Source organism: Mya arenaria, chromosome 3 (assembly GCF_026914265.1).
Source record: "Mya arenaria isolate MELC-2E11 chromosome 3, ASM2691426v1".
NCBI classification, from domain to species: domain Eukaryota; kingdom Metazoa; phylum Mollusca; class Bivalvia; order Myida; family Myidae; genus Mya; species Mya arenaria.
This window is the reverse complement of record NC_069124.1, coordinates 58,035,465-58,157,971: the sequence shown is the minus strand read 5'-3', so window position 1 is coordinate 58,157,971 and position 122,507 is coordinate 58,035,465. Positions and strand designations below refer to the sequence as shown.

The window sequence follows — 122,507 nt, the reverse complement described above, 5'->3', positions numbered from 1 at the left end:
ATCAGGATGAAACTGATGTGTTTGTGGGAACACTGTCTTTGTCAAGTCTGGCGGGGTGAATCACTTCAGTGACTCCAAAGTTACGCCAATAAGACGTAAACATTAACTTAAGTATACATTGCCCAATTATGATGAAACTTAATGACAGTATTTGTGGACATACTCTTCATAGTGTCTTGACCAAGTTTGGTCATGAGATAAATCTTTTAAGGTATGCTACAATTATGCACCTTGCATTAAAATTAGGGATGGAAACCGGATACCAAATCGGTATCCGGATATTCGTATCAAGTATTCGAATACTATCCGGATACTTGTATCAAATTGTTTTCATAATAAGTAAATTTCCTATTATATGTCACCCACCTTCTGTTATTTGACATAATTGTCCACTTAATTTAGAATTCGTCATATGGCAATTTCACTTTTTCATTCATTCTTTCTCAGTCTTAATAATTTATAATGTTATAATCAAAGCTAAACAACTCATTTTACGTCATAAAACTCATGATGAATACCACATAAACACCTCGCGAATTTGATAGGAGTTCACTTCGGCCGAGGTGGTTGCTTGGTTACTGCCACGTGCTTTAGAATTTGTTATTTATCAGCAGGTTTCAGGTCATCCTCGGCACCCAGTGTAATATAACCTACATCCTCGGCACCCAGTGTATTATAACCTATATAATATATATAGGTTATAATACACTGGGTGTATATTATATAGGTTATAATACACTGGGTGTATATTATATAGGTTATAATACACTGGGTGTATATTATATAGGTTATAATACACTGGGTGTATATTATATAGGTTATAATACACTGGGTGTATATTATATAGGTTATAATACACTGGGTGTATATTATATAGGTTATAATACACTGGGTGCCGAGGATGGTTTCATGTTAAATGACGCTTTGATTATTTGATAGTCGATTGTAATTTTATTTCATTACATTGTTTGATTTAATGCAATACCTACAATTTCTGCGGTGTTTTGTAATGAAGGATATAATTGCGGAAAAGATAAGAAGACAAAAAGACGATCTGATTTTTTTTTATTTACATGCGTGTACTTTTTTTATTTATCAATAAACTAAACATGTTTACATATCGTATGAAAAATAAAATACACTACACAAAATAAAACGTGAATAAATACTAAATAGGAAATAAATCATTTATATAAAGGTCGCTCGAGGATGCCAGGGATGGAGCTATGATATCGAGTGAACCGATGTTTCAAAAGACCCAAGTTTCCATTTCAGCCTGTTATACTAACAATGTATTTTCAAAGTTTGAACTTCCCATACAAATTATTTATTTCAGCACCGATTATGTATTGTGTTGTGGAAATCATTTAGAAGTTTGAAGGCTATACTAACTTGAAAATGTAAAAGAAAAAACAATAAATGGCTAAGTTTAATTCTACAACAAGAGCTGTCACAGTATGTGACGAATGCCCCCGAATGTGACATTGACCTATGAACAAGGTCAGTACATGAAAAGTTGATCTTGCCTTTACTTGTCAAATACATATGGCAAGTTATTGATGAATTGCCTCTAAACATAAAAAAATACCACCCATACTTGACAACCTTCACTGTTATGTCCTTATAAGCAGCATTCCATTGTGAATAAACACTAAGTGTGACCTTGAACTTAGAGGTAGGGACATGGGTCTTGCACGTGACATGTCGTCTTGGTATGTGGAACACATGTGGCAAGTTATTTTAAAATCTGTCCATACAAGGGAAAGTTACAGCCCGGACACGAGTTATTGACTTGTCAAATACATATGGCAAGTTATTGATGAATTGCCTCTAAACATAAAAAAATACCACCCATACTTGACAACCTACACTGTTATGTCCTTATAAGCAGCATTCCATTGTGAATAAACACTAAGTGTGACCTTGAACTTAGAGGTAGGGACATGGGTCTTGCACGTGACATGTCGTCTTGGTATGTCGAACACATGTGGCAAGTCATTTTAATTTCTGTCCATACAAGAGAAAGTTACAGCCCGGACACGACAACCTATACTCTATGTCCTTATATATGCAGCATTCCATTGTGAATAAACACCTAAGTGTGACCTTGACCTTAGAGGTAGGGACACGGGTCTTGCATGCGACACGTCGCCTTGGTATGTGGAACACATATGGCAAGTTATTTTAAAAACTGTCCATTCAAGGGAAAGTTACAGCCTGGACACGACAACCTATACTCTATGTCCTTATATGCAGCACTCCATTGTGAATAAACACTAAGTGTGACCTTGACCTTAGAGGTAGGGACACGGGTCTTGCACGCAACATGTCGCTTGGTATGTGGAACACATGTGGCAAGTTATTTTAAAATCTGTCCATACAAGGGAAAGTTACGGCCCAGACAATACAACCTATACTCTATCTCCTTATATGCAGCACTCCATTGTGAATAAACACTAAGTGTGACCTTGACCTTAGAGGTAGAGACACAGGTCTTGCACGCGACACGTCGTCTTGGTATGTGGAACACATGTGGCAAGTTATTTTAAAATCTGTCCATACAAGGGAAAGTTACAGCCCGGACACGAGTTATTGACTTGTCAAATACATATGGCAAGTTATTGATGAATTGTCTCTAAACATAAAAAAAATACCACCCATACTTGACAACCTACACTGTTATGTCCTTATAAGCAGCATTCCATTGTGAATAAACACTAAGTTTGACCTTGAACTTAGAGGTAGGGACATGGGTCTTGCACGTGACATGTCGTCTTGGTATGTCGAACACATGTGGCAAGTCATTTTAATTTCTGTCCATACAAGAGAAAGTTACAGCCCGGACACGACAACCTATACTCTATGTCCTTATATATGCTGCATTCCATTGTGAATAAACACCTAAGTGTGACCTTGACCTTAGAGGTAGGGACACGGGTCTTGCATGCGACACGTCGCCTTGGTATGTGGAACACATGTGGCAAGTTATTTTAAAATCTGTCCATACAAGGGAAAGTTATGTCCCGGACACGACAACCTATACTCTATGTCCTTATATGCAGCACTCCATTGTGAATAAACACTTAGTGTGACCTTGACCTTAGAGGTAGGGACACGGGTCTTACACGCGACACGTCGTCTTGGTATGTGGAACACATGTGGCAAGTTATTTTAAAATCTGTCCATACAAGGGAAAGTTATGGCCCGGACAATACAACCTATACTCTATGTCCTTATATGCAGCACTCCATTGTGAATAAACACTAAGTGTGACCTTGACCTTAGAGGTAGGGACACGGGTCTTGCACGCGACATGTCGTCTTGGTATGTGGAACACATGTGGCAAGTTATTTAAAAATCTGTCCATACAAGGGAAAGTTACGGCCCGGACAATACAACCTATACTCTATGTCCTTATATGCAGCACTCCATTGTGAATAAACACTAAGTGTGACCTTGGCCTTAGAGGTAGGGACACGGGTCTTGCACGCGACACGTCCTCTTGGTATGTGGAACACATGTGGCAAGTTATTTTAAAATCTGACCATACAAGGGAAAGTTACAGCCCGGACACGAGTTATTGAGCCGGACACACGGACGGACGGTGCGATTTTAATATGCCCACCTTCGGGGGCATAAAAAGCTCTTTCAACAAGCAATATTGGAATATGACAGTGCATATTATGACATTAGTCAGATTTAAGTTTTATAAAATCAAGGATTGATAATTTGCGAATCTTGTCTGTTGAATCATAAGAAGGAATTATTTTTGGAGATCCCCATGTTGGACTGTTATAAATGGTAGTTCTTTATTCATATGTTTATTACTCATTTACATTTCTCACAGTTAAAAGTCTCTTCATCAACTTCTAACAATTATCTTCTCAAATGCTCTTATCAAGTTCGACCTCGACTCACTACCAGTTCTCGAACAACCACATGTACGAACGACCAGTTTTACTGTATTACCAGTTAATCCTGCTCATTTTAAGAAGATATTGCCCAACACCGAGAAAGAGAAACTTTCTTGACCAAAGTAATCCTCTAAGAAACCACTGGCCAAAAAACTTTTCTCCACTAATCACCTTTATCTTTGTTTATAACATCATCAGAAAACTTTCAAGGACATTTTAAGTATATGAAAAAGGGGAAATCTAAAGTAAAATGAATTTATTTTTACATGTATGAAAAAAGATGACTGAACACAATTTTAAAATTTACAAGCATTATATTACTATGTCTGAAAATTTAGTCATATTTAAAAAAAATGAGAAACCTTTGTTGTTTGTGAAGAAGTGATTTGATATAATATGAATTGATAAATATAAATACACAAATAAAAGGTGACATAAATGTTGACAACACTTATCTTCCAGCCAAATGAAACATTTTACATCATAACTGTCTGCAATAAAAACAAAAAAATGAGGATTGTGCATATATACAATCTCAGGAGTTTTTTTAAAAAAGCAACATTAATTAAACTCTCAGATCGTATGATCACCAGTCTTCATCACTACTGTCATCATTATTTCTTCCATCTTTAATGGTCTTCTTTGTTTTCACAAAGCCAAACACACTAGTGTCCTTCTGGTTTGCAAATTTGGGTGGATTAAGAACATCGCCCTGGTAGTTGATCGCCTTGGCCCGTCCAAGGCGCCATTCCAGCATCTCAGTAGGGAACTCGTCTTTACCACCAAGATCATCAAAACCAACAATATAATCCTGGGTCTTTCCATCCATGGCAATACAAATAGTTGGAAGAACAACAATTCTCAATCTGTCCACCAGAAATTTGCATTTCTCAGCATCTATTTTGATGAATTTGGTTTCAATATGCTTTGGTGCCAAGATTTCTAAATGCTTGTCTATGATCTTACAGCGGAATGTGCTGTCTCTATAGAAGTGACACACAACTTTCTTGCTCTTTTTACAAGAATCAAAGAAATCCTTTTCATCTGCAACCTCTGTATACTTCCCATGGCCATTTGACATCCACTCCTGTTTCTGCTGCTGGGATTTTTTCAATGCGTCCATTCGTTGTTTCCTCAGCATATCAAAATCATCTTCATCCATCTTCTCAAGACGATCAATCTCAGCATCCAACTGCTGTTCCACAACCTTGGAGGCCTCCAACAGTTGCCCCTCCAGCATCTTCTCCATACCTCCTGGATTCATGATTGAATGTATCTAAATATCCTCTGAAATGGTATTAAAGGAATACAGTTAAAACCAGAATGCATTTTTTATGGAAAACTGATGTCTGACCCATATAAAAATAACAAGGTATATAACTGGAAATAAGTGCCACATGGTTATAATTTTCGCACTGTGAGCAACTGTGAGTTACCATCTATCAATGGTCAAAGTTTCACTCCATTGCATTCATACAAGTAAATACTGCTTTGTAAGAACATGTTTTAAGAACTATCAATAATTATACAAGACGAGGTTACTTGGCAATTACATGATCAAGAGTTACAGTTTTTGACTGTGTACAAGTTGATATTGTCATCTATATAAATAATTATTTTTCCATTTTCGATTAATTCCTTTGATTAATTATCAAGTTATGTTATGGACAAAGAAATGAACAAGTGGAGATAACATTGCAACAAATAACCCACAGGGTTATAATTCTTCGGAAGGTCTGCAACTTCACATTGTCAATGTTCCAAATTCAACAAGTTCCTTCAAGTAGTTTCCTATTGGACTTGAAATGGTTGAAAAACAATATGAATAAGAATGCTGACAAATACAATTTGTCTGTATTTAGTCAAAAGTGAGATATTATGACTTTTTTTTTCTGTGCAAAATAACAAGTCAATAATTTCTCTCCAATGCTACATCATGTATATTTTAGGGTTATTCAAGTAACAATCATTTGAAATGATCAATATGATATTTGTATTAATACATTATGACCGATATCTGATAACATCATATTTTATTTTACAGATGATAAATCTGATAATTATTTAATGAATATACATGTAACAACAGTAACAGTATTTATGTCTATCTGCTATTTTGTTCACATTATATAAAACTCCACTCATTTTTTTACCTTTCACACAATCATTCCATTTGTATTGGTTAATTAAGGAAAACTTCAATACAAGTTGATTTTAACCTTAACAAAATGTAGCACTTTTCTCAAATTTTTCAACTTCACTATGGGTTATATCTTTAATTTTGTAATAGGACAGCCAGTTATGTTGTTCTTTTATTAATAACCTTTTATTAATAACCGAATTTTAGTTTGCACATGACATTTTCTTTCACATTTTATTTACATGAACACCCCATTTTTTCACCAACCTATTTAGACATATAGGGATTAGAAGAATCCTGTTGTAAACGTCTATCATTTTAGGCTAGGGTACTTAGGCTAGCCCGTATATCAGTGAAAAAATCAACTTTGGGAAAAATAAAAAATCAGGCCAAAATAGCTAATATAATGGAAAAATATAGATGTAACCTTTTTATGCTTAAATGGAATGGTAGTGTTCCCAATGTGAATTGAAAATTCTGTCTTCTTTTTCAAATGAATGGGGGTCCGTCATTTTGACATTAAAATTTGGTTAAAATATTACATAATTTTTTATTTGAAGTATGTTTTTTAAAATGAGAAAGGGTTAAGTTACATAAAAAACAATAACAAAATACAATATAATTCAGTTTCAAAAAATAAAACACATTTGAATAAAGGTCTTCATGTAAAATGTCACGCTTTTTTGAGTGCACAGGGGACAAATTTAGCAACATATTCTTACAAAACTTTTTTTGCCGATTGAGCCATCAATTTGAAACTCAACAAATTTGTTAACACAAGTAATTGGCCCATAATTTGACTGCAAACACTTTTCAAAAGTGAAAAAAATAAAAGTTAGGAGAGATAAAAGAAAAAGCCTCATTATTTTGAAAAGCACCCATATATTTATTCCAATCACAAATATTGCAATCAATATAATATGCACATATATAACTACAAATTTAATCAAACAGAATAACCAAATTAACTACACAAAATATATATACCTACCCTTTTTACTAATTTTTCCTTTCAATTTATAATTTCAAAAGGATCATTTCATACATTTGGGATTGTTTGTACTTATGAATGTATTGGATATGGAAAGATCAAATGTTTTTGTTTTTTGCATTAAAAATGTATTGAAACTCCATTGATATCTTCAACTAATTATCAAATTTAACATCTGAGGTTTATCCCTTTACAAAATATATTAACACTTATCTATATTTCTCAATTTGCAATAATGGTAAGAACTTATAAATCCTATTTTCACCTATTACAATACAAATCATCAATTCAGACATTTTACAACTTAACCAAAGAATGGTTTAGTTTTTCATCTTATGATGAAATGAAAGTTATTAAAAGTAATTCTGTGTTTGGTCTTTATAATTGCCATGCTTCTTCAGGTAATCTTAAAATTCCTATTTTGTTATTGTTGTTCCATGTCTTTACTTTGCAAAGTTTTCATAAAAGAAATAATAAATTGTTTCTTTATAAATCTAGTTATTAAAGCATTAAACCAATTTTAATGATTTGAAATAAGGTTCTTTTCCCTATTCAAACAAAACAAAAAATTTGAATTTATTATGTTTTAATTTTAAAAGCAAAATTCAAAAATAAAGTGAATAAATTATTTTTCATTTGACTTACCTCATAAACATAATAATTTATGATTTAAACAATAAAATTTTAATGTCAATATTTTTGTTCTTATTCTATATTGTATGCATTTCTCAACATCCTTTTTAGTGTATGTTGTAAGCAAATGTGAAAACCCTTCTTTGCCTATGTTGTATGCGTTACTCTATTTCTTTCTTGTATGCATTTCATACCGACCCAAACATTATGCTGTGAAAGAGTAAGTCATGTCAAGATTTTGTTCATATTTCAAGAAATTCAATGCTTGTTTATTCATTAACGTAATTTGCATTGATCAAATTGGGATTTTTTTAAAAATATTGGGGAAAATGGACAGTTTTTCGCAAGGGAAACAGCCTTAAGAAAGGCAGTAAATTGCACCAAAATAAATCACTGTATAATTTATGATAATCTTGAAAATTATTTCACCATAAACCATTTTTCTTGAAACATTAAAAAACCTGAACCTGACAACATCATTCAAAATAATTTATAATTATATATTTTATTTATAAGTATTGGCTAATACAGCACATTCAAATAAATACATGTGACCTTCTAGAACATTATAATTATGCGATAAGTCATTATTACTTGTAATATCCGCATATAGATTGCAAACTCAGATTTCATGATGTTAATGTTAATATGTGCTTTAGTTAATGCAGGAAACAGCAAATAATGGTCAAACAAATAGTCAAATTGTTCATCATTATTTACAATTAGATGAAATACCTATTTTGTTGTCTGAAAAAATAATTTCTTATAATCAATAAAGCGAATAGAACCCGTACGCCGTTAGGATAAAATGTAATAAACTTATACAACAATTTAAATCTTACCTTAAAATATTAGTGATTTGTGTATTCTGGACGACAAATTATTTTAAGTTGTCACAATAAACAAAAATGTCACCGGCATGAACACGTTCAGAGTTGTCTTTCGTTTTTAAATGTAACCTTGAATTTCATTGGCTTGAAGTCTTTTTCAAAATCCAATAAGAAACTGTATAACAAAAATTATTCGGGTTAGGTCAAACTAGAGTTTTTCTTTGCTTATGCGAACTTTCTAGTTGGTGATAACCAAACGTTGACCCACTTCCAAAGCAAAACAATCTGTTCTTCAGCCTTCAGGTACGTTTTACTCTTGTTAACATTTTTTAGCCAGTTTGTCAACGCCTTTTGGACTAAGGGAATTTGCAAAACGACGATATATATTGTATAACCAATTTGTGCCGTCCTGTCATTTTATTAGAACGGAATTATTATTTAAAATCCTCACAACGTCGTAGATTGAGATGTTTACGGTATGTTTTTAATAGAAAAAAACAACAGAAATTGACTGATAGACGAAAAAATCAATATTTCTGGTAATCTGACTGTGTTTTTTTATATATATAGTTTTAAAAATATTATAAACTATTTGATCCTACTTCAAGGCACTTGTCTCAGAAAATACATGTACCAGTAGGCAGATAAGTCGTAAATAACTGTATTTTTCCCCTAAATATGAAGACATTTGTAATTTCTTAAGTTAAAAATTTTGCAACCTTCTCAAACACAATCGTTTGACATAGTTTCTTTTATATTAAAGATATAAAATAAAAACTAACATCTTGCGCAAATAAATTGGATCTGAAAAGTGGTCTGTTATGTTTAAAGCTGCACTCTCACAGATTGAACGTTTTCGCAACTTTTTTTATTTTTTTGTCTTGGAACGAGAGAATGTTTCATGAAAATGCATGGAAACCAGTGATATAAGACTGCTGACAAAAAAATTAGATCGCATATCTTTATATTTAAGTTCAAAAATAGTTTAAGCCAAAAACATTAATTTCCGAACAGAAATATAAGATTGATCGATCTGATCTTTGTCAGCAATCTCTTATCATTGGATTGCAGATATTTATGCAAAAAATTGCTCTTTCCAAGACAAAAATAAATAAGTTGTAAAAACAGTATATCTGTGAGAGTTCGCAACTTTTTTTTTTTTTTGTCTTGGAACGAGAGAATGTTTCGTGAAAATGCATGGAAACCAGTTATATAAGACTGCTGACAAAAAAATTAGATCGCATATCTTTATATTTAAGTTCAAAAATAGTTTAAGCCAAAAACATTAATTTCCGAACAGAAATATAAGATTGATCGATCTGATCTTTGTCAGCAATCTCTTATCATTGGATTGCAGATATTTATGCAAAAAATTGCTCTTTCCAAGACAAAAATAAATAAGTTGTAAAAACAGTATATCTGTGAAAGTGCAGCTTTAATAACTCCTAAATTTATTTATTTTATCAACCAGTGATTTTTTTAAAAATTATTATTACTGCCTACGCCTTGCAAATTGGGAAAAAAGTTGACTTTGGGAAAATTACAAAATTAGGCAGAAATACCGTATTTTCCCGACTATAAGGCGATCTGCTTATAAGACGACCCCCTAACTTTGCCCATGAAATCTGGTGTTTTTGTCTCGACTCGTTTATAAGACGGGGTTGATTTTTAAAGCAAATCCAGCATTTGAAATCCACCAAGTCTGTGATAATGTTCAAGCTAAACAGTCAACTAAATTTATTCATTTGCTTTAATAGGATTATTGATTTTTATTTTCCGATGGTATGGTATGTTTGAACCAGCCTAGACGCAATTTTTGGAGTTATGTGGGTTCATACGGTATTTGATTGACCTATTTTAATACAAACCATTGCAGTGCATCTTTGATCTTAACACAGCTTGTGCTGTGACGTCACAAATTGTACTGTTTGATCTGCAGCCGACAAACAGAACAAATTCCATTACATGTGTTAATGAGTTATATTTTCGCAAATGTTTGTTTGGATTGCAGTTGATGGGACTTAAATTTTGAGAAATAAATAACCATTGATGATTGCGGATAAATTTAGGTCACGATTAATGAAATGTGTATTGAAATCTGCCAGTTACATGTATGTGCATGATATATGCAAAACCTTATAGTAAGGAAAAAGTAAGTTTTATATACGACATAGAAAGAAAAATGCATTTTTTAAATCATTTTTTGTGAAAATATATTTAATTTTAAAGGTGGCAAAATATGTCTCCTGTGAAAAACAACGTGTTTGGACCGATAACAAGCGTTATATCGGGTGTTCATCGTAGCGAAACTAAGCAAATGGTCGTCTTAACCCGATGGGTGTCACTTTTATTGGGGTGTCATCAACAGACAATAAATAAGTCAGTTGAATACCTTATGTTGAATATTCCTGATTATGACTATTCTTTATGAAATTCTTATAGACTTGCCTATAAGACGGGCCCCCTACTTTAAGGTTAAAAATCGGGACCAAATTTCCCCGTTTTATAGTCGGGAAAATACAGTAGCTAATATAATTAAGATATTATGAGAAGTTGGTGCTAGTCTTATTATTCAGTAAAATTCTACTCTCAGCTTAAAAGCTGTAAATAATCCACGCATTGTCATAAAAGCTCTTCAGGAGAGACTGTCTTGAAAATACTTAAAACGATTTCGTGCTCTCGACAATTAAACTATTGGATTTCATCCTCAAAGAATAAGAAATACCATGCTACCTTTTCTGCAGTTTTTACGCATTAAGTATCGTAATCATGCTTTTGTACATAAACTTTTTTGTCCGGCTTATATTATGGTCTTCTAAGATTTCCAGCAAAAGCCTACTATGGCAGTAATCATTATAAGGCACTTTTAGAATCGTTATGTCTCCCTCCATGCGATGCCAGGTAGGCAAATTGTTTTTAGCATGGATGTCTGTCTGTCTGTGTGTCACATTTTTGTGTCCGTTCATGTCTCTTAAACCCTTGGGATTTTCATGAAACTCTGATCAAATGTCTACCACATTGAGACGTGCAGAACCCACATTCCAGGCATGCCTGCTAAAGGTCATGGTCACAGTTCAAGGTCAATGTTTCAAGCCATAGATTCTGCGTCTTCTCCATAACTCCTAAAACCTTGAAGGATTTTCATGGAACTTGGGTCATATGTTCACTACTGTTTCAAGACAACATGCAAAACCCACATAACATGAAGTATTTTCAAAAATCTTGGGTTAAATGTTAACCACGTTTACAGGCCATTATTACAGTAGAACCCACACTCCAGGCTCAAGGTCAAGGTCAAAGTTTTAGGTCAAAGGTTTGAGCCATATGTTTTATGTCATCTTCATATACCCTGAACCATTAAGGATTTTTTATGAAGCTTGTTGGAGGTTTGTTACTATATTAATAGTCAAACTTTGCTGACTGCCAAGCAAATAAAGAAATCAGCTTTAAAATAATTGTAAAATTGTCTGCTCTGTTTCTGTTAAAACCCTTCAATACTTGTGTCCAATGTTCACCTCATCAACATAACAACCTCAATCTTCTCCGTATCTCCCAACAACAAATGTCGTGGAACAGAATGAGGTGGAAGACATCTGTTTTTGTTTTACCCAAAAAAGGTCTAGTTTATAACAGTTGTACGCATTCTACAAGGATACACTTTTACTGTGACTTTTACTGTGACATTGTCGGAGTGAGTCATTAGTTTTATTCAATATGAGTTAAGTTTTACTGCATTTAAAATCTTGTAATTATTTTATTGTAAAGAGAGATTTTTTTTTATTGGAATGTATAATGTTAATATTATAAAGATACAGCATTTAGATGAATAAAAATGAATATATGTATTTGTAATTCAATATTTTGTTGATACATTAATTGAAGAGGCAATCCTCTCAGTCAGCGACCTCTTTGGTACATTTATGCCGTGTTTATATGCCGAACATTTACCCATGGTTAATTTTTGGATGCATTTATATGACAATTGAGAAATATGAATATTTTAATATAATGACACTAGTTTGTGTTGAAAAGTACATAAGTCATAATGGTGAAGCTAATATTACTAACATATGATAACAATCTCTTTATTTAATACTTCTCTTATTCACTAAGCAATATTAAATTGCACTCATTTCATGAAAATTAAAAAAGAAATCGGTGTGTCTTTAAAAAAAAAAATGTCATACTGTTAGAAAAATATTTGACCTGTGTGTTCATGTCTGTTTCATTCTAAAAAATACTTACTTAAGAAATATGTTTAAAATTGATTTCTTTAATATCTGAAGTAACTTTACCCCGCCAAAAAAAAATATCGTCGGGGGCATATCAATTGTTGCGTTTCTATGACATGAAACACACATGGGGGTAAATTTACCCCACTTCCAGACTTGAGGCAGATGAATTTACCCCTGTGGGTTTTGTGTTTATATATTTGCCCCTGGGGTAAAAATTTTCATTGGGGCAAATTTATTATTGGATGTCATTGGATGAAGCATTAAGTCAATTTTTACATTGTTTACAACAAACAGACATGGAAACCTTCAGATGTTGTGCCTAGTTTAATAAGTTGTTTTTTTACGATGATGAAATTTCAGGGTTTTAGTTAAAAGACTGAATTCATTGCAATGTTTTCCTGTACATCTCTATTTTGTAAAGAAAATAGCCACTTGATGATAATCAATTCTATGATAATGTTATCGATTATCTATGACTTAGGTCATGAACAAACAGTTTTTGATAGTACTTGGTCATCGTAGATATTCTCCTTTATACACTAGTGTTTTTCCCTACTCTAAAGAAATCTTTGCACAAAAATAATTTAGTTTTGAGCTTTGAGGCAATTTTCTCAAGATTTATCTTGTTTGTTTTATTAAATTTAATATATTTGTAAAAATCTGAACATTGTAAGGTTACAACTAGGTTGAAAATGAAAAGCAGAAACAAAAAAAGTTAAGCTCCTTCTCCTATTATCTAACACAGTGGTTTGAGGATAGGTGGATGATTTAGATCCTTAATGATATTATTTCTTGTATGTCATAATGTCAGTGTAAATAAAATATGGTTTAAGTTTTTCCAAGAGTACATTTAAGGTGCTAAATTGCCCATCTATCTTCAAACCACTGTGTTTTCTAAGCTTGGTGAGCAGTAACCACTCAATGATCACACAGTATACATTTTTTGCCCTAACGGAAAATTAAATAGCTGTTGAAGAGATTGCTTTAATCAATATTTGTTTTTGTGACAACTTCCAGCTGGCTGTTGTGATCTTGTACAGGAAAGGGTAATGACATGTAGGGTTTGAACAATATCATAATCCTATTATTTTGAGGTCAAATGATTTGTTGACATATTTTTGAAGATCAAGGCTTTACTTGTTGTTGAATCTTATACATATAATATATAAGTGGGTTTTCCAAAAACAGCAATTAATAGTTAACTTATAAGACAGAATAAAGATAAAAACATAAAAAAATAGGCGAGTATTTGACACAATCCTTTGTAAATTAAGACTAAACATTTCAAGGCAGTACACTCAAAAGTAACCTTTAAATAGACAATTGAAATAATGGTAGTTTTTTTAGCCTTACTGACCTTAGACCTTATGCCATGGCACGGGGTCTGATGTCTGTCTGTCAGTCTGTAAACAAGTGCTTGCAAATGCAATAAAGCCTTCATTTATTATGCCACATTTATCAAACTTCTACAGTAGCTAGATATCTATAAGAGCTTTTGTTCCTTTCGAAAACCAGCCAGATCTGTCAATGCATGACAGGATTCCATTGAAGCCCTTGGGATAGTGAAAATTGCAATAATTGACCTTGTGAACTAGATAAATTCTTCATTTTTAGCTTGACTGGCCAAAGGCGATGGTAATGTGTACGTAGTATGTGCGTCCGTGCGCCTGTAAACAATTGCTTGTGAACACGATACAATCTTCAGTTTTGATTGTATATTAGCCAAACTTGTACAGTATTTAGGTATCTGTCCTCAGATTTTGAAAGTGCAACGTTTTCTGCTGACCCAAACACAAAACGTGAACTATATGTTTGTTGCCTATTACCCATACATGCTAGATGGATTGAAAATGACCACAAGAGCCATGCCAGTAGAGCATAGGCCCTCATGGGCCTCTTGTGTTAACTGACGTCTTATACAGTAGCTAGACATTCATAAGAGCTAGTTACATTTTAAAAACCAGCAAGATCTGTCTGTGCATGACTTGATTATGGCTCTTTGAAATTGGCAAAATGGCTGTTATTTCAATTATTTTCTGACCAAACTTATACAGTAGCTCGATATCCATTAGAGCTCAAATTCTTTTAAAACCAGCTGTATCCTTCCATACATGACTTGATCATGATCTTTGAATAAGTTAAAATTGCAATAATTGAGCTGGTGAAGACAATAGATGTTTACCAAACTTATACATTAGTAAGATATCAATGAGAGCTCTTTTCCTTTGAAAAAACCCAGCCATATCCGTCCATGCATAACTGGAATATGGCCCTTTAAATTTGGCAAAATTATTTTAATTTTAAATGTTTTTACTATAGGTAGATATCTATTAGAGCTCAGGTCCTTTCAAAAATCAGATTTAATTTAGCTTGTGAACATTATAATAGCTCCTTAACAGTAATTTATTATTGGATGTTTACCAACAGTGATTCGATATCTATTAGATCTGTTCATGCATGACTGGATTAAGCCCTTGAAGTAGTGTTAGTCACAAATGCAATAATGAAACTTGTGAACACATAAGACCCTTCATTTGAAATCTGATGTTAACCTGTTAATACAGTAGTAAAGTTAGATATCTGTGAGAGCTTGTTTCCTTTCCAAATCTAGCCAGAGCATACCAAGCATGACTCGATTATGGCCCTTGAAATTTGTAAAATTGCTTTAATGGAGCTTGTGAGCACAATAGCGTCCTCACTTATTATCTGATCTTTGCCACACTTATACATTAGTTAGATATTTATGAGGGTGTAAGATATTCATGAAAGATTGACTCCTGTCTGAAATCAGCAAGATTTGCCCATACATGACTGGACTGAAATTGTCAGAAATGCTATAATAGAGCTTAATAATAATAATCTGAAAATTTATTTTATGTCATAAAGGCCTCTGAGGGTTAAAATCTGGTTATAAATGGATCATATGCGTTATTTGTGTCAAAAAGAGTAGAATACACCCTCAGTCATGACTAGCAAAAAAACAACAACTAATTTTGCATTGAAACTTTACAACCAAAACTATATATATATGTTTTCACCCTGGAACAACACCTGCAAAAAGTGATGCACCTTTGAAATACCCAGGGTGTGTGTGTGTGTGTGCCTGAATTGGGTGTATGAAGGTCTTTTCGTGTGTGTGTGGGGGGGGGACTGCATCTGATGTGGCCTTTTTATTTGAGTTTAAGTTGGTACAAAATAAATATATTTTCTATAGGTTTGTTATTGTTTCCTGTCATAAGCCGTTATCTTAAAATGTTAAAGTAATTCATTTGAGATTTTACATGCACCCCGGTATGTATTTTCAAGTTATAAATATTGTGAAGTACATGTTGATAATATTAATCCGAATCAGTAGGATATATTTGGAGGAGTTATTGCCCTTTGTGAGTATATAGTACATTTCAAATTACCTGCATCTACAGGTAACAACAGTATAATTGAGTTTTCACACTAATGGAAGAAGAAGAAGAAACGGATAGAATAAGTATACTAGCTGGGGCTGTGTCTCCCACAGGTAGCGCATCTTCCACAATGCTGAGCAGCTTGGAAACTAGTCCTGACCCCATTGGAAGCCCAGAGGAATGCTCTAGCTCTGAGTCCATGATACAAAACTCCCCTAGAGACTCTCATAACATGTCCAGGTAAGCGCTAAATGTAGTTTAAAATAAATCTCTGATTAAGAAATAGTACATGCATAGCAGGGCTTCTAAATGTTGAAATCTGAAATGGTCTGGGACCATCGACCCCACCTTCTCCTAAAATATAAAATCCCCCCCCCCCATTTATCTTCGATGTTTTTAAACAGTGAAGTTAATAATCATGGAGCAGAATAGGCAATGTCAATACCACGTTAAGTTTGATCATATAATTACAACAGTTAATCAACAAATATTTTTAACAAAATGATTTAGTTTTCTTGCCCATTTCATATATGCAAAAGAGTTATTACCAAAACAAATGGTACAACAGCATTTTATTTTAAGGAAACCAGAGGCTTTTTTGCTCAAGGGAACAGCCTGTAAACAGCATAAAATTTCATGAAAAAATCAAAGATCAAAGTATGATTTGAAAAGTATTTTATACCGGTAATCATGTACAGTGAATATTTATGAACAGAATTTAAAGTATCAGTACTTAAATCATACTTAATGATGGTAAATTCAGCGTTTAAGGTCTTATTATATATTTCTTACATATTGCAGGCGATCGCGAAAACAAGGGGAGAAGTTAAGACGAGAGAAACTAAACAGCCTTGTATCGCAGCTTGCGGAGGAAATTCCTATGGTGAAGCATGCTCACAGACGCCTCGACAAGTCCGCCATTCTCCGCCTAACTGTCAACTTTATGAAGCTTAACCTAGGTGTGTTTCATGGATAAACATTGCATGTTCAAATAAGTTCTTCATGTTAAATATGTTAAAGTAATCTTTTTTGAGACTGTTATCATATGAAAAAAGACAAAAAATCAATGCACATGTTAACTTACTTTTTAATATTTTATACTGTCTCAGATGATTTTATTAACGACAGACATTCTCAGTGTGTGTATATACCACGTTATAAATTGCATCATAAATGCTATGTTGGAAGACACACTGATTCTTATCAACGAGTTTGCTACAAAATATCATAAGACGAATAATCTCCTTTAATTAACGCCACAAATTCAGTATGTTTTACTGCCTAAATCAAATTTTGTCTAAACTGACTAATCAACTATTGCTTCCGACATAAAGGCTGGATTTGTATATTTTATGAAACAATTACTGGAATGAAACAAAATTATGTTTCGTTTTATTTTTTTAATTGAAATTAATTTAGGTCAGGGCTGGTATCAAATATTGGTCTTAAATGGATCTAAGAACGATGTAGCTAATCAGATTACTTGTTATTTATAACTGACCAATAGAGTGAATGAAGTCAATAATGTATGACCATAAGATTAACTTAAGTCGCATATTGAATACCACCCCAGAGATGAATCCAATAACCACCTTAGATATAACTTAATTTTATGAGTAGAATCTGAGTGTTTTGAATCGACTTAAAAATTAATTTGCTAATAAACTGAAATGGAACCATTAAGGCATACAAGTAAGAATGAGGATAAAGTATTTATATTGAACATGTCCTTAAATTGACATTAAAGCTGCACTCTCACAGATTGAATGTTTTGACAACTTTTTAAAAAAAATTTTTTTAATTTTTGTCTTGGAACAAGTGAATTTTTGCGAAAACCTATGGAAACCAGTTATATAACACTGCTGACAAAAAATAAGATTGCAGAATTTTTTTTAAGTTAAAAAAAATGATGTTTTATGCATTTTTCTTAATCTGTTAGTAATGGTTTAAGCCACAAAACATTATTTTTCGAACAGAAATATGAAAATCTATGATCTGATTTTTTGTCAGCAATCTTATATTATTGGTTTGCAGATATTGACACAAAAATTTGCTCTTTCCAAGACAAATTATAAAAAAGTTGTAAAAATGGTAAATCTGTGAGAGTGCAGCTTTTAGTAAGTATACAGTGACTATTCCTAGTACTCAATTCAGATGTGTGTTTTTTTCTTTTCAGGTTTGAAACAGAAGTTGTCCAGGACACACACGATCCATGAGATTGGCTTGCTGAGTTGGATAAAGAGGGTATATATATATACATGCAATGTAACTAGTACATTGTATTAAAATACAAATATACATGTACTTCATGTAATTTGATGATTATACTGTAAATCAATTGTACAACATTTTGGTGTAAAGTGTCCCACAATTTGCATATATATAGGCAAATATTGTTTGCTTCAGGGTTAAAAAAATATATATTTCATCGAGTGACACCATAACTTATGTTCATACAATTATTTTTTTCATCTCTTCCTGTAAGCAGTATAATTTAATTTATTGATTGATGTTTATCCAGGGTTAAAAGAATATGCACTATAAAATAAATTATACAATAAAATCAATGTTAACCTTGAGTAGTAATTAAAAAAATATTTAATATATCACAGAAACTTATCACAACATGCTTAATTCCAAAATGCAACAAGTATAGTTAAGTGCTGGGATACATTTCTTTAGAGTACTATAACACTGCTATTACATGGTCTATAAAAAATGTTTATAAATGTTTGTCATGAGAGCATACACACAAAAAAACCTGCCATATTTACCTATTTTTAAATAGAGGTTGGAATAAACACGACTCAGAGGTCAATAATGAAATACACTGACTCATCCATTTATAAAAAAAACACACAATGAAACTTAACCCATCTACCGGTACGTTTAAATTTGCAGGAACGTTTGTTGTGTTTTCATATACATATTATTGTTTTTGTCAAAAAAAGTAAATTACCCTTTATTTCTGCAAAATCAACGTCATTGATTTGAAGTGTTAAATACATTCTAATGTCGCTAATATATATATCACTTTCTGCCTACATTATTGTCGATGTTAAAAGTGGATTTGAATTCAGTTGACAGAAGTCATGGAGAAGATTTAACCTAAAAAAGTTCTGTACTTGTGCGCTACATATACTGTTTAAAATAAACAATTCACCAGGATTACCTGCACTTACCAGCACAAGGGGTACTCAGTTTTTGTTTCCATCATGTATTAAAATTGTTTTTTACCTATAGACTGTAAAAATGCTGTCATTATGACCAAAAACCATAACTGACTGAGGTGTCAGCTGATTTCAATCGAGAGGGTTTCATTTACAGTAACTGTTTTGTACCTTGTTGATATGGACAATGTTTAGTATAAGTGAATAGCATTGGAATTTATCAGCAAGGTAGATAAAGAACAAATATGCCCATTCTACTTGTTACTGATTCAATATGGGAGTTAATGTGTAGACTAAAACAAAGAAAACATTATCAAACATGTTAAAACCTTGGATGGCCTATGGTTCTCAAACAGGTACAACCCTTGGATGGCCCACGGTTCTCAAACAGGTACAACCCTTGAATGGCCCATGGTTCTCAAACAGGTACAACCCTTGAATGGCCCATGGTTCTCAAACAGGGACAACCCTTGAATGGCCCATGGTTCTCAAACAGGTACAACCCTTGAATGGCCCATGGTACTCAAACAGGTACAACCCTTGAATGGCCCATGGTTCTCAAACAGGTACAACCCTTGAATGGCCCATGGTTCTCAAACAGGTACAACCCTTGAATGGCCCATGGTTCTCAAACAGGTACAACCCTTGAATGGCCCATGGTTCTCAAACAGGTACAACCCTTGAATGGCCCATGGTACTCAAACAGGTACAACCCTTGAATGGAATGGCCCATGGTACTCAAACAGGTACAACCCTTGAATGGCCCATGGTTCTCAAACAGGTACCACCCTTGAATGGCCCATGGTTCTCAAACAGGTACCACCCTTGAATGGCCCATGGTTCTCAAACAGGTACAACCCTTGAATGGCCCATGGTACTCAAACAGGTTCTAACCTTGGATGGCCCATGGTTCTCAAACAGGTACAACCCTTGAATGGCCCATGGTTCTCAAACAGGTACAACCCTTGAATGGCCCATGGTACTCAAACAGGTACAACCCTTGAATGGAATGGCCCATGGTACTCAAACAGGTACAACCCTTGAATGGCCCATGGTACTCAAACAGGTACAACCCTTGGATGGCCCATGGTACTCAAACAGGTACAACCCTTGAATGGCCCATGGTTCTGAAACAGGTACAACCCTTGAATGGCCCATGGTTCTCAAACAGGTACAACCCTTGAATGGCCCATGGTTCTCAAACAAGTACAACCCTTGGATGGCCCATGGTTCTCAAACAGGTACAACCCTTGAATGGCCCATGGTACTCAAACAGGTACAACCCTTGAATGGCCGATGGTTCTGAAACAGGTACAACCCTTGAATGGCCCATGGTTCTCAAACAGGTACAACCCTTGGATGGCCCATGGTACTCAAACAGGTACAACCCTTGAATGGCCCATGGTACTCAAACAGGTACAACCCTTGAATGGCCTATGGTTCTCAAACAGGTACAACCCTTGAATGGCCCATGGTTCTCAAACAGGTACAACCCTTGAATGGCCCATGGTACTCAAACAGGTACAACCCTTGAATGGAATGGCCCATGGTACTCAAACAGGTACAACCCTTGAATGGCCCATGGTTCTCAAACAGGTACCACCCTTGAATGGCCCATGGTTCTCAAACAGGTACAACCCTTGGATGGCCCATGGTTCTCAAACAGGTACAACCCTTGGATGGCCCATTGTTCTCAAACAGGTACAACCCTTGGATGGCCCATGGTTCTCAAACAGGTAAACCCCTGGATGGCCCATGGTTTTCAAACAGGTACAACCCTTGAATGGCCCATGGTTCTCAACAGGTACAACCCTTGAATGGCCCATGGTTCTCAAACAGGTACAACCCTTGAATGGCCCATGGTACTCAAACAGGTACAACCCTTGAATGGAATGGCCCATGGTACTCAAACAGGTACAACCCTTGAATGGCCCATGGTACTCAAACAGGTACAACCCTTGAATGGCCCACGGTACTCAAACAGGTACGACCCTTGAATGGCCCATGGTACTCAAACAGGTACAACCCTTGAATGGCCCATGGTTCTCAAACAGGTACAACCCTTGAATGGCCCATGGTACTCAAACAGGTACGACCCTTGAATGGCCCATGGTACTCAAACACGTTCTAACCTTGGATGGCCCATGGTACTGAAACACTTTCTAACCTTGGATGGCCCATGGTACTCAAACACTTTCTAACCTTGGATGGCCCATGGTACTCAAACACTTTCTAACCTTGGATGGCCCATGGTACTCAAACACTTTCTAACCTTGGATGGCTTATGGTACTCAAACACTTTCAAACATGTTAAAACCTTAATTGGCCCATGGTTTTCAAACATGTTAAAACCTTGGATGGCCCATGGGACCCAAACATGTTAAAACCTTGGATGGCCCATGACATTCAAACATGTTAAAGCCTTGGATGGCCCATGGGACCCAAACATGTTAAAACCTTGGATGGCCCATGACATTCAAACATGTTAAAGCCTTGGATGGCCCATGTTACTCAAACATGTTAAAGCCTTGGATGGCCCATGGGACCCTAACATGTTAAAGCCTTGGATGGCCCATGGTTCTCAATCATGTTAAAGCCTTGGATGGCCCATGGTTCTCAATCATGTTAAAACCCTAGATGGCCCATGTTACTCAAACATTTTAAAACCTTGGATGGGCCATGGTTCTCAAACATGTTAAAGCCCTGGATGAACCATGTAACTTAAACATGTTAAAATCTTGGATGGCCCATGGTTCTCTATCATGTTAAAACCTTGGATTGCCCATGATTCTCATACAAGTTAAAACCATAGATGGCCCATGGTTCTAAAACATGTTAATACCTTGGATTGCCCACGGTTCTCAAACATGTTAATAAGTTGGATGGATGATTCTCAAACGCGTTCAAACCTTGTATTGCCCATGGTTCTCAAACATGTTAAAACCCGAGATAAACCATGTTACTGAAACATGTTAAAGCCTTGGATGGCCCATGGTTCTTAAACATGTTAAAACCCTGGATGAATCATTTTTCTCAGACATGTTAAAGCCTTGGATGGCCCATGTTACTATAACATGTTAAAACCCTGGATGGCCCATGGTACTTAAAATGTTAAAACCCTGGATGACCCATGTTACTATAACATGTTAAAACCCTGGATGACCCATGTTAATATAATATGTTAAAACTAGGGATGGCAACGAGTAGTAAAATTAATACGCGAGTACTCGGACAATCGTTCGATCGAGTACTCGGGTACTCGATTACTCGGGAAAATTGATTATGTGTTCACAAAGACAAGATTGTGTATATATGTATCGTTAATGACGTATATTGTGCGTTGGTCGTACTATTGGTCATTTTCACCTTTAAAGTTAACTTTCATTACGTGTTTTAATAAAAAAAACGATATAAAAAGAAAACAATTGTTGTTTCAGGCTTTTAATTTGTCTTATTCGTTTCATTTTATACCAGTTTGGACTGCAGAAATGAACAACAATCAGAATTACAATGAACGAAAATTAATAGCATTCATAAAAATAGTGAATGAAATTCAATACGAAGTTCAGTTGTTCAGTTGTTTACTCTACAATTTTTTTGTTTTAAATGATAGTTTTTCGTACTGTGCAATTCTTGTTTACCTCATTAATATTCATAATTCTTGATTTAAAATATCAACCAATCAATTGTGATAATCATTGCAAAAATAGTTAAAATACGCCCATTAAAAAATCAATTCTCGATACTCTTTCGCTCGTTAGCGTCCGTTGTTTGGTGGAAGGTCTCTAATTGGTATACAATAGAATTGTGTAGGTGAAAGTACTGCTATCAAAACTTCGCTAATTGACATAAGTGCTAATTTGAAATAGGGGCCCTTTGTTGACAGTTTGCAACTATTACAACAACTGTCAACTAATTGACTGAGGTCAATTGTGTACACAGCGGGGATTAGAGGGACCGTAAATTGTCCTCTTGGCAAAAACCAGATCTGATATTTTGTCTGTAAATCGTGTACTAGTATTTGGTGATTTTTTTTTCCGAGTACTCCAGTAGTGATTTGGTACTCGAGTACTCGGACGTTCACTCGAGTACTCGGGTACTCGTTGCCATCCCTAGTTAAAACCCTGGATGGCCAATGGTACTTAAAATGTTAAAACCCTGGATGACCCATGATACTATAACATCTTAAAACCCTGGATGGCCCATTGTACTTAAACATGTTAAAACCCTGGATGACCCATGTTACTATAACATGGTAAAACCCTGGATGACCCATGTTACTATAACATCTTAAAACCCTGGATGACCCATGTTACTATAACATGGTAAAACCCTGGATGACCCATGATACTATAACATCTTAAAACCCTGGATAGCCCATGTTACTATAACATGGTAAAACCCTGGATGACCCATGTTACTATAACATGGTAAAACCCTGGATAGCCCATGGTACTATAACATGGTAAAACCCTGGATGACCCATGTTACTATAACATGGTAAAACCCTGGATGACCCATGTTACTATAACATGGTAAAACCCTGGATGACCCATGTTACTATAACATGGTAAAACCCTGGATGACCCATGTTACTATAACATGGTAAAACCCTGGATAGCCCATGGTACTATAACATGGTAAAACCCTGGATGACCCATGTTACTATAACATGGTAAAACCCTGTATGACCCATGTTACTATAACATGGTAAAACCCTGGATAGCCCATGTTACTATAACATGGTAAAACCCTGGATGACCCATGTTACTATAACATGGTAAAACCCTGTATGACCCATGTTACTATAACATGGTAAAACCCTGGATAGCCCATGTTACTATAACATGGTAAAACCCTGGATGACCCATGTTACTATAACATGGTAAAACCCTGGATAGCCCATGGTACTATAACATGGTAAAACCCTGGATGACCCATGTTACTATAACATGGTAAAACCCTGGATGACCCATGTTACTATAACATGGTAAAACCCTGGATGACCCATGTTACTATAACATGGTAAAACCCTGGATAGCCCATGTTACTATAACATGGTAAAACCCTGGATGACCCATGTTACGATAACATGGTAAAACCCTGGATAGCCCATGGTACTCAAACATGTTAAAGCCTTGGATGGCCTATGGAAGCCCTGTTGAGATTATGTGCAATGAGGTCCTTGGTATTTATGCTTTATAATTTCAAATAATTAAAAAATGAAAATGTATTAATAAGATTAACAAGGAGATGTAGTTGAAGGATAAAAAATAGAAGGTTTCCACAATTTGTTCACAACTTTGTTAAAGTTAACAATGTTGTTAATGTCATTGGTGTTAACTTTCAAATCTTTTTTGCTCTGGAACAAACATGGTTACATTTGTGATCGGCAGAATTTGAACAAGGTTTCAGACACCTTCTTCATCTGTATATAATTTATTTACATATATGAGCATGCCATAAAATATTTCACCTTTAACAACGATGTTAATCATGTTGTTAACTTTAACAATGTTCTGAACAATCGGCCCATTGTTTCTGAACTGACAACACTTGTCATGTCTATGACATTGAGTATTATCATGCAATATTCATGCTTGCTTTATCCAGCAGATGGCTTTTAACATATTTTTTTTATATATGAAAATTGTTTAAGATCTTATTAATGTCAGCTTGCATTGCAATCCAGCCTATTTATTGCGCATTAGAGTTCAGAAATGTTTTCTTTCCCAAGTGATATGTATTTGTTGAATATTAGTGAACATTCTTCACAAACACAAAACTTTCTTTCATACACAATGGACACTTATCATTAGCAATATTTTCAACATTCAAGGCAACCATATTGGCAAGACTAATGATTTTCTCACTTTCTCTTGGCCCTTAATTAACTGTTCATAAAACTAATGATCTTGTTTTGACATATTTCCTGTTGGTCTTTTAGTCCCAGATGAAATTGTATGAGAGCAGAACTTAAGAAATTTCTAGTTTGAGAATCGAGGCATTTCTATACATTAATTTAATGATTGAGTTTACTTTGCTAACAATGCTATTTATTACAATACGTTTTCCAGATAGTGATAGCGAGCTGTTAAGTGTAAGGCATAGCTGCTTAATAAACACTGTGAGGAATCAATAAATTGAACTTTGCATATAATATTAAAGTCTTTAACATGCTATGGGCACATCTTGTTTTTGAGAAAAAAAAATCAAAGTAGAACAGGCAATGTTTTATACGAACATGTTCTAGAAAGTCTGTAGTATTTGAAACTGGTTTGGATATGTCAAAGCTACAGTGGCACAGAGGCCCCAACTTAGAAAATTGAGGCCACAACTTAAGTAAATACTAATACATATACTAGTAATTCAAAATAGTTTATGTCCTTTACACATAGTACTTAGATGGTTGAAGTTAAGACCAAGAGAGTACAGTGACGTTGTGAAAAATTTCCTTTTTTTCTTCCTTTTAAGCTATTTTGTATTGAGTTTGAGGAGTCGGGATTGTGAAATGTATGATCCTTTATTTGATATCATTTTTAAGGTAAAGGATTCGTACCTTTATATTGTTTGAAAATTCTTCATGTCAACTTACATTACAGACCTCTTCAAGGTCATTGGAAGGTCAAAATACCATAAAGTGCAAGAACAAAATTTAACCTTTGGATATAACTTGAATCATTAAAGAAAACTTGGTAGCTCTAGCAGAAACATTTGTTGATTTGTACGTCTTTTTTCAATCCAGTTAGACTGGCCTTTACATCTGCTAAGGATGTTAATAAATTGTCTGTTTTTAAATTGTTTTTGCATGAAATCAAAATCAATATTCATAGTTCATTTCTAGTAATATCTTGCTAATCTGTTTCAGGTCACGAGAAACACGATGTTTATAATATCTTCTTGTGGTACCATCCTTTACGTGTCTCCTAAAGTACTGGATATAACCGGCTTCCACCAGGTAGACATCAGACTCAAAACCATCATAACTTTTCCCAGGAATAACAATATAATGCTTGAAAGAAATAGATTACTTTCTTTGAAATATTTATAGGGCATCATGTTAAAAGTGCAGTAAAACTTAATGACAAAACTAAAAAGAACCATACTATATTGTTAAAGTGGAAGTTTTTTATGTCTTCAAATATCTTTTTAAACTTATTTCATTTCTATATGCTCCATGTAGTTGTTTGCGGTTTATTTTAACTATTGAAAATTTGTTCAATCATTTGCGTATTTGGCATATTTATTTCATTGACAACTTGTGGCACACTAATCCTAGAATTGTACAAGTTGTTTCAATCCTGTGTATGAGGTCAAGACACTTGACGCGCTGTAATTATGACTCAGATCGCTTGACGAACTTTGACACAAAGCAAAACACTTGTAGTATGCAGAGCAAAAATTCGGTCATCCAATCAAATTGCATCAATCTGTAACACTAACAGAGTCGGGTCGTCAAGGGATAGAACAATGCCAATGTAACCTAAATAAGCTGTGTCTTAAAGGACTGGGGCCATATTCAATATAATTCTTATCCTTATCCTTAGACATGCCTCACTGAATCCATTGGCATTCATTCCATTGGCCAGTTATTTTTACAGTCCAATCAAAAGACTTGGAGTCTAATTTTAAAAATAAGATATCTCTAAGATGATTATTGAATACAGCCTTAGGTTATCAAGTTTGACAGAAAATTCAATCAATGCAAAAAAGTACAAATGTGATACAGTCCGTGGAAAGCTGAAAATTGCTTCAAGTGTTAGAAAATGAAAAAATGTGATTAACAAAATTGTTTTTAACTTTTAAATGTGTATCCATTAAACTTTCAGAGCAGTTAGTTAACAACCATGGCATTAACAAAGTTGTTGACTTTAACAAGGTCCTAAACAATCTGCCCACAGGGTGTTGAGAAATTTAAAGTATTAATATCAGGGGGCTTATGGCATGGGGAAATGTTCTTATGTTTCTTGGAGTAAAGCAATTTTGTACTGCCTCACATTTTACTTTAGTTTACAAAACCATCTGGTGAACTTAACTGTAGTACGGGCTCACATTTGACTTTGATATTTAATATCACGCAGTGAACTTAAGTGTTTATATACTGAATGTCTGTGCTATCAAAGTTTGAGGTTGTTTTCTTCTCAGATGGAAAACAATTGCACGGTTTGACCACAATTAATATATAACTTGTATGGCATTTACCTACCCTCATTTTTCGGTGTAGGTAGGTAGGTTTTTAGGTCTAAAAGCCAAAGTCCAGAAGAGCTTATGCCTTGGCATGGTGTCCATTGTTCATCTTTTTGTATTTGCATCCGTAACTCATGCTTGTGAATGTGATAAAATGTTCAGTGTTGAATGTATCTTCATCAAACTTATACAGTAGCTAAATATCCATGTGAGCTGGTTAAACCAGCCTGATACGCGCATGCATTACTAATTTATGGCCTTTGAAATTATCAAATTATCATTGTTGCCAAGTGAAAACTTACAATCTTAGGAAAACAATCTGAATTATTTGAGTGTAGTTGATTTTTAGCTTGATTATTCGAAGAATAGGTGGGCTATACTACTCGCCCCAGCGTCAGCGTCGGCGTCCGGTTAAAGATTTAGGGCAAGTTGGGATTTTCACTTATAAGTCCAATACCCTTCATTCAATTGACTTAATACTTCACACAGTTGTTCAGGGCCATCACATGATGAGGTTAGATAACTCCATATTATTCTTTACACAGATTATGGCCCCTGATTGACTATGGAACTTAGGTTAAAGTTTAAGGGCAGGTTAGGTTTTATTAATAACTTCTATACCCTTTGTTCAATTGACTTAATACTTCACACAGTTGTTCAGGACCATCACACAATAAGGTTACATAACTCCATATTATTTTTAATACAAGTTATGGCCCCTGATTGACTTTGGTTAAAGTTTTAGGGCAGGTTAAAGTTTTAGGGCAAGTTGGGATTTTCACTTAAAACTCCAATACCATTCATTCAATTGACTTAATACTTCACACAGTTGTTCAGAGCCATCACATAATGAGGTTAGATAACTCCATATTATCTTTTACACAAATTATGGCCCCTGATTGACTATGGAACTTAGGTTAAAGTTTAAGGGCAGGTTAGGTTTTATTAATAACTTCTATACCCTTTGTTCAATTGACTTTATACTTCACACCGTTGTTCAAGACCATCACACAATAAGGTTACATAACTCCATATTATTTTTAATACAAGTTATGGCCCCTGATTGACTTCGTTTAAAGTTTTAGGGCAGGTTAAAGTTTTAGGGCAAGTTGGGATTTTCACTTAAAACTCTAATACCATTCATTCAATTGACTTAATACTTCACACAGTTGTTCAGAGCCATCACATAATGAGGTTAGATAACTCCATATTATCTTTTATACAAATTATGGCCCCTGATTGACTATGAAACTTAGGTTAAAGTTTTAGGGCAGGTTGGGATATTTATTTAATAACTTCTTTACCCTTCATTCAATTGACTTAATACTTCACACAAGTGTTCAAGACCATCACCCAATGAGGTTACATAACTCCATATCCTTAATACAAGTTATGGCCCCTGATTGACTTCGTTTAAAGTTTTAGGCAAGTAAAAGTTAATGGCAAGTTGGGATTTTAATAAAAAGAACTTCTATACCTTTAATTCAATGCACTTAATAAAATTCAAAATTATTTACGACCATCTTACAACAAGAAACATAACTCCATTTTAACCCTAAATACAAATTATGTCCCTTGAATATTTTTTTTTTTTTTTTATAATTTCTTTTGACATTTTTACATTCTTAACCATATTTTTACCAAGGGAAAACTAGGAGGGCTATACTATATGGCCCTTGATTTTTTTGATTTTTTTTTAAATTTTATTTTAATTTCTTTTGAAAGGCATATTTATATATTCTTTACCACATTTTCATAATGGAAAATCAAGTTATTTGAATGACTTGTGTCATTGTTCGGGTGGTGGGAGGGCAGCATCAAAGTCACCTTATGTATTGAATAATTTTAGTTAGGTTTGACATAAATAGACCAAACGTGGTAATATTACATTGTTATTATATTCACTTCTTAGTCAAAGCGGCGAAGTTGCGCGCGCTGTCTTACGACAGCTCTTGTTAACTCTACTGGCCAAATTTCCTGCCCTCAGGTGGTGTTTGTCGTCCGTGCGCCTGTTTATAAACAATTGCTTGTGAACATGTACAGACTTCAGTTTTGTTTCTCAATCAAACTTGTACAGGAGCTAGGTATCCATAAGAGCTAGGTTCCGTATTTAAACCAGCATGATCTGCCCATACCTGACTGAATTATGTCCCTTGAAATGCTGTGGCATAACAAATGTATTCTCTAGGGGAGGCAACTTGTATAAGAGTTGTGTTTTCTTGTATTGATTATCTCCCTTTGCCATTAGGGAAACATTGTGGGTTCAGTATACTGCCTATTACTTTTGATAAAAAATACCAAAAAGTCATGCCAGTAGATCATATGCCATTGTGGGCCTCTTGTTTGTTTTTGTTGTAATTTCTTTACATCTTTTCTCTTCTTAATCCCATATTGATTTTTTTTTAAATATGAGCAATGGAAAGGCTAAAACAGTCATGTAATTTTTGAAGTTGGGTAATGAAACAACAAAAAAACTTTAATGTTGTTGGCCTTGGCAACATGTCTTGGTGTTTTGGTATATTATTATAAACAGAATTTAACATTTGATAAAACATCAATAATTGTCGTAAACTTTCAACTTATTCCATTTTTCTGGTTTATTTCAGACAGACATGATTGGGTTTCATATTGACAAGTTTGTTCACCCCGAGGATGTAGAAGTTTTGATGGGCCAGTTTGTAAATGGCCCAAAATCGCCTGTCTTTACGGCTATGTTTAAGTCAGACGGTGAAAATACCTTACCAGAGTATTGTAAGTTATGTTTTCCTTTTCTTAAATGTTCTTCATAATTTTAACCCTTATATTATACATCAGGGGTTCTAAGGTTAAGGGTTGATTCTGAAGTCAGATAGAGAGTTTGATTTGGTACAGTTGTCAGGGCTTTTTATAGTACCCACGGGTTTGACAATCGGACCCATTCAAAGCAAAATATATGGTATTTTCCCAATCTTCAAAAAAAAATCCCAATCATAAGTACGATTTTTTTTTCAAGGTATTTTTACCTGTACTGGTTCATTCAACATCCTATTAATAAATTATGTGATTTTAAGTTTTGGGGATAATTGAATTCAGAAATCATTGATTTTCATCACTTTCTGAAATCAGTATGAATTATTATCTGTCATGATTTATTGCAATAGATATTTACACCCTAAGGATTGATACTTCAACCATTTTAGGTCTTTTGAAAGGAAATAGAAACTAATATTTAATATTTTACTCATTCGTAGGAGACTAAAAAGCTTGTTATTTTAACTGTAAAATTTCCTAATGTAGGCATATTCTTGAAGCAAATTTACCCAAATGTCTAGGGTCTTTTTCCCAAAATGGGCAGAAAAAGCCCTGGTTGTACAGTGGAAACTCACTAAACCGGATCTCCACAAAACCGGAATCCTCGGGATACCGGACTTTTTTCAGAGTCCCGGTTTTCCCCTTCTATTTTCAATGTAAAATAATCCCTACAAAACCGGAACCTCGGAATTCCGGATACCGGACAAAAAATCGAGAAAATTTGTTACTTGTCAACGTAATTTTACCTCACAAAACCGGACGTATATTTGTTCAAACATGTCAAAATGATGTTGTGTATTAGAAATTCGCAAGTCACTTGGTCACTTTGTTTTGACAGCCGGTGCGTCGTTAAATATTGCACCTGTGATGTTGTGTTAACTCGATAATCGATAATGATGATTGCGCTGTGGATTGACTGCCGCGCGATAATCAAACTTGTGAAAAGAAAATTGATTGAAACATTAATTTGTGTGTTGCAAAAAATAAAGAATTAGAAACGGTTATTAAGTGATCATTTTGGAGGGTTGTTTTATCTAAAGACTTCTATGATTGAATCAAATACGAGCGGTGCGTTAATTAAACTATCAAACATACTTAACAAGCATTAAATTACGCGAGTTGTTTTATTTTAAGACTTGGAAAAAAAGATGATTATAAAATTGCAGAAATGTTTAATTATGTTTATCACTTTTGTATGTGCTTTAATCATGTCTCAACCTCCGTCTAAACGTCAACTTCCCTTTAGGTTAACTCAGTTAATATTTTGAGACTTACTCCGTACATCAAATCCTCACTAAACCGGAATCCTCACTAAACCGGAAATTTTGCCCAGTCCGGACCTTGTCCGGTTTAGAGAGTTTCCACTGTATATAATAGATTGGCTCGGAATTTGCATTTTACACCGTAGAAAATACATTGAGATTAATTTAAGGGATTTTTGAAACACTTCATTGAGAACATTTGTTCATTTACAAATATAAATGGATTTAACAGCACCTTTGGGTGACATTCAAGGTTATATACACTAATTTCTCAAAGAAATGTTGCCCAAAATGAATTATTCCCAATATTTTTATTCCCAATATTTCCAATTATCACATGTGTAACATGTAACTCTCAATTTTTGCAAGCACTCAGTATCCAAAACTGACAAAAAAGGCCTGCAATTTCTTCCAAAATCTGTCTAGGGTCTTTTGAAAAAGCCCTTGGGTGTGTCCCTCTGTATCAGAGATGAATTGACACAGGTTTTAAGGGAGTATTACTTTTTGTTACCATGCCTTTGGTTTTAAATCCCTTCAACAACTCCTGAGGGACATTGACATTAGAAAGAACTCGTTATGAATCATACTTTGCTGTATGTGGAAAATTCTGTTGACCTTGAGATAGTGAAAGGATTTGAGCAGTTCATGATATCGAGGCATGGTAGTTTTCCATGAAGATGTTTTTTCCATTGACCTTGATTTTTGCTTTGAAATAAAAAAGATACCCAATTTCACTGACTGATACATTTTAATGGAAAATAAACTTAACCGATTTATGTCAACTTCTTTGAATGCATATGTGTGTTTCAGATTTCGCTCTCACAGTAATTCACTCTTACAAGAAAAATTGCTTGGTTTTAATTTTTTAGTGATCTATGATATAAATGTCTTTTTTTTTGTTCAGTACTTGCCAAGAAAATACATTCTTGCATTAATTCACAGTAATTTCTGTATTTTTACTTGGCGTGGAAATCTCTGACTTCCCATGATCGTGATAAATATGACTCACATGCCACAGCATGCCATCTCAGAATAATTTTGATATATTATGACATCCAGTTAAAACTGAAGAACTTTTAATAAATAAGCAGGTATATACTAAATATTACATAATTATTTTAAATCTTAAAACAGCTACATTTCTGAAGAACTATTTGACGTTGATGTCAATTAACTGCATGTCATGACGTTGTTCTCAGATTATTGTTACAGTTCTACAAGAAAAAGTAACATACATGTGTATGCGCGGCAGGTTGAGAATACAACATTCTGACTTACTGCATGTCTGGCAACCTGGCAAGCCTCATTACCAACTTCCACAAATGCCCTTCCATTGAATATTTTGATCGCCCCTCATACACATGAAAGATACTTTTATATTGGTAAAAGTTCAGCTAGTAAACTCTTCAACCAGAAATTTGTTTGTGTATTTTCCTTAAAAACATAGGCTTTGTGTCATTAAAAAGTTTTTTGAAGTAGATGTCAAGTCATACCATGTTTATACCTGAAACATTCATTTGAAACATTTTTTTGTCCCATTTCCAGTGGAGCAGCTAGAAGGGGAAGGTAACTGCTTCTTTGTACGCTTCCTGCAGTCGTTAAAGAAGAAACAACGCCTAGAAGGTGCCCCGGAGTACGAGACCATGATGGCTCACACACACTGTGAACAACATTCCTACCTCAACACAGGTATAATATTTAGTTATACTAATATTCTAAGTCAATTATAAACTGATAATGTATCAATATTCTTGCCAACAGACTGGTTTGGTACAACTTGTCAAACAATGTTGACTTGTTCCAAAGCTAAAAGACTCTTCAGAGAGAAATTCTATTCAAGAAAATAAATGTCATCCAAAAAAAATCCTATAAATTTCCTGAATATTTCTCTTCTACAGAAAACGAATTATGGCTGATAACAGTGGTGAAGCCTTTGAAGCAAGAACTCGTTTGTGAGGTTGAAACGAAGATCGCCGAGTTTACCCGCAATGATGAGTGGGCCACCATGCATGATATGGACAGCAAAATTGTTGCCCAGGATAACAGGTAATGTACAGAACTAGTATTGCATCCTTTCATGAAATCTAACATACTGTAAATATTCTGTTAAATATGCTTGCCTAAATAGATGTGCTGGGGGTCTTCTTGTGGGTCGTTTTGCTGATGTGACACTAAGAAGGCTTATCTTAACTCTAAAGCCAAAAAAATGGAAAATTGTTTAGATGGAAAGCATCCCTTTGGCGCCGTTATAATAGAGCACCTGCCCAGGCTGTTGTCATCATATGTTAACATAATACATAGGTAAAACTGAGAGGTGCAAATGATAAATGTCTCATTTGATTTGTTTTAATGGGAAAATAAAAGCTACAATTATTTGAAGTTAATTTTGATTTGTGTTGAAGAATTTAAAAATAGTTCTACAAAAAGATTCCCAGCAGTTTTTTTTAGGGCAGGCACGTTTAATAGGACTTTACAGTAATCGGTCATAAAAACTAGACTTATACATGTGGTCTAAGAAGGAAGTCATTTGACATTGAAAACACTATTTTTATTGCAAAACTGTTGACATATGCAGTAATTATTCCCTTCACATGGAATAGGAAGAGCAGCGCATAAAAACTTGACACCAGAAATTTCCGATATTGGAAGTTTTTCAGTTTAAACAACATAACACTTGGAAATAAACATGATTATAGAGATGGAAAGGTAGATCTCTATTTCCATTTCAGAAGCCATAGACATACTGATTGCTTCTATTCTCAAAATCAGTTTCAAAGTCATTATATTTGAATTTCCATTTTGTGTCAATAAGAAGTGAAGTGTAAATATCCACTTTTGGTGGTTAGTTTGATTGTACTAGCTAGGTGAAATAGGAGAACTTCTATAAAACCTAAACAATATTTTGATAGTTCTAAATTATTAGTTTTCATTTAACTTGGGAATTAATTTCAACCTACATGTTGGTAGCAGATGAATGCTACTGTTTCCTTTGTATGAATTCCTTTGGAATTCAAGCAAATTATTAACATATTGAAGAAGAATTTAAATGTTGTCCTCAATCTTCTTTGTTTTAATGTTAAAACTTGCTTTATTGCTTTGAGTCAGAAAGTATATCGCTGTCCTAAAATTTTCAGACACTTTCTTTGTGATGACAAGTATTATAACACACAAACATTAAGACATAGAAATGCATATGAATAGAATACCATTAAATATGTAAATAAAAACATTGAAATCAGCAATAACTCAGGTTGACATTAATAAATGAGAAATAAGCAAAATTCTTATTCTTAAATATCCCATTCACAATCAATAAATTCGACAATATTGAATCAGTAAAATTGTCAATAATTTATTTGTCACCTAATGCTGGATCATTATGCCCCCACAAAGTGGCGGCATATAGGGTTGCCCTTGTCCGTACGTACGTCTGTCTGTCTGTACGTACGTACGTACGTCCCGAAGATTGTTTCCGATCTAATTCTTGAAAACCGTTTGTCCAATCCTCACCAAACTTTAAACACATGTTTGTGACCATAATATCTTGATCAAGTTTGATAGTCATGGAAATCGCTTTAGTCATTTAGGAGTTACGGCCCTTTTTTGCCAAAAATACTTCAAAAATATATGTTTCCAATCTAATTCTTGAAAACTGTTTGTCCAATCCTCACCAAACTTTAAACACATGTTTGTGACCATAATATCTTGATCAAGTTCGATAGTCATGGAAATCGCTTTAGTCATTTAGGAGTTACGGCCCTTTTTTGCCAAAAATACTTCAAAAATATATGTTTCCAATCTAATTCTTGAAAAGTATGTGTCCAATGTGGATCCAACAAGTTTTTTCCTGCCTGAATGGCGCCATATAACCTATACAGTCTTGCGATGCTCAACTCAACTCAACTTATCCTATATGTGCAGATTATCCTGAATAATCATTATGGCTTATTTTCTGTGACAAAAAATCGAAGTGGGGGCATCCGTGTCCTATGGACACATTTCTAGTTTTATTAAATATTTTGACTCATTCCTACTCAGACAAACATTCTATTTTAGTAGATATCTATCATAATAGTATTGACAACTTGTCAATAAATATAAGTGCTTTCTGATGTCATCAATATGTTGATCAAACCTTCAATACTGTCCACTCCTGTTCAATATTGTAAATCTTGTATATATGTGGACAATAATATAATCAATTTTGATGAGCTGCTTAAAGGTGCACTCTTACTCCCAAATAAGATGTACCACAGTCATACATGTGAACTCCACGGGCGGTAGGTAAAATATACCGCTTTTGAGACCCTTCTAACGCCCTACCGCTTTGCTGTCGAAATCTACCTATATTTAAAGCTCTTTTTAAAGACCTCAAAATTATATCAAATTGGCCTTAAATTTTCTTTTAAAAACCTCAAAATTCTTTCAACCATGCTAAAATACCATATTAATTTGTCCCTTTATGGAACATGGTGCAATAAACCACTTGTCAAATCACTTAATTCACACTTCGACCGAGATCGTTGCTTAGTTACCAATCTTTGTTAATTGGCATCCTACTAATCAGCATTTTTTAAATATCAAAGACATTTAAAACTGTCAAAACATCAAAGAAAACATTTCCAACGTGTTATTAATTATCTACAGTGTATAAAATTTTACGACATTTTGGCTGGAAAATTGACATACACAATTCTGAAGTCGTCTGCACTTACACTCCGACCTGTTTTGGCAGTCTGATTTGATTTTTTTGCAGCTCTTCTGAATATAAACTTGTTTTTACAAGTCAGAGTTAATATTATTTCTGTTTCTTAGCAAAACACTGACATTTGACAAGTCTCTTAACCATGACGTATTTAATGCGTATTTTCCGAAAATCTAAAAATAGTTACAAATATCAAGTTTTTATTTACATTGTATCCATTTTTGTTTTTGACTGAAAAATAAAGAAATTAGAAATTCTACCGCTTTTGAACCCAAACTACCGCTTTTGAGACCTAAATCTACCTCTCTGTCATAGAAAAAGGTTCACATGTATGCCACAGTTATACAATTGTTTTAATTTACTGGAAAGTATGAATAAATATCGAAAAGATTGTTGATCACTGTAAATCCTTTAGCACCAACCAGTCATTTAATGTTTGTGGGTTTTCAGCTGTTAAATACAAGGTTACAATCTTGTTATCAGTATCAAAATTATTTTTTTCCATGAATGCATTATTTAGTAAGTAAAAAATTTATGTTTGTTATACATGCAGATGTATTGGTTTTAAATACAATATCACTTCAAGTCTGTCTTTTGAATGATTAATCCAGAACTCATCTGACCATGCTGTAAACGCGGACACACAGACAAACACTAATAATATGTCATATTGCATGATTTTGAAGTAATAACATTTGAAATGATACCACAAATAAGTGGGCGTCATATTTGTTCACAGGTCCGCCTTGTACAGCGGGTTCATGCCGAGTGAGGTGGTTGGAAAGATGCCATTTGCCTTCATAGACGACTCAGATCTGGAATCTGTTGCCCTCAGTCATCAAATTAGTGAGTATAACTAAGACAACTGGAGTTATAACTAATTTAATACTTATCATAAAGTTGGTCTTTGGGGGTTGGTCATTAGGGACCATCCGTCTAAATGTCAAAACCATTTTAAACAAGTCTAAGTAGTCTTATTGAGGATTTTTGCCAATTGTGCTTGTCAGTTGTTGAATTCTCATAATTGCAATGCCACTTCACAATGACATAGAAGTCTTTTTGTATTTTGCTGAGCAGTCAGATTCAATGCTTAAGATATCAACACACAGTTTTTGCATTCTCAGTTATGACGATTTTTTTATTTCTTCAAAAAGTGGCACTCCCAAATCACTTGGATGATTATTTCAGTATAATCCAGAAGTCACTAGGGCTCCCTGCCCTGTATCTTTGATACTTTTTGTTTAGGCCAATTGCTGACAGTAGCTTTCCACTTCTTGGATGTTGGCTGATAACTCATGTCAATTAGCAGGAAACTCATAGTGGAGTTCACACTCAGTGACTGGCAAATGCTTCAACACTCAGTTTCTACAAAAACACAATTTTTCAGTCATGAAGGATGGTGAGATTGCATCTACGGTATTCCGCATGAAGAATGTGATGAACACCCCACTCTACATCAGATCTCAGTCCATCATCGTCCTCGACAAGTGGACAAAGAAACCCAAAGGCATTATGAGCATCAACAGGGTTCTTACGTGAGTTAATTTACTTTTCTTTTATTTGAACCTGGTCAATGTCATCACTGTTTGCCTTATTATTTAACATTCCTTGTCCCATCCTTACAGTTTTAAAAGATATGACATTAAATTTTGGCACTCATTATTAGTAATTTTGTTTCTTCATTCTCTTTAACATAAAAGATGAATTTTTCAATACCACTTTTTCACTAGTATTCAATTATGCCCAACGATCTCATTAAAAGGTTCAATAAACATGTGTTGACCTCCGATCCATCAAGCAGTGACATTTTTTTCTTAAAATTATTCAATATATTGATTAAAAGCTGGTTAATTCCTATTTATAAAAATATATTTCTTAAAACCTACATATTTGAATGTTGTGAGAAATTGAAATCAAGACACATTAGCTAATATATAAGGGAAAAAACGTTTATTTGTGATGGTTAATAAAATTATAGATATCTGATTTAATATTTAAGATGCAAATTTCAATAGCTTTCTTTAAATATGAAAATCTAAAAAATTGATGCACTAATAAAAAATTATTGAAATAAAAATAAGCAGAATATTATTCTTCTTTGTCTGAAATGAAAATGCTTAACCATTTAGCCAGAATTCCATGTGCACTCTGTCAACTTCTGCTGTAGAGATAGTTAAAAACAAACATGTTTGATATTGTTTGATCTATTCCATTTATCTGCATTTAAGCAACCAAAGTTATCCTTGGAACAATTGGAAAGCCCAGTTTGAGACATGTGTCACTAAAATTCCTTTTATATTATGCTGAAATCATGTGAAAAATTGACCATTTATAGAACATGACCTAAATTATTTGTTCAAGGTCAGGAGGTCAAGCTCTTAGTGTATCGTATATTAATTATAATGTAGCACTGTGTTTGTATAGGTATAATATTTTAAGCAAAGTATTTTTTTTTCTGTTATTCTTTTCAAATTTGCATTTTTAGCTCGACTATTCGAAGAATAAGGAGGGCTTTACTACTCGCCCCAGTGTCGGGGTCGGCATCGGTGTCCGGTAAAAGTTTTAGGGCTAGTTGGGATTTTCAATTTTTCACTCTTTAACTTCAATTCCCCTCATTCATCCACTTTATACTTCACACAGTTGTTCAGGGCCTTCATATAATGAGGTTAGATAACTCCATATTTTCCTTTATACAAATTATGGCTCCTGAATGACTATGGAACTTAGGTTAAAGTTTTAGGGCAAGTTGAGATTTTCACTTATAACTTCAATACCCTTCAATTATTTCACTTAATACTTCACACAGGGCTATCACATAATGAGGTTAGATAACTCCATATTATCCTTTATACAAATTATGGCCCCTGATTGACTATGGAACTTTGGTTAAAGTTTTTGGGCAGGTTGTGATATTTATTAATAACTTCTATAACCTTCATTGAATGGACTTAATACTTCACACAGTTGTTCAGGACCATTACACAACGAGGTTACATAGCTCCATATTATCCTTAATACAAGTAATGGCCCCTGAATGACTTAGAAACTTAGGTTAAAGTTTGAGGGCAGGTTATAAGGCAAGTTGGGATTTTAATAAAAACAAACTCCTATACCCTTCATTCAATGCAGTTAATACTTCGCACAATTAATGATGACCATCTTACAATAAGGTCACATAACTCCATTTTAAGCACCCCAAATACAAATTATGGCCCTTGATTGATTTTTTTTATTATTATTTCTTTTCTTTAAATTTCTTTTGACAGGCACATTTTTATATTCTTAACCAGGTTTTCATAAAGGAAAAACAATTTATTAGAATGACTTGCGTCATTGTTCGGGCGGGCTGGTGGGAGGGCAGTCACCTTATGTATCGAATAATTTTAGCTAGGTTTGACATAAAGTGATCAAACTTGGTAATATGAAGAGTTTATGGAGACCTTTCATGGGAATGCGTTTGAGGCCCCTATGATCAAGGTCAAGGTCATAGTTACTATTAATAGAAAAATGGTTGGTATTGAATAACTTGTATAATAATAAGTAAGGGTCTACATATTGTGACCAAACTTGGTATATAGGAAGAGTTTATAGAGACCTTTCCTGAGATTGTATTTTGGGCCCGAGAGTTATGGTCTAGGTCAAGGTCACTGTTGTTAAAAGTAGAAATACGGTTAGTACTGAATAACTCAAGTAGTGGCTGACATAGTGCGACCAAACTTGGTATATAGTACAAGTTTATGCGGAGCTTTCATTGGATTGCCTTTTGGCCCCCAAGGGTCAAGGTCACTGTTACTAAGAATAGATTACTGTTTGGTACTGAATAACTTTAGTTATGGTTGACATACTGTGACCAAACTTGATATGTAGGAAGTGTTTATGGAGGACTTCGATCGGATTGTGTTTGGGACCCCTAGGATCAAGGTCACTGCTACAAAAAATAGAAGAAAGCAGTTGAAACTGAATCTCTTCTGCCATTCATTAAATACCCAGTTTTGTCACATCGCGATTCTTATTCACTTTTTAATTTATTTTTTTTATTGCTTTTGACAGGCACATATTACATTGTTATTGTATTCACTTCTAAGTCAAAGTGGTGTAGTCTTCAGCGCTGTCTTACAACAGCTCTTGTAATGTAAAAAATAACCTAATCATGCATCATTTTTAATGGAAATGCATATATTTTTCTTCTTTTAATCTTTAGAGATTATATAATAAATTATGTAGCAATTATTTTAAGGTCGATATGCCAAACACATTTACTTTGCCAACAGTTTGGGAGAATATTTTGACCTCGGGTAAAAGGCACTTAATGAATGCTGTTGGCATTTTGCTTATAAAGCTGTCTTTCATAACTGATTCCTTAGTAACTGTTATAAACAACACTTGAGTAATATACCGCAGTACTGTGATATACTTGACTTTTCCTCCCATAGCAACAAAACATTCAACTGGTATGCAAATAAATGCCCTAAAAAAAGACATCTTTGGCAACTGTGCTAAATTTGCTAATTCATAAAGACAACAAGATCATTAAACCGCTTGAAAAAAATGCTGTTTGAGATTGTTTTTTTATTTTATAACAAATGTTCCTTTATCATTTATCTTGTGTTGTTTGCTTCTTTTCAGAGAAGAGGAGGGGATATTTTTGTTGGAGCAGCAGAAAAAAAAAGTGACAGACCATTTTTTAATGGAAAACCAGTCTGGGGACAGTGAAACAGACAACCATTCTGAAGCTGGGTCTGATCAGACGGAAGTGTATGGGAAGGAGTGTACATGTGGTGGTGATCCCAGGAACACTGATGTATTGTGCAAAGTCCACATGCCACTTGGGAAACCACTGTGTGAGGTTTACGAGCTTAGGGCCAAGCAGATTTGGGATGACTTTGAAAGTAGTTCTTTAGATAGTTGCTCAAACATCTCTGCAGGGGTGGAGAAACGAGCTTTCGAGTGCTTAGGTTCAGATGAAAATGTTACTAAAAAATATAACAAGCTCATATCAAAGAGTGTCTGTGACACGGATGCCCCTGTTAGCAGGAGGGATGTGCCTTCTAGATATCTAAGGGAAGTGCCTTCTATGTCACTGAGGGATTTGTTAAGTCTGGGCTTACCAGTAGCAGCAACTCAAAACTCTATTAATCAAATGAATACCACAGAAAACAATACTCTAGAAAAAGTGAAATCCTTACCGCTTTTAAAAAACCTTCTGAAAAAGGAAGAGAACAGCCTGGCTAAATATAAAGGGGGAAGTGAAGTGTCTATGGGGAGCTTAGATAGTCATTTGAGTGATAGTGCGTGTTCAAACTTTTCTGACCCCCAGTCAGAGCATAGACGGGCAGACATGCAGGATTCCTTCAGCTTGGACAGTCCAAACCAAGCAAATTCAGAGGAGAATGTGCGTTTGAACAGCTTTAACATTGCAAATAGTACAGGTACTGATGCCTGTATTTGATAGCACTGCTTCAACATTTCCAAATGATATTAATGGTTTATTGGTTTATTTCTCTTCTTTTTTAAGTTAAAAGTTCATAAAGACCAATACCCTATATTTGAAGAGAAACTTTAATTTTGACTTGCTACTTTTTAAACCGCTCAGTTCTTATCAGTATGGAATATTTTATAAATCATTCTTTGAAATAATTGATTGCTATCTTTTAAGGCCCATTTGTATACATTTCTTCCACAGATGTTCAGTCCCCAACCGTAGGTTCAAGCCAATACGAGAACGTAAAGTGCAGATTTGCCTCCCAGCTGCTCATGAAGCATGTCAAGCTACGGGAAACGCTCGACAACCAGAAATCTAACCTTGAATATATACGAGGTGTCATCCAGGTATAACAACTTAAATTGATGATGATCTAAGAATCAAAAATTGGATTTATTAGGATTTCTTGTGCTCAAATGATTGTTTAAAAAAAAAAATCATTTTTTCAAAAAATAAATTACAGTGATATGATGTAAATAATGATGATGATGATGATGATGATGATGGATGATGATGATGATGATGATGATGATGATGATGATTGGAAAGCTATGTTTTATGTTACCACAGGGCAGTGAGAACAACATAGAGCTGGACATCAGTCAAATAGAGCTTCACAGGAGTTTGATGATGAAACTCATGGCTGCCGAGGTAAATAGGGATGAAGGTTTAGTTAATAATAATTTCTTTAAGATTGTGACAAAAGGTAGCATCTTTATTATAGAATTATGCTTGAGTCCATTTCCTGGGTAAGAAACCAGTTGTGTAGAGATATCAAATGCATGTTATTTAAAGTTGTTACACAATATTATAAACAATTATTTACTTTTAAGCTGGGAAATATGCTGTCATATTGACCAAGAAATCATTATTGATCGAGGCGATAGACGAGGTCAGTCATGATTTTGCGGTCAATATCAACTACATTTTTCCCATCTAATAAGTTAATAATTGTTTATAATATTGTTTAACAACTTTAAATAACTGTTTTATTACATGATACATCATGATATATTATGACATCACTTAATCAACTGTTTCTGGTCTATCTGCAAACAGGTCAATATGTCATATTATTCTGTCTTCGAAATCTGCTCATCGTCCAATCATTGATGGTTTATTTATAGATCCTGTAATAATCTTTTTTTTAATGCAGAACCATGTGGACGCCCACACCAAGCTCCTGCAAGACCTGGAACAAGAAATGAGTCTGCTGTGAAAACAGCAAAGGAAAAGCACATGAATGAAACATTGCAGCAAATACATGTATTTGGTTGTATTATCTTACCATATCCAGTCAGGAGATTCATTAGTTGTCTGGTGTTGCATGATATTGTTGTAAATTAAATTTTTGTCACAAATTAAATTTTTGTAACAAGATCTCGTCAGTTATTATAATTTTTTTAATAGTAGGTCATGTGTTTTGATTTTCATCCCATTACTAGTCATATATTTTCATGGTTAATCTCTGTGGTAATACTTTAAGCTGTATTATACATTGATGTGAGAATATAATTTTCATGAAGTTGAGCATTCTGTAGTAAAAGAATTGAGCAACTGTGTTTTAGGAATTCATGTACAATAACTAAAGTACGTGAAAGCTAAATAGAAATGTGTTCTACTTTGACTGAAATGTATTTATTTATGTGACTTGTAAATGTGTTCATTAAAACAGATATAAAAGACAGCAATTATTATTGAAAGTTAACGAAGCATATTATAATGACATTGATAGAAGATTTTATGGATTATGAAAAAATGTCACTTGACAATTTAAATATTAATATGTAAGATTTTTAAATAAATTGTTTAGATTCCACATGGTGAAGCTGTGTGATATGGTGATTACAAAGTGTTTTTGTTAATTTCTTATGTATGGAAAACGACATGAAATCTGAAACATATTGTTTAGAGTGCTATATTGTCATGATAATATTATGAAAACTTGTGTTTTGAATTATGATATAGAAGTTTAAACAAAAACATGTCACAAATTTTATGATTTAAGTGATTACAGGGTATTTTTTTATATACATGTATTGTCAAGTAACACTTGCATTTCCACTGTATTTAGTGATATTTTCCATTAAAAGGAACTTGATTGATTTTCTTCTTTACAAGTTCACTGTTACTGTTCACTATACTGTTCCATTAATAAAAGCACATTTAAAGATATCAGCATCCTAACTGTTGAAAACTATTTGGAAATGTATTTTACTATGTATGTGTTCAATGTTTTTTGTTGTCCATGAGACGGACATGTTATACTTGGACATATAATAAACAACACCTGTAGTAACAATGTATACAAATATTCTGACAGTAAATCCAAAAACCATTTTGTACTTTGTGCTGTGTAATTGCTCATTGAATCCAATAAAATATTGCTCAATATCTCATGAATGGATTAAATATCATTTTGTTATTTTTCTTTTGAAATCAAGCCAATATTTATAACATATCTTGTAAAACATTTTCTATTCAAAGATAATTATTTTTTTCAAGGGAAACATTCATGTGTTTTAAAGCTGCACTCTCACAGATTGAACATTTTTTGACAACTTTTTTATTTTTTGTCTTAGGACAAGCCATTTTGTGAAATTGCCTGGAAACCAGTTATATAAGACAGCTGACAAATAATAGATCGCAGATTTTTATATTTCAGTTCAAAAATTGATGTTTTATGCAATTTTCTTAAACCGTTAGTAACGGTTTATGCCATACAACATTAATTTTCGAACGGAAATATGAAAATCTTCAATCTGATCTTTTGTCAGCAATCTTTTATCATTGGTTTGCAGATATTTATGCAAAAATTGCTCTTTCCAAGACAAAAAATAAAAAAGTTGTAAAAATGGTATATCTGTGAGAGTGCAGCTTTAAAGTGTACTGTATGTTGCTTTAGCTATTGACTCCACATAATTAAAGCTCTAAGCCAAGCCAAGCCAAGCCAAGTTTTATCATTCAAACATGATGCTAATTTGTTGTGCCAAAATAAATATTTAGTCATAAAACATATTTTTAAAATTACCTTTAATATCTTAGAAATGTTTCTGTGCTCAACATTATGAATATGTTACTGATATTGTTAACGTTTCGAAATTTTACTATTTTGGTGTTACTAGCCTGTTTTGAATATCTATTTTGAATACGATATATTTACTGTGTTTTATTTCATATCATGATTATGACTTTTATAATGTTGGTTATACATATTTGGAAGTTTATTTAAGAAATGTTTAGTAGACTGAAAAGTTTAGAGTTTTCTCTCTATATAATATATATATACATATGATAATTTGTTTTTACTTTATGATTGTAAATTTCTTGTGTGTTGACTAAGCATATAAGTCACTATTTACTATTAACATTTCAAAAAATGATGTGTATAGCTCCACATTCCATCCATCTTACTAAAACAAAACATGTTTGTATTTATCATTTTAGGCCTAAAAAGTTTAATGTTTTTTATTCCACGTGCCTCACCGACCCATTTTTAGCTCGACTATTCAAAGAATAAGGAGAACTATACTACTCACCCAAGTGTTGGCGTCGACATCACACCTTGGTTTAGGTTTTGCATGCAAGCACATTTAAGTCATTATCTCAGTAAATACATCATGTATTGCATTGAAACTTTAGATATGTATTCCCAACTATCTAACCTACTAAATTAATGAAGTTAGATAACACATTTTTTTGATATAATGCAAATTATGGGCCTATTATTTGACTTAGAAATTCTGGTTAAGGTTTTGCATGTAAGCACACATTGCTTAATATCTCAGTAACTTCTTGGTGTATTGCATTGAGACTTTATACAATAGTATTCAACCACCCAACCTACTTGAATAACCAAGTAAGATAACTCTTGTTTGCATTAAATTCAAATTATGGCCCTGTGTTATTCGACAAAGAAATTCGAATACATCATGTATTGCATTGAAACTTTATACACAGACTCCCAGCAATTCTGCAAATAATGGCCCTTTATTATTGGACTTAGAAATTCTGGTTAAAATTTTGCATGTAACCACATTCATGTTAATATCTCAGCAAATACATCATGTATTGCATTGAAATCTAATCTAATTTTACAGTGATCCATGTTTCGCCAAAACTTTTCAATCTTTACACTGAAAAGCAGCGTAATAGTCCAGCGCGCTGTCCCTGTGACAGCTCTTGTTTTCCTCACAACCCTACATTTTTTTGCCATAGTGTGCATTTATTTTCATCATTTGCCTTAAACATGAGCATTAGCATTATTTGAGTGAACATGTTAAAATTTTGCCATTTTGTATTAAACATTTTCTACAACAAAGATTTATCCTGTATAAAACAAAAAAAATATATGACTACCTACCTTCTCTATTGTTTTTGGAGATTTAAAAAAGCACATTATTTTGCCTTACGAGGCTTGTAGTGTAGAATAAGACTGGTTCTGTACATCAAGCATGCACCCTAGGCTGTCTCTGTGCTCAAGTTGAATGGGGCCAGGTTCGGGGCCCTTCCAACAGCGAATTTTGCCAGAACGAAGGAAATTCGAATTAACGCAAATTATTCTTACTGGAGGTATTCTAAAATAAAATTAAGTGTTTCTTTGCTAATGTATTTCAGGTTTTGATCAATTTTTCTCTTCACATTTTTTTTTGATGGGGATTAAGCAACAGAAAGACAGCACTGCACCTTGTTGTATAAATATTGAAAATTACTTATACATTTAAAATGTCAGGATATGTTTAGAGGATAATTCTGAAAAATGTTATAGAATACATTGTAGCTATGTTCGAATGGTCACATTTAGCCCATTGTATTGTGTATTGCATCTGTATATTTGAGTGTGTTATAACCTGAAAAATAAATCAATTGATAAGTCAAGTGTTACTCACAAGAAAATATTGTCTTGTAATACCTTAAAAGAAAGATTATCATAGCTGTGACAATTTAGTAACAAAAGCATTTCTAAAATACATGTTCCACCATCAACCTTAATTTGCCATTATATTTGTACAATATTTGAATTTTATATTAATAATGTTATACTGAATCTGTTATTGATTGGTCTATTTGTTTGTACCAAGAGGATTGGCTTTAAATTTCGGAAAACCAAATGATGATTGGTTACAGATTTACTGTAGAACAGCTCATCCAGCAATATAGATATGACTGTATATCTGATGTTGTTCACAATAACACACCAAGAATATATATGTTTGCTTTTGTGAACAGTTACTCGATTCATATATTCAAAGATATATTTCATGGAAGACAAACCATATGTTAGTGATGCTTATTTGTTGTTGTTGTTGTTTATTGTATTTGACAACAAATGTAATTGATTTTAATTTGTGTAGACTCTTGAAAGGCAGCTATAGTGTTCATCTTGTTTTATCCCATTATCTATGAAACTCATATTTTCTAGGTCTTTTAGTTTACTTCATTATCTGTTTCCGTAGTAACTGAGGAAAATATATGTCAATTTAGAAACCTGGGAAAGAAGTGTAGATGTACCATGTAAACAAGTATCCCTTATCTTGTACATTGAAGACATACCATTGGAATTAATGCCATGTTAAAAAAATATATGCATGGATATCTCAGACATTTTTTCAGTCTGACAGGAGTTCTTTTTCACTTATAGTTAAAATAGAGGGACTTGCAAAAATGTAACACACATTCATGATTGAAATGCTGGATATTTTTTTTTGTGCATACATACACCTAAATGTATACTGGCATCCTGCAATCACAGTTGTCGCATTTGCACAGGTTTTGTGATTATTTTGTTAAAGGCGAAATTGATATTGTCCAGCTGAAAAATATCCGAAATACACATCAAGATTTTGTTGACATATGATGTTTTAACAATGTGGTATACACTTCATATGATTATGTTAATGTTGAAGAGTAGATTAGTGCAGAATGAGTTAACCTGTATTACCGTATATAAACTAAACAGTCCTGACGTGCTGGTTATCATGACAGAAGTGTCGTATTACATAAGATTATATACATTTGGAAAAAGTAACAGACGATATTAACTTTGTCTACAACGATCTTATGTCTATGATCTTATGTCTATGATCTTACGTCTATGATCTTATGTCTATGATCTTATGTCTATGATCTTACGTCTATGATCGCATCATGTACATTTGAGATACAGAGGGATATTTCATTACATCATGTGCCAATTTTCAGAACCTGGAGCATTTGAGGAATGTCTTCTTGCATACAGTTGTTCAGCTAGTGTACTTCTCACACCCTGACAAATGGGAAATACTAACACAAATATAGAAGTGTTGTTTGTCCTGTTAAAATATTATGTTTCAGTTTGATATATTTTTTACAGACATTTGTTTTCCAATTTATGTGGAACCAATGATCATGTCCATGTAGGTTAGAACATGTGCATTATGTTTTCTGCTGGGATTACATGTTATAACATTTTTTTCTTATCATTATCAATCTATGAATACAGTCATATAATCAACTGTCTTGCCATCAAAAACTACTTTCATTAAGTTTCATTTTTGTAAGTGGATATTCCCAAAGGATGTACTATTTGTGATTAACTTCTACAGAATGGAGCTAATTGTACATAATTATAGAATGTATATTTACAAAGTATTGTATGATGTTGTACCAGGAGAGGAAGATCAAAAATCCCAATCATAACAATTCAACTCAAGTATGAGCGATTCAGTCTCAAGCTAGTTACAGGGTGTACACACCTGTTTAAACAGTTTTAAAGTGACACTCTTATTCAAAATCAATACATATACAAATATAACAAACACTAATTTTGACTGATAAACTTCTAACTACCTCTGTGTATCTAATATCAGAAAGCGCAAAAAATATCAAATGATTAGTGAATGCTAAAAGATTTACTGTGGTCTACGATAGCTTCATATGGTAGAAATACCGTGTTTTATACTAAATTCTTTCAAATTAAACTCAGTAAGAACCATTGATTTTGACATTTATTCATCCTTTTTGGAAGATTAAAATAATACTATTAGTTGTGATAAATCTTATTTGGGAGTAAGAGTGCATCTTTATAGGCATCCATTTAAATATCCATTTTAAGGCACTTCTTGGTATTTTATATGCAAATGTCCAGCAAAAAAAAACACCTAGCAAATAGCATCTCTCCGTCCTGATTTCAGGTCTATTCCTGAACTGTACCATCCCTGTGTTGTCTGTTATAAGTACAGGTCATGTTTATTGTAAGCATTTATATTGTAACAACTTTGTTTTCAATTATATTTTACTAGTAAAGCGAATGGTTCTTGGACATATAGTATTTTTTCTAAATATATATTTTTTTTATTTTTGAAGATATCTGAATATAATTTTCTTTATAATGAACTTCAGCTTTTCCTCTTTTCAAATACTACAAAATGAAATGGAGTTAATAATTCTACTTTGTTTTCTCTGGTTTCGAAAGATGTATACGAAAGAGGTACCCAGTATACAAAAGAGGTCAAATTCTTGTTCAATAGTAGTAGTTCTCGTTTTAAATGTAATTTTTAAACTGTGGCAAAAATTGTGACTGTCCGATAACAACTACTGTCTGAGGAATTCTACTGTCCGATAACAACTACAGTCCGAGGACTTTTACTGTCCGATAACAACTGCTGTCCGAGGAATTCTACTGTCCGATAACAACTACTGTCAGAGGACTTCTACTTCCGATAACAACTACTGTCTGAGGACTTCTACTGTCCGATAACAACTACCGGTACTGTCTGGGGACTTCTACTGTCCGATAACAACTACTGTCCGAGGACTTCGACTCTGTCGGAGACCAACTACTGTCTGAGGACTTCTACTCTGTCCGATAACAACTACTGTATGAGGACTTCTACTGTCTGAGAACTACTACTGTCTGAGGATTTCTACTGTCCGATAACAACTACTGTCTGAGGATTTCTACTGTCCGATAACAACTACTGTCTGAGGATTTCTACTGTCCGATAACAACTACTGTCTGAGGACTTCTACTGTCTGAGAACTACTACTGTCTGAGGATTTCTACTGTCCGATAACAACTACTGTCTGAGGATTTCTACTGTCCGATAACAACCACTGTCTGATAGTGTTTGAAAATCGGACTCCATTTGCGGACTCTCATATGGGTGATGCTATAGTCATGCTTTTTGCAACAGTAAGTAATTTTCAATGACCCTTTACTGTCTGAGAACTACTACTGTCTGAGGACTTCTACTGTCTGAGGACTTCTACTGTCCGAGAACAACTACCGGTACTGTTTGAGGACTTTTACTGTCCAAGAACAAATTCTGTCTGAGAACTACTTACCTATTGGTTACTTAATAAGAAATGACTACAGTCGAAACCATGTTGGCTCAAACTGCTTTGCTCAAAATCCTCGCTGGGTCAAGGGATGTAAACGACAGATTTCTTTATGCTGAATGTAGGCACTCCCGCTTGGCTCAAATTTTTCGAGGCTCGAGGTGTTTTTGTCGGTCCCTGTGAGCCAACAGGGTTCCACTGTATATTTATTTTGTTGATTGTTGTAATCATATGTTGACAATGGTTGTTTATTGTTTTGTTGATTGTCGTACCCATGTGTTTACAATGGTTGTTCATTGTTTTTTGACGATTGTTATATAGTCTTTTATAACTGTTATAACTAATTTGCAAATATTCCCAAGATTACATTTTTTCACACAAACTATAATATATCTAAGTACCATGTTAAGCAGTCACACAAAAGTTTTACTTTGCCAAATTAATCCTGTAAGAACTGAATTTCTATCAGTGGTTTTAACTGTCATTCTGGAATTCTGGATTTAAGAATTGCCAACCAATTCAGTCTGGTAATTTTGCTTTTTGCTATTTGTCTTGCCAAAAAGAAACACATTTATTTATTTTTTAAAAGTCATTATGATTCTCAGATGAGGGATAATAGAGCTGTTAATGCCCTCATGTGTATGCATGTTGACAGATCATGGTGTTTCTAGCCGGACAGAACCACAAGGGAACCCTAGTTGTGTTTTAACACTGATGTGGTGTATGAGAATAATTTTCATGAATAAATTTTCACCATTAATGATTTAGGTCAAGTAACATTCTTGCAGGTTAAAGCCAATCTTGGTTTTTATAAAATAAACAAATACACAACTGTGCTAGAACTCTTTTCTTCAGTCAAGAATCATGGGATAGCCCCCAATACACTACTGTGCTATGCTTCTTTGTGTACCGTGGCTAGGAAACTCTCAAATTTATGAATATTAATGAGGCAATTTTATTTGTTCTGCAATGTACAAATACTGAAATATTCACACACAGTGAAAAAAAAACTTAGGGGAAAGCTGGATTTCAACTCGGCCCGCCAGATTACTACAAATTTTATAACAGCCTTATTAACCACTCCCCTATGGAGACTGACAATACAGAGACATTGAAATGTAATTCTAACATGTGATTTCATTGGAAGAAAAGTTGTCTCCCCTGCCTCATCCATATTCATTAAAATGAGATTTTGTTAGTCAATTTTCCCATGATATCATGGAGTGTAATGGAAGTGTCGTGGTTGCCAAGATTGTCGGTCAAGGTGCATGATGACATGACAAGTATAAATTTTAATAAGTGAAATTATTATGATTTAATGTTAAATATAATATTGTGTTGTTGGAATGATAAATACACATAATTAAAAAAAATCATAATACCATTGTGATGCAATAAATTGTTCATAAAATGTTGTGTCTTTCTTTCTTATTCACATTTATAACCTGAAGGATATTTCATTTATGTTGCCTCCAAAGCATGGCAGACATTTTAGGGATCATGTTGTTCGTTGTTTGCATAGTTTTTCTGTCTGCCATCGATTTTACTTAGCATTTGTTATCTAATGTTTACCAGACTTACCATTCCTTATTTACAATGTTTATGGCTGTAATATCTCAACTGAGGTTGGATAAACGGCCAGATTTCACTTCTAACTCCAGAGTTTTGACATTTGAAAAATACATTTGCTAAAATGTTTCAACTGTGACATAAACTCTCACATATGGATACATACACAGACATGCACTGTTAATTTATTTTTCTAGATATCTCAACAATGCATGTGCCTTCAGTAAACAACAAGAGGCCAACGAGGACCTTTGCTCTACTAATATTTCTGGTTTGGTCTTTTTTTATCAAGAGCATGTAAATGTGGGTAATAGGAAACATACTTATAGTTCACTTGTGTTAATTAATGGACGCCTTCATTACAGTCTTGTTAGTTGTTACATTACATGCAATGTCAAAATGGAGTCTCTACTGATTACAGAAATGTTGCCAAATTAATGTGCCATAATCCAGTCATGCATTAGCAGTTCTGGCTGTTTTTTTCCAAATGTAACCAAGGTTTTATGGACATCTAACTCCTAACACAATCTGAGGCTCTTTTGTTCACAAGCTCAATCATAGCAATTTTGAAAATTTCAAGGCCAATAATACTGGTACTGTCGAGCATTGGCAGATCTGGCTGTGTTTTTAAAGGAACTGTGAAAAGGTCAATATCTAATTACTGTTTAAATTTGGTGAAGATCAGATAAGAAATGGAGGCGCTATTGTGTTCAGAAGTTCAATAATATCATTTTTGACAATTTCAAGGGCAAAAATCCAGTCACGCATGGGCGGCTATGACTGGTTTTAGAAGGTACAGAGGTCTCATCAGTTTTGAACTACTGTCCAAGTTTAATGAAAATAGACAAAAATGGAGGGTCTATGGTATTCACAAGCTGTACAGTAGTCAAATTGTCGATATTCTTGCCAATTCAAGAGTCATTCTGCCCATACACAATTAGTCAAGTCTGGTGATGATCAGACAAAAGCTCTGCACGCTTCTGCAATATAAAACTTGTTTAATTTAAGCAGTTCAATTGCCAAAACTCTGAAGTGACTTGAGCATCATGGCGGGTCATCAAACTTGGCAGAGATATTCGTCATGTTTGGTGATGATCAAACAAAAGCTTCTTGAGTTAGAGTGCAGATTATTTAGTTGACACTGCCAGCCCACTACAGGTGAATCAGTAAAAAATAGTTTTACAATGAGCATATAAAACAATCTGGTCTTCCTGGAGGTAGGCTTAGCCTATCCCACTCTTTTTCTATTGGTTAGCTTATTCTATCTTTAACCAGATAATTCTTTTTAATTCAGTTCCATGCTTAGATAAAGACATATAAGCTTTAAATGGTATGGCTAACCCTATGTAACTCACCACTGATACCATGGAAGCAAGTACTTGGAACTTCTTCCTAATTGTATATAGAGCTTTTAAAAAAAATGATTCAGTGAGCAGTTATGATTTTTCCATAGACAGTGCCCACGAGATGTGTTGTGAACTGAAATGTAAATAAACGTAAACGTTATTAAATCCACAAAACTAAGTCAGTTTTGTATAAAGGAATGTATTGGAAGTACATGTATATGCGGTTAATATTTTTGAGTCCTGTTTAACATAGGTAAAATTATGATGAATAGCTCATTAAGAGTATACCTGTGAATGAGGTAGGTCATATATCTCAAAAGGGTGTTCCAAATTCATTAGCAATGAATATTGCAATTTGTTAAATATGGTATTTAAATGTTTAGCAAAAACTTCAGCATTTGCAACATAATCCATTTCTGAAAATTTCGACCAAATGCTTCAATAGCAAAGCTATAGTCATGTCTCGAGCTGAACAAGCCCATACAAAGGATACGCAATACTGGGATGCTGGTTTGATGTTACACAGTAAAATGTTCAGAGATCATGTTATTTAGATGCCAAGAGCATCTTTCACGCGCATATTATATTAGTAAAAACTGTAAATAAGATACCAAAGCTAAAGACAATTTTAAAATAGAAAATATTTATAAGAAAAAACCGTGATAATCAGTTAATCACAGATAATGTCACACGAATAATGGATAGGAGGTTGTATCATATAGGCAGCACTTTGTTTTATAACAAGTTCAAGTTCAAAGTTTATAACAACTGAGTGGCAATACAAAAGCTTCTTCAATTCAACATGTATTTTATTTTTATGTTACTTCTTTTGATTTGCTTTTCAATCTATTTTTCTCTTCTTGAAATGATTGCATATGTTAGTCTCTAATGTTTGCTTTTTGACGTCGATACCTGCCGTTGATACCTGCCGGGAAGGTACTAAGGTATGATAGGAAATTCCATTGTAAAAACCACAATTATTGAAATAAAGACATGAAACTTTGCAACCTGCTGAATAATAAACTGTTCAATATGGTGATATTTGTTTTATGGACATTTCTTATATACCGGGTATCCGGTCACTTCAAAGCTACATAAAATTATACATGTAGCATACCATATAGGGTGCTTTTTAAATATTGACATCCTTTTTTCTCCTACATGTACATATCTGAGCTTGTCTCAATATTAAATGTCATAAACTTGTTAAGTCTTCACAAGGTTCAAAGCTACATAAAATTATATACATGTAGCATACCATATAGGGTGCTTTTTAAATATTGACATCCTTTTTTCTCTCCTACATGTACATATTCATATCTGAGCTTGTCTCAATATTAAATGTCATAAACTTGTTAAGTCAAGATTCACAAGGTTGTGTGATCAAAGGTCAAGGTAACAACACATAGATCTTAGACTTTAATGCTTGTTGTGTGTGTACAGTGTGGACAACCCATTGAAATAACCATATTGATACAAGCAGACATGCACAACTTTCTGGTCTTGAAATGTTAACCACCATGATACAAGCTTGGAGACAAGAGCTCATGTATCTTCTTTGTATGCGGCCAAAAAAGAGCATGTATGGGAAGTTTGTTGGATATAGGAAAGCCAGTTTAGTTGTTTGAAGCAACAGTTGACAGGCAGATGATTAGTGAAAGGGGCACATTAAGTTTCAACTTAAATAGGCAAAAAGACTGCATAACCTTATTCGACAGTATATGGATATTTTACTGCTATTTAGTAAAAACAATGTTTTGTACGATTTAAAATTTTATTCTTTACACAACAATGAAAATGAAAACATAGACGTATCACAATTAAAGTGATGCATCACAAGCTAGATAAAGTGAAACCATTTCACATTTAAGTATCATTGTTCACCTTAGTGTCTATTGAGTGTGCAGTTCAGGCACAATCTAACATGTGCACAGTTTTTAGTTATAATTTGAATATCAACGATTTTGACTGAAAATCTAGTAAGTCCAATTCTAAGCATCTTGTTTCAAACAGCAAAATAAAAGCATGTGAATGCAAACTGTATGAAAGAACTCTTTAACACGAGATTGAACAATAAAATGTCTGCACCACTACTGTTGTATTGTGTAGCTTAGAACTGTTAACTCCACGAAAGTCCATATATCCCATCCATTTCTCTAGTGACCATACCTAAAAAGACAAAACTTTTAAGTCAATATGTATACAGTATGTTTAATATTAATTAAGTTATGAGGGATCATGTGGTGGATGATTTCTGTAATTTGTGTAACTAGCCCTATTCCCAAGGGTGCATTGCTAAAGCAATTAGCTCTAGACTGCTATATAGACAACTTCTATGCCACGGTATATTACACTCCTCATAGTTTCCCTGGGAGAAAATTTCCTGGCTAGTGAGAGTGATGTTCAGTAACACAATGTTGCATAAAAAATATCCACCTAAAAGGAACTGTTAAAACCAGGTAAACTATCTGGAGGCATGGTTTAATCTAGTTAACTTACTTCTGGAATTCCCATTCCCTGTTATCCAGTGGACAGACCTGTCGGGTCTTCAACCAGCGTGATATGCAGTGGAAGTGGAATGCATGCTGGAAATAAACAAACCAATGGCTCAAAAGTGTATTATATTTATTGAATAAGATATATCCAACTGTTAATACAAATTGACACTGATCGGTAAATAATGTGTCATCTACACAATTAATCATGAACTATCATTCTGAATTGTTCGTGTTATATTTATGAATTTGAATAGACTATTTGACTATGTAACTCTTTAATTCAGAAATATTTGTAATTTTGTTTGCCATAGACTAGTGAACATACAGGAGAAAAAAGTTACAGGATTCTCAATAAGAATGGGCAGCCAGCTATAATGGACTGTTCAAATGATTTTAAGGCGGGTTAACATTTGCCAAATAATTAATAGTTATTTCCCCCTAAAAGCATCTTCTTGAACCCGTAGCTGGTCATTTACTTTAGACTTTTGCCAAAATTTGCACAGTTCAACCAAAACTTGTTTAGAATCACTGTTTTATACAGTTAATCAAGATCTGCCTGCCCCCATAGGTTGCATTATAGCTTGACCCCATAGTTATCAATATAGGTATCACTTGATTTAAGGGAAACAACTTTAATTTTTATTGTTACAGAATCGATTTGTGAAATAAAACGACACTACATCATTTTTAAGGTTATGTAATCAAGTTTTCCAAGTTGAATTACTCACATTGCATACACCCCAGGCTACAGTGCATTCTTCACTAGTGGCAGAGGCTTGGTTGGCCTGGCATTCAATACCTGAAATTTAGAAATAAATTATTATGAGATGCCAACAATTTAAAATTGTATTATTTCTATAACTATTTCAAGGTTTTTACTGCTTCACATAAGAAGTGTCAGAACAATTCAAAAGCTCTAAGTGATGAACAAATTCCAATTTGCAGAATGATCTTTTCCTTTATTTTACTTAGGCCAAATAAAAAAAATGTCTTGTTTCTGGTCACCCGACCGACCCTACTTTTTACCCCCCGACCGTTTTTTTTTTATAGCGTAAAGACCGTTTTTTATAATTAGCGTAAAGTGAGCCGGGATTCCCGGTCCCGGCGCCGAAGAGTAAACCGCGCTATCCGACAGTAATATTATATTCGTGACGTGTTTTTTATACGGCCGTGTCGAAGATGGCTGGCCCTGCGCAGACGACGTCTGTTACGCATTTGATAGCCATAAAAATAGACAAATGTTCGCACTTCGACGGTTGTAGTGTCATTAAAGTTGCCCATTCGCAAACAACAATAAAAAGTCTTTTCATCGATTTACATGGCGAGCGAGAAAATGTCCGACTTGAAGCTAAATGTTCGGTAAGTTGTATGGCTGTTAAGATATCGTAAAAGGGCCATCGTAAAACAAATAATGCCTCGACCGAGAATGACAGTTTTGGCACCGACATTTTCGTAATTCAAAAGACTACAGTACACTCCACGCGGAACTACCACTTTCCTCGGTGACTCGGAGGCGTTTTTAATTTATCGCGGATTTCCGCCGAGTACGCAACCTTTTTCCTCGCTAAATTTCGCCGAGTTGCACCGAGTTAATCGTTTTCTATGGAGGGTTTTATTGCCGGTAGCGCCGGTGATCGTATCGATTTATTGACCTAATCGCGGAACTCGAGACATTTAATTTTTCAAAGTACAGTAAGTTTCTTTTTAAAAAAATTATTGTAAATTTTCATCAGCATCGTCAAACAACTGTTGTTTTTCACATTATGTAATTAAAAGATATACCATAGCGTGCGTTTGTGTTTGTTATTGTCATCTTTCTCTTACTATATTAAGGTGTTGAGAACTTAATTAGATTGGAGTAATGAAGGTGTTGAGAACTTTGTAAGTGTGAATATTTTTCGGTCATTATTTCTTAATTTGCATTTTACCACTTATTAACACTTATTAATGTATCCGTAGTTATCAATGGTTCTAAACTTATTTATTACGCATATAAGTGTAAATCCTTCATCAAGTTAATTAAAATCCCATTAAACACCATTTTATACATGCATTGAAATCAATAACACATTCTATCGGCTTCAGATCAAACAGTCTCACTGTGTGACGTCACATAACTCACAGTTTTACCCACGAGGATCTCATGGAGAGCATGTATATTGTTATCTAGGATTAATGTTTCTGAGTGGTGTTTTCGAATGTAACTTAAGTTTTGCATTTTCAACTTTAATTCATCACATTAATTAGTTACCTATATCATTGAATGTGTTGACTTTTATTGAGGATTCAATAAGTATAACTGTACATAATTGCTTCTTACAGTCTATAAGTGTGGTAAAGTTTTATTATTGGCAGATCGTTTTACAAAAATGTCATGTCTTTGTTTTCTTAATCCCTTGATTGCCCTTGTTGTTTATTTAATCCTACAATAAATATTTCACACTTCCTCTTTCTACATGCAATACATCGTTTAGGATTGGTATTTACTAATTAACTTGTCAACAGTGGTGTATACGGTTAGGTAAGGTTGAAACTTGGTAAGTGTGAAAGTTACGATTGATGTCCTTTGGATGTCCGAAAATTAGGTACGCGAAATAAATTATTTTTATAAATAGTAGCAGGGTGTAGCAAAAAATATCAAATAAATTGAACAAAATTAGATACAGTGGGACATTCTTATCGGTTTTTACCTCCGAGTAACGCGGCGATTGTAATTATACGGTCCACTGATCAGCCTCGGTGGGTGAACGAGTAAAAACGCCGAGGAAAGACGATTATGATCAATTGGATGTCGTGTCTGCGATGACCAAAATCCGCCGAGGAAAACGGAAAGTGGTAGTTCCGCGTGGAGTGTACTGTATCTATACACATATACAAGGTTTATTTGAATCGGACGAATTAAGGCAAAATAATGCCGACGAAGCGTGAATCATTATGCTGAGTGAATGGATTTAAATACTTCGTCTCTCTCAAATACCGAACGTCATATTAAAACGTTTCATTTTTGGACCTTCGTTTTTAATGTTTTAAAGGATTAAAATTAATTTTCTGTATGAAGAACCATTGACATTACACTTAGTTAGATTTTGTCTCTGTGATGTTTAAATACCCAGTATTACGGTTTCTTCCATCCATGTTTATATTTGTTTTCTGACAAAGAATGACAATTGTTTCTTGAGATTATTTCAAATTCTAGTCTTGGACTTGTTGCTTCTTGTCATGTAATAGTGCTGTTGTTGTTCTGTTAAACTAATAAATACATATTAAAATATGGTTATAAACTTGTGTCCAGTTTCCTTTAAGCCATATTTGATGGTGTTGTATTGGCAGACAATATTTCATCATTTTTCAAACGCTATACTATTCCATTCCAAAGGTTTGAATAAAAAAAAAAAAAAAAAAAAAAAAAAAAAAAACACCTACCTACCGACCCTGTTTTTTTTTAGGCATGTGACCAGAAACAAGACATTTTTTTTTTTTGGCCTTAAATCCTTTCCCATTCATTGTACAACCACATTATAAACGTCAAATGTTGGGGAATAGAAAATATTAGACATATTATCTAATCTCAAAAGTGAAACATCTTTATAATGATTGAATAATACAAAGATAAAAAAATCAGAAGACAAGGTATGCCATTTTGTTTTCAAACAAATCTTGACTACAAATTGACAGGGACTCACATAGGTCCATGATGTGGTTCCTACAAATCGCACAATTATCCACAACAATGTCTGAAATACAATAAATAGTTTCGTCATACAAATTCATCAAACTAAACAAAGTGATACGCAACTATAAATAGTACAGAAGTTTGTCAGTGGAACTTAAATATAAGGCGATATCAAAAGTTTATGAATGATTCAGTGTTTCTAGAATAAATAAAACTTTATACATTTTCATGCAAACATTATTATATAAAAAACTACCATTATTTTACAAACAACTTCTAAAGTGAGAACAAAACATATACACTTGTAATATATCAGATCCTATTGATTACCAAATAGTGAAATAATATTTTAGATTGCAAATGTTTACCCCAGGCCCATAAGGCAACGGCATTCCACTGAAAGAAAAGATTCTGTAAGTTTTTTTTTCAATTTATTAATGATAGAATATGTGATATTATATGTGTCGCATATAAACATTAAATAACAAAAACAATTGGATTGTTATTCTTGGCCAAAATATCTGAATGCGCCTGTAATTGTATTTTATTAGTATTAATCAAGTTTGAAGTTATAGCATTAGCAATGAGTCATAACTAAAATTGTCATTGTCAGTTTTTAATATTCACAAGTGTAAGAAATGACCGCCCTAAATTGATTTAACTGGCAGCCAACAAAATTAAGATATAGTGTCTCACGAACGTCGCAGTTAAACCATAAAGACATTTAAAAAATAAATAGCTTCCGTTTTTATCTTTTGTTTATAATCGCGAAATTATATTACAAAACAATAGTTTTCACTCCAGTGACAAACTTTAAAATGACCTACTTGCAAACTAGAATAATAGGCTATAGTTTACCTTTTTAACTTCAAATCTCTTCTTTCCAGTCCTATCTCCAGAAACACCACCCTGAACTTCTTCGTCTACATCCATCGCAGCGGCCATTTTGTCAGGACGTTGTTTGAAAGTCGGTACCCAGTATCTCATATATGTGTTTCCTTTTTATCGATTATCCGATTATTTTTGTTGGTGGCGGTGTTTTTTGCGCAATAAAAGATAAGTCTAGTTATTGCTAAATCATGATACACTTGCTATGGACGGTCGGTCTATTGAATGACCTGTCTGTCGGTCAGTCGGTAGACCAAGTCTTGTCCGCACAACTCAAAAGCGTACATGAATGACCATGCAACTTATTGGTAAGTTGTTTTGGGACAAATAGGCCAAATTTCGACAACTCAGTCAACGGTAATTTGAAAACTTTGTCCGCCTTATAACAATGATCGACCTAGGACCATATTGAACTTCACTGGAAGGATGTCATATTGACCAGTATATGAACAATATTAATTTGACGGTCAGTAGGTTTAAGGTCAAGGTCATAACCAATGTTGTTCTGAAAATTTACGCCACATTACAACTCTAGAATGGTTTGACCTAGTACAATAGGGTTAAGCAGCAGGTCAACGATTAGTTAAGGTCACTTGAACCAACAATTAAAGTGTTGTGTTTTTTGTTGTTTCTTTAACTTTTTCCGCATAATAACTCGGGATGGGTTGAGCATATGCCTGTTAAACTCAAATGGTGTCGAGTGTGTCCAGTAAATGACCCGTTTTGCTTTTTGTGAGGCCAACGAATCGAGGTCACGGCCGATTAAAAAACAAAACAAATAAACTATGTCAACTGATTTACTCAAAAACAGTTGAACGTATGACCAATTCAGTGATAGTCTGTGTTAAGTCTTGAGCGATGGTCCCTTATTTTGGAATCAAAAGTTGAAGGCAGACATATAGTGTTATGAAAAGTTTATCATCCCAATTTAATTACTTGAGAATGGTTGATCTAAGACAATAAAACTCTGATAGAATGTACATAACAATTAAGTAGATGACCACTATGTGTTCGGGGTAAGTGGTCAAAGGTCAAGGTTACAGCCAACTTTGTTCAGAAAGCTTTTTTCCGTCCAATTTCTTGAGAATGCTTTTGTCTCGGATCATGAAACTTCAGTTTTATTATACATGTAGATTACCCATTTCCATAGGTAAATATATCTGTGTCACGATGAGCAGTATTTTAAGAACATTGTCCGCGCAATAATCATACAATGATTGGCCGAGGACCATGAAATCACAACGGTATGTAGTACTTGGACAGCAGTACACAGATATTGCATTTTGGGTTATGTCAAGATCACCAACTAGTTATGAAATCTTTGTCAGCACGATTACTCAAGAGCCGTTTCATCAAGAGCCATATGACAATTCAACGCTCGGTTGTTCTCGACTAATTTATAACCACTTTTGTGTTTTGGATCAAAAGTTGGGGTTATAAATGCTTATTTACAATTTAATTCAGAGGAAAATCATAACTTTCAGTGTATGGGTTTTATTTATACAAATGGTTTACTTTTTCTGAGGATTCTGATTTTTGCTTTGTTTTACGGATATAGTCGGAAAAAACATGATTTTCCATTTCGTATATAAGCAGGAGCGGGCCGAAGACGAAACATCAGTTCCTATATAGTTTATCATTTAGAATCAAAAGAATGCCTGAATAATTATATAGTCCAATTGTAATTTTAAGCAAATGCTACACGGAGTATAATTTTTCATACAAGTGCGTCAGAGACATATTTAAACATGTTAATTGTTTTTACTTGCGTTGTTCGATGCAACATATGGTTTAAGAAGATAGTATTTTTTGTCATGTATTGATTATAGTTATTTATTTATTTATTTGTGAGAAAAGAGCGGTCGCTTAACTTTCATTATTGTTTATTGCAGTTTCTGAAAAATAAGGCGGTCACAAGGGTAAATCCGTCGAACGAAACATCCATTTTGTTTGACCTAACATGTATACTACTTATGATAAACAAGATACATCTATATGGTGAGAGTGGTCTAATGATGTCCGCCTCTAAACATAGCAGTTCGTTGAGCCGAGTCCCACCAGCAGTGCATTCTCTTGACCTCCCAAGAAAGACACCAGAGTCCGTTTCTACCAGGATACAGACTCGAGTGTGTTTTCTATCAGTTTATAGCAATCTTCACAATCAATCTAAAATAAATTGGTACAAAAATATGACCAACCAAATGCCACTACATCCAAGTGCCTGCCCTTGTATATCAAACAATCAACCACTGATGAATAGTCCCGGACATTAGATCTGTTACAACAAATGAACAGAGTTAACAATGTTATCAACACCTCCAGGCTATTTTTTGTCTCAACGGAAACAAAGTGGTGACTTTTTGAAGTGTTTCCTGAAATAAAATATAATTTAATGTTTCATTCAGCGAGATTGATATGAATTTATTGTTACTTTCACTTCACACTGTTTCTAAATTCTCATTGTTTAAATAACAACTACATATACGAAAATTATAAACACATACAGTTCAAGGAGCGCTCAGCGACCGCTGCGTACAATTTTACCGCAAAGAGTGAAAAACACAGTGAAGGATAAAAAATAAATCCCATTTTCATAGGTTAAAATAGTGTTTGAACACACCATTGACCATTTGTAAATCTAAAAAAAAGTGGAAGGGGGTGCACCCCTCCCATACCCCCACCCCAACAACATATAATATGCATTCCTGGGTACAGAAATGCACACCTGACATTCCCTCGAACTCCTCATATGACCAAAATTTACCTGCATTTCAAATCATCGGCTGAAACGTTCCAAAATACATTGTGTACAATTTTTCCGCTCGAAATTTTCTCGCTCATTAACATGCATACTACATGTACCTACTATTAAACTGGGCTTTAAAATATTGTTGTTTTTACTTCTTGGTGCTAATATTGGCCAATAAATATTTTAAGTCAACAAAAACTATTTGTTGAAAGTGACATTTATATTCACTAGAAGTTAACTTTTGGTGTTTGCTTTGACAATTTTTCTTCCATGGAGGACCCTCTGAAACCGCCCCCACCCCCGCCTACCAGAAGAGGGACTGCGGATGACTCCCGCACCGAGTAAATGCACGTTTGGCCATGCCATGATCCTGCATCACAGAATACCATGTCATATGTCTCTACAAAGCTATGTGTTACGAGCTGTTTTCTAAACATCAATGCGATATTTCAGCTGATTCTATGTTTTCTTGTTGGCTCCTGTTCCTGTGCTAACGAAACCTCAGTGCACTAGGATGACTAGTATTTACACAGCATGCCAATTGGCCAATTAGGAATTCTTCAGTTGTGTGACTTTCCTGGACATAGAATAACTGCACTTGATTTTGATTCAAGATTCTAGTTATGAAACAAAACTATACGTTGGGGCTCTATTAATGTCTTTAAAACAACCCTCAAATAACCAGAAAAAAAACAACATTTTTTTCGCCAACAGGAGTTGCTTATACTCATTATAATTAGTGTTTTTTTCCTTGTTTTATGGTGAGATGCGTGTACTTTGCCTCCACTTTGACCGCTTCTGTTTTAGCTTGCCTCTGGCTACGGTACTGGCAACACTTCGATTCTTTCATCTAGATACCGGGATATCATAACAAGTTTCCGCAGGTCTAGATTTCCGAAAAATAGACATATAGTTGAATGGGAGGATAACGGAACAGCCGTGTTATGATTTTTAATGGAGGATTACATGTAAACAGGACCTCCAATTAATTGATTGCAAAATATGCCTCAGCCTCCACCCCGAAAGGTAGAATTTTTTAATTAAATGTGTTTTTCATTTAATAGCCCTAGTGTACTACTGTCATATTTATTATTTCGTTATTTTTTCTATTTTCAGGTGAAGACTAGCGCTCTGTTGAAGTCTCTGCACAGTGATCATGTGTCAAAACTTCAATCTAAGCACCAGCAGGAATGTGACTTGCTGGAGGACATCAGGTCTGTGATATGTTGTCATAGTAGTATGTTTGATGAAAGGGATACTTTATGGTCAGTTATCGTAGCCCCTGTTACTGCTATTGTCCCTGAAATAAGAGACATAACAGAATGTTAATTATAACTTAGTTTTTTTTTTTTTTAAAATACACATAATATGTCAGAAGAAGTCATAGCTACACAAAATTGTACCAGCGTGCTATGAGTGGCAACAGACTTGGGAACAATTTCCAATATATATTTTATTGGTTCATATTCTAAGTGTGAGCAAAAATATTTCCGTCTGATAGCGAGATCAAAGGCACTTTGCCATATCATTTTTTTAAGTGAATCTTATAAATGACCAGCGGATCCAGGGGGTAGGGGGGGGGGACACATATGGCGCACACCCTCTGTCAAAAAATCGTCCTTGTTTAATTTTTATTTCAATTTAGGAGCAAATGCAGCGTTGTGGAGTATGAATTGTTAAAAATTTCTAGGGGGAGTACACCCATACCCCCATGCCTACACTTTAAACCAAATAAAAGGCAACCATCAAAAGTAAAATAAAAACGTCTCATTTAACCTACATTGAAAACATCCTTGATATTGCTAATAATGAGCAATCGGTTGAAAAACTAAGCAAGTTCTGCACCAAAAAGTTATACTCATTACTAAAAACCTCTAAACAAGACTCAGAGTGTGTCTTGCTCAAAGATCCCGTTACAGATAGCCTGAAATCTGATAACACGGAAAAAGCAAACATTCTGAATAACCAATTTCAATCGGTATTTTCAAAAACATCCCCTCTATTTTTAAAACAAGCTTGTTTGCAGAAATTGAGATCCCTTGTACCACAAAATTATTGCAGTTAACCCCAGATGAGTGATATAACCATTCACAGAAATGGCATACTGAAACTTCTTGCCAATTTAAAACCCAACAAAGCTGCAGGGCTAGACCGTATAAGCCCTCTTGTCCTTAAAGAGTTAAAAAACGAGGTTGCTGATATTATAACAGTCCTCTTTCAAAAGTCACTAACCACAAACTCTATCCCTGTTGCCTGGACGAAGGCTTCTGTATGCCCACTATTTAAAAAGGGTGATTCCAGCAACTCGGCAAACTATCGACCTGTCTCACTTACGTGTATTTTATGTAAATCATTAGAACACACTATTGCCTCAAATCTCTCTGCACATCTGACCGAACACACTATTCTCTATGACCTACAACATGGCTTTCCAGAAAAGCGCTCATGCGAAACTCAACTTATTGAGCTGACCGACGATCTTGTAAAAATCACTTCATCAGTTAATCAAACTGACTTAATTCTTTTGGACTTCAGCAAAGCTTTTGATAAGGTAAATCGTCTCAAACTTCTATTCAAACTACAGGATTATGGTGTTTGTCCACAGGTTCTCAAATGGTCTGAGGCATTTCTCCTTCATAGAAGTAAGACAGTAGTCTTGGATGGCGATCATTCTGAAGAAGTACCCGTAACATCTGGTGTACCTCAGGGCTCTGTACTGGGTCCCTTGTTTTTCTTGATTTACATAAATAACCTCCCTTCTAGTATCAAATCACAAGTTCGACTTTTTGCAGATGATACTGCTGTTTACCTTACCATCAATTATCTCTCTGACTGTGCTATCCTTCAAAATGATCTCAAACAACTGGAATTATGGGAAAATGATTGGGATATGGAGTTTAATCCCTCCAAGTGTCAAGTTTTGCACATTACAAAGAATAAGCATATCATCAGAAATCGATACATTCTCCATGGCCAGATCTTAGAGCCAGTCAGAAGTGCTAAACATCTTGGTGTTGACATATCAGCAGACCTCACCTGGAACACTCATATCTCGAGAATTACCACCAATGGAAATAATACTCTCAACTTCATTAAAAGAAATATAAAAACAAAAACAGAAAGTGTCAGGACTTTAGCTTACAAAACCCTTGTCCGTCCACAGTTAGAATATGCAAGCACAATTTGGCACCCACACACAAAATCAAACACCAATAAAATTGAAATGGTTCAACGTCGGGCTTTCCGTTGGGTTAAACATGACTTCTCTCCTCTCTCCAGTGTTACAAACATGCAGGAAAGTCTTGGTTGGCGCTCACTTGAACAACGTAGACTAGATTCCCGACTTGTAATGTTTTACAACATATACCATCATCATGTTGCTATTACGCTGCCATCTTATATTCAAACACCAATGAGTTTTACCAGACTAATGCACCCACTATGTTTCAGACAAATTCAAGTAAAAACTGACTATCACAAATTTTCATTCTATCCTCACTTGGTTGTACTTTGGAACAGTTTGCCAAATCATATTGTCACTATCCCCACCCCTGACACATTCAAGGTGGCTGTGGCAACCATTAAGAATTAGATATGCGAGCAGTGTTTTTATCCTTTTACCAGTTCACCAATCACTTTTTATCATGTTACCTAAATTGTGTTCTCTTTTTTACCCTAGTTCTCACTTTTCTGATGTGATTTGCCTCATCAGTGTTTTTTTTTTCATTAACAAGCCGGCGCGCACCGTTCATGTCAGTAACACTCGGAAGAGGAGTTGACATTAAACAGAGATAGATAGATTTCATGCAAAATACGAATACTGAAAAGATATTTAAGTGGATTTATTTAAGTGGATTTGTTTTTCTACCAACTTGTAAATTATTACTTGTCTCTGTGGACTTGCTGAATGTACCCCACTGCCCTCTTATTGTATCCTTTTGTTAGGCAGAATCAATTTTCAAAATTAGTATAAAAATTAATAATATATACATAAATTAATTTTAACACTAAAGTTAAGTTAATGATAACAGCTAAGGTATTCACTACAAACTATTAGTATTGAAAGTATTAATAAGAATTGAACATTGGCCACCTTTACAAGTGTCCCATTAAGGCTCATTCAATGCATATCAAAAGTGCCCTTTCTGACCTAGCTCTCTGCCCTTTTCAAATCCTGGCTGGAGCACTAAATGTTACCACTTGAGACTCCCACCAGCATGGAACTATTATGTGCACTGGTCATCTTTATTACTGCCCATGTGTGCCTGTTACCTGGGATTCCCTTCTATTGTTCTTGTGTTTTTTTTTATTTCTTTGAACAAAATATCTGGAGAAAATTATTTTTCCCATAGACAAATAATGTTGATCATGACATTTTTTGTACTTTTTTATTGTTTTTATTACTTTTTAAAATCTGATAATTAATTTTTAAGCACAATCTGACTTCATTTATATCATTCCATTTTATTGAAAATATTACTGGGATGGTATGAATTATCTGCATGCTCAGGAACCATAGTATGAGGATCATGCCCTGCACTGTTAGTGTTATCAAAAGGTAGCAGTGTATTTGTCTAGCAGTGTGTACATGTGTTCATTGCAGCTCATTATGATATCAATTATAAAAATCAATAATTTATGTATTATAAATATAGAACTGATAAGCCTGGGTGAGTTGACATTCACTTTGGTTCTAAATGACCAATTCGAAGACTGATATAACATCAGCCTGACCTCCACATTCGTTATTTGAATCAGGATTCAATTTTTGGATTGATTCATTACATCTGCCTGGTTTTCCACATTGGTAAATTAATTGGATACATGCATCCATGGACCTGATTTAAATTTTGGATCAAGATAAAAACTTTTCTATATAATGATCACACCTTCTCAGAATACTGTTAAATCAAAGATATTTTCAAAGATATTTTGTTAAATTGCAAACACGAGTCCAACTGTCCAGTCTGATGCCTCTTTTAGTTGTTCAATATTTCATAAGGACAAAGTGAGACCATTTCCAGGGGTAACCAAGGATGGGGTTGTGTTCTGTATTCTGACAACATTAGTGAAAAGACACACTTCTGAAAAACAATTAATTTGTAAATTTACTAAATACTTTATGAGTTAATGCAAGTGTATCTAAGACATTTCAACTTTTCAAGTACAAGTGGTTGCACAATGTAGTCGTTTATTCTTCTATATACAAAATAATTGACAGTTTAAGAATGGTACAGGCTGTTACTGCAAATAAAATACATGCATATCTGAGACAACATTAGCCCTAAACTATAACAGGAAATCATTAAATGTTAGTAAGATTGGCTAGGAATCAGTTTTGCACACTTACGAAAGTGAAATATTGAGTAGACATATGAATATTTCAATCATATAACATGTAAGTGGGATTTGAGTTTGCAAGAAAATGTGTGTGTGTGTGAAGAATTAAGTTGAAGAAATAAGCCTATTTTTTGACAGAAACCAAGTTTGTTTCTTTAATGTCTGCCGTAAGGCCACAGCTGCCAAGTTTCATCACAGATTTGATAAATATTGACTTCAATCCGGAAATCAGATGAGAATATCTTGAAGCAGATTTATTTTCTTGATGTAACTGTGTGCTGATAAAAATCAAGACCATCTCTGTTAGGCCAATGGCTTATAATGTAATACAGGCCCTTGTAATTTTTTTTCTTTGTTTAGCTCCTCGTTTTGGAAGGTGTTGTCATCATTTTGAATGTTCTTCTTGGTGTTATGATCGAAGAGACTTTAAAGTTGGCCATATTGAAAACTAATCGAAATGAACTTTGTCCACATTTTTTTCTAGTAAGATAACTGACATGTAACCAGATCCATCACTTTGGCAAAGATACATTTATGAGCTATGCAGCAGGGATGCCAATTTTCCTCTTTTCAGCTGAATTCCTCTTTAAAATTTGGCCTCAAAACTGATTTTTTTTTTAAATTGTTGCCTTTTATCTTATCTATACAATTATTTTATTTTTTTTGAATATTGTGTGATAGGGTACTCATTTTTCGTACTAGTTTCCTCCTTTTTTACAATTTGCTTTTCCTCATTTTTTACAAATTTGCGTTGGTATCCCTGTATGCCCCTTGAATAAATTAGTAAACTGAACAGGCTTTGGGTCCTGCTTGTAGAGATTGTTCCATTGTCCTGGTTAGGATTTACAAAATAATGACATAGTACTGTATTTACTTATTACAATGTTGGTAAAATTGAGTCTAGGGCTATGTTATAAAAATGTATACAAATGTTATAAATATTATTCAAGATATACATTCTGTCGTACATAGAGGGTTTTTTTTGTATTTCAGAACATTTGCGAGACAGAGGTCGGTCATTGAAAAAGAATATGCTCAGGTAATGATAAACATTGTTTAAAAAGTATATTTAATAATATCATTAAAATAATTATTACAAAACTACTATTTTGTTTGCTTGTCCATTTATCAAAAATGGTCAAGGTATTGTCATAACCTTGGTTGTAGTTCACTTGTTACATGTGCATGTGTACACACAATTGGCCATAACTCAAAACTATTCATACATGCCATATCCCCCGGTGGGAGATAAAAATCCCCCGGAATTAAATTTTTTTTTTTTTTTTTTTTTTTTTTTAGATATTTTACATCAGGCAATATTTACAGTATTACAGTATGACATGACAGTGTATCATAAGAATATGATAAATCATGACATAAAGTAATTCTGTATAATGAAAGAGTTAGAGGTTTTCATTGCGAAATATATGTGAATACATTTTTTGGTACTTTCGTGTCTAAAAATACTTTGAACTTTCGCCAACTTTAACCTGCTAAAAAATCCTCCTGAATACTATCAAAATCCCCCTGAATTTTCAGCCTTTCTGAACAAATCCACATGAATGGTCTCCAGAAAATATGGCATGTATGACTATTACAAATATTTAAATGAGACATTGTAAACATAATTTCAGAGACAATATGGGATAACAAAGATGTTTAGGAAGGGGCATAACTCTAGCTGCAATAATGGAGAAGTTATGCTCCTTATTTCACTGAAAAAACAACACAAGCATTTTTCTTTTGCTTTATTATATTGCCGTTAGACAAAAAGATGACCTTTGCTTATGTTTTCTTTTCCTCACTGTTATGCACAAAATTTAGTATATAATGTTTGTTTTCTTAGTTGAATTGTAGTATTACAGAAAATATGATATGCATACTTTTTGTTAGAAAATATTGTGATTTATAGAACAGTTACATTTTACCACAATAATTTCAAGTTATCAAGAACTTTTAGGAAAGCGGTGCTAATTCCATGTGAAGGTTAAATGTTCTTTTATGTAAACTATGTATAATTGAAATGGGCTGTAAACATACCTAGCTAAACTATTTTGAATTATTTGAAGTGCTTTGTATCAAGGAAATAAAGAAATTCCTGAAAATTGAAGAATCCAGTTAAGTAAACTTAACCAGAAAAGTATCAAAGAATTTGAGGTGATGTATAGACCAGATGTTAAAAGATTAAAAAATGAACGGCTTCCTACCTACATCTCTAGGTTGTTGAGAAAATACACCTGTTAGAATTTGATTGGGGAAAAAATGTGCAATAAGTTTCATGACATCTGATTTCTATATACTGATTTTGCTCATGGTGTTAAATTAAGTATTGAAATTGAGGTATTAAGAACTGAATTTCGCACTTAAGATTTATACCGTTTGAAATTTACTGTTATCAAAATGCCCTTTTGTATCATGACAATATGTATCATTAAATAATCAAATCTTATAGCCAAACATGTTGAAAAAAGTACAGACCCAACTGTTTTGATTTCAAATTTTACAACACAACTACACTACTACATGTATCTAAAAACAGGCATCAATCAGACATTTATTTCAAATATATATTTCCTGAATGACTTCTCATAGTGGCATAATATATTGTTTGCATTACGTTTTGAATATTTTCTCCCCGAAAATGGCATCAAATTTGGATGTGTTTGGGCCAGGCAATTATTGACCAGGATGTAGGGAGAATTTGGAGGGAAGATTCATTACTTCGGCTGCCAAAGATCCCTCCGAGATCAATTCCACCGCTATTGTGTTGATAGTGTGCTCAGACCGTCTATGGTAATGTCAGCACACCAATATTTGGTATTCAGTTCATTCTACTGATTTCCTTGTTAACTTTTTGTTTTATTTGGTGCTGTATAACTCTGATTTCTTTTAAACTTTATCAGGAAGATTGTCAAGCCAGCAAACCTGCATCTAGTGAAATGCTTTTGATGGGCTTATTTAAAAATGGCCAGGCCTATAACAATTTTCATAGCCAAAATTAAAGTAACTTTAAAACCTACATAATGAGTATCTGATTCATGGTACACATCTATAACGCATATTGAAATTATTTTATGATAAGTCTATTCCGACCATCTTTTGCAGAAATGAAACACATAGAATCAGTAAGGGAAAAAAAGAATGTATTTACATGTTTGATGTGTCTGTGACAGTGTGTGTGTGTGTATGTTTGTCCGTGTTTATAGTGTCTGTGACAGTGTGTAAGTATGTATGTTTATACATGTTTAATGAGTCTGTGAGTGTGTGTTTATGTGTGTGTGTACGTGGTTTATGTGTCTGTTAGTGCGTGAATATGTCTGTGTGTGTGTGGGGGGGTGTGTGTGTATGTGTTTATAACGTCTGTGACAGTGTGTACGTGTGTATGTTTATACATGTTTAATGAGTCTGTGAGTGTGTGTTTATGTGTGTGTGTACGTGGTTTATGTGTCTGTTAGTGCGTGAATATATCTGTGTGTGTGCGTGTGTGTGTGTGTGTGTGTGTGTTTATAACGTCTGTGACAGTGTGTACGTGTGTATGCTTATACATGTTTAATGAGTCTGTGAGTGTGTGTACATGTGTGTTTGTGCTTTATGTGTCTGTGACAGTGTGTACATGTGTGTTTATGTTTTATGTGTCTGTGACAGTGTGTACATGTGTGTTTGTGTTTTATGTGTCTGTGACAGTGTGTACATGTGTGTTTGTGTTTTATGTGTCTGTGACAGTGTGTACATGTGTGTTTGTGTTTTATGTGTCTGTGACAGTGTGTACATGTGTGTTTGTGTTTTATGTGTCTGTGACAGTGTGTACATGTGTGTTTGTGTTGTATGTGTCTGTGACAGTGTGTACATGTGTGTATGTGTTTTATGTGTCTGTGACAGTGTGTACATGTGTGTTTGTGTTTTATGTGTCTGTGACAGTGTGTACATGTGTGTTTGTGTTTTATGTGTCTGTGACAGTGTGTACATGTGAGTGTGTGTACATGTGTGTTTGTACGTGTTATATGTATCTGTGACAGTGTGTACATGTGTGTATGTGTTTTATGTGTCTGTGAGTGCGCGTACGTGAGTGTGTGTTTGAGTGTTTTGTTTGACTTGTGCTACGTGTGTATGTGTGCCCAAAATAAAACTCATAAAGCAGAAGAAAAGCATACTATTGTTATCATGCCATACTTAAAATGAATACACACATGTTGTGGTCAGAACTCCATGAGTTCTTATTTTGTAAAAATAGGACTTGGAAATGTTATGTGATTTGTCCCATTATTTGTTGCTGATATTGCTTCAATCAAATTTTCAAGCTTATATTTGATAAAATGGCATCATTCTGATACTGGTTTGGAGGTATAGTTTTATTGATCTTTTGGAGAAATAAAATTCTTCCTAATGTTTTATTGAAGAGATCTGTCAGAAATAACATGCATGGTTGTAAAACAGTTTCTGTTATATCAGATGGCATCATTTTCTATAAAATGTTTTATGGTGCTGGAATTTATACTTCACAAAGACTTAAAGGTTTAAAGTGAGCCAGGTCCCAATTTTCTGGAAACATATTAATTCTCATTTAGCAAGATAAGGCTCAAATCACTATTTCTGGGTTATTTTTTATTTAGTAAAACGAAGAAGGTGTAAGAAATTTGGCTCAATGAAATTAGCTAGTTAAGCTTGATACGCTTAAGAACTTTCCAGATATTGGAGCCAGGCTTTTTCCTTTGTATATATTTTAAGACCATTCTCATTATAGCAACAGTTGTAATGTAAGGTTTGCAGTTATATTTTTGTTCCGACAATTGTACTTCATATAACTCATGATTTAAAAAGATCTTTACTAAGTAAAATAACATTCAAGTGCTAAGACCAAGGCTTTATTAAGTAATCTCTAGCTTTAAGAAGCGTCTGTGATGTGCTAAAATGCACTTATTTGGTAGTTGTTTCCGTATCTTTTATTTATTCATTGGTTTAAAAATGGAGAAGCTGAACCCTGCTACATGTAGATGATCATAGAATATCAATATGGGCAAATAGACGAGATTTGTGATTGCTGGTCTGGTCATTGAGGGAAATATTGGTTAAACATAAGTCAAACATGGTAGAGTAGATTGATTGAGATATAAATTGGACTGGTTTGACAGGCACTCTTTTCTGTAACTCACAGGGGAGTCGGCCAAGAATCTTTCAACTTGTAATTGAGTTCCTTATATAATATATCATATCGGTAAATACGTGACCAGTATATAGACATTGATCAGTCTGAGAATTGTGATGAGAGTTGATGAAAACATGGGTCAAAATGATCAAACATGACGGCTTGAAATTTATTTATTTTAACAGAAAGAAGTGCAGATTTTGTTGAACTGAAGGGCAATAATCCTAAAAATTATTGGAAATTGATTTATTTTTCTCATGTTTAGAAATATTTTTCTCATGGTTAGAAATTGTATTATTATAATATGAATTATTATTTTGTGATAATCTTTGTTCTTTCCAAGAGTTCACATTGACCATACTGTAGACTGGCGTAATTTGGCACCTGGCCTTTCTTTTTAATAAACTCTATGGTTTGGCCAATATCTGCTATGTTAATGTCCGTGACGCCTTTATCTTATCATCAGTTTGATAAAAAATTGGCCATTATCTGATTCTGATTTTCCTTAATGATGAAAGTGTTATAGTAAATCATCAGTAAATGCATACTTTCAAATTAAAATATCAAAACAAAAGTTTTTAAAATGATAAAACTCTTTTAGAGACTTATATAAATGACCATGAGAAAAAGTATTTGAAAAATTCTTATTAATAAGTTTCTTCTGAAACACAGCCACTGATTGATTTTCGTATTTGTGAAAAATTGAACCCTCATGAAATTAACACAACAGGTAAAAAAAGCTCGGTATAAGTTTCTGCAAGCTTTTTACACCATTTATGTTAAATATTATTCTCATAAATGTGCAGATATTTGCTGTATGGATTTAAATATCATATTCCACATTTCTTTTAGCAAGAATCCATTTAGGAAATTGCAGTTTCACATGCAATATAAATACTTTGAGTACAGCTATTGAATATCGATGGTACTCACACATTGTAGCTTGATTCTGAGCTTATCTCTTGTAATGTTAGTAGAAATATTGTATTAAATAGTCTTAGTTAGGTGTAAGTTATTATAAGCCTTAACTGTGTATGAGACTGTGGAATTACGCAATTTATATCAAGTCAGACAGCCGCTGATAAAAAAAGTCAGGGCATTTGGAAAATGTGTAAAAACTGAAAATGGAAAATATTGCTTTTGATGTGATCCATTCTATAAACCAGACATTTTTTTATTCAATTCCCGTTTTCACCAGCATCATAAATCTCTGTTATAAGGCAGCCATACAAACTAGTTTGAATTCTGAAATATGAATAGGGGGATAAGCTTAAAGGATAATACTTGAGCTTAATAATCATCATTGTCTTGGTGTTGTTCAGGTGGCGCTAGAGCTGTGCAACACCCTCTTCAGAAATCATACAAGATGTTCAGCTAGAACTTGGTATAAATATTAAGATTGATTGACAAAGCATAAATTCTTAGCAAGCTTTACTGTATGCAAACTATTTGCTGAGTTAACTCCCTTGTTAGACTGAGAAAAACTGACAAACATCAACATCAGCTCAGATAAGTGCCCTTGTTTTTCCTTAGGTGAATGTATCACAAGTATTTTCTTGTATTTCAGGCCCTTTTAAAGTTGACAGGGCAGCTTTTGAAGCGAGACTTCCAGGCCATGCCTGACCTCACCTCTGAAGATGGCCAAGAACACAGGTAACTTTTACTTTTACATTGACCTTGACTTTCACTGTGACCTTGACCTTGGTATCCTAGCAGCATGATATCTTCTTGCTTACTGAAAATGCCTATGTAAGGCTATATTGGGTTGTGATATTTGGAAGTAGATGTTACTTGCCATAATATCAAATTCTTACATAATGTGTCAGATGTCATAGTTTCTTTCAATTACATGATATTATGTTTACTGTTTCATGTTCTCTGTATTCAGATAGATAACTGCAGTGTTTGCAATATTCTTTAATGCTTTTAATCAGTACAAATAATGATTTTTTATGCTGAGATTTTGCCGACATACAACTAAAACTTTGACTTGAATGCGAGGTGTCTACTAATGGCCACCATAGACTGTACACGGCACATGACTACTTGAGACTGTATATGGCTACCGTAGACTGTACATGACTACCATAGACTGTACATGGCTACCATAGACTATACATGGCTACCATAGACTATACATGGCTACCATAGGCTGTATATGGCCACCATAGACTGTACATGGCTACCATAGGCTGTATATGGCCACCATAGACTGTACATGGCTACCATAGACTGTATATGGCTACCATAGACTGTACATGGCTACCATAGACTGTACATGGCTACCATAGACTATACATGGCTGCCATAGGCTGTATATGGCACATGACTTCTTGAGACTGTATATGGCTACCGTAGACTGTACATGGCTGCCATAGGCTGTATATGGCCACCATAGACTGTACATGGCACATGACTACTTGAGACTGTATATGGCTACCGTAGACTGTACATGGCTACCATAGACTGTACATGGCTACCATAGGCTGTATATGGCCACCATAGACTGTACATGGCTACCATAGACTGTATATGGCTACCATAGACTGTACATGGCTACCATAGACTGTACATGGCTACCATAGACTATACATGGCTACCATAGGCTGTATATGGCCACCATAGACTGTACATGGCTACCATAGACTGTATATGGCTACCATAGACTGTACATGGCTACCATAGACTGTACATGGCTACCATAGACTATACATGGCTACCATAGACTGTATATGGCCACCATAGACTGTACATGGCTACCATAGGCTGTATATGACCACCATAGACTGTACATGGCTACCATAGACTGTATATGGCCACCATAGACTGTACATGGCTACCATAGACTGGACATGGCTACCATAGACTGTACATGGCTACCATAGACTGTACATGGCTACCATAGACTGTATATGGCTACCATAGACTGTACATGGCTACCATAGACTATACATGGCTACCATAGGTTGTACATGGCTAGCATTGACTGTACATGGCTACCATTGACTGTACATGGCTACCATAGACTGTTCATGGCTACCATAGACTATACATGACTAATAGACACTGAACATTGCACATGGCTGCCATAGTCTGTACATGGTTACCATAGATTGTACCTGACTAACATAGACTGTACCTGACTACCATAGACTGTACATGGCTAATGGCTACCATTGACTGTACATGTATACCAAAGACTGCATATGGCTACCACAGAACAATGGATTGACGACTGGCAAAGAACAAATGATTGTGAAGTTACAGTAGATAATTTTTTGAAATTCAAACAGTATCTTCATATATAGGTATACACATCACAGCAGTGTAAATTGGTTCATTGCACTCTTGGTGTCCCATTAAACCAACTGGGTTTCAAACAAATTAGGAGTTCATTGATAATATCAATGATAGTGTTGATCATTTCTAAGACAAAAGAGAAGTAAAGTAATTAAATACAAAGGTATTGATTGTTTCTGGATAATTTCCCAAGGGCCTAGTAGTGTAGATATTGCAGAGGGAATAATTACTCGTTTATGGGGCTTAAGTACCAGACTGTTATGGTTCTGTTGGTGCAGGTTTCTGTATAGATAGGTTTATGTAGAGGTTATGGAGAATTGTGATATTCTGAGTTAATGTTGTACTTTTGGGGAATGATTATCATATAAATGGCCTTCACAGCGCTTATGGGATGATGGTCAAATTAGTTATGTCCTATTGATTGATTTCTCATAGCTTTAGTGTCTGAATTGTAATGAAAACACTTGAACTCAAAAAGTGCTTACGATTATAACATGTGGTTTTTAAATGCAATACAATTATGCACCAAGCTGTGTTAATCAAGTCCCATAACTCTGGTTAAAATATTTGTTGGGCTATGCCCCTAGATGAATTGAGTAAGACTGGTGGCCACATTTGTTTGCTGATCTCTTCTTTGATAATATGTTATTCTTTGAATGAAATAAATGATTTGAATGAAATTAGAAAATCTCGTAAAGCAAATTGTCTAACAAAATGTTTTGGTAAATTCCCTCTTAAAACAAATTGTTTGGCTAATTTCCTGTTTGAGTGGTTTTATAGATGGAGTGCATACAATAATGAATTATCCTGTAAACAGTGTTTGAGGGGAGTTAATATCACATTTATGTTCGAGTGATTATATGGTTTACAATTACATCATCGTTGTGTGACTAAGGTGAATGCAAGAATGAAAATAAAATGCTACCAACAACACATTTAAAAAAGTAACTATTGTATGTACACAGTGCTCATTATAGTTGAACATGATACCATGATTATTTCAGGACAGGGAAAAAGTAAGGTTTTGATAGTTAAATGTTATATTCTGAAGTTAATCTTAGAAATTAGGCCCCCACACAGTTTGACCCAACAATTTTGCTGCACTAATTAACACTTAGTTTTTGATTCAAGAAACATGTTTCTTTTACCTATACATTAATATGAACATCTTTAGGGGTGTAGTTAGTAATGCAGACGTGGATGGTTACTTATATGGACATGTGTGTAATATAAGTTGCCAAAAAAAGCTAATTATTGCTCCTATTGCCAAACTGGTGAAGAATGGAAGGGAAGGGGGGGGGGGGGGGGGGTAAGGCCAAGGAGGGAGGGCAGGTGAGGTAACTCAAGGGAAGGTTGGTAATGGGGGGGGGTAAGGCCAAGGAGGGAGGGCAGGTGAGGTAACTCAAGGGAAGGTTGGTAATGGGGGGGGGGGGTAAGGCCAAGGAGGGAGGGCAGGTGAGGTAACTCAAGGGAAGGTTGGTAATGGGGGGGGGGGGGTAAGGCCAAGGAGGGAGGGCAGGTGAGGTAGCTCAAGGGAAGGTTGGTAATGGGGGAGGGTGTAAGGCCAAGGAGGGAGGGCAGGTAAGGACGTAGCTCAAGGGAAGGTTGGTAATGGGGGAGGGTGTAAGGACAAGGAGGGAGCGCAGGTGAGGTAGCTCAAGGTAAGGTTGGTAATGGGGGAGGGTGTAAGGACAAGGAGGGAGCGCAGGTGAGGTAGCTCAAGGGAAGGTTGGTAATGGGGGAGGGTGTAAGGACAAGGAGGGAGGGCAGGTGAGGTAGCTCAAGGGAAGGTTGGTAATGGGGGAGGGTGTAAGGCCAAGGAGGGAGGGCAGGTGAGGTAGCTCAAGGGAAGGTTGGTAATGGGGGAGGGTGTAAGGCCAAGGAGGGAGGGCAGGTGCGGTAGCTCAAGGGAAGGTTGGTAATGGGGGAGGGTGTAAGGCCAAGGAGGGAGGGCAGGTAAGGTAGCTCAAGGGAAGGTTGGTAATGGGGGAGGGTGTAAGGACAAGGAGGGAGGGCAGGTAAGGTAGCTCAAGGGAAGGTTGGTAATGGGGGAGGGTGTAAGGACAAGGAGGGAGGGCAGGTGAGGTAGCTCAAAGGAAGGTTGGTAATGGGGAAGGGTGTAAGGCCAAGGAGGGAGGGCAGGTAAGGACGTAGCTCAAGGGAAGGTTGGTAATGGGGGAGGGTGTAAGGACAAGGAGGGAGGGCAGGTGAGGTAGCTCAAGGGAAGGTTGGTTATGGGGGAGGGTGTAAGGACAAGGAGGGAGGGCAGGTGAGGTAGCTCAAGGGAAGGTTGGTAATGGGGGAGGTTGTACGAACAAGGAGGGAGGGCAGGTGAGGTAGTTCAAGGGAAGGTTGGTAATGGGGGAGGTTGTAAGGACAAGGAGGGAGGGCAGGTGAGGTAGCTCAAGGGAAGGTTGGTAATGGGGGAGGTTGTAAGGACAAGGAGGGAGGGCAGGTGAGGTAGCTCAAGGGAAGGTTGGTAATGGGGGAGGGTGTAAGGCCAAGGAGGGAGGGCAGGTGAGGTAGCTCAAGGGAAGGTTGGTAATGGGGGAGGGTGTAAGGCCAAGGAGGGAGGGCAGGTGAGGTAGCTCAAGGGAAGGTTGGTAATGGGGGAGGTTGTAAGGACAAGGAGGGAGGGCAGGTGAGGTAGCTCAAGGGAAGGTTGGTAATGGGGGAGGTTGTAAGGACAAGGAGGGAGGGCAGGTGAGGTAGCTCAAGGGAAGGTTGGTAATGGGGGAGGTTGTAAGGACAAGGAGGGAGGGCAGGTGAGGTAGCTCAAGGGAAGGTTGGTAATGGGGGAGGGTGTAAGGCCAAGGAGGGAGGGCAGGTGAGGTAGCTCAAGGGAAGGTTGGTAATGGGGGAGGGTGTAAGGACAAGGAGGGAGGGCAGGTGAGGTAGTTCAAAGGAAGGTTGGTAATGGGGAAGGGTGAAAGGACAAGTTAGGGATTGGGGGAGCAGGGGGGAATGGTGTAAGGGAATGGAGGAATGTAGTGAGGGGAGGGCCAGGGGGCTGGGTCAGGGCAAGGTGAAGGGGCAGAATTGGGAGGGTTCGGGGGAGGTGGTTGAGGACCTTGGTCAAGTGGTATATAAGTCAGCTTTTCACAGAATAGGTGGAGGATCAAGCTTCACCACGAACATTCTCATGGCATCTCAAACAGGTGGCCACCACTGGTTTCCCTGGAAACCCAGGAAACATCGATATTTGCCTAGCTACACTTTGGATTTTCCTTTATGAACTAATAAAGGGATAAAGTAATGAATCGGCACCAGAAAAAGAAACATGTATTCTTGAATTGTTTGACAACTAACATCTGTTTGATTATGTTTCCCCTGATGCCTACTGTTTTATCTTAGTAGCGTACTTTACAGTCCAGAAAGATGTGAATAATATCTTTCTTCCTGCATTAGAAGTCAAATCTGTGCTTCATTCCTGTAGATTTGACATGTTTCCCTTTGATAATAGTTTTTTCCCAAGTATTAGTTTTCAAACTCCTCATTATAACTTCTTTTCATTCTCATAAACTGTGTCTCAACATTTTTGCCTCATTTAGCTTCGGAAAAGGAAGGTAAAAATCATTTTCTTGGACAAACACACAAAACATTTTATGTCATTTGTTCTTGTTTTTAGTTTTGTTAAGTTGAAATTGACCATATTACGCTTAGAAAGTAGTGATGTTTATAATTTCCAAAATACAATTATTTATACTGTCTATCCAGTTTTTTTTTATCTGGGAAGCACAGTACAAAACTGCTCCGTCTCTCTTTTAAATGATGCTTAATATATATCTAATAGTTTTACACATCCACAAGATAGTTATGATTATGCTTTTTCATCTGAGATGAGATTTAAATTTCATAGCTGGTGTACTCTACTTTATTGTAAGCTTTATTATCACAAAGTGCAAATTACAAAGATTTCAAATTTAAACAACGTGTTCTGGTCCATGATTTTACCTTTGATTGTTTTGTTATGAAAACATCACTATGTCATTTCTGTGCTTTCAATAATGAAATTGTTAGTTTTTATTTGATATTTTATCATTGTTTTAAGTGTGCTGTTATTTAGAAAATAGTTTATATTTGTATGAGCATGTTTGTTTACTCAATTGGAAATGAAGTCATTGTAGTTTAATTTATTATATATAAGAACAGTTTAAACACATATCACATCTTTTTTTAATAGTATAAAATTTGTTTGTTTTTTGACATCTAAAAAATATTTTTATGTATAATGAAAAATGACTGTTTTGAGTGTATATCATAGTTTATCATATAGAATGAAGGATATTGTGATCTAGATACTAACATGCAATTTCATGATGTTTATCTTCACAGTACATTGACTTAATGTTCGCTGAGATTTTACATGATTGATTACTGCAACATGTTTTGTAATAAACTATACTCTTTGGTATTAAATAGTTTAGTGATGTAGAATATACTAAACCTTATTTAAGCATTAATTCCATTTTCATGAATGCAATAAGTTTCAATTTTCCAAGCCAACTTGTATTTCTTAAGGAACCAGCTATTGATATAAAAAAATGTCTTAATTGTCTCCCCTGATGTGTACAGTTTTCTGTAGTTATCTCCCATTCATCCAGGACTGCCATGGCAGTATGGAGGGTTATTTTGGAAGAGACAGACATATTGGCAAAGAAGCGGCTGCAAGCTGCAGAAACCTACCTCGAGAGAATTGCTGAACCAATAAAACCACTCAAAACCAATAAACAACAGTGCATGAAAAAGGTAGTTTATTAACAAAAGTGCCCAGTCATGTTAATTAAAGTTGCAAATTAAGACTGTTGATAAAAATGTGCTTTGAAACAATTCTGCCAATACTGAATGCCTTTAATGGGAATGCACATGCAAGGGTGATTCTAAACTGCAGTAGCTGTTAGAAGTTTATTGTACTAATATGTCAAACAAGAACAAACATAAGCAGTCCCAAATGAAAGCTTTCATATCAGTTGCCAGCACTAGCCAGTAAACTGATATTATAATACAATAGCATAGGTTTTAAGAGGTTTTAAAGGAGTCACTTTTGCTGTCCATCAGTCTGTTTGTCGGTCCGCAGGATACCTGACACTGATTGTTACTGTGTCTGCAGGTGACGCCACAGTTGATGACCATTCAGACAGAGGTGTCACAGACCGTGGCTGAGATGTGCAAGCAGCAGAAGATGTACAATGTTGACGAGGCCCAGGCATTTGATGCGAGGGCAAAGGCGAGGGAGGCAGAGGAAAAGTATGTAATTTTTGAAGTCTAAATCATGTTAAGGAAACATAATCTTGTTGTAGTTATGTACTGAAGAACAAACATGTCTTTTGTAATTAAAAGAGGCACATATGTCATTAAAGTGTTCATAGGTTGTAGCTTTGCCTTAATTATCTTATCTTTGTTGTGTTAGTGTCAATATTGAACATATGTTAATTATGTTTTTTATGTCGACCGGAATACAGAAGACATGTTATCCCTTCTAATCAGAATGGCTGTGCATCACATTTCAGGTTGAACAGAAAATCCAAAGGCATTTTCCAGTCCTTAGCCAGTTTACAGAAAAATCATGCAAAGGTAAGTTTTCAACATGAATATTCTCAAAGCAATGAATTAGTTTGTATGTCCACAGACAATTTATTAGTTCTGCAAAACTTTTGAAGGTGGTATGCAGGAGTCACTGTGGTGGCTGTCAGTCTGTCTGTCCATATATTGCAATAAAAAACTTGTAACACAAACCTCCAGTTTTTGATAGAATCACTTTATAATTGGAAAAATTGACAAGCAGGATGAGAAGTAGTGTAAAACATGGTTACAACCTAGAGTTATAACCCTTCTCAATAATATATAAATGATGAAATTCTTAGTTTTGAAGCTACAACAAGTAATGGTCTTTAAAAATGATTAAGTAATTCTTGGAAATAGGATACCTCTTAAGGTTGTGCTAGGAGGTGGTGAGCTTTTCGCACTTGGAACAGTCTAATTCAAACTGATACTACTATTGTTACAATTTTGGTAAATTGTTTGTTTTTCAAATGAATTGTTCTTCCAGAGCTTATAAAAAATGCACTATGTCAGGAACTACATGACTTTTTAAGATTTTCTGAATATTAAGATTAAACAATTTATAACATAATAATTTGTATTATTGTTTGTTTACCTAAAGTTGAAGTCCCGGACTGATTCATGTGAGTCTAAATCGACGGAGTCCCGTAACGAGTACCTGCTGAGTCTGGCTGCAGCCAACGCCCACCAGGTCCGATACTTCAGCACAGACCTTCCAAATCTCATTGAGGTGAATGTTTTGACTATGACTGGTTGATTTTCATGTCTCATATTTGTTCAGTAAATCATTTTACAGTGTCAGTGTTGTGTCAAGCTTATTGCATGTTTAGCCAGCATTTTCTGCAGTATCAAAACTTTCTGTCTTACAAGACTACTCGAACTGTGAGGATCAACCTGCAATACATTGATTCATTTTAAACTTCATCTGTGCCAGATTTTGTATTTATCTAAAGATATAGGAGAAAGACTGTAATAGTAATACAGAAACTAATAAAATATATGTGTGAAAAACTGTCAAAGTTTTTGAGGAAATATGATTGAATGACTTCACTTCCTCTGTAAACTTCAGTGGGCATTAATGTTACAATTCTGCCGGCCATCTCAACACTGTTTTATGGACCTTTTTAACCTAAATTAAGCTAGAGACATTCACAAGATATCCCTGTTCACCTATTCCAATTTATTTTGCAGGTGTTAGATGGTGAAATTTTTGAGCGCATTCAGGAATATTTCGCCATCTACGGTAACACTGCCCAGGAAATAAGCTGCTATGAAAATCGCTCTTTCAACAGGATTGTCGAACAGACAGCAATGGTGAGACTTGAAATCATATCTTGTTATCTTCAGTAGACTTAAAAAAAAGAATAAATAACACAAGCAACAATGTGTGTAGTCAAGGTGTCATGCCAAGGAAGGGGGATAGAATAATGAATGAAAATGATTGATTTTTTCTGAGAAAAGTTGAATGATAGACATTGAAACTATCGAATGCCAAGGCGATTTCACTCTTATGGTGGAAAAATGTCTAAAGCATTCATATGTTCGATTTAAATACAGACATAGAGGTATGAGCATTATTATTTTATTATACAATGAATACACTGTACTTATGGTAGTCTTATTTGATCATTGCAGATAAACAGAAACTTTGACTTGAAGTGTTTTCTGTATACCAACAATGTATTTACAAACCTCGTGCAATATGAATTTGAACCCTGTATGCAGGACAAGGTAGGTGCACATATATTTGTTTTTCATTTATAAGATAATTGCTTACATTGTATATAGAAAATAAAAAAGGACGCGGTAATATAATAGTATGCTTTTGAAATATGACTTCATAAAGCTGTGGACTACAACTTCATGTATTTCAATGCCGGGAATAAAAATAACACTTTCTTCTTTTCAAATTAAACAAGTTCAAAATAAATGTGATCATCACATAGCTTGGACACTGAAATATGGCCCTTCAGTCCTTTGATATTGTATTAAAAGTAATAATATGACATTTCAATACAGTACTAAGAATTTTACTTGAAAAAATATTAAATATATAAATTATGTGACTATCACCTTTGGTTCTAAATGTCATATTCTATATAATTGATCTGTCTTTGATAAAATGAACACATTTCATATGCTGAAACTATTTTGTTCAATTAAACTAAATGTATTATAATAGGGTGGTATTATTCTTCACCTGATTTTCAGTGCAATAAAATCTCAAAAACATATAACGGAGCCCACCAACTAGATAAGGAAGCCCGAAAATGGGCGACCAAGATCGCCAAGGAGACCAAGGCCATCAGGGATTACCAGCGGGCACTTAAATCTGTTGGGACTGGGGACAAGGTGAGTAGATAAGAGTGTATATGGCTTTAGTTGATTTGAAGACCCCCCCCCCCCCTCCCAAACTGTTTATTGTACACAATGGCTGTGTATTGATCTTAATCTAAATGCCTACATGTTTTATCAGTTCTCAGATCTGAGTATCCTGCTGTGCAGTTTAAGGGGTTTTATTATAGAAATGGACCCTAAATGGCCCTGAGCCAATAAACAAATAAACAGAAAATTTGCCCCTACTGTGAGATCAGTGCAATTAGCAGGAGATGCACAGCAGGGGATTGTCATGCCAAACATTCCTTAAACTAGGCCTTTAACGTCATTGTTGTTAACTTTTTAATCATTACTGCTCTGGAGCTTTAATGAATACAGTTGTTATCTGCTGTATTCCTAACAAGATTTGAGAGAGCTGTTTCAACTGTACTGTTTAAAGTCAAATATCTTAGCAAATCATCAAATATTTCACGTTAAAATGTTAACAACGATGTCACTCATCACGTTGTTAACTTTAACAAATGTCTGAACAATCGGCCCATTGTTTGATAATGGTTGTCTGAACAACTCCCTTAAAATGTCCCCAATTGTTATCACCTGTAGCAATCTAAAGTAATCAATGTATATGCTGTTGTCAAGTTCTCACTCAGTCTTGAGAATGTCTTACAAATACTGCCTCTGGTCACTGCAATCAATTCTTAAGGATGGCCTTATTTTGAATCAAATGATTCATTGATTTCAATTGCATTCACCATTTGTTGGAAACTTTAATGTAATAGTGTCAGAGTGTAAATGAAACATGAAATCTCACCTTCATGTAAAATACTCCAAATAGTTTTATAACTGTTACAGTGTAAATAACCGCACATTAATTTAGAAGTTGTCTTTAGAAAACCCATTAAACTTCTACATATCAACCTGTACAATGATTTTCTTGTTCATTTATCTGTTAGCTCACCTAAAACATGAAGTTCTAACATTAATGATACCATAGAGAGAGAATTCCTTCAATGGACAGCAGGGTGTCTACATAATGAGATCAAAATCAAGAAGTTTGAGAGAAAAGTCTTAATACTATCATTATGTAATAAAATAGATAAGATTTTGCTGTAAGAACATTAAACAGTGGAAAAAGAATTCCAAACCCTTTTTCTGGATATGCCTACTGTCTGAATCTTTGTTTAAAAAATATTGATATGTGTTAAGATTTAAAATCAGAATTGTGGCAGAAATTGGATTTATGTTGTGTTTGATTTTATAATAGTGTTTAAACAAACATATAGCAATTTTGACAGGCAAATTAAATAAAAATAATATGGCATTTTCTGAAAAACTGGTCGAACACTTTATTCTTATGTTAGATAGACTTAATATCAAGAACCGGCGTAAAAGTGTTGTGCCTTTTGATTCCATGTTGCAGGTGTCACAGCGAGGCTCAACAGAGGCCGTATCCCAGGATCCTGAGGCAAGAACGGAGGAATTACTACAAAATATTCGACAGGCAGAGGTCAGTAACCATTATTAATGGATTTTTCTGTCCATGATTTTCAGCTTTGTTATTGCACTTCAACATTGATTATTTTCAGATTTTCAGATTTCACTCTCTGACAAGGAAGTTTCAACTTCATTATTACAATTTTATATGATTTCTTTTGGTTGTATTGTTCTGTGTTTTGTGGGAGTCATGTCTCATTGTTATGTTACATTTAGAGATATAAATTGTGTTTTCATGCATCTATGTTGAATAAAACCTTCACAATAGATAAATACTACCAACAACTAGCTTCGGAATGTCGTGGTTTCAGACATGTTATGTTTTAATTAGACTAATAATCAACAAATGACACCTTGAAAAAAGGTTCATATATCAAGAAAAACAGCCTTAATCCTGAAGCACACTTCTATGTTCATACTGTGCTGCTTTTTATGTTTTCATTCATATCATTTCCCAACAAAGGCAGTAGCTAGATGCTTAGGCCTCACCAAATTGATGCTTCTTTCTGTGGATTAAGCCCACCTATTTTTTTGGAAATGTAAAATTTTTTTTTATATATTTTGTGTGATTGCACTTAAACATGTATTTTCCAAGTGAACAAGATTTTTATGTGGTAATTAGTGCTACAATATTGTTGAATATAATTTTCTTACGCAATTTTATAATATTTGTTGTTAAGGGAAGTATCCAATGCATGAGTTTTATATATCAACCTGTTAAGCATTATTGTTGAGTCAAACAAAATTATTACTTACTGTTTTTAAAACATGATTTGTAATTTTCAAACTAAGCTGAAAAGTTGTTTTTTCGCTCTAAATGAAAACTTAAAAAAAATTCAAACCTTTTCCTTAAAAAAGGGTTATTGTTTATTATGGATGATCATCATACTTAACTTATTATCTAAGAAATTTGTTTTTTCCATTTCTGAACTAACTCAAAACAGCTGACTAAAAAGTATGTATTTTTCCATTGTCAAATAGAGAGATTAATTCAAGGTTGTGTTCAAAAGGTTTAAAAGCCAATTATATTTAACAATCTTTCTTTTTTATATTAAGAATCAGAATATTTTTTTCCTCTTTGGTTACTATGGGTTTAAAAAACCCCACACAAGTTGAATATATATATATATGTTTTACTCGTTTGCTTCAATTTAAAAAAAAAAGAAAATTAAAAAATAGCATGGAACAAAACTCCACCTGAACCACTCAATCAGCTTGAACAGTTTTACCTTGTGATCTTTTTTATGGTAATATTTCCCAGCATAGGCATCTGCCAATGTTGCAGAATAATTCAGCACACACAGGTACAATGAAGCATAAACCAATGCATATAGCTGTTACAATTATACTATATTTTCTTGGATTGTTCTGTGATTGTCCTATTTCCCAGCACAGGCATGTGCTAATACTGCAGAACAAATCAGCACACACAAGCACATAGTAACATGAACCATTGCATCTAGCTGTTACAATCATGTGTTCTTGAAGTGTTGTTTGATGGCCATATTTCCCAGCACAGGAATGTACTAATGTTGCAGAACAAATCAGCACATACAAGTACCTGGTAACATGAACTATTAAATCTAGCAGTTACAATCATGTGTTCTTGAAGTGTTGTTTGATGGCCATATTTCCCAGCACAGGCATGTGCTAATGTTGCAGAACAAATCAGCACACACAAATACCAAGTAACTTGAACCATTGCATCTAGCTGTTACAATCATGTGTTCTTGAAGTGTTGTTTGATGGCCATATTTCCCAGCACAGGCATGTGCTAATGTTGCTGAACAAATAAGCACACACAAGTTATAGGTAACATGAACCATTGCATCAAGCTGTAACAATCATGTGTTCTTGGATTGTTGTTCCTAGCATAGGCATGGGCTTATGTTTCAGAATAAATTAGCACACACAAGTACCAGGTAACATGAATCACTGCATCTAGCTCTAGCTGTTACAAACATGTATTTTAAAAGTGTTGTTTGATGGCCATATTTCCCAGCACAGGCATGTGCTAATTCTGCAGAACAAATAAGCACACACATGTACCAGGTAACATAAACCATTGCATCTAGCTGATACAATCATGTGTTCTTGAAGTGTTGTTTGATGGCCATATTTCCAAGCACAGGCATGTGCTAATGTTGCAGAACAAATCAGCACACACAAGTACCAGGTAACATGAACCACTGCATCTAGGAGTTACAATCATGTGTTCTTGAAGTGTTGTTTGATGGCCATATTTCCCAGCACAGGCATGTGCTAATGTTGCGGAAAAATCAGCACACACAAGTACCAGGTAACATGAACCATTGCATCTAGCTGTTACAATCATGTCTTCTTGAAGTGTTGTTTGATGGCCATATTTCCCAGCACAGGTATGTGCTAATATTGAAGAACAAATCAGCACACTCAAGTACCAGGTAACATGAACCATTGCATCTAGTTGTTTCAATCATGTGTTCTTGAAGTGTTGTTTGATGGCCATAATACCCAGCACAGGCATGTGCTAGTGTTGCTGAACAAATCAGTACACACAAGTACCTGGTTAAATGAACCATTGCATCAAGCTGATACAATCATGTGTTCTTGAAGTGTTGTTTGATGGCCATATTTCCCAGCACAGGCATGTGCTAATGTTGCAGAACAAATCAGCACACACATGTACCAGGTAACATGAACCATTGCATCTAGCTGTTACAATCATGTCTTTTTGAAGTGTTGTTTGATGGCAATATTTCCCAGAACAGGCATGTGCTTATGTTGCAGAATTAATTAGTACACAGAAGAACTTGGTTAAATGAACCATTGCATCTAGCTGTTACAATCATGTTATCTTGAAGTGTTGTTTGATGGCTATATTTCCCAGCACAGGCATTTGCTTATGTTGCAGAACAAATCAGCACACATAAGTACAAGGTAACATGAACCACTGCGTCTAGCTGTTACAATCATGCCTTTTTGAATTGTTGTTTGATGGCCATATTTCCCAGCACAGGCATGTGCTAATGTTGAAGAACAAACCAGCACACACAAGTACCAGGTAACATGAACTATTACATCTAGCAGTTAAAATCATGTCTTCTGAAAGTGTTGTTTTATGGTCATATTTCCCAGCACAGGCATGTGCTAATGTTGAAGAACAAATAAGCACACACAAGTACCAGGTAACAAGAACTATTACATCTAGCAGATAAAATCATGTATCCTTTGGTTGTTCTTTGATGGCCATATTTTTCAGCACAGACATTTGATAATGTTGCAGTTCTAAGAAATCAGCACACACAATGTCTAGGTAACATGAACCACTCTATCTAGTGGTTACAATCATGTCTTCTTGGTTGTTGTTTGATGGCCATATTTCCCAGCACAGGCATGTGCTAATGTTGCAGAACAAATCAGCACACACAAGTACCAGGTAACATGAACCACTGCATCTAGGAGTTACAATCATGTTATCTTAAATTGTTATTTGATGGCCATATTTCCCAGCACAGGCATGTGCTTATGTTGCAGAACAAATCAGCACACACAAGTACCAGGTAACATGAACTATTACACCTAGCTGTTACAATCATGTATCCTTTGGTTGTTGTTTGATGGCCATATTTCCCAGCACAGGCATGTGCTAATGTTGAAAAACAAATAGGCACACACAAGTACCAGGTAACATGAACCATTGTATCTAGCTGTTACAATCATGTCTTCTTGAAGTTTTGTTTGATGGCCATATTTCCCAGCACAGGCATGTGCTAATGCTGCAGAACAAATAAACACACACAAGTACCAGGTAACATGAACCGTTGCATCTACTTGTTACAATCATGTGTTCTTGAAGTGTTGTTTGATGGCCATATTTCCTAGCATAGGCATGGGCTTATGTTTCAGAATAAATTAGCACACACAAGTACCAGGTAACATGAATCACTGCATCTAGCTCTAGCTGTTACAAACATGTATTTTAAAAGTGTTGTTTGATGGCCATATTTCCCAGTACAGGCATGTGCTAATTCTGCAGAACAAATAAGCACACACATGTACCAGGTAACATAAACCATTGCATCTAGCTGATACAATCATGTGTTCTTGAAGTGTTGTTTGATGGCCATATTTCCCAGCACAGGCATGTGCTAATGTTGCAGAACAAATCAGCACACACAAGTACCAGGTAACATGAACCACTGCATCTAGGAGTTACAATCATGTGTTCTTGAAGTGTTGTTTGATGGCCATATTTCCCAGCACAGGCATGTGCTAATGTTGCGGAAAAATCAGCACACACAGGTACCAGGTAACATGAACCATTGCATCTAGCGGTTACAATCATGTCTTCTTGAAGTGTTGTTTGATGTCCATATTTCCCAGCACAGACATGTGATAATGTTGCAGAACAAATCAGCATACACAAGTACCAGGTAACATGAACCATTGCATCTAGGAGTTACAATCATGTGTTCTTGAAGTGTTGTTTGATGGCCATATTTCCCAGCACAGGCATGTGCTAATTTTGCAGAACAAATCAGCACACACAAGTTCCAGGTAACATGAACCACTGCATCTAGGAGTTCCAATCATGTGTTCTTGAAGTGTTGTTTGATGGCCATATTTCCCAGCACAGGCATGTGCTTATGTTGCAGAATAAATCAGCACACACAAGTTTCAGGTAACATGAACCATTGCATCTAGCTGTTTCAATCATGTATTCTTGAAGTGTTGTTTGATGGCCATATTTCCAAGCACAGACATTTGATAATGTTGCAGAACAAATCAGCATACACAAGTACCTGGTAACATGAACCATTGCATCGAGCTGTTGCAATCATGTGTTCTTGAAGTGTTGTTTGATGGCCATATTTCCCAGCACAGGCATGTGCTAATGTTGCAGAACAAATCAGCACACACATGTACCAGGTAACATGAACCATTGCATCTAGCAGTTGCAATCATGTATTCTTGAAGTGTTGTTTGATGGCCATATTTCCAAGCACAGACATTTCCTAATGTTGCAGAACAAATAAGCACACACATGTACCAGGTAACATAAACCATTGCATCTAGCTGATACAATCATGTGTTCTTGAAGTGCTGTTTCATGGCCATATTTCCCAGCACAGGCATGTGCTAATTTTGCAGAACAAATCAGCACACACAAGTTCCAGGTAACATGAACCACTGCATCTAGGAGTTCCAATCATGTGTTCTTGAAGTGTTGTTTGATGGCCATATTTCCCAGCACAGGCATGTGCTTATGTTGCAGAATAAATCAGCACACACAAGTTTCAGGTAACATGAACCATTGCATCTAGCTGTTTCAATCATGTATTCTTGAAGTGTTGTTTGATGGCCATATTTCCAAGCACAGACATTTGATAATGTTGCAGAACAAATCAGCATACACAAGTACCTGGTAACATGAACCATTGCATCGAGCTGTTGCAATCATGTGTTCTTGAAGTGTTGTTTGATGGCCATATTTCCCAGCACAGGCATGTGCTAATGTTGCAGAACAAATCAGCACACACATGTACCAGGTAACATGAACCATTGCATCTAGCAGTTGCAATCATGTATTCTTGGGTTGTTGTTTGATGGTGATATTTCCCAACACAGGCATGTAATAATGCTGCAGAACAAATAAGCACACACAAGTACCAGGTAACATGAACTTTAGCATCTAGCTGTTACAATCATGTCTTCTTGAAGTGATGTTTGATGGCCATATTTCCCAGCACAGGCATGTGCTAATGTTGCCGAACAAATCAGCACACACAAGTACCAGGTAACATGAACCATTGCATCTAGATGTTACAATCATGTGTTCTTTAAGTGTTGTTTGATGGCCATATTTCCAAGCACAGGCATGTGCTAATGCTGCAGAACAAATCAGCACACACACATACCTGGTGACATGAACCATTGCATCTAGCTGTTACAATCATGTCTTCTTGGATTGTTGTTTGCTGGCCATATTTCCCAGCACAGGCATTTCCTAATGTTGCAGAACAAATCAGCACACACTCGTGCCTGGTAACATGAACCACTGCATCTACCTGTTACAATCATGTGTTCTTGAAGTGTTGTTGCACACACATGTACCAGGTAACATAAACCATTGCATCTAGCTGATACAATCATGTGTTCTTGAAGTGTTGTTTGATGGCCATATTTCCCAGCACAGGCATGTGCTAATGTTGCAGAACAAATCAGCACACACAAGTACCAGGTTACATGAACCACTGCATCTAGGAGTTACAATCATGTGTTCTTGAAGTGTTGTTTGATGGCCATATTTCCCAGCACAGACATGTGCTAATGTTGCGGAAAAATCAGCACACACAAGTACCAGGTAACATGAACCATTGCATCTAGCTGTTACAATCATGTGTTCTTGAAGTGTTGTTTGATGGCCATATTTCCCAGCACAGACATGTGATAATGTTGCAGAACAAATCAGCATACACAAGTACCAGCTAACATGAACCATTGCATCGAGCTGTTGCAATCATGTCTTCTTGAAGTGTTGTTGATGGCCTTATTTTCCAGCACAGGCATGTGCTAATGTTGCAGAACAAATCAGCACACACAAGTACCAGGTAACATAAACACTGCATCTAGATGTTACAATCATGTGTTCTTGAAGTGTTGTTTGATGGCCATATTTCCCAGCACAGGCATGTGCTAATTCTGCAGAATAAATCAGCACACACATGTACCAGGTAAAATGAACCATTGCATCGAGCTGCTTCAATCATGTGTTCTTGAAGTGTTGTTTGATGGCCATATTTCCCAGCACAGGCATGTGCTAATGTTGCAGAACAAATCAGCACACACATGTACCAGGTAACATAAACCATTGCATTTAGCTGATACAATCATGTGTTCTTGAAGTGTTGTTTGATGGCCATATTTCCCAGCACAGGCATGTGCTAATGTTGCAGAACAAATCAGCACACACAAGTACCAGGTAACATGAACCACTGCATCTAGGAGTTACAATCATGTGTTCTTGAAGTGTTGTTTGATGGCCATATTTCCCAGCACAGGCATGTGCTAATGTTTCAGAACAAATCAGCACACACAAGTACCAGGTAACATGAACCATTGCATCGAGCTGTTGCAATCATGTGTTCTGGAAGTGTTGTTTGATGGCCATATTTCCCAGCACAGGCATGTGCTAATGTTGCAGAACAAATCAGCACACACATGTACCAGGTAACATGAACCATTGCATCTAGCAGTTGCAATCATGTCTTCTTGGGTTGTTGTTTGATGGGGATATTTCCCAACACAGGCATGTAATAATGCTGCAGAACAAATAAGCACACACAAGTACCAGGTAACATGAACTTTAGCATCTAGCTGTAACAATCATGTCTTCTTGAAGTGTTGTTTGATGGCCATATTTCCCAGCACAGGCATGTGCTAATGTTGCAGAACAAATCAGCACACACAAGTACCAGGTAACATGAACCATTGCATCTAGATGTTACAATCATGTGTTCTTTAAGTGTTGTTTGATGGCCATATTTCCAAGCACAGGCATGTGCTAATTCTGCAGAACAAATCAGCACACACATGTACCAGGTAACATGAACCATTGCATCTAGCTGTTACAATCATGTCTTTTTGAAGTGTTGTTTGATGGCAATATTTCCCAGAACAGGCATGTGCTTATGTTGCAGAATTAATTAGTACACAGAAGAACTTGGTTAAATGAACCATTGCATCGAGCTGTTACAATCATGTTATCTTGAAGTGTTGTTTGATGGCTATATTTCCCAGCTCAGGCATGTGCTTATGTTGCAGATCAAATCAGCACACACAAGTACTAGGTTACATGAACCACTGCATCTAGGAGTTACAATCATGTGTTCTTGAAGTGTTGTTTGATGGCCATATTTCCCAGCACAGGCATGTGCTAATGTTGCGGAAAAATCAGCACACACAAGTACCAGGTAACATGAACCATTGCATCTAGCTGTTACAATCATGTCTTCTTGAAGTGTTGTTTGATGGCCATATTTCCCAGCACAGACATGTGATAATGTTGCAGAACAAATCAGCATACACAAGTACCAGGTAACATGAACCATTGCATCGAGCTGTTGCAGTCATGTCTTCTTGAAGTGTTGTTGATGGCCTTATTTCCCAGCACAGGCATGTGCTAATGTTGCAGAACAAATCAGCACACACAAGTACCAGGTAACATGAACACTGCATCTAGATGTTACAATCATGTGTTCTTGAAGTGTTGTTTGATGGCCATATTTCCCAACACAGGCATGTGCTAATTCTGCAGAATAAATCAGCACACACATGTACCAGGTAAAATGAACCATTGCATCGAGCTGATTCAATCATGTGTTCTTGAAGTGTTGTTTGATGGCCATATTTCCCAGCACAGGCATGTGCTAATGTTGCAGAACAAATCAGCACACACATGTACCAGGTAACATAAACCATTGCATTTAGCTGATACAATTATGTCTTCTTGAAGTGTTGTTTGATGGCCATATTTCCCAGCACAGGCATGTGCTAATGTTGCAGAACAAATCAGCACACACAAGTACCAGGTAACATGAACCATTGCATCTAGCTGTTACAATCATGTCTTCTTGGATTGTTGTTTGCTGGCCATATTTCCCAGCACAGGCATTTCCTAATGTTGCAGAACAAATCAGCACACACTCGTACCTGGTAACATGAACCACTGCATCTACCTGTTACAATCATGTGTTCTTGAAGTGTTGTTTGATGACCATATTTCCCAGCACAGGCATGTGCTAATTCTGCAGAACAAATAAGCACACACATGTACCAGGTAACATAAACCATTGCATCTAGCTGATACAATCATGTGTTCTTGAAGTGCTGTTTGATGGCCATATTTCCCAGCACAGGCATGTGCTAATGTTTCAGAACAAATCAGCACACACAAGTACCAGGTAACATGAACCACTGCATCTAGGAGTTCCAATCATGTGTTCTTGAAGTGTTGTTTGATGGCCATATTTCCCAGCACAGGCATGTGCTTATGTTGCAGAATAAATCAGCACACACAAGTACCAGGTAACATGAACCATTGCATCTAGCTGTTACAATCATGTGTTCTTGAAGTGTTGTTTGATGGCCATATTTCCAAGCACAGACATGTGATAATGTTGCAGAACAAATCAGCATACACAAGTACCTGGTAACATGAACCATTGCATCGAGCTGTTGCAATCATGTGTTCTGGAAGTGTTGTTTGATGGCCATATTTCCCAGCACAGGCATGTGCTAATGTTGCAGAACAAATCAGCACACACATGTACCAGGTAACATGAACCATTGCATCTAGCAGTTGCAATCATGTCTTCTTGGGTTGTTGTTTGATGGTGATATTTCCCAACACAGGCATGTAATAATGCTGCAGAACAAATAAGCACACACAAGTACCAGGTAACATGAACTTTAGCATTTAGCTGTTACAATCATGTCTTCTTGAAGTGATGTTTGATGGCCATATTTCCCAGCACAGGCATGTGCTAATGTTGCAGAACAAATCAGCACACACAAGTACCGTGTTACATGAACCATTGCATCTAGATGTTACAATCATGTGTTCTTTAAGTGTTGTTTGATGGCCATATTTCCAAGCACAGGCATGTGCTAATGCTGCAGAACAAATCAGCACACACACATACCTGGTGACATGAACCATTGCATCTAGCTGTTACAATCATGTGTTCTTGAAGTGTTGTTTGCTGGCCATATTTCCCAGCACAGGCATGTGCTAATGTTGCAGAACAAATCAACACACACAAGTACCAGGTAACATGAACCACTGCATCTAGGAGTTACAATCATGTGTTCTTGAAGTGTTGTTTGATGGCCATATTTCCCAGCACAGGCATGTGCTAATGTTTCAGAACAAATCAGCACACACAAGTACCAGGTAACATGAACCATTGCATCGAGCTGTTGCAATCATGTGTTCTGGAAGTGTTGTTTGATGGCCATATTTCCCAGCACAGGCATGTGCTAATGTTGCAGAACAAATCAGCACACACATGTACCAGGTAACATGAACCATTGCATCTAGCAGTTGCAATCATGTCTTCTTGGGTTGTTGTTTGATGGGGATATTTCCCAACACAGGCATGTGCTAATTCTGCAGAACAAATAAGCACACACAAGTACCAGGTAACATGAACTTTAGCATCTAGCTGTAACAATCATGTGTTCTTGAAGTGTTGTTTGATGGCCATATTTCCCAGAACAGGCATGTGCTAATGTTGCAGAACAAATCAGCACACACAAGTACCAGGTAACATGAACCATTGCATCTAGATGTTACAATCATGTGTTCTTTAAGTGTTGTTTGATGGCCATATTTCCAAGCACAGGCATGTGCTAATGCTGCAGAACAAATCAGCACACACACATACCTAGTGACATGAACCATTGCATCTAGCTGTTACAATCATGTGTTCTTGAAGTGTTGTTTGATGGCCATATTTCCCAGCACAGACATGTGCTAATGTTGCAAAACAAATCAGCACACACAAGTACCAGGTAACATAAACCATTGCATCTAGCTGATACAATCATGTCTTCTTGAAGTGTTGTTTGATGGCCATATTTCCCAGCACAGGCATGTGCTAATGTTGCAGAATAAATCAGCACACACAAGTACCAGGTAACATGAACCACTGCATCTAGGAGTTACAATCATGTGTTCTTGAAGTGTTGTTTGATGGCCATATTTCCCAGCACAGGCATGTGCTAATGTTGCTGAAAAATCAGCACACACAAGTACCAGGTAACATGAACCATTGCATCTAGCTGTTACAATCATGTCTTCTTGAAGTGTTGTTTGATGGCCATATTTCCCAGCACAGACATGTGATAATGTTGCAGAACAAATCAGCATACACAAGTACCAGGTAACATGAATCACTGCATCTAGATGTTACAATCATGTGTTCTTGAAGTGTTGTTTGATGGCTATATTTCCCAACACAGGCATGTGCTAATTCTGCAGAACAAATCAGCACACACATGTACCAGGTAACATAAACCATTGCATTTAGCTGAAACAATCATGTGTTCTTGAAGTGCTGTTTGATGGCCATATTTCCCAGCACAGGCATGTGCTAATGTTTCAGAACAAATCAGCACACACTCGTGCCTGGTAACATGAACCACTGCATCTACCTGTTACAATCATGTGTTCTTGAAGTGTTGTTTGATGGCCATATTTCCCAGCACAGGCATGTGCTAATTCTGCAGAACAAATAAGCACACACAAGTACCAGGTAACATAAACCATTGCATCTAGCTGATACAATCATGTGTTCTTGAAGTGTTGTTTGATGGCCATATTTCCCAGCACAGGCATGTGCTAATTCTGCAGAACAAATCAGCACACACAAGTACCAGGTAACATGAACCACTGCATCTAGGAGTTACAATCATGTGTTCTTGAAGTGTTGTTTGATGGCCATATTTCCCAGCACAGGCATGTGCTAATGTTTCAGAACAAATCAGCACACACAAGTACCAGGTAACATGAACCATTGCATCGAGCTGTTGCAATCATGTGTTCTGGAAGTGTTGTTTGATGGCCATATTTCCCAGCACAGGCATGTGCTAATGTTGCAGAACAAATCAGCACACACATGTACCAGGTAACATGAACCATTGCATCTAGCAGTTGCAATCATGTCTTCTTGGGTTGTTGTTTGATGGGGATATTTCCCAACACAGGCATGTAATAATGCTGCAGAACAAATCAGCACACACAAGTACCAGGTAACATGAACTTTAGCATCTAGCTGTAACAATCATGTCTTCTTGAAGTGTTGTTTGATGGCCATATTTCCCAGCACAGGCATGTGCTAATGTTGCAGAACAAATCAGCACACACAAGTACCAGGTAACATGAACCATTGCATCTAGATGTTACAATCATGTGTTCTTTAAGTGTTGTTTGATGGCCATATTTCCCAGCACAGGCATGTGCTAATGCTGCAGAACAAATCAGCACACACACATACCTGGTGACATGAACCATTGCATCTAGCTGTTACAATCATGTCTTCTTGAAGTGTTGTTTGATGGCCATATTTCCCAGCACAGACATGTGCTAATGTTGCAAAACAAATCAGCACACACAAGTACCTGGTAACATGAACCATTGCATCGAGCTGTTGCAATCATGTGTTCTTGAAGTGTTGTTTGATGGCCATATTTCCCAGCACAGACATGTGATAATGTTGCAGAACAAATCAGCATACACAAGTACCAGGTAACGTGAACCATTGCATCTAGGAGTTACAATCATGTCTTCTTGAAGTGTTGTTTGATGGCCATATTTCCCAGCACAGACATGTGATAATGTTGCAGAACAAATCAGCACACACAAGTACCGTGTAACATGAACCATTGCATCTAGCTGTTACAATCATGTCTTCTTGAAGTGTTGTTTGATGGCCATATTTCCCAGCACAGGCATTCAGAATTACAAAGACACAGAAAGATATTATTACTGTGGGAAATCTCTAATTGAGCTTTTGATGTCCTCAACACCACTATTTAGGAGATAATGTTCATTTAGTTATGTTTTCACTGTGTGAGTACCCATTTAATATTTAGAAGTGACCTAGCCACACACATTTATAAGCCTCCTAGTTGTCTTAAGAAATTGACTAATTTTTCAGTGTATAACATTTAGGTGAATATGCTGTAGTTTTGTTATTTGAATAAACAAATCTCTGCTTAAAGACTCTTCATCTTTTTTTTTATTACATAAAAAAATCTAATTCTTCTCTTACCTCTGCTTGATTTCCTTTTAAAAGCTTGACTTGATGTTTGATGAAAAACATATTATTAGGGGTTGACTTTTATAAGAATGTATTATTATATTGATTTATACTCACTTCTCATGATGTTTAGCATTGCTCTAATGCTATTAGTTATCATTAACAGTAATTAGGAAGCTCATTTCATGAAACTGAGGCCCTAATAGGGTCTTGGTAATTAAGGAGTACCATTTTGAGAAATGATTTCACAGTTTGAGCTAGAGTAATTAGTTAATTCAGATGGGGATTGTTTTCAATTAAATAATGAGTTTGTTAAATTGTTTAGATTTCTGGATTAGAAATACTGTGCTTTATGAATTCAAATTAAAAAGAAAAGAAATAATATGCTTACTTATCTTTCTTATATATTTTTTAATATTTTAATAATATTTCTTTTTTGGTCAAAACTATTATTCAATTGCTATTTATCAGTTTTACATGTTTAAACTATGGAATTATCTTGAAACTTTGCCTTTAAAAATAATCTGAAGGTTTCTTTCTTTTGAAGTACTTAGCTCTCTGAGAGACCCACCCTTTTAAAAAAAGAAAACAAATATTGAAATTGTATAAGGTAAATCAAAGTAGTAAACATGTATTAATTAAGTTTTTATTGCAGTTAAAATGTTTCATTTGAATTTGATAAAATAATGTTGAATACGAAAATTTTAATTAATACCTGCTTTTCTATTACTTCAAAAAGCTATTGACTGCCTTGAGTGTTGTACCTTTTTTGAATGGCTTTTAACATCCTCAATAAGTTAAATAGTTAGTCAAACGCCCAATATTTGAACTATTTTACAGGTTCTCTATATTTTCTTTATCTATTTACAGACTGCCAAAGTCAAAGCTGAGGCGCGGATAGAGACCCTACATAAGGCAGGAGGTGGGTCTAAGTTATTTCAATGTTTATAATTACCATATTTTAGAAACTTTGATTCAAAGAAAATACCTTTGATATCTTACAGGACATACTGGTCAGGGGCGTAGCTTGACGAAAATATATGTGTAGGCCACCTTTAAGGGGGCCCGGGGTCATGCTCCCCACCCCCGGAAATTTTGCTTAGCTAGGTGATTGTAGGTGCGTTTTGGAGTATATTTCGTTGTTGTGTAAAAACATTAAAGAGAGCAACAAAATCATTATGCTTTACCTTAAATTAATTTTGTACGTATTTTAGCTAAAGAAGACAGACCATAGAAGTAAAACATTGTACATTTTATTAATTAAATTTCACTCAATATGAATGCATTTTGTTGCCAAAATCAAAGTTAATCATATGCGTATTTGCACAAACAATATAATGTCGCTTTCTACAGCACAGTTGACTTTCCGGGATCATTAAAAAACTCTAGCTTCCGGAATTTTCGTGATGCAAACACATTGATGACGTGGTCAACATCTATAATCATGCTCTTGTGGCTGTGGATTAGGGTCAAGGATGACAACCTGTCGCTTCATATTGTCGTTTGCAGGAAGTTTTTTTATTCGTTTCATTCCACTAATCGACCTTTCACAAGAGGTTGATGTAGGTGGCATAGTAAGAAGAACCTCGAATATTGTAAATATGCTAGGATACAGGTCCTTGTTGGTCTGCTTCGTGGTCTCTTGTAATCTAGATAAACGTGCGGCTGCCATACTCCATCTCACATTCCATTCTGTTTTAAATGTGTCAAATGTTTCGTGGCGATCAGGGACCTTAGCAGCATACATTGATGGCAGCATGTCGTCCTGCAGAATTTCCAGTTTTGAAGGCAATAAATGTTGTGCACTGTATCTGTCTTTGAAGACATTGTACAAAGGTTAACCTGAAGTATTCAGATGGTGTTTGCACCTCAGAATTTGCCCTGTTTTGCCCTGTTTTGTTCTGTCAACCAACTCTTCTTGGCATTGATGGTTGAATGTCGAAGCCTGAGTTTATATCCGTTACTTTCATGTACAGTCCATTCTACACATCAGGATCAGCCCTCCAGTCATTGCACAATTTGACAATGACGTTTGTTTCTTCAACATCGTGTAGTAGATCATTGCCTTCCCTCTGAAGAAGTTTTGTCAGGTTCACGGTAGTACCCAATGTGTTGCGTCACTACAAGTGAGATAATGAATTCAAAGCGCATTACAGCGGACAAATACTGGCCGGCCTTCTCGTCTCCATCTTCATTTATAGTTTCAAGTGCGTGGACCACTACGAGAAACAAATTTTGGAACGTTTCGAGTGCGTCCGCACGACTGATTCATCGTGTCTCAAATAACGAGCGAAGCTTGGTTCGCCGGTTCATTTCCTCTTTCGTTGCGACTTCTCTAGAAAGCTCGTCCTGAAATGCTGCTTGACGATTTGCTGAAAAATTGAACAAGAATCCAATGTCCTTAACTGTGTCCATCATAGTTCGGACACTCGGGTGGAAACTGGTACTGGAGGCATGATTGCCAAGTTCATTCTAGCAGTTGTCGTTTGGTATCTTTATCTATTGAAGTCAAAGTGAGACTATCGAAATCAGGATACGTAGGACTATGTTCGGCAATATTGGCACCAGACCGTTTACAATTTCAAATGATAAAGCGAGCGCAAACTTATACCAAGCCGATTGGAAATGTTTAATGTACGGCGTAAACGCGCAGACTTCTGGTATGCAACTTTCGAAAGGAAAACGATATATTTGAATACCAGGTTTCTGATATATTAAAGCGCATTTTTCGGAATTTCATATTTTAGCCCCTAACCCTCCTATGCCGTCAGTTTTTATTGCAGATTTGGCATTTTTATTTTTTCGGTTTTTCTGAAAAATGTGTAGGCCGCGGCCTACACGGCCTATAGGAAGCTACGCCCCTGCTGGTGTATGTGTAATTGTAAAAACATATAACCACAGTCAGAATATAACCTACTTTTTCAAATGCTTTCTTTAAAATAATGTTTATTGCCCAATTAAATCTCCTTAAATATTCAATATTTCTTTTAGCTTTAGAGTTAGTAAAAAGATGCAGCAATTTTTTTTTTGATTTAGTTTTAATTTTTAAGTTTTAAGTCATCACCCTAGTGGAGGTTGCTCAATGGTTGTCTGGTTCCAACACTAAGGCCCTCGTGGGGGTAGATTAAAGTAGTCAGACACGGACACCTATTTAGAATTTTTCATATTTCTTTTTTTCCCAGTGGAGGTTGATGAATGGTTGTCTAGCGCCAACACTGAGGCCTTGACAGCAGAAGATGAGAGCAGTCTCACACGGACACCCAGTCGAAACTCTGTCAAAACAGATGGCTCAGGGGTAGGGAAAATTTTAAAAATTGATGAACTATGTCATAATCTTGAAGCAGTATTGATCACAATACCTACTCTTATCCTTAATCAGCCTCATCGATTCCATTTATTGCATTGATAAATTCATTTTACTGTCCAATTTAACATCTTAGATTAAAATCAATGGATTTTTTTAATGTGGTCGGGACAGATCTGGGTTGAGTTGCATAGACAGAGAGCGCCATACAGTACCTTACAGTGCCTTGTGATAATGATTCCTACTTAAGCACTCACCTGAATCCAAATAGAAAGATAGACCTAGGTAGCGCTCTCTGCTCACTTACCGTTGTATAGGAGGCGGTTGATAGCACTTGATAAAAAACAGCTTTAGCAATTCTTGCATAATTTGTGTTAAAAAATATTATAAGCTTCAATGTCTTTAAATTTGAACTTTTAGGTCACAGATGATCAGGAACCAACGTACACCCACTTCGACGATGATGATGATTTTATGGATGAGACGTTTGACGTCACTGTTGGAGATTTCTCACTGAAGAGTGGGTCCAGTCAGTATCCCATCAAGTGTCGGTCCATATATGACTTCCATGTGAGTAGTTTTATGTTAAGCGCTATTTAGCTGTTCTCTAAAAAACTTAAACTTGGTCTCCTTTTAAGTGTGACAACACCCATAGATGCTTTTTTGTAGCAAACTAGCTTACATTATTGTAAACTAAAAACAACAAAATAATGATAAAGAAGCCACACAAAAAGTCATGTTTATATGTTGCACCTCTAGACATATTTGTTATATTTGCCACATTGCAGGCAAGTAAACCAGATGAGTTGGACATGGAGGAGAATGAGGAGCTAGAGATTGTTGCCGCTGGTGACGGAGATGGATGGGTCAGGGTATGGCAAAATATTCTCAAATATATTTTATCACTGGGGAGAACTTATAATTAAAAACTAAGATTGCAATGTGTAGTTTTTAAGATTGTTCTCAAGCAAAAGACACTGTTTTGCTGTAATTTAAATATTTTAACCTGCCATTTCAAGCAAATAAAAGGGACTTGCTCATGTTTTTGCGCCAAAAATAATTTTCCCGGTAGTCATTTGAAAACGCTTTAATCATAATTATTTTACTCTTCAATAACCAAAATTGCAGAAAAAATTACAAGTTAAGTATAAAAAGAAAAAACCTGGTTGTATTGGGAAGTAAACTCATGCCATTGGTACAGTCAATAAAAAAAATAGAAAACCGTTACTTTATCCACTCGCCCACTGGTACTCATACTAAGCTGATGGATATTTAAACATTCATTGAAAATTTTGGTAGCATCACGTTATAATGTAGATCAACCAATCACGCTTAAACTTTTTGTTGAATGGCATTAGTAACACATTTCAAAATTGTGGACTTCAAAGGCAATATTTCAGCATATATTTAAATTTGTTGAAGGATTTATGCTGTCAGTGTCATAGTTTTGATACTCCTAAAGATTTGTTACACTTTATTTCATAATAAAAAAGTGCATTTTACAAACCATGAAGGAGTTCCTTTAAGCACTACACAAGAATAGCTTATTGAAATAAACACTTGATGAATGACTTCTTTATCAACATATAATGCCTCTTTAACATAATTTTGATTATTTCATTGAAAAATTGCATTCTGGATTGTTATTTGCAGGCAAAGAATTCAAATGGTGTGATAGGCTTTATTCCTGAGAATTACATTGTGATGGCGGAGGATGGTGCGGACACAGCAGAGGGGAGTGAACAGTCTGCTGAGACACACTCCCGTGCGAGCAGGACTGTGTCTGAGAGCACCAGTATGTCAAGTGACAAGTGTATTGAAGTTTTAAGGAACTATGTTTTTCTGGAAATGTGGTTGTGTTTGTTAGAAAAACGTTCATGTTTTGTTTGAAAATTTTAATGATATCAAAATACATAAGACCAAGCAAAGATCTTGATTTAAGGTTGGAGTACCAAATTTATCATTATTCCTATTTTGTCTGCAATGAGGTAAAGTCAAGATATTATGACAACCTTGGTGTAGTTGATGTTTGTTTTCTAACACAGCTGTGCACGGTTTGCCAACTATTGAAATAATAATATTTCACAATATCATAACACATCAAAAGAAAAGACTAGTTGTCTGAAGTTATTTTAACTGATTGTAGAGTTACATTGTTGTCTGAGGTTATTGCATTAGATTTTCTAGTTACATTGTAAACTAGAAAGCATATTGTCTATTTGTTGCAGCTACAACAACTCACAGTAGCGTGGATGATGTAGATATGAGTTCCTCTACACCCGTCATTACCCCGGTTACCCCGACCACACCCTTGTCATTTCCTATCAGTCAGGAGATTGAAGAAGAGGAAGAGGAGGAGGACTTCCCACCACCACCACCACCCGTTGTTGTGGAGTCACCCACACAGGAAAAGACATCATACTCATCAGGTGACATGGAGGTGCAGCAGACAACAGATTCCATGGAGAATATGAATCTTCCTTTAGGAGGTTTGTAAACTTCTTTCAGGATCATTGATTATAAATTTGAAATCAGAAAAATTGAATACTGGAAAAACAAGGCTGTTTTTTCATTCTTTGGGTGTATTTTGTGCTTCTGAAAGAGATTTTCATTCAATATTATTTTTTCCAAAGAACACTGATTAATCATAGGATGTTTAAGAAGGTTTTAAGTTTCTTACTATTCTTTTAGTTTTGTATGAATGAGAATTATGGTATTGTAAAACAGATTTAATCTTATCTGCATTTCAAGGAAAGTCAATATGTTGATGTCACCTTGTTGTTGTTTATGTGCTTGCCAGTGTGTAAAATCAGTTGAGTCCTGCAAAAGAATTGCGGGTGCACTATATATATTCACCCTGTTGGTCAGATGTGATGGGTCTAGTTAAGTTCACCTTAAGTGTGATCTGTTTATGATTTCACATTAGACTTGGTACACATTTCTTAGATACACATTATTTGTAGTAAGTCCTATATTTGTTTGGTTACTCCTCTTAAATCCATTGTCAATGAGAAAAACAGAGAGGTCCATGCCTGCAGTGTCCTAGTTAAAGTTAACATACTGCAACATTACTAAGTTGTCCTTATGAGAGTATTTAAAATGTATGGAAGACTTGAATAAAGTCAGATTACTTACATACTTAAGTAAATATTATTAAATGGATCATGATTGCTTTCAATTTTTCAAAAGTATTATTAAATGAATTATGATTGCTTTCAATTTTCAGAAGGTATATGGGTGCGAGCTTTATACGACTATGAAGGAACAACAGATGAGGAGCTGACCTTTGTGGAGGGGACGTTGATCCATCTGCTGCGTAAAGATGAGAATGGCGTAGATGACGGTTTCTGGGAGGGGGAGGCAAACGGAAAAGTGGGCGTGTTTCCCTCCCTCGTAGTACAGGAACTTTCACAGCCTGAGATTATGGTAAGGTGCATTGCAGATGAGAATATGTCCATTTAGTTGTTTATAAATGACGATAATATTTAGTAACTAAAATATGCATGATGTTCATCCTAAACAGAATCACTCACAGATTTCATTACGATAACATTTTTTAAAAACTTTTTTGAAATTGACCTATTTTACTTACTCTTTAAAAATACTTGCTTTAATAAAAAAAAGTATTATTTTGTAACTCGAGCATAAAATAACACTTTCCGGCCAAATATATTTCCAGTACATTTTTAAATTATTCTTTTCAATTGCGCTCTAATTTGAACTTTTGATGAAATTTTATCATTGAAACAAGTATTTTGTTCACACACAGAATTGATATTTCTGATGACTTGCCCTATAAAACGTGATTAAGTCCCTTAAATATTACATTGACAATAAAAGTTCTAGATAATAACTGTATAACTATTTAAATGTATACCTCCTACCTTAAGATTATATTTTAAAGGCTTGTTTTTACTGTGTAAGATGATTATGTTTTTTCTCAGGTTTTATTTAAAAGCTGTAAGTGGCAACAGTTACAATTTTTATCTTTTTATGTAAAATTATATATTTCTGTTCTTTGTCTTTTTTATTGCGATGAACTTCTCTAATGCTTTCATATTGCATCACCTTACTTTCCAGATTATTCTGCATTTTGAACTTACTATTGTATGGATGTCGATTCATTATTACCAACGTAATAATCCAAGATCAGCATTACCCAGCTACTTAATTTCTCATACCATGACCATTTACATACCCTTTGTTTGTCCTAGCAATAGCACTTCATCCTCACTTGCCTTGCAGAATCATTTGAATAGATCCTTTCCTTGTTCAGCAGGGGTCTTATTTATGAAGCATTTGAAGTGTAATATTTCACATGCACGAACCGCTTTTAGCTCCTCTTCGAACAGAAATAATCAAAGTATTGTCCAAGTTGTGGTGTCATTTTTGTTGGCTATTATCTTTGGCTCGAATAATTGTAAAACTGTTACTTTGCATTGACTCAGAAAATAGAAGAGTTCCGGGGTTTGATGCTGTTATTGAGTGCTATAGACAATATGGTCTATGCAATGGTACATTAGCAGAGAGCGGCATCTATGTCTGTCTATCTATTTAGAGTGGGTTTGTGTTTTACTGAATTGTTTATTAGTGTTTTATGTTACATATTTGATTTTAAGGATCAAGTAAAGTAAGAATATTTGAAAAATTCACAGAAATGCTTTATGAATATGACTCCTAGACAGCGTATGCAGCCCACTGTCCACTTTCAGGATTTCCCCTCCCCTCTCCAGTCCCCGCCTGACTACATGCCTCCTCCCCCGGTAACAATCACGGCAGCAACACCTGAGTCGGAACACCCACCGTCGCCCATCACACCCATCACTAATGGATCAGGTACGTCATTATGGGAGTTCGCTTGTAGTGGAGCAAGTTGCTTATCTTCCTGTTTTTGAAATTGGAAGATTTTTGTTCATCCAAGTTTTTGAAAGATTGACTGATGTAATACCATTTTGGTGTATTTTGTTTGTTAGTTTCTATGTCCGTCCTTAATGTTAGTTTCTATGTCCGTCCTTAATGTTTAATATGAATTAAAGGTATGTGCATAATACATGTAGGTTTTTCCCTGAAGATTCTTTTCCCTTTCTTCATACTTACCATTGCTTGCTTTGATCTGGTAGTTTAGTTTGTGTTTTGTTTCATTGTTTTTGTATGTTAAACAAGTATCTTTGATTTGAAATAATCTCATTATTTTTTCTATATAAATATATGACATCTAACAATAAATACTTACATTGAAACGTTTCGAAAAAACCCTGATAGCACATTGTAATTATCATCAAAACTGTAACATTTGTAAAAGTTTATTTCACACTTTTGTTTCACATGTATGTAAGTTTTTCCAATCTTCCATCTTATTTCTGTTTGTACAACAGTGCTCATGTACACTTTTTGTCCTTCACTGTTTGTTTTCAGTTCGGCATACCTCTCATAGCTCAAGACCCGTGCATGTTCGCCAATTCTCGTACAGCAGTCGTAAACACCCAAAAGTTAACCCTTCCTCATACGAATCTGCTGTTTAGGTAGTTTATTCGTACACCAATGTATCATTTATCATTTTTCAGTTTTCAACTTGTATACATAGCTTATACCCTGATAACACACTTTCACATTTGGAATGATAACTTGTGAAGGAATGGGGGTGGGGATGGGTGATCTAAAGCCATTACAGATGTTCACTTGAGACACATGTTATTGATACTAACATGTAACAACACCCATTACTGGCTAAACTATGTTCCTTGAACAATAGAAAATAAACAACGAGCATTGATTTAAACATATTTTATTCATCATATATATTTATCATATACATATACATTACACTTTAAAGGTACTAGACACTCCATGAAACAAATGCAAGAAAAAAGTAAACTTGTCAAAATCGTACATAAAATTGTTATCGTTGGGTAAAACAGTAGCTTGTATTGACAATTCTAGGCTTGTTTTGTGGAATAATGTATTTGCGGATATTTGGATTTACATAAAATATATTGAGTCAGTTTAAAATGAAAGCTAGCGTATTAAGTTTCTATCCCTCACTTAGCATTGACGTACACTTGTGGTGGTCTTTTGGCGTCTTTTCTGTGTAACAGTGTACTATGACAGAAGTTAATATTCCAAATGCATTGCGTGTGAGAGTGTGTTATACATGTATGTTGTTTCTAACAAGCTCACATTATATACAGTAGTGTTTGATATGGGTTTATGTGCACATGTTTTCCTATGTTATATTAGCACATACTACTCTCTAACTCTCATGGGCATGGCTATTCTGAATGAATTATATATGTTACTTTCAATATGTTATCTTTCTAACTCTCTTCATTAACATCACCATTATTATCATCATTATTATCATCATAATCATCATCATCATCATCTTCATCAACTCCATCATCTTCGTCTTCGTCATCTTAGTCTTTGTCATCGTTGTCGTCATTGTTATCGTCTTCACGTCTCATTGCTAGCCCTATTATCTGTATTCTAATCAGCATGTTCATCACTGAGTCTCAAGATTGTAGCAGGTGATGTTAGGGCATAGAAGTATGTTTACCTAACACATGTATCATTTTTCAGCCAGCAAACCTTGCTTGAAAAACAGAAAACGGTATATCAGAGTACATTGCAGTGAAAAATACATCATATCTGTTTTTAATCTATGTATTTTAACTTATTACTTGTTATTCCTTACATTCTCTCAATAACTACGAGTTTGGTTGGTTGGTTAACAATATTAACATTATCATATAATAAAGACTAACAATGGTTTTCAATATTAATGGTTTCACATTCAACATTTTGTTTTGATCTTGTTTTGAATTTCAAAATCATGCACATTATATAGAGAAAAATATACACGAAAATTAAATTAGTCTTTAATAATAAATATAAAACCAGTTCTTCCATTAAGATGTAAGTATGTTATGTTATTTGATGGTCTAGCAGTGTTGGTGTCTTGCCACTCATCCACACCAAGTGCATGTATTTTTTTGACTCTTAGAATGGTCAACAATACTGATTTCTGCCTGAAAACTGGACAGAGTGATTCATGTCAGCCTGAAATATAAACTAAACTACGATGTGACCATTGTGTACTATATTTAATGTATCCTGTATGTTTCAGGTGCAGACCCAGTAGAAGATAACTCTGTACAATCTGTAGAACAGGTGGGTTGTCTCCCTTAGTTCTTTATACAGGTTTTGGTGTGAACTATGGACGAGTTATGGTCTGTGCTACAGGGCAGAACAGTTGGATGGTCCTACCTATGACATAGAATGGTTAATATATAGTTAAACTATGGACTTATTCCATATAAAAATCAGTCAATATTTGAAATACATCTGTACAACATTTACTCCTCTGGATTGCAGAATGGAACCAGAGAGGCAAGACATCTTACTGTTGCAAACTTTAGCGCGGACCATAATTACTACAGTATCCACAAAAACAAGTCCTAAGCATTGTGTTGCATAAAAACATCTTTTTAACAGAATGTATATAATGAAATAATATGTCTTATCTTGTAATAAGGTGTAATCATATGTGCATTTAACTGCATTAATATTACAATGATATAACCATTATGTTTATCCAACTAACATTGTATTTGATGTTTATCCAACTAACATTGCATTTGATGACAGCCATGATAATCCTTCAGATTTTTTCATTTGTAAGCGTGTGTATGTTAATATGCCTTGTCAACCGTGCCAGTTTTTCTCTCTCGCTATTTTAGAATGGGGGCCAAGACCTTTTGATATGGATTAATGTGTCTTTTTGACTAAAATAGGGAATTCAAATTTTGTCTAGAAATGGACAAGAATTAGTAAGAATTTTATTTTCACATTTGGGAAAAAAATATATTCTTAAGCATTTGGATGATCTTTTGTCATCTGGCTGTTTAAATCAACAGATCCACCAAGTTTAATATCAGTTAAGGCTGACTCATTACTGAAATAAATATACGGCAAATATGAAAAATACTGTTATCCTTGACAAAAGGTTATTTCAAGCACAAAAACCTGTTAATGAAACAATATTTTTTACAGGGCTTTGTGCTGGAAAGGCTTTAAAAAGTAAATGCAACTGTTCAATATTAAACGTTTATACGATTGTTGACAATTATTCAATCTCTTGTTATAATAGTCAGAGGATCCTGAGCTAGAGTCTATCGTGTAGACTATAGATGCAAGGTATTTCCATGTTATGTAGACCCTTGTGTAGTTCAACTGTTGTTCCACAGTCCTGGTTTAGCCGTCTAAACACCCAAATGATTTGTTTGAATTTTTGGTTTAGTTATTAACTAGGCAAAATAATCCTATGTTTTTGGGTCATTTACTTATTGACTGGAATGGGATAGCTTTTGTTTCATGTCCCTCGTGTAAGTCTTGAGGCTGTTGACTCTTTGACAACACATGGTGATTAATATTTGTGGTGTTACCCTATTTCTAATAATTATTATTTTACAAGAGAGCATTAACATTATTTTAACTTTATTTGTTTGTATCCTTGCATGAGCATGTAAAATAACAAGAGTAGCCCACTTATTTTTTTTTTATTTTGTACACCAAGCATGAGTTTATAATCAAAAGCAGTTTATCATTTAATTCCTTGTTTGTAGAAGTTTAGATTTTAGGAAATTATTTTATGGAAATATATCTGTATATCATCACATAACTTATATCTTTAACAACATAATGAGATTAAATTAAACATTGAATGTGTGTTGCTATTGATAAGTCTTTTTTGCGGTAACAGTATGTTTTGGTTATGTTATGTTTCAGTATAAGAAACGTGTGAGGTTTGGAAGTAACAACTACCATAACAATGATGTATTCTACAACCGCCCAAACATTATTGTGGACAGATATGATTCCACCTATGATGATGATGGGGAGGAGTCCTTTGTGTGAAGAGCCAATCACTGTGTGGTCATGTGGCCAGTGTCAACCAATCAGCAATATGTTTGTCAGTCATGTGACAAGTAGTCAACCACTGTGTGGTCATGTGACCAGTGTCAACCAATCAGCAATCAGTCAAGCACATGCCAAGCAGCCAATCAACATTGTTTGTTGACAATTTTTGACCAAACAACAAACAATGGTGTTGGTAACATAAGTTAGCCATGCATAACTGTAGAGTGTTGTGTGGGTTAATTTTACAGTGAGGCGAATATTGAATAGATTTAATGTGTTACTATTTAACAGACTCTGAAGTGAGCTGATTTCATCTAGTCATATAAAGTGCATTTAGCTGTCAAAATATATATCATGTGTATTGTGAGGTTTGTAGTTTTACGATTACATGTTTGTAATAAGGCATAATTGTTTTGCTTTGATAGAATAATTCTGCTCATAATGGAGTAGTGTCACTGTCTTAATCATGCAAAAATTATTGTCAAAGAAAATTTGATTTTAAACATACAGGTTTTTAATTGTTAGTCTTTAGTATATGATGAGTGGGTAAAACTATTTTGAATTACGGAATGGATTCGTTATTAGATATCGATTAATTGGTTTACCTATGGGCTCATCAATGGATGGATTTGTGCACAACAAAAATGCTTATATAATGCCCTGCGGTATTTTTGAAAACAGGGCTACTTAAGTTGAAACCACGCCATGGAAAAGCCAGCATAACTGCATTAAGATATCATTAAAGTGCTTTCAACTATGCATTTTTGTTAATTTACACAGAAAATATCTTTTTATTTTACAATTACAAGTGCTATTATCTGAAGTTTGCACAAGCATTTGCCTTAAGAAATGTTTGTTTACGTAATGACTGAAAATCATGACAAATATACAATTTGGATCATAATTATTTTGGACCAGTTATTATTCTTTTACATCAAATGTGGACCATTGTCATCCATTGTTTGACACTTTTGTTAAAAAGAAATACTTTCACTGTGGCTTTGAAATCTGTTATCTATGTTAATTTCTACTGATTGAATAGAAGAAAAGAATCTCTATATATAAATTTCAGTAAAATCTGTAAGATACCAATTATGTGGGATTTCTAGTTATCTATGAATTAATGAAGAAAATGCCATGCGACTGTGCTTTATCTCATCTGTTTTATTGAAAAACAAGTGGAGGTATTGTCAGAGCCTTGGTGTTGTGGGCAGCGTCATGCCCAAATTTTAACATTGTCCATAGCTATTAAGCCATTCAAGAAATGCACATGTAACCAGGTAAGCAGTGCATGCCTACATGTGTAGCAAGGTCCACAGCTCTAGACTTCACAATTGTTGGGTTATGTCATTTTGGTGAAAAAACAACAAAAAAAAATGCACACACAAGCATTGTTGTTTGTCTTGCAGCACTTTTGGTGGTGAAGTACAAGGCATTTCTAGCAACTAGTATACATAGTCCTTAGTGTTGTGATTTTGAACTGTATGTCAATTTTAAAAAATAATTTGCCTTTTATGTATATTATCATATTAGAATACATGTATTATCTAACATTGAAGATTGATAGTAAATGCAGTAAGTTTTCCAGCGGGGTCAATAAATTCCTCCATTGACCTTCTTTAATTTGTAAGATTTTTTTTTTAATAAGTCATTTGCAACTAATGTTTATGTATCTCGACAAATCTATCATAGCACATTAGTTTTGATTTTATTTAATTTTAAAGCAAAACAGTTTATTGCTGTTTGAATACTTCAAATACATTGGTTTTAGCACAACAGAATGAAGTTGTTTACATTTACAATCTGTCAGTTTTAGTGTTTTGAAATAGCTTTAAAGATTACCATGACATAATATGATCATTAACAGAAGGAGGTAGTTGTATTTAATAGTTTTAGTTGAAATGCAAATTGCACACATTCCATGTGCTGCAGAGTTTCTTGTACATTGTATGTTACTTAAATTGTAAGTTATCATAAAATGCCAAAATGGCCATATGTATTCTAGTCAAGCAATTTCAGTACTGCTTTTTTAGATTTCTATGTAAAGCAATGTTGTGAACTGTGTGTAAGGTGCATGTACAAGATCCCCTTGTTCAGGTAGCATATATTCTAACTTTACTAAATATGTTTTTTTCGATGAAGGGGTATGCTCACAAAGGCAGATCGAAAAACAATTAACCCCATTGTGACCATTTTAATGTATGTTATAAACAAATATAAATCTTTAATAATTCAAAAATGAATAAAATTATTTTTCTTTTCACCAGAGATTTGAGAAATTCTTGTAGAAGTTTAGGTACATATTGTCAAATAGTGGCATTTTTGCCATTTCTCATTGATTTGAGAACCATTTTTTTATTGTTTTTTCAAAGTGACCGCATCCTTCACCAACATTCAAAATTTGCCTATGTTTGAAGAATCACATACAAAGTGTGTTTTTTAAATATCTTTGATATTTACCTTTTACTGTTTTGTATCGTAACATGTCGAGCGCAATATTGTTTTTCTTATTCTTTCAATTTTACGGGGCTCAAAATGAATCTTTGTGAGCCTACCCCTTTAAAAGATTCAAGATAAAAGCAGAAAGAGCCCTTAAATATTATCCAAGCAATAACACCAAAGTCAATCATTTATGATAGCATGAAATGCATTATTTATGTCAATGATCTCTGTACAAAATTCATTGATAAGTTCAATTTGTGTTATCATATGTACCCGTAGTTTTAGTGAATTGTACATTATTATTTATACTTGATATTCAAGTTTTACATAATTGTTTTCAGCACAGCAACAAAGCATAAAGCACAATAATCACATTTTTTTTGTCCTGTATGTATGACTAATAAAAACAACAACAAAATCGATGATCGACGATTATTTAAAGTTGATTGTCTGAATAATTATATAAGGTTGATTGTCTTTTATGTTCATACATATTATTCCTATGATTGATGACAACATATAGGAGCAGATCCAGGATTTGCCGCTAGAGGGGGCATTATAAAGGGGCGTTATCATCTGACCTGGCTCCTCCCTGAGAAAATTGTTAAGTGGAGGGTGAAGGTACTCCCCAAGAATATTTAACAATAACTAGTTGCAATGGTGCACTTTGGGCATATTTTATTACTTTTTTTCTCCTATATTGAAGTAAAAGTAAACTTGAATGATTTAAGGGGGCTCATGCTCTGGATCTGCCAGTGAAGTACAGGGTCTTGTGTTGCTGTGCTTTTTAAGTATGAGACCAGATTTACAATATTCCCAGTATATTTGTGTACATGGTATGATGTAGCAGTGTTATTACACATAATCTTAGAATATCTATGCATAGTAGCTCATTATTTCATTTTAATGTGTACATGTAAACATTATACATTTTAGAAATTCATCTATTTAGAGACATAATTGTATATTGTATATTTTATAGGATATTTTATTTAGACAATGGTTGTTGACATAATATTTCATTTTACATTTTTTTGGTCTCGTGTAATAACTCTTTTTTATTGGAACTGATCACTTTTTATGATCAGTATATTTGGCAAAACTAATAACATTGCATTGAGCTTTTTCTATTTTGTGAAAAAAACAACTTCTTGAAACTAGGACCCTCCTATCAAGGAGGGTACTACAAGTGTATGACAAGCGTAATATTGCTTAATGAGAAATCTTTTATTGTATTATCTATTTAATCAGTTGAATAATCAAAAGTGTAGGACACATTCACTAAGAAGATGAATACTTAATCTGTACATTGAAAAAAGGTATAATATAGGATCATACTTAATATGGAAACACAATTTTGATTTGTAGAAAAGTGTTTCTATAGAAGTCAGTTTCCATCTCATTTACTTTTATAATTATTTTTCCAACCTGGGAAGCAATGACAACTAAACAAAGAGAATAAAAAGGAAGGGGATTTAAGATTTTTTCAGGTAAAATATTGATACTTAATGTAGGTTTAACACACTTAAGGCACATTGTCATTAGATCTATTTGGTGCAAAAATTATAATGCACAGTACTGCATATGTTCTTCCCTTTGCAAATTATTTATTTAAATTAAGTATGAAAAACAACTATAGTCTTCTGTTTTGGTCAATAAGTAAATTTGCAAAACTTAATAATGACGTTGCAAAACTTTAAATTCATGATGTTGCAAAAACAAATATTGACGTTGCAAAACTACATATTGATGTTGCAAAAATAATTATCGACCTTGCAAAACTTTATATTGATGTTGCGAAACTTCATATTGATGTTGCAAAAATAAATATTGACATTGCAAAACTACATATTGATGTTGCAAACTATATATTGATGTTGCAACAATAAATATTGACATTGCAAAATTACATATTGATGTTGCAAAAATAAATATTGACGTTGCAAAACTACATATTGACCGAAACAAAAAGATTTAATTGTGTAATGATATGATGAGCATTTTTAATGGTTAAAAGTGTCTGGTAAGGTTATTGATAATGTAGAAATAAAAATGATTATAAAGACTGGTAAACTTACAATTTCTCAGTATGTTCTATGTTTTAGTGTTTATTGAATCTCATTTATTGGGAAAAATATCAGTTTGCCAAGTATATTATGCCAAAATCTTGGCGTGTTTTTCTAGTTGAGAAAAAAGGGGCATATTTAAACATATTCAGGTGTAGTTTTGCTATGTATGACACAAGATTTACACTAGTTTTGCATATGACTGTTTTTATCGTGGTTTTAATGTTTTCGTTACTATTTTGTGATATTTTAGGAAACATTTTTGTGTTTGTTGGCACATTGACATTGAATTTTGTAGACATTTATGTGAGAAATATTGTGATAAAATACAATAAATGTGCAGATTAAGATATGTTTTCCATTTGATACACTTTAAAGTAACATGCCCTGTGTTTACAAGTATTATAATTATGGTCAATGCTTGTTACTGCCCCATTTAAGTAAGCACTTAGCAGCATTACTTTCAACCTGATTTTCATGGGCGTCCCAATGTTAACTACATTCGATATATTTCTTTTAAAACAAAGGATGCTACCTTCCAAGAACTACTCCTGTCCGAGAACTACTTGTACAACTGTATACGAGAAGCCACGTAAGTAAGTGTAGGTTTAATGTTCGGAAAACATTGTTCATATTAAGAATGTCACATTGAATGTTGATAAAACTTGGTCAGAATGATTGTCTTTATTAGTTTTGTGTCCATTTCAAATATAGGTAATTTCAGATCAAAAGTTGGTTATAAGATTAAGTAATAAATAAAGAACAGTAGGTCAATGCTATATATGTTTGTGTAAAATATGAATATGAGACGCCGTTGTCAAACAATAAGTCAACTAAATATATCATAAAAAAAACATGTTAACACTAGATGCCACATTTTCTATCGTCATCAAACTTGGTTAGAATGTTAACTTGATCAATATGTTGTGGTAAGAAATGAAACTAATGTGCACATATCCCTGAAACCAAAAGGGGAACAACTACCATGTGTTACATTAAAACTACTCGAATGAAGAAGTACCAAAATAAGGTAACTGATTTTTAATCAAGGATGTAAGCAACTCCGTTTCCAGTGTGGAGATTCGCCTTAAGTGACGATTATGAGCTGTGGAGGAACTTTTCGCTCTAATTGGTCTTGTACGCCATTTTGTATTGAAGCCGTCGAGCATATTTACTTACGTCTAGGCATATTAGCGGAGGTGCAGTCGATCTCATGCCAATGTAGCAAAAGCACTTGGTGTATAAAATGATAACTGAAAAACATACATGTATACTGTGATAAGCTGGAGTACTAAACAGAGTAGTCACGAAAAGAACAAGTCGTTACCAGCAGACACGATTTCCCATTTGCATCGGCCGCTTTTTCAATAAAAAATCAATGATAATAATTCACCGTTCTTAGTATTTAGTGAACGCAACTATCATTGAAGATAACGGTATGCAAACTGAGGAAAGGTTGTGTCCAAAACGCCGCTGTATGTTTATCTCTGCTCACGAAACACCATCTGCTGCATGTTTTTGGTGGGGTTTTGTCGTGTGTATGAAGGGGGGGGGGGGGGTGGGGGTAATGCGTAGTCACTGGGAACAAACACTGTGAGATGGAACGTTTCAGTCATGTAAAGCACTTTGATAAACGCATGAACCACTGCATCTAGCTGTTACAATCCTGTCTTCTGGGATTGTTATTTGATGGCCATATTTTCCAGCACAGTCATATGCTACTGTTGAGCAATAAATCGACATACACAAGTACCAAGTAACATAAACCAATCAGTATAGCTGTCACAATAATACTATGTCTTTTTGAACCATTGATGAATGGCCATATTTCCCAGCACAGGCATGTGCTAATATTGCAGTATACATCAGCACACACAAGTGACAGATAACATGAACCAATGCATCTAAATGTAGCTGTTCTAATAACATATCTTCTTGATTTCTTGATCGATGGCTTTATTTCCCAGCACAAGCATATGCCGTGAACCACTGCATCAAGCTGTTACTATCATGTCTTCTTAGTGTGTTGTTTGATGGCCATATTTCCCAGCACAGGCATGTGCTAACGTTGCACAATAAATCAGCACACACAAGTATCAGGTAACATGAACCACTGTATCTACCTGTACAATCATGTCTTCTTGAAATGTTATTTGATGGCCATATTTCCAAGCACAGACATGTGCTAATGTTACATAATAAATCAGCACACACAAGTACCAGGTAACATGAACCACTGCATCTAGCTCTTACAATCATGTCGTCTTGAAATAGTGTGTGATGGCCAATTTTCCCAGCACGGGCATATGCTAATATTGTCAATTAAATCAGCACACACAAGTACCAGGTAACACTAACCACTGCATATAGTTTTAACAATCATGTCTTCTTGAAATGTTGTTTGATGGCAATATTTCCCAGCACAGGCATGTGCTAATGTGGCAGAATGAATCAGCACAAACAAGTACCAGGTAACATGAACCACTGCATCTAGCTGTACACAAGTACCAGGTAACATGAACTACTGCAACTAGATCTTACAATCGTGTCTTCTTTGGTTGTTGTTTGATGGCCATATTTCCCAGCACAGGCATGTGCTAATGTTGAAGAATAAATCAGCACACACAATTACCAGGTAACATGGACCACTGCATTTACCTGTCAGAATTATGTCTTCTTGAAATGTTATTTGATGGCCATATTTCCCAGCACAGGCATGTGTTAATAATGCAGAATAAATCAGCATACATATGTATCGGGTAACATGGACCACTGCATCTACCTGTTACAATAATGTCTTCTTGAAATGTTGTTTGATGGCCAAATTTCCCAGCACAGGCATGTGCTAATGTCAAAGAATAAAACAGCACACACAAGTACCAGGTAACATGAACCATTCCATCTAGTTGTTCAAATCATGTGTTCTTGGATTGTTGTTTGATGGCCATATTTCCCAGCACAGGCATGTGCTAATGTTGCAGAACAAATAAGCACACGCAAGTACCAAGTAACATGAACCATTGCATCTAGATTTAAATGCACGTCTTCTTGAAATGTTCCCAGCACAGGCATGTGCAAATGTTGCACAACAAATCAACACACACATGCCCCAGGTAACATGAACCATTGTATCTGGCTGTTGCAATCATGTCTTCTTGGAGTGTTGTTTATTGGCCATATTTCCCAGCACAAGCATGTGCTAATATTACAGAATTAATCAGCACACACAAGTACCGGGTAACATGAACCACATCTAGCTGTTACAATCATGTCTTCTCAGAAAGTTGTTTAATTGCCATATTTCCCAGCACATGCATGTGCTTATGTTGCAGAATAAATCAGCACACACAAGTACCAGGTAACATGGACCAAGGCATCTATCTGTTACAATCATGTGTTCTTGAAATGATGTTAATTGCCATATTTCCCAGCACAGGCATGTGCTAATGTCGCAGAATAAATCAGCACACACAAGTACATGGTAACATGAACCACTGCATCTAGCTGTACACAAGTACCAGGTAACATGGACCAAGGCATCTATCTGTTATAATCATGTGTTCTTGAAATGTTGCTTAATTGCCATATTTCCCAGCACAGGCATGTGCTGATGTTGCACAACAAATCAACACACACATGCCCCAGGTAACATGAACCATTGTTTCTGGCTGTTGCAATCATGTCTTCTTGGAGTGTTGTTTATTGGTCATATTTCCCAGCACAAGCATGTGCTAATATTGCAGAATTAATCAGCACACACAAGTATTAGGTAACATGAACCACATCTAGCTGTTACAATCACGTCCTTTTGGAGTGTTGTTTAATGGCCATATTTCCCAGCACAGCCATGTGCTAATTTTGCAGAATTAATCAGCACACACAAGTTCCAGGTAACATCAACCATTGTATTTAGCTGTTACAGTCTTGTTTGCTTGGAATGTTGTTTGATGACCAAATTTCCTAACACAGGCATGTGCTTATGTTGCAGAATAAATCAGCACACACAAGTACCAGGTAACTTGGACCAAGGCATCTACCTGTTACAATCATGTCTTCTTGAAATGTTGTTTGATGGACAAATTTCCCAGCACAGGCATGTGCTATTGTTGTAAAATAAATCAGCACACACAAGAACCAGGTAACATGAACCACTACATCTACCTGATGCAATCATGTCTTCTTGAAACATTATGTGATGGCCATATTTCCCTGCACATTCATGTGTTAATATTGTCTATTAAATCAGCACACTTAAGTACCAGGTAACATGAACCACTGCATGTAGCTGTTATAATTATGTGTTCTTGAAATGTTGTTTAATTGCCATATTTCCCAGCACAGGCATGTGCTAATGTTGCACAACAAATCAACACACACATGCCCCAGGTAACATGAACCATTGTTTCTGGCTGTTGCAATCATGTCTTCTTGGAGTGTTGTTTATTGGTCATATTTCCCAGCACAAGCATGTGCTAATATTGCAGAATTAATCAGCACTCACAAGTATTAGGTAACATGAACCACTGCATCTAGCTGTTACAATCATGTCTTCTTGGAGTGTTGTTTGATGGCCATATTTCCCAGCACAGGCATGTGCTTATGTTGCAAAACAAATCAGCACACACAAGTACCAGGTAACATGAACCACTGTATCTAGCTGTTACAATCATGTCTTCTTGAAATGTTGTTTGATGGCCAATATTCCCAGCACAGCCATGAGCTAATGTTGCATAATAAATCAGAACACACAAGTATCAGGTAACATGAACCACTGCATCTAGCTGTTACAACCATGTCTTCTTCAAATGTTGTTTGATGGCCATATTTTCCAGCACAGGCATGTGCTAATGTTGCAGAATAAATCAGCACACTCAAGTATCAGGTAACATGAACCACTGCATCTAGCTGTTACAACCATGTCTTCTTCAAATGTTGTTTGATGGCCATATTTTCCAGCACAGGCATGTGCTAATGTTGCAGTATAAATCAGCACACACAAGTACCAGGTAACATGAACCATTGCATCTAGCTGTTACAATCATTTCTTCTTGAAATGTTGTTTGATGATCAAATTTCCCAGTACAGGCATGTGCTAATGTTGCAGAATAAATTAGCACACACAAGTACTAGGTAACATGAACCACTGCATCAAGCTGTTACAATCATGTCTTCTTGGAGTGTTGTTTGATGGCCATATTTTCCAGCACAGGCATGTGCTTATGTTGCAGAAAAAATCAGCACACACAAGTACCGGGTAACATGAACCACTGCATCTAGCTGCTACAATCATGTCTTCTTGAAATGTTTAGGTGTAGTTCTGCTATGTATGACACAAGATTTACACTAGTTTTGCATATGACTGTTTTTATCGTGGTTTTAATGTCCTTTCCACAAATGTAAGATATGTTGTTTTTGTCGTTTTTATGAACTTGCTAATAATTTAGTGTATAGCACTTGAGTTAGTTGCAAAATATGTTTTAGCTTTGTTATTTGAATTTGGACATCTTTAAGCTACTGATCATCCATTTTTCTTTTTTTCACAACTTGTGCTTAAACACAAATTATGTTAAAATAATCTTTGTTTAAAGACTCTTTACAATCTTCATATTATTTTTATTACATCAATCTAATTCTTCACTCTTACCTCTTTGCTTGTTTTCCTTTCAAATCTTGACTCGATATTTGATGACATAAAATAATATCTGAGGTAGACTTTTATAAGAATGTATTATTATATTGATTAATACTCGCTTCTCATGATGTTTAGCATTGCTCCAATGCTATTAGTTAGGATTGTTATTAACAGTAATTAGGAAGTAGCTCATTTCATGAAACTGAGGCCCTAATTGGGTCTTGGTAATTAAGGAGTACCATTTTGAAATATGATTTCACAGTTTGAACTAGAATAATTAGTTAATTTGGATGAAAATTGTTTTTCAATTAAATTATGAGTTTGAAAAAGTTTGTTGAATCGTCTAGATTTCTGATTAAGAAATACTGTACTTTATTGAATTAAAATTAACATGAAAAGAATAGTACACATTTTGTTTACTTTTCTTAATTATATCAAAGTGTTTTTTTTTAATATTGTTTTGTAGTTTGAGATGCTATGCCAATTAGTTCCCCCTACATGTAGTGCATTTTTCTGCATATACTGTAATACTGTAAACAAACCTATTGGGGTGAGCCAACACTTCCCGAAAGATATTGCTGATAATCGGAAAGCGCTGGGGTCCGCTCTTCGAAAGGCAAAGGCCGAGGGGAAGAAGGTTATACTTAAAGTGGACAAGCTGTTTATTAACGGACAATTGTACGAACCGGAAGTTCAGAAATAGGAGTGCAGAGAGGGCGGTGTCCGTGTGTCGTCATGGAATGTTGAAGGACTATCTAAATTAAAGCGCACATCACAGGATTTTACGGACATATTGTGCTGTAACGACCTGACGGGGTTAAGCAGGCCTATCCATTCATGTAGGCGGTTTCAAAACAGGAGATCAAAAAGGGCAAGTGGTGGCTGAATAATATACATCAGAGATAGTATCCGCAAAGGCATCAAATTAGTAAAAAATGAATTTGACCGTATAGTATGGTTGAAAATGGACAAAGTATTTTTTGGTAACAATGAAGATTGGTATTTGGGATTCACATATACTGAACCAGAAAGTTCTCCTATACACGCATTCTATGATCGAGATATATTTGAGACGCTTGAGCAAGATATTGCGCAGTTCTGTAGACAGGGACGTACGGTGATGTTTGGTGACATGAACAGTAGGGTTGGGCGAAAGATTGATTTCATTGAAAATAAGGAATTTAACGGCTTAGAATTCAGTGAACAGCTAAATGAAAAGCCCCCGCGGCGGGCGTCAGCAGATCAAGGGAGTAACCGTTACGGTGAACAATTGGTACAGTTATGTAAAGCGGTCAATGTGTGCATTATGAATGGAAGATCAGGGACCCAGGGTGATAATGGGAAAATCACGTGCATAACGCATAACGGTGAAAGCGAAAT

The 122,507-nt window shown here is 35.1% G+C and overlaps 4 protein-coding genes across 16 annotated transcripts; 2 read left to right on the top strand and 2 right to left on the bottom strand.

Moving 5' to 3' along the window:
• Positions 1-4,155: 4,155 nt before the first annotated feature.
• LOC128229216 (thioredoxin domain-containing protein 9-like) lies at positions 4,156-8,619 on the bottom strand. The gene is made up of 2 exons (XM_052940966.1): positions 8,521-8,619; positions 4,156-5,201 (listed from the first exon to the last, which is right to left on the bottom strand). Exon 2 carries the CDS (start codon positions 5,176-5,178, stop codon positions 4,501-4,503), a length of 678 nt encoding a protein of 225 aa, XP_052796926.1. The 5' UTR covers positions 5,179-5,201; positions 8,521-8,619; the 3' UTR covers positions 4,156-4,500.
• A 120-nt stretch (positions 8,620-8,739) lies between these two features.
• Positions 8,740-51,470, top strand: LOC128227567 (uncharacterized). 2 transcript variants are annotated; one of them, XM_052938220.1, is made up of 14 exons: positions 8,740-8,811; positions 16,258-16,384; positions 16,946-17,103; positions 18,321-18,388; positions 26,183-26,272; positions 30,108-30,252; positions 33,099-33,242; positions 33,452-33,599; positions 36,998-37,104; positions 37,646-37,793; positions 40,885-41,687; positions 41,942-42,087; positions 42,311-42,391; positions 42,897-51,470. In XM_052938220.1, the coding sequence occupies exons 2-14, from the start codon at positions 16,275-16,277 to the stop codon at positions 42,957-42,959; spliced, it is 2,211 nt and encodes a 736-aa protein (XP_052794180.1). In that variant the 5' UTR covers positions 8,740-8,811; positions 16,258-16,274; the 3' UTR covers positions 42,960-51,470. The 2 variants fall into 2 exon arrangements, with proteins under 2 accessions (XP_052794180.1, XP_052794179.1); XM_052938219.1 differs by having other exon boundaries at positions 8,766-8,811; positions 16,166-16,384.
• Positions 51,471-54,735: 3,265 nt separating this feature from the next.
• Positions 54,736-60,111, bottom strand: LOC128226536 (E3 ubiquitin-protein ligase RBX1). The gene is made up of 6 exons (XM_052936462.1): positions 60,004-60,111; positions 59,514-59,541; positions 59,156-59,206; positions 56,201-56,271; positions 55,474-55,559; positions 54,736-55,143 (listed from the first exon to the last, which is right to left on the bottom strand). Exons 1-6 carry the CDS (start codon positions 60,088-60,090, stop codon positions 55,131-55,133), a joined length of 336 nt encoding a protein of 111 aa, XP_052792422.1. The 5' UTR covers positions 60,091-60,111; the 3' UTR covers positions 54,736-55,130.
• A 3,573-nt stretch (positions 60,112-63,684) lies between these two features.
• On the top strand, positions 63,685-115,843 carry LOC128227682 (F-BAR and double SH3 domains protein 2-like). 12 transcript variants are annotated; one of them, XM_052938438.1, is made up of 24 exons: positions 63,685-63,808; positions 63,899-63,996; positions 69,116-69,161; positions 74,833-74,918; positions 77,570-77,581; positions 81,170-81,314; positions 81,676-81,812; positions 82,076-82,139; positions 82,729-82,857; positions 83,319-83,441; positions 83,763-83,858; positions 84,339-84,479; positions 85,885-85,971; positions 99,635-99,686; positions 101,947-102,059; positions 102,489-102,638; positions 102,857-102,940; positions 103,722-103,863; positions 104,297-104,557; positions 105,295-105,494; positions 106,763-106,904; positions 109,195-109,238; positions 110,218-110,264; positions 110,856-110,991. In XM_052938438.1, the coding sequence occupies exons 1-23, from the start codon at positions 63,785-63,787 to the stop codon at positions 110,248-110,250; spliced, it is 2,409 nt and encodes an 802-aa protein (XP_052794398.1). In that variant the 5' UTR covers positions 63,685-63,784; the 3' UTR covers positions 110,251-110,264; positions 110,856-110,991. The 12 variants fall into 12 exon arrangements, 11 of the variants coding, with proteins under 11 accessions (XP_052794398.1, XP_052794400.1, XP_052794396.1 ...); XM_052938440.1 differs by lacking the exon at positions 106,763-106,904 and adding an exon at positions 106,013-106,028; XM_052938436.1 differs by lacking the exon at positions 110,218-110,264 and adding an exon at positions 107,484-107,590 and having other exon boundaries at positions 110,856-110,949.
• Positions 115,844-122,507: the final 6,664 nt, after the last annotated feature.

Coding starts and splice junctions, on each gene's coding strand:
- LOC128229216 (XM_052940966.1), bottom strand. CDS start 5,178: ATGAATCCAGGAGGTATGGAGAAGATGCTGGAGGGGCAACTGTTGGAG.
- LOC128227567 (XM_052938219.1), top strand. CDS start 16,197: ATGGAAGAAGAAGAAGAAACGGATAGAATAAGTATACTAGCTGGGGCT. Junction 18,389..26,182: donor TGCTGAGTTGGATAAAGAGG/GTATATATATAT, acceptor AATCTGTTTCAG/GTCACGAGAAACACGATGTT. Junction 42,392..42,896: donor TGAAACTCATGGCTGCCGAG/GTAAATAGGGAT, acceptor TTTTTAATGCAG/AACCATGTGGACGCCCACAC.
- LOC128226536 (XM_052936462.1), bottom strand. CDS start 60,090: ATGGCCGCTGCGATGGATGTAGACGAAGAAGTTCAGGGTGGTGTTTCT. Junction 59,542..60,003: donor AGAGATTTGAAGTTAAAAAG/GTAAACTATAGC, acceptor CTTTTCTTTCAG/TGGAATGCCGTTGCCTTATG. Junction 55,560..56,200: donor TAGCCTGGGGTGTATGCAAT/GTGAGTAATTCA, acceptor GTTTATTTCCAG/CATGCATTCCACTTCCACTG.
- LOC128227682 (XM_052938433.1), top strand. CDS start 63,785: ATGCCTCAGCCTCCACCCCGAAAG. Junction 63,997..69,115: donor GACTTGCTGGAGGACATCAG/GTCTGTGATATG, acceptor TTTGTATTTCAG/AACATTTGCGAGACAGAGGT. Junction 82,140..82,728: donor TACAGAAAAATCATGCAAAG/GTAAGTTTTCAA, acceptor GTTTACCTAAAG/TTGAAGTCCCGGACTGATTC.